At 59.2% G+C, this 108,476-nt stretch overlaps 8 protein-coding genes across 8 annotated transcripts; 6 read left to right on the forward strand and 2 right to left on the reverse strand.

Moving 5' to 3' along the window:
- The first annotated feature begins 12,451 nt into the window (after positions 1 to 12,451).
- LBX2 (ladybird homeobox 2) lies at positions 12,452 to 16,155 on the forward strand. Its single transcript, XM_056855844.1, has 2 exons — positions 12,452 to 12,770; positions 15,704 to 16,155. The coding sequence occupies exons 1-2, from the start codon at positions 12,452 to 12,454 to the stop codon at positions 16,153 to 16,155; spliced, it is 771 nt and encodes a 256-aa protein (XP_056711822.1).
- Positions 16,156 to 27,025: 10,870 nt separating this feature from the next.
- On the reverse strand, positions 27,026 to 40,285 carry TTC31 (tetratricopeptide repeat domain 31). The gene is made up of 17 exons (XM_056855738.1): positions 40,178 to 40,285; positions 39,883 to 39,945; positions 39,752 to 39,806; positions 39,229 to 39,539; positions 38,703 to 38,786; positions 38,556 to 38,624; positions 38,089 to 38,238; positions 37,442 to 37,570; positions 36,994 to 37,048; positions 36,708 to 36,798; positions 32,140 to 32,281; positions 29,931 to 30,035; positions 29,429 to 29,571; positions 28,823 to 28,897; positions 28,053 to 28,155; positions 27,381 to 27,487; positions 27,026 to 27,155 (listed from the first exon to the last, which is right to left on the reverse strand). Exons 1-17 carry the CDS (start codon positions 40,283 to 40,285, stop codon positions 27,026 to 27,028), a joined length of 1,920 nt encoding a protein of 639 aa, XP_056711716.1.
- A 2,251-nt stretch (positions 40,286 to 42,536) lies between these two features.
- LOC130482865 (translation initiation factor IF-2-like) lies at positions 42,537 to 43,612 on the forward strand. Its single transcript, XM_056855740.1, has 2 exons — positions 42,537 to 43,123; positions 43,201 to 43,612. The coding sequence occupies exons 1-2, from the start codon at positions 42,537 to 42,539 to the stop codon at positions 43,610 to 43,612; spliced, it is 999 nt and encodes a 332-aa protein (XP_056711718.1).
- Positions 43,613 to 46,022: 2,410 nt separating this feature from the next.
- On the forward strand, positions 46,023 to 52,596 carry CCDC142 (coiled-coil domain containing 142). The gene is given in 12 exon segments (XM_056855741.1): positions 46,023 to 46,214; positions 46,763 to 46,803; positions 46,805 to 46,920; positions 47,159 to 48,583; positions 49,488 to 49,574; positions 49,836 to 49,991; positions 50,072 to 50,247; positions 50,488 to 50,628; positions 51,019 to 51,133; positions 51,220 to 51,397; positions 51,636 to 51,844; positions 52,327 to 52,596. Coding segments are annotated over 12 exon segments (3,099 nt in total). The 3' UTR covers positions 52,590 to 52,596.
- Positions 52,597 to 55,789: 3,193 nt separating this feature from the next.
- LOC130482634 (programmed cell death protein 4-like) lies at positions 55,790 to 62,751 on the forward strand. The gene is made up of 10 exons (XM_056855428.1): positions 55,790 to 56,027; positions 56,117 to 56,214; positions 56,394 to 56,507; positions 57,630 to 57,851; positions 57,947 to 58,044; positions 58,227 to 58,341; positions 61,580 to 61,687; positions 61,853 to 61,963; positions 62,174 to 62,313; positions 62,645 to 62,751. Exons 1-10 carry the CDS (start codon positions 55,790 to 55,792, stop codon positions 62,694 to 62,696), a joined length of 1,296 nt encoding a protein of 431 aa, XP_056711406.1. The 3' UTR covers positions 62,697 to 62,751.
- A 2,917-nt stretch (positions 62,752 to 65,668) lies between these two features.
- Positions 65,669 to 69,371, forward strand: MOGS (mannosyl-oligosaccharide glucosidase). The gene is made up of 4 exons (XM_056855742.1): positions 65,669 to 66,176; positions 66,473 to 66,693; positions 67,336 to 67,532; positions 67,652 to 69,371. The coding sequence occupies exons 1-4, from the start codon at positions 65,669 to 65,671 to the stop codon at positions 69,369 to 69,371; spliced, it is 2,646 nt and encodes an 881-aa protein (XP_056711720.1).
- Positions 69,372 to 71,100: 1,729 nt separating this feature from the next.
- Positions 71,101 to 72,627, reverse strand: WBP1 (WW domain binding protein 1). Its single transcript, XM_056855733.1, has 4 exons — positions 72,571 to 72,627; positions 72,343 to 72,445; positions 72,034 to 72,195; positions 71,101 to 71,726 (listed from the first exon to the last, which is right to left on the reverse strand). The coding sequence occupies exons 1-4, from the start codon at positions 72,622 to 72,624 to the stop codon at positions 71,101 to 71,103; spliced, it is 945 nt and encodes a 314-aa protein (XP_056711711.1). The 5' UTR covers positions 72,625 to 72,627.
- A 12,235-nt stretch (positions 72,628 to 84,862) lies between these two features.
- On the forward strand, positions 84,863 to 106,172 carry RTKN (rhotekin). The gene is made up of 12 exons (XM_056855544.1): positions 84,863 to 84,936; positions 89,144 to 89,343; positions 92,930 to 92,991; positions 94,845 to 94,898; positions 95,722 to 95,839; positions 97,618 to 97,845; positions 97,930 to 98,024; positions 100,122 to 100,228; positions 102,299 to 102,424; positions 103,650 to 103,815; positions 104,230 to 104,334; positions 105,784 to 106,172. The coding sequence occupies exons 1-12, from the start codon at positions 84,865 to 84,867 to the stop codon at positions 106,170 to 106,172; spliced, it is 1,722 nt and encodes a 573-aa protein (XP_056711522.1). The 5' UTR covers positions 84,863 to 84,864.
- The last annotated feature ends 2,304 nt before the right edge of the window (positions 106,173 to 108,476 follow it).

Below are 108,476 nucleotides of genomic sequence, written 5' to 3' on the forward strand. Positions count from 1 at the left end.
GAGCTGCGAAAAGCCCGGATTGGCAAAATTCGGCTGAATTTATTCTGGAATGCCAAATTTCAAGCCGAATTCCCCCTATACCAAATAGGGGGAATTCAGAATTTGGCATTTTCCGAATAAAAACCAGCTGAATTTTGCTGAATCTGAATTTTAACGAATTTTTTTTTCAACAGCCCTACTCCTGAATACAGTGGCGGACCTTCAACAAAATTCTAGGAGCCTGTGTGTTTTAGATTCTCTAAATAACCAACTTTCATTTAAAGTAAAAAACAAGTCTCTAGCTCTCTCCATTGAAGCTATATGCCTTTCCCCTTATATCTCCACAAGAAAAGGAACTGGAGACTTTTAAAAATGGAATCTGGGAATTGAGAGAACATGGTACACATTTTTGTTATATGGGGGGGGATCTAGTGCCAAGTTATAAAAAGCTTAAAGTAGCCTGTGGTGGTGGGGATAGCCACTGGGGGGGGGGGACAATCTGAGGGACTTCACTGACATGCCTCCTCCCCATGGGAGCTGCAGCCAACTTTTCTGGCCTCCCCAGTGTCCCTTCCTCATTAATCATCTGTGCGTTGCTGTGAGCTTGTTTTTGTTTTGTTTTGAGGGAGTAGAAACGTTTTAAAGTATTTTTTCAGCAGGGTACTTTTTGTGAGAGGCAGGTAATCTGTGCCTCACCTGTATTGAACTCAGGGTGCCCCTCAGTGTTCCGGCGCCTTCTCTGGGCTGGGGGTCTTTCAGGTTCTGCTGGCTCATTTTGTCTCCTTTGCACTGCAACCTGCACAGTGCAACTCTTAAGTAGAACAGGTTCTTCAATAATCCTGTCCTCTTTGACTTTACTTACGCTACGTTGTTCATGGTCTCAGGTGGCCAAGTGGTCTGCTGGGTCATGGTCTTGATTCCGGATCAGGGTCATAAGGGGGGGGGGCGGCAGTGGCCCGCAAAACAGGCTGGCGGCCCAAAGCGCTCCCTAACCGCCGAGAGGCGCCACCCAGAAGGGGCCCGGTTCCGCCTCGCCTGCCAGTCCGGCCGGGACCAGGCGGGCGGGAGACTGTCCGGCTGCCGCGGATTCTGCCGGCCTCGACTGGAACGGCTGCCTCCGACGGGGAGGCTCTTGTGGCTCCGTCCCACGACCCGGGGACTGGGCGGCGGCGCCTGGAGAGGCCTCCGGGAGAGACGAGCGCGGCCCCTCCGCCCGCCGCCAGCCTAGCAAGGCCGCCCGCCCCCGCCGCCTCTCGGGAGGGGGCCCCGCCCGCCGAGTCATTCAGCCGGAGCCTGCCTCCCTCCCTCCCCCCGGGCTGGAGCGCGGCGCGGGGTCAGGGGAGCGGCGATGAAGCGCTGCCGCCGCGCCCCCCCCCCCAGCCCCCGAGGGGCGCCTGGGCTGCAAATCGCCCGGGCGGGGTGGCCTCGGGCTGGTAATCGCGGCAGGGCCCCTCCGACGGCAGCTGCCGCAGCCCTAGACATCGCTGGGGTTTTCTCGGGAGGCTGCGGGCAAGCGCTTCCTTCCTCTCTTAGACCCCTCTTCCGTAAAACCAGAAAGACCCCGTGCCTTTCTTGGGGGGTGGTATTTGTGATGGCAAAGGCCTCGGCATACTTGAAGGATCCTCCTGAAGAAGATCCCTTTCGGATCGGGGGAGTGTGGGCATCTGAGGAGAGGAGAGCCGGGGCCCAGTGCCATAGGGCTGGCTGCTGGGTTGGGCGACACTGCACTCTGCGCACGCTCAGAGGCGTCGAAAGCAGGTCCCAGCCCCCAAGGAAAAGCGCCTGCTCTGTCGAGCCGGCCGGGTCAGGTGGACAGAGAAGCCCAAGGCCCCAGAAGTCTTGCGGGAGGGGCTCCAGACACATAGGCGGACCGGGTGACCCGGCGGCAGGGCGATGGAAGCCTCTCCGCTGGACACAACCCCCCCCCCTCGTTCCCGGAAGGCCTGTCAGCTGCTGTCTTTGTCTGAGCCCTCCCCTCCCCTCCTTATTGACAGCTTAATTTTGCAGCGCGCGATTCCCCTTATTAAAGGAAAATTCATTTGGAAGCAATTTCCACTCCGAGCAAGAGGCGCGGCGCTCCGAAGCCCCCCTCCCCTCGGGGACCTAATTGAATTACACGCGGCAGATCTGCACTATTGAAAGGGACCCGAAATCCTGGCGGAAGGGCATCGCCCCCTCCCCTCCAACCCCCCTCCTGCGCAGATGGCAGCGCCAGGCCAGAAGGAAGGTCCCGGGGCGCCCCTGGCCAAGCCCCCTCCTCACTCCCTAGAAGCCCAGCAAGCGCCCTCCCCCCTCCGGCGTCTGTGCCCAGCCACGGAAAGCGCCAACCTACAGGCTTCGTGCGCCCAGGCAGAGAGGGCACCCGTCCTGGCCAGGTCGCCCCCGGCCAGCCCACAGACGGAGCGCCGCTGGAGGTGGCCACAGCCTTTGCAGCTGCCAGGAAAGGTGGAGCTCCTGCCCCAAGGGCGGCTGATAGGGGGAGGGGGCTAAGCGGGGGCGGAGGCCAAAGAACCTGGCCAAGGACATCGAGAGCGGCAGAGCTAGCCGAGGCGGCGCGGGGGAGGGGCTGCCCGCTGACCCCACCAAGGACTGGCCCTAGCCCCCCCCCCTCGGAAAACCGACCAGCCTGCCTTCGGAACCACAGCTGAGGAAATGCGAGGAAAGGAAAGGAATGCCCGCCCCCCGCGCTCCCCTGCGCTGCGGCCCCCACAAGCGCCGGCCGCTACGCCGATCATCCAGAGAGCCCCCCGAGGATGCAGCGCGGACCCACCGGCCGGCGGCTTTTATTGCATCTGAGCTAAATTGTTTCATTGCCCCAAGTCATCGGGGGAGGCAGCTGGCGGGGAGCGAGAGGAACTCCAAAGCAGGAGTCATGCGCAGCCCCACACGGCGGCGCGCATCGACGCAAACTGTGCGTAAACTCCCGTGCAAAACACCGCCTTTGACATGCTGGGGCCCAAAGAGGCCACGCGAACGCCCCCGCCAAGACCCCCCCAGACGTTTCACGGAGGGGGTGGGGGGGGGGTCTGGGGCAGCAGCCAAGACGGCAGCCCTTTCTTAGCTGAGTTTGCAAGCTGAATAGGAAACTGTGTACTTGCTGTTCAGGTTATCTTTTGTCTTAGAGAGTTAGTTGGAAGAGTTACGGGGGGGGGGGGAAGGCCTGAGAGAGGGCTTTTTAAGAGTTATGACTGGCCATTCCTATCTTGGTATCTCAGATGATCTCACAAGTACTTGCTGATTGGTTATTGCATCTGTGCTCTTATCTTTTTCCAGAGTAACCAATCAGGTATTTAGAAGTCACATGATTGTGAGAAGCAACTTTAGAGAATGATAAAACTGATAATTTTATCTATAAATAAGCACTCCTGTAATAAGCAAATCAGATTTCCTGGCTGGAGTCTCAGAGAAGCACAGGTTAAGATCTGATTTGTTTAAAATATTATAACCCATTTTGATATGTATTAATAATGTTAGGAATTCTGATCTTATTAGCATGCCTTTCTACTCTTTCTATGGGGTTAATTATCTTATATCTTTATTTTTTATGTCTTGCCTACTTTATTTTATTTAATAAAAGATAAAAAAATATTCTGCAGGTGGTGTGGTTCAGTTGTTGTTGGTTGCTAAAAAGTAGAAAACAGGACTCACAGTCCAAAAAATACTCTTATTTATATTACCAAGAGTCAGAAAAAAGGGAGTAGATACATCTCTGGCTTTGCCAGGGAAAGTGGGTTATAAGAATAATAATGAAAATGATAAATCATAGAGAGATGTGTGGCTGCTATTGTTCCAGAAGCAGAGTTTTTGGAAGAATTCTGAGTTCAAGACTTTTCTAGTATTGTGGAGAAATAATTCTCACACTGCTGGGGGAGGCGGAGGGACACGAAGGCTCCATTGGTAGGGGTCAATCTGCTCCTGCATCCTCTACCCAAATCAGGGGGCATCTTTTTACCTACTGTATTTTGGTCACATGGCTAGCCTGATCTTGCAGGGTCAGCCCTGGTTAGTATTTGGATGGGAAACCACCAAGGAATACCAGGGTTGCTGTGCAGAGGGAGGCACTGGCAAACCACCTCTGTTAGTCTCTTGCCATGAAAACCCCAAAAGGGGTCGCCATAAGTCGGCTGCGACTTGAAGGCACATTACACACACACACATGAGAAGACAAGAGTCACTACAAAAGATGGTCATGCTAGGAAAAGAGGGCAGCAGGAAAAGAGGAAGACCCAACAAGAGATGGATTGACTCAATAAAGGAAGCCAAGGCCCTCAATTTGCAAGGCCTGAGCAAGGCTGTCGAAGAGAGGACATTTTGGAGGACTTTCATTCATAGGGTCGCCATGAGTCGGAAGTGACTTGATGGTACTTAACACAAACACACATCTTTTTGCCACATCTGAAAAGCACTACCAGTCCGATCAGCGTTCCCGCCAGCCCAGCAGCCAGTCCAGCATCCTGCCAAAGACCTTCTCCTGGGCTTGGCTCTGAGCCCTGAGATTCAGAGGTGGGTCTCCCTGGCTGTGGAGGGTCTCTTCAGTCACCATGGCCAGGAAGTGGCCTAGACCCTCCTGAAAGCCCTCTGGCCCTCACCACCTCCCGCAGCCAACCCTGACATTTCTTCCTGCAAAAGGAGGGATGCCTGTGTAATGACCTCTGACCTGGAAGGCCTGAGGCCTGTAACCTGGTCTGCTGGGCAGAGCAGCCCTGCTGCAAAAGCCCTGCAAGGTCCCCTTGCCCTGGATCTGGGGCTGAAGCTTGGTGGGGCGTCTGGGGGGGGGGGCTTCAGGAGGGCCACCTCCTTGCTTCTGAGCTTTCTAGCCAAAAAGGCCAAGGTCACACCTGGGCTAGGAAAAGTGTGTGTGCTGCTCCCCACCCCCGGGCAGCCGGTGACTTCTGTCTGAGGGCCGCCATTGTCCCAGAGGCCAGAGCTGTGAGGAGGGAGATGCACTCTGTGCATGCCCAGAGAAGTCCTTCTTCATGACCTCGGCCCTAGCACTGAAAATGTCTGCCAGGGGGTGAATCTGACTCGGGTGATGCTTGGTCTTCAGCCCTGCCTGTGGGAGGGGAGGGGGGGATGCCAGGGTATCAGGACACCTTTGCCATCCCTTCTCCTTGGCATTCCTGTAGCCCTTTTAATTTGCAAAGCAATCCTTTCACGACTTGAGCCAACGAATGCCTAGAAGAATCTGGACCCGGGCCTGGGTCTCCAAAAGAAAGAAGCCTCTGCCAGCTGCTTGGCGCGACCCTTGCAACCGAGGCTCACAGGCGCCTGGAAGGCGGAAGCAAAGCCGGAACTCGTTGACGACTCCCCAGGCAACCTTCAGCAGCCGCCCTCCCAGTCCGACGGAAGTCTACTCAGCAGGGTTTACTCCTAGGAAAGTGTTCGCAAGGTGGCCCTGCAAGCCGGGCCCCTGGCCACTGAAATTAGGACCCACACCCACTCCGGGAGGGGTGTGGCAGGGCACGGGGTCTTTCCAGGGGCACCGCCATCCGGCAGCCGGTGGAGAGGATTGTGGGCAAGGGAGGACAAGGAAGGATGCATCGCCCTTCATTTCTGGGCTGCATCTTCGTTGATGCTTAAGTTTAAAACCCCAAAACGTTAAAAAAAATTAAAATAAATTATATATGTATATACAAATATGCAAATTATATATACAAATTATGTGTGTGTGTGTGTGTGTGTGTGTGTGTGTATTAACACGTAAACGCACGAACCGGGAGGAGGGCTAAGCAGAGCCGGTGCGGAGACACCTCCGCAGGCCCCACTGTCCTTTCCCGCCGGCTCCGGAGGTGGGTACCCGTGCCAGGCAAGCCCAGGCAGCTGCCCCGGCCGGCCGCTTCTGCCTCCTTCTCCCCGCTCCAGGTGGAGACCAGCCGGCGTTGACAGGAGACAAGGCCGGCAGAAAGCCGCGGGGCCCGGTGGGCGGGCGGTGGATCTCCACGCACACCGGAGGCGGCCGCGCTTTGCGAGACCTGCGCGATTCCCCCCTCCGCCGTAGCATCCCAGCTCGCTGCTGCGGGTCCCGATCCAGGCGGGCGGGCGGGCGGGCGGGCTGGCCGAGGCGGATGGGTTGGCAGGCCTCCCGCCGCGGTCCGCCCGCCGGGGCCTTCTTGCCGGTACCTGTCGGGGAAGGTGCGCGGCTCGCGCCGCGGGAAGAGCTCCTGCGCCAGAGGCCCTTTCTCCCCAGTGAGACCGCGCGGGAGGACGAGCGCCGGCCTTCCCCTCCTCCCTCGCCTCGCCGCCAGTGGCTTCCCTTCGCTTCCAAGCAGAGCCCCAACATGGGACGACCCCCGAAGAGTGAGCCGCGCGGGCCGTTCGCTGGGCCCTGGAGCCGCAGCGACGCCGGGCTGGGCCGGAGGGACGGAGCCCTTGTGGCGGCCGGGGCTGCGGCAGGGCCGGGCCGTTCTCCTCCGGTTATTGTTGCTGTTGAGGTGTCATAATAAGAATAAGAACGGTTATAGTCGTTTGCGGTAGCCCCAGTAATATTAAGCCCTACTAGTCTGCTGCTGTCGAACCGATGCAAAGCCGCGCGATGCTTCAGGGACTGACGGGTTTTTTCTGGGGATCGAAGATTTCGCCGCCCGGAGATGAGGGCTGCCGCGGGGGCCATCAGGGCTGCCCAGCCAACTCCTGGGCTACAGGCGGTAGGCACCCACCTCCCTGCGGGATTAGAACCCGCCGCCCCCAAGACCCAGCGGGGGGGCTGTCTGCGTGAGGCTGCCGATGGGCGAAGGGCCAGCCAAAGGCCGCCCAACCAGAGCCCCCCCCCCCTTCAAGCGCCGGCGCCCTTCCCCGCTGGTCCCGTGCGCCCTCTCCCAGAGGATCCGCCGGCCGCCCCGGAACGAAGCCGCCTCTGGCTGCCGCCCGAATCCGGCTTCGGCCGCGGGAGAGAGGCTTGGCGCCGACCGGCGCTTGCCCGAACACGGGCAAGGCGGACAACTGCCGGGAAAGCGGGGCTCCTATGCCCGGGCCCGATCCTCTGCCTGGGTACCGGGTGTCGCCGGGCAGAAGCTGGCCGCTCCCAAGACCGTTGGGAGGGGCCGGCTTCGCCAGCTGAAAGAAAGACTAGCAAAACCAAGCTAGCAAAACCAAGATTTGCGCCGCAATCTCTGGCCCGGCAAAACAGACTCTCTGGTTTTGCACTGGGAAAGAAAGAAAGAAAGAAAGAAAGAAAGAAAGAAAGAAAGAAAGAAAGAAAGAAAGAAAGAAAGAAAGAAAGAAAGAAAGAAAGAAAGAAAGAAAGAAAGAAAGAAAGAAAGAAAAAGAAAGAAAAAGAAAGAAAAAGAAAGAAAAAGAAAGAAAAAGAAAGAAAAAGAAAGAAAAAGAAAGAAAAAGAAAGAAAAAGAAAGAAAGACAGAAAGAAAGACAGACTTCGGAGGGTCCGAAGGGCTGGCTCGAATCCTCTTTGCCGGCAAGCTCCGAGCCTCCGCCCCCCCCCCATTTTTCCCGACTCAGCGGGCGCCTCTCCCTCTGCCTCACTCAGCCACGAGCCCGCCCGGAGCTTCCCCGAGGACCACAAGACCTCCTTTGGAGTTTCGTGAGTCAAAACGGGGCGCTGCCCCCCCCGCCCCCGCCCCAGTCCTGACGGGGACCTTCTCGCCCCGCTCCGGAAGACCGCTGAGGCGGCGCCCTGGGGTTTGTCTCGACATGAAAGTCACCATATGGTCCGTCCCCTGTGCGCGCGGCAGCGGCGGAATCCGCCGCCCCCGAATCGTTGGTGTAAAGGGCCCATCGATCACGGCGAGGGGAATTAAAGGCCCCGGAGCGGAGGGGGGCGCGCCCGCGGCGCTGAGTGACAGCTGCGCTTCACCCTTTCGCCCCAGGAGGGGGCGAGGCGGGGGGAGGGGGGCCTCTGAGGAAGGCAGCCCTGCTTGGAGAGGGGGCAGCTGCGGGGGCACCAAGCACCGTGGCCAAAAAGCCCCTCCGGCTCTGGCCACTTGGGCCCCACCTTGACCCGAAGGCCTCGGCACCGGGACGGCCCGCGCCCTCACTCGTCCCTCCCCAGCCTGAAAGGAGAGGGGCTGGGTGTGAAGGATCGGGGCCCACCGCTTTCTTGGGGGAACCGCCCGGTGGCAGGCCTCCCCGCCCCGGGGCCCCCTAAACCTCCCCCCAGGTGCTTCAGAGCCCCGAGGCCCCGAAGAAGCAGCGGCGCCCGATGGCAGCCCCGGAAGCTCTTGGAAAGCAGCGCCGGGCCGCTTGCGTTGGGACGCAGAAGCTGGGAAGGGCCCGACTCCAGCCCAGAAGCCCCCACCCCCAGATCGGTGTTTTTTTTACAAAGAGATTGTTTTATCATGTAATGGGTTTTATTGATAAGGTTTGTTTGTCTCTTTTCTGGCTAATGCCGTAATAATAGATCTCTCTCACCCCAGAGACCCACAAGATTCGGGGTCTGAGCTTCGGAGGGTCCCAGCTCCTTTCCTCAGATCCTTTGGCGCTAGTAACTCTGGCGGGTCTCCCGGATGCTCCCGTTTCTAGGAGCGCCGCCCTGCCTTTCTCGGGGCCGGAGCGATTGTCCAGCGAAGTGTCCCTCCGCCTCGATCTTCCGCAGAAACATTCATCCCTGCATATCCTTCGAGGTTGGGTTCTTTCCCTTTCCCCCTTTTCCTTTTCTTTTCCTTGTCAGCAGTGAAAAGAAGCGTCTGCCTCCTTCTGGCCCGAAGGTGAGGCCAGAAAGCCCGGGGTCTTGTTGGGGGGGGGGGGGCTGCCGCCCTCTGGCACATTCTCGGCGCGGGCATCCGGACAGCAGATTCCAATGGTCGCTGGAGCGGGTGGTCGGAATGGGTCCAGGCGGCCGGGGCCCGCGAGGCTTCCAGCGCCTCTGGGCCTCTTCCTCGTGGCAGCCCCTCGAAGGAGGAGGAAGGGCGCAGAGGCACCGGGGAGCTTCCTGGCCCGCCTGGGGAGAGTCTAGGTGCTCCCTGCAGAGCCAAGAGGCGGCCTCGGGCCCGCTGGGCGCTGTGAGCAGGGGAGAGGGAAAGAAAGGCACCTCCGCCGCCCATCGCCGGCCTGCCAAATCCAGCAGAGCGTGTCAGAGTCGGATGCCGGAGAGCCCGTTTCAAGCCCCGGCTCTGCCTGGGAAGCTGGCGGGATGAATCGGGCCAGTCGCACGATCTCAGTCTCACCCACCTGGCAGGGGTGATAAAATTGGGGTGGGGTGATAAAATAGAGGAGGGCTGAGGTAAATAAATAGCTTCGGTGTGGGAAGAGTACTGAATTGTATTTTAGAGTTGTATTTTATATTTTTGATATTTGTTTATCGCTGAAGATCTGTTTCTATTCTTTGTTGTAAAGCCCTGAGCCCTGCTTCCGTGGGGAAATAATAATATTAATAATATTATTAATATTATTATTAATGATAATGATGATAATAATGATAATAATAATAATAGTTACATTTATATTCGCATTTATAGCCCACCCTCTTCTGCAGTCAAACCAGGTGCAGGGCAGGTTACAACCTTTAAAATCAACAAAACCCATAAGACATTAAAATATCAATAATTAAAACACGATAAGTTAAAACCATTTAAAACAAGATGGCACTGAGGCAGTAGTAATTGCTGTGGACCGGACAGCAGCAGCAACCCCACAGATGACAAGTGGGGGGCGGGGGAAAGAATGGGGAGGCCAGGATAAGGGAGAGCGGAGGGTCGCTGGCGGCTGCCCTGGTAGGCCTGGCGGAACAGCCCTATCTTGCAGGCCCTGAGGGACTCTTGCAGGACCCTCAGGGTCCCGATGTTACTGGGGAGACGATTCCACCATGCCCGGGCCAGGGCCGAAAAAGCCCCGGCCCTCCTGGAGGACAGCCGCACGTTCTTCGGGTCGGGGATCACCAGGTTTTTGTTCGTGGAGGGTGAAGCTCAGGGGATGGGGGGGTGCGCACCGGGAGAGGCGGCTAGGATCACTGGGATTATTCCACCCGAGCTCCGGCTGGGATTCACCCGGCAGAATGAAGTCTAGCCTCCGTCCTCCGCCCGGCTCCTTTCCGCGGCCTTTGAAGGCGGCCCTGCCCTTCGGTCCAAGCGGGACCGGTCTTCCAGAGCCCCCAAACGGCACAGCCCCAGCACCCGGGCCTCCCCAGAGCGGGTGGGCAAACGCCCAGTGCTCCAGGAGGGCCAAGGGGCAAATCGCTGGGGGGGGGGGAGAGAACCCGCCTGACTTCAGAAGAGGGACTGGCTCGACCCCCTGATCATCCCCATTGTTTGCTGAAGGGGGGGGTCGCTCATGTGTTTTGCCGCATTTGGCTCACCGGGAGGGAAGACCCCTCTCCCAGCCAATCTAAAGTGGGAAGGGGGGATGCTTTTCAGCCTTTTGGTGGGGGTGCTGCTGTTTCTGCTAGCGGGGGTGTCTGGGGACGTCCACCCGCCTGCCTGCCCGCCTTCCCTGGGGCGCTGGGGGTGCTGGCCCGGCTGGCCTCCGGGCTGTAGCTGCCTGTGGAGAGGACGGGCAGAGCGGGGCGTGGGGGGGGGGCGAGGAGGGAGGTTTACGAGCCTGCGGGACCGTGGAGCTATTTGTAGGAGGCTTTTACGGCCGGTCCGGGCAGTGAAACCCAAAACCTGCCCAAAGCTCAGCTCGGCGGGCCTTAATCACATCCAGACCCGGCGCTTTTATGGGCCATTTAGGCCCGGGGAGACAATAAAACTCCAGGCAGGCAAAGCCCCCCCCCCGCGGGGAGGGGGAGCGGAGCATGGGGTGCGCCCCAAAGAACGATTGGGGGGGGGATCCCAGAGGCCTCCTCCAGGGAGGGCTCCAGGGCACCGGGAGCGCCCATCTCGGGGCCCTCCAGGGCAGGCAGCCCGCAGGCGACTTTGAAAGGCGCTTTTGGGGAGGGGGGAGCCGCTTTTATGGCCCCCTTTTACGGGCTCTCGCCGTCTGCCTTGCATTAGCAGCTGGGGGCCAGGAGGGGCCGCGCGGAGCGCCCAGCTGGGCCGCAGGCGGCCAGGCAGGCAAGCCTGGTCCCGATCCGCCCGCCTCCCTCACCCCGCCAGCACCCAGGCTAGTTGGCGTCTTCCCGGGTCCAAGAACGGAGAGAGCCGCCTTGGCGGGCCAGCTGTGTCCGGGGCAGATGCGGCCGCTCCCTGGCACGCCGCCTCTCGTCTTGGCGTCCCTCGGAAGGCCGCAACCGACCGGCCGGCGCGGTCAGGGAGACCGAGAAAGCGGCCGGGAGGAAGCCCGAGGGAGCCCCCCCCCCCCGCCCTGGAGCTGCGGGTTCCCGAGGGCGCGTCGCCCTGGTTGTCCTCACGAGAAGAAGGAGACTCAGCCGCCGCTCGCAAGAGGCAAAGCAGCGGCTCGGAGGAGAGGGCCCCGCCGAAAGGGGGCCTTGCCCCGCCGGAAGAGACGACCGGGACGCCCTCCTGGCCGAAGCCCCCCTTTCCCAACGGGGTGGTCGCTGCTCACTAGCCCAGCGGGGAGGCCATCTGAAGCAGAGGGCCCCAGAACACTCCCCCCTCCATAGCCCAGACCCCGAGGGAAGAAAGCCTGCCGCTGGGCAGACGGAAGGCAAACCCGGGAGGCAGAGGCGGCCCGTGGGAAGCGCCCAGGACCAGGACGCCCCCGGAGAGCTCGAAAGAAGCCGCGGCCTTCCCCCAGCAGACCCCGCCGAGGCAGGGCAACGACGGGGGGGGGGGTCCACAGGCTGCGGGGTCGCGGAGAGGGCAGGGAAAAACGGGCAGGGGTAATCGCTTCTTTCCTCCCCCGCCCTGTGGGGGGGGGCACAAAACAGGCCCGGTGGAGAAGCGTCTGGAAGCAGGAGAAACTCACCGGAGCGGCAGCCGAGGAAAGCGACCCTGCCGGGAGCAGCCAGAAAGCCCCCGCGCCTCGGGATGGCGGGGAAGCCGCGCTCCTCGCTGGCTCACCTGCAGAGCCTCAGGCCGCTGAGGGGGTCACCGCAGGGCTAGCCTCCAAGGGCACACCGGGATCGGGGCCGCCTCCACTGGGATCGGGAGAGAAAGGCCGTTGGGCGGCGGCGCCTTCTCCAGCTCTGGCACCGCCTGAGAGGGGGAATCCCCCCTCGTCCCCCCCTCGTCCCCCCCCCAAACGTTGCTAACACTTCCCCGCTGGCTCCTCCTCCTCGGGTGCCCAATTGGTGGCCCTGCCTGTGCGCCTTTAAGGCTGGAGCGCCGGGCCGGCTTGGCTGCGATTGAACTGGCTCGTCAGCAGCCAGAAGCTGGGAAGACCCGACGGCAGGGGCAGCCCCCGGGCCAGTCCAGGCCGGGCCGGGCCAGGCCGGGCCAAGCCGAGCAGGGGGCGGGGCCAGCGGGCGGGCGCGCCTGCCCCACTCTGCTCCCGGGCCGGCGGCGGGGTGGGTGGGTTCAGGGCTGGGCGCGGGAGGGGGCCTCTCGGAGCGGCGGGACTCCCTCCCAGAAATCCCCGCCGCGGCGGCAGCATGTGCCCCCGGCGGCGCTGAGCCCCTGTCCCTGCTCCGGGAGCCGGGGGCAGGCTGGGGGGCTTCCCCACCCTCGGCACCCCCCCGGCAATGACCTCCGCCAAAGAAGGGAAAGCCGCTCCCCCCTCACCCCAGCCCGGCGCGGAGGAGAGGCGCCGAAACCCGCTGGACCAGCTGCCGCCGCCCGCCAACTCCAACAAGCCCCTGACCCCCTTCAGCATCGAGGACATCCTGAGCAGGCCCTCCGGCCGCAGAGCCCCCGCCGCCCGCCTGCTCGACAAGCGGAACGGCTCCTCCGGCAACCCCCGCAACGCCGCGCCCGCCCCGGCCTCGCCGCTCTGCGCTCTCCAAGAGCTGGCCACCAAGACGTTCAAGGGCCTGGAGGTCAACGTGCTGCAGGCCGCCGAAGGTAAGGGCCGCAGGGGGCGGGCCGCGGGGGGGGGGCGGCGGGAGGCGGCCGCGGCTCCTCGGGAAGCAGTCCCCCGCCGCGCTCCTGGACAGCGGCTTCTTCACCGGGTTGCCAAAGCCACGAGCAGTGCGGCCCGACGGGGAAGACATGGATCTTGCTTTCCCTTGGACAGGAGAGAGAGCGGAGAAAGTCCTGCCGCCGGGAACAGGCCGGCCGGTAGGAAGGGGGTTTCTGGAAAGCCAGGCCGGCACCCCCGGCCTCCCTCCGCGGCCCTCCGGGCTCCAGGGCGGAAAGGGGAGAGGCTGGGAGGGCAGCGGCATTTCCGGACAGAGACCGAGGATTTGCCTTTGCTTTTGCTGGATCATGATGAAGGCGGCAATTATAATGATGATGATGATAATAATCATAATCGTTGTGATAGTAATTCACAGTGGGTAGCCGTGTTAGTCTGTCTGCAGTAGTAGAAAAGAGCAAGAGTCCAGCAGCACCTCAAAGACTAACAAAAATATTTTCTGGCAGGGTATGAGCTTTCGTGAGCCACAGCTCACGAAAGTGAGTTGTGATAGTAGTGAGCATCTACACCACCTAGAGCGGTGTTGGGGAAGCCCAGGTCCTTCACAATCCGTATCTGCCCTAGAACCGTATTTAGGAATTCGAATTTCCGAACCGGCTTGTAGGCAAGGCCGCTTTGGGAGCCAGACCCAGACGCCCGCCTCCTCCCGCTGGAGTTCGCCGCTGCCTTTCCGCTGGCCTTTTTGGTCTGGGCTAGGGCATCGGAGCAAGAGAGCGTCGCGGCCTTGCTGGGAGGGCCGGAAGGGAAGCTTTCGTCTCTCGACCGGAGGACCGGAGGCAGCGGGAGCGCGGATCCGAGCCCGCCCCCTCCCCAGCAGCCGCCATGGCTGCGGCTTTTTGTCTTTCTGGAAGAGGCCGCGGGAGCCTGCGGGGATTTCCCTCCGCGCCCGAGGCGAGAGAGGCGACCGGAGCAGGTCCCGAGGAACGCCCGGCCGGTGCCCAGCGCTGTCGTGGGGCCGGGATTCGTTGGAGCCTTTCTGCGGGCCACCAGCCTCGGGGCCCCGCAAGGTCAGCGCCAGCCTCCGTTTTCGGCAGGCCGGATTCCGGCTCCTGGGAGCCGCCCGCAAGATCCCGTGGTGCCCGAGGCCCCAACTCCGCCGGCGGACGGCGCTTCTCTCCGGCAGCGCCCGCAGGTCCCAAGCACTGGCCGGCGGGGAGAGATCCGCGCCCGGCGCAGCTCCCAGTCCCGGAGGCCGGGGGCCAAAGGGCTGCCCGGAGAGAGAAGGAGGCCGGCCGCCGAGGCGAAGCGGATCCGAAGGCCGGGCGGAAAAGGCACCAGGAGACGAGGCCCCAGAGCAGAGGAGACCAGCGCCGGCTTCAGTCGCCGGGCGGACGCCAAAAGGCAAGATCGCGGCAGGCGGTGGAGGAACCCCTCCGAGCGCTTCCCCCGCGGATTCAGGAGGGACTTCCCCCCTCCGGGCTGGCTCTGACCAAGCTGGTCCCCCGGAAGTGCCCGGCTGCCTCGCGGGGTTGGGGAAAGGTGCGAAGGCAGAATTAAGAGACCTTTTCAGATCCCAAGTACATCCTGGCCGCCGCGAATTGTGGCGGCTGTCTTGGGGCGCTTTCCAAAGGACAGCTTAAATCCGTTTGGGCTGCTATTTGGTTTCTTCTTATTCGCTATTGGAATACAAATTGATTGGCTGCAAAGTGTATTTTCCAAGCTTTTCCTCCGATTTCTGTCCCTTCCAACGACGTTGACTCGGCGGCACAAACAGGAGTCGGAGACGCTCAAAGGGCGGAGGTTGCTTCGCAGCCCCCGTTCAAAAGTACACAGCAAAAACGAAACAGAACAGAAAAATCTACACACACCCACACACAAACCCACTGGGGGGGGACCCCATTCGCTTCTGCCCGAAAGTAGGTGAGGGAACGGAGGAATAGTCTGAATGAGGAATAAACGGGGTGCGGATCCGACGCCAAAGACAGCTCCGGTCTGACCCACAAACCAGCCGAGGCGCAGATCGCAGATTCCAGCGCAGCGGCTGCTTGCGCCCCCCCCCCCAGCTCCCTGCGCCGCGCGAGCAGATTCGAGCCCCCAAAGAACAATAGTAATGATGATGATGGTAATAGTAATAACAACAACAACAATAATAATAATGACCACGAGAATGGAAACTAAGCCCGGCCGTGTCCCCCGGCCAGCGCCTTCCACAGGCCAGCCAAATCCCCGGAGGGATCGGGCCCTCCGTCTCCTCCGGGCTTCTTTCGCTCTCTGGTCCTCACCGCAGGAGCTGCACAGGCCCCCGGCATGCAAGCCTGCCTCGCACCTGGGAGGGAAGGGAAGGGGTCTGCCCCTTTCCCAATGCTCAGGCTAACCGGGTGGGGGAGAAGCAAACGGTTATTGTTACTATCGTGGCTCACAATTCGTGGTCCCCAGGTGATAGATAGCCCAGAGGCCATCCCTCCGCACATACACGCGCACTTATCGACACTACAGTTTTATTGCGGTTTTTCTTTATGCCGGGGGACAGAAGTGCCCGGCGGAGGGAGAAAGGCGGCGCAGAGGGGACGGGGGTGCGTGCTGAAGTGGGGGGGTGTCGCCTGGCTTAGATTTCCAGCGGGTATTCCTGGCGGTTGAGCATAGGGACAGGAGCCCCGCTGTGAAATGTTGTAAATGTTTTCTTCGCGCGCGCCCCCCTTCAGAACCCTTTCTTGACCTCCCGCATTGACCCCGTTCACACGAGGCAGGCCAGGCAGCTCCTCTCTCGCCCCCCACCCCACCCCAGAGCTCCTGCCAAGCGATGGCCAGGGAGCTGCTGACCCCCGCGGAAAGACGGAGCGGGCGGCGTCCATCTGCCGGCTGTTCCCCTGGGCTCTAGGCGGGCGCTGACCGGCCTCCTTGTGGTCTTCTCCTCCCGCAGGCCGAGACCCGCTGGGCGCCTTCGGGCCCCGGCAGCCCGCCAAGAAGCGCCGGAAGTCGCGCACGGCCTTCACCAACCACCAGATCTACGAGCTGGAGAAGCGCTTCCTCTACCAGAAGTACCTGTCGCCGGCGGACCGGGACCACATCGCGGCGCAGCTGGGCCTGAGCAACGCGCAGGTCATCACCTGGTTCCAGAACCGGCGCGCCAAGCTGAAGCGGGACCTGGAGGAGATGAAGGCCGACGTGGAGTCCCTCAAGAAGCTGCCCCCGGCCGCCCTGGAGAAGCTGGCCACCATGCCCGAGCTGGAACCCGACCCCCAGCCGGCGCGGGCTCGATCCGGAAGCCTGCCCCGGGGCTCACCCCCCTCCTCCCCCGGCGCCTCCCTCCGCGCCAAGGACGGCTTCTCGGACGGGGAGGACGACGAGGAAGAGATAGACGTGGGGGACTGAGGGCCGGGGGTGCCCCTCCGCCCCCCGGCAGGCCAATCCAGGGGAGAGGGCCTGGACCCCCTCGCCCCCCGCGGCCCCAGGGAGATGGAGAAAGAGCCCCCGCAACCCCAGGGCTGAAGATCTCCAAGGAGGTCCTGCCACCCGCGGATCCCCGGCCCAGCGCGCCCCTTCCCTGGATTTCTCTGCCTCTGCCCTTTCCGACACACCCATGTTCTCCACTTCTCTCCCCCCCTACATTTTTTCCTGAGAGACCCCTTTCTCCTTCCCAGCCCCTTCTATCCTTGGGTGGTCCCTCTTTGGTCCCTGGAGGGGGAGGATTTGGTGCAATTTTTGAAGAACTAAGGTTTGGGGGAGGTGTTTGTGTTTTTAATGGTTTTGTCCTGTGCTCTTGGCTGTTTGTCTCTGCCCGTTCGTTTTGCCTTTCTTCGCGGGAGGAGGGTGCGCTGGGGGCCTGGCGGAGAGATAGCCACAGATTCCTTTTCGGATACCGGAGGGGTCCGAATCGCACATTCCAGACCCGGGCTGCAGCCCCCGGCCTCGAGCCCGCGGCCCGGGGAAACGCGCCACGCAAGAAGCCCTTCGGAGCGGCCCCGGCGGCCCAGCCCTGCAGTCGAGGCTCGGGCCCGCCGGCGCCTCCCTTCCTCCCTCTCTTTGGCCCGGGGGAAGGAAGGGGGCTCTGGCTGGCCCGGTGCGCTGGAGGCTGCCGCCCCCTCCTCCCTTCCCTTCTGCCCCGCGGACGCCCCACCTTGGCGCCCGCCCCACCCTGTCTCGGTGCGGTGTGCCTGTAAATATTTGGAATAAAGAGATACACCTGATGCCGCTGCTCTCTGCTGCCTGCCATGGGGCGGGGGTGGGGGGGAGCTCTAAGCATTCCGGAGGGGCTGGCGTTTGTGACACACATTTGCAGGAGGAAGCTGCAGAACAGCCAGAGGGGGAGATGTGGGGCGCCGTGATTCCTGGCGGAATACCGCTGTGGGAGCCTTGTCTTGGGGAGGGGGCTGGGCGCGCCCCAGTGGGCTTGGGAAGGGGCTTCGGCTGCCAAGTAAGGGGCCCAGCAGCCTTAGGGGACCCACAGCCAAGAGGTCGAGTCCGGGGCTGCGAAGGCCAGCGGCCGCCGCCTCTCTCCTGCGTCAGGCCGTCGGTCTCCCTACGTCGGGCTTGTGGGCTGCCAGCGGCAGCGGTTCTGCAGGGCTTCAGGTCCACAAAGCGCCGCCCCATCACCTCCCAGCTGGCGATGCCGGGCGCTGAATCTGGGCCCGGGCAGATGCTGAAGCCCGGAGCCTCTGGGCCCCGGAATCGCTTTGGCCCGACCCCGGTCTGCAGAGCACGCCCTTGACTTCTGCCTCGAGACATTTCAGCCGGGGGGGGGGGAAGGGGGGCTCAAAAAACGTCTCTTCAGCGAAATGTGGCAGAGAAGCATCCGGAAGCATCCGGGCCAGAGGCCGCTCCAGCCACGGTTCTTCGGCAAAAGTCTTCCGCGGGCGCCGGCCTAGCTGGGCTGCCGGCCGGGGCCCTCCCCCTCCCCCCCGGGCGCTGAGCTGGTGCAGACGCCGCGGGACCACGGGCATCGCGGGTCAGGGTCGGCTCTCCCTGGCTTGCGCGGAGGGCCTGCTCCGGCCACTTGGGAGCCCCGGCTGAGCACGCGCTTTGCTGCACGGGGCGGGGGCGCGGTTCCAACCTGGGGGCCGATCCGAGGAGCAGCGGGCAGGCGGGGGGAGGGGGGCTGGCCGCCTCCCTGCCCGCCCCCGGGACGATTCAATTAGGCGGCTGGAGCCGGCGCTGCCATCTGGTTTGGGGATCGGCCCTGCCTGCCGCGGGTGATTGATCGGTGTCCGGGCCCGTCGGAGGGAGGAGGCGGGCTGCCAAGCCATGGATGAGCGGTGGGGGGGAGGGATTCTGCGTGCAGGTAGGTGGCCCCAAGGCTCGGTCACCAACACGGGGCAGTCGGGGCATCCTGTGCCTGCGGAGCCCTCTACCCCCCCCCATCCCCAGTGACCCCTGCTCCATGCCCAGAAGGTGCCAAAACAAAACAAAAAAAACCCCAAGATCCCTGGCCAGCCTGGCCTGCAGGAAAGTCGCCTCCTGACCCAAAAGTAGCCACCGGCGCTCCTCTGGGAGCGCAAGAAGGGGGGAAAGGTTGGGTCAGTGGGGAGAAGGTCCTCGTGGCTGGACAGCGAACGGCAGGAGGGCACCCTCCCCGGCCACAACACCAGCGCCTCTGGAGGAGCGGATGCCCCCCCCTCAACCCTCTCGGCCCAGGGGCAGCGCTTGGCCCGGACCACCCGAGCCGCCTCCTCATTCTCCCTTGGTAGTGCCCCCCCAGGTTCCCTGGCCGGCCCCGCCCAGAGATACCGTGGGAGCTAATCTCAGCCCCCCCATCGGAAGTGAAGGCAGTGGCGCAGAGCCCCCTGCCCGAGAAGCCCGCCGGGCCGGTTCCCTCCCAGGACAGCCGCCGAAATGAGAGGTCTCCCCCGGTGCGCCTTTGAGTCTCCCGGCGGGGAGCCGCTTTTCACTTGACAGTTACGAGATTCTCATTCTCTGGCAGGCGCGGGGGGAAGGAAGGAGAAGGAAGGAAGGAGAGGGGGGCGAGCGCGGGCGGGGGGCTCTGCCAGACTTGCTGACAGACCGGGAGCTGCCCCGGAGGGGGGGCACCCCTCTGCTTGGGGGAAAGACCCTTGGGGGGGGGCGCTTCTTTCAAGCGCAGGCCGCACCGTCTCAGCCGCCCCCCTCAGCGGGCGGCCGGCACAGCCGGGGCCCAGAAAGGGCGGGACTCAGAGGGCGGCCAGCCGCACCCCCGCCGGAGGGCTCCGCACCCCCGGCTCAGCCCTTCCCGCCTGCCGGCGGGCCTCTCGCTCCGATCCACGGCTGGGCTACTGGGCCCGAGGGAAAGGGCTCCGGGACTGGCCCGGCAGACCACCCACCGGCCCCATCACAAGCCCCAGAGGCGGCGGGCGGGCGGGGGGAACCCGAAGCCCCCAGACCGCACAGTCTTTTGCCCAGGCAAGAGAGCGGACTGGTGGCGCCCTTCTGCGCTCCCATCCAGCCCGCAAAACCCCTGGGCGCCATCCCGGTCAGCCTCTCGTGCCGCAGGCCAGGCCGCTCACCGGGTGCTGCCTCCCTCCACCACGGGAGCAAGACCCTCCCGCCCCCAACTGGAGGAATAAATGGCGGTGGGAAGAGACGGGGGTCTAGTCCTCCCGGGGCCATTAAAACCCCCGCCCGTCTCCCGGGGCCGCCGCCGGCGGAGGGCCCCCAGAGGTCTCCGGGAACTCCGGAGGGCCGGCCTGGATCTGCTCAGCCCTCTCGGCTCTCCCACCACCGCATTCAGACGCTGGGCCAGAAGGCGGGGGAGCAGCAAACGTCACACCGGTGTTTAAAAGGGGCCCCCGAGGAGAACCAGGACATGACCGGCCGGTCCAACCTCTGCCCCGGGGCAATCGGCAGAAGGACGATCAGGCACACGGAGGGACAAGGCCTGCTGAGGGAGGAGCAGCCTGGCTTGTGCAGAGGGAAGGCCTGCCTCACCAACCTTAGGGAGTGAGAAAGCATGTTGACCTCGGTGACCCGGTAGAGGTTACATACTTGGACTTTCAAAAGGCTTTCGACAAGGTCCCGAACCAAAGACAAGAGGGATAAGAGGACGGGTTCTCTTAGGGTTTAAAAATTGGTGAAATGGCAAGAGGCAAAGAGTAGGAATAAATGGACAGTTCTCACAATGGAGGGAAGTAAGCAGTGGGGTCCCACAAGGATTGGTATTGGAGCCGGAGTTATTTAATTTGTCCACAAATTATCTGGAACTGGGGCTGAGCAGCACAGTGGCCGAGTTCGCAGGTGACACAAAATTATTCTGGATGGTGAAAACCATGGGTCACCTGAAAAGAGCTCCTGGAGGGTCTTCACAATTTGGGTGAGTGGGAGACAAGGCGGCAGATGAAGTTCAGGGCAGGTCAGTGTAAAGTGCTGCACGCAGGAACAAAAATTCCCCACCTTCAAGGGTAGGCTACTGGCCGGGGTCTGAACTGGGGAAAAGATCTCCTTGTGGTAGTAGACAGGTCAAGCAAGGAAAGTGTCAACCCCGTCGTGTGCTGCAGTGGTGAAAAAAAGCAGCCTCTATGCTGCTGGGGATTATCAGGAAAGGGATTGAAAAATAAAACAGCCAATAATTATAATGCCCCTGTATAGATCTATGGTGCGGACTATTTTGGAATACTGTGCGCAGTTCTGGCCACCATACCTCAAAAAGGACATGGTAGAGCTGGAAACAGCACAGAAGGGGGCAATCCAGATGAGTAGGGGGTTGGGGGTTGGGGCTCTTTTCCTGTGAGGAAAGGGAAGAGAGTCGGGGACGTTTTGTTGGAATTAACAATGTAATTTGCATATTCGTACTTAAATTCTGGCCTCCATTTTCCATTTAGAAAAGGGATGGCTAGAGCTTTCTAAAATTATGCCTGGGATAGAGTGGATAGAGATAACATTCTATCCCTCTCCCAAAACATTAGAACTCAAAGGCATCCAGTGAAGCTGATGGGCAGTAGATTCAGGACCGACTAAAGGAAACAGAGGAGCAGGTCTATTATATTCTTTGCCGTGGAACACAGGCAGGACAATGCTGCTGCTGTTGCTGCTGCAGTCAAAGTCTTGTCTGTGGGCTTCCTGGAGGCGCCTGGTTGGCCGCTGTGTGAACGGACTGCTGGACTTGATGGGCCGGGGTCTGACCCAGCAGGGCTTTTCTGATGCTCGAAACACTTCTTTACACAGAGTGTTATTAAAATGCGGAATTCACTGCCAGAGGGTGTGGGCCACAGGCAGAGACTGCTTTAAAGGGGGATCAGATTTGTGTGTGTGGGGGGGGCTTATCCGTGGTGACTGAAGGGAACCTCTAGAGCAGGGGTGGGGAACGTCAGGCCCGGGGGGCTGATAAGGCCCGTGAAATCATTTGGTCTGGCCCTTCGCGGGTTCTGGCAGATCTCTAGCTCAGAAGGATCTAAGACTGGTGATCTGCCCCCTCCCGCTGACAGGAAAAGCCTCTATTCAAGGCGGATGTGAGTTTGTTTTGCCGAGAAAAGGAACCTTTCCCCCCCCCCCTTGCAGAAGAGTTGTTCGCTATGGAGCTGCTAGGACCGCCCAATAAACTGCTAACCCTTTCCCACCTGGGCCATGGAGAAATGTATTCCCTCTGTACTACAAGAGGGCTGGGGCAGAATTGGTGACAATGGAGGGGTTAAAGGAGGAAGGCCAGAATGGGGTGAGTTTTTAGCCCGTGTGTCCTAATTTCACCCCTGCAGGCAGAGGTAGCAGGAGCCAGCTGAAGAATCAGGCCCCAACCATGCAGAGCAGGAGCAACTCCAGCGTGCGGCTGGACGGCTATGCCTGGCAGGTGCAATAGACCATCCTGTGCCACCAGGTGGGCGAGTGCACCACCGGTTTGACTCCTGCCTGCTTGCCCATGCCAGGGGGGGTCATCTGGGGCAGCTGCCTGCTTGGGGCTTAGTTGGCTAATTTTTAAGTTGATAATTTTGTATGGCCCGCAAATGATGTTAGAAATATCCAAATGGCCCTTGGCTGAAAAAAGGTTCCCCACCCCTGCTCTAGAGGAAAAAGGAGGCGGCCAGGCCTGGCCCCCTCTGGCTGGAGCGAGCGCCCCCCCCCCCATACACCTAGGAGTGCCCCTGGGCGTGCGCCCTTCCTAGCTCCTTTTCGATACTCCAGCCACAACTTTGGGGGCTGGTGGAAAGCTCCGCCCCGCCCCACATCAGCTTTGGGGTCTCCCAGCTCAGCCCCCCCCCCCCGCACTATCAGCCAGGGCAAACCGTCAGGGGATCGCGCAAGACCCAGTCTTGTGTGTTTGGGGTGGGGTCCGACCGGTGGCCATCCAAAGCTTCCCGGGGCGGGGCGGGGCAGGGCTTCTTAAGCCTCAGTAACATTCGCGGCTGGAGCTGCCACTCGGGCCCGGGAAGCAGCTCCAGTCTCGTCGGGATTGCCGCCCCGCCCCCCCCGCCCCCGCCGTACGCACGCAGACGGGCTGTCGGAGGCGCGGGAGCTGCCCGGCCGGGGTCCCGACGGGTCCCGAGCCGGGGAGCTGAGGCCGCCGAGCCGAGGGGGCAGCACCTCCCAGACCAACAGGAGTGGAGCGGGAGGGGGGGGGGTCGCGCGGCCCTGCCTCCCCTTGTCCAATTTCCCGCTTGGCTTCCCGCCGCGGTTGGGATTCATTCCCTTTAACGAGTGATTAATTCCTCCTCCTCTCCCGCCGCTATTTGCATATTAATCAAATTCTCCTTGATGGCCTGACAGGCCAGGCGGCCCCTCCCGGCGGCGGCAAGGTGACCCCTCCCCCGCGCAGGCGCACACACGCCGCAGCGCGGGGGTGGGGAGGCGTGGAGGGAAGGGCCGCCCGCCCCCGGGGCCCTTCTGGGAGGCGACTCGGCCTGCCCGGGGGGTTGGCAGCCCGGCAGACGCAGAGCCCCCGCCCTCCCCCTGGTGTGGGGTGCAGTCGCCCCCTGCTGTCCGAAGGAGGGAGGTGTTTGGGCCGGCTCCGCCCGGGGGGGGGGGGTCCTTGGGGAGCCGGGAGCGCCTCTCCGCTCAGCCAGGACGCCCCCTCGCTGGGCCTAGCCTACCTGTCGGGGCTGGAGCGGCGGCGGGCGCGACACAAAGGCCCAGCAGACCCCCGCCCCGTCCCCCGCCAAAGGCCCCGCCCCAGATGCCAGCCTTGGAGGCCCGCGAGGGGTGAGCGGCGGCCACGCCCTGCCCGAGGGCGCCCCGTCGCGTTTCCCTCCCCCCTCCCTGGTCCTGGGAGCTCGGGGCAGGGAACTCAGCCAGCAGCCCCTGCCTCCATGTCATCCTCACAACAGCCCTGCGAGGTAGGCTGGCCTCAGACGCCCAACTGACGTCCTAGCTGGGCCCGCAGCTCTGCCCAGCCCTCGCCTGGCCGGCTCACCAGCGCCTCCCTCTCGCCAACGGCGCCGCGCAGCTCCGCCGGCCACTGGGGCGCCGCGGAGGGGCAGGCAGGCAGGCAGGCAGGCAGGCAGGCCGCCCCGCTCGGCCAGCTGGGCCAGCCGCCGCCGCCGCCCCGTCCCCCCCCCCCGGGAATGGCAGGAATGCGGCTCCCCGGGGAAGCGCCGCCGCCGGGCCGGAGTGGGCGGCGGGGCCCAGCTGCCTGTCGTCCCGGCCCTGGGAACGGAAGTCCGCGGAGCCCCGTGAAATCGGAGGGAGGGAGGGAGGCCAGCGGCGCCACGGCAGCTGGGGCCCCGCGCCTGGCAACAGGTGAGCTGGCGCATCCCTGGGGCAGCGCGCCGGCCCCCTCTCTCCGCCCCACACTCGCCTCGCCCTGGCTCAGGGCGCCCTCGAGCGGCCCGCCCCCCAAGGCGCTTCTGCGCACGGATCGCCCCGCGGGCCCAGGAGTGCGCGCGGGGGGCGGGGGGCGGCGGCATCCCCCACCCGGCCGCCCCAGAGCGTCCCCCCAGGGCATGCCCAAGGGGGCCGCTTTCCTTTCGACCCCTTTCCTAATACTTCCTCGCCTGGAGTTTGCCTTTTTCACTGGATGGCCGGTTTTGCCGAGCTTCCCACGCCAGGCAGCCCCGAGATCTCGCTCAGGCTCAGCCCCTTCAGACCTCCTCAGCAGACGTTTACAATTAGGATTTTTTGCTCCGACATGCAATATTTTACTTACTCAGGCTTAGCTTTATTTGCCACCGTTGCCCACTCACCCAAGTTGTGGAGATCCTGGGGGAGCTCTTCACAGTCACCCTTGGTTTGCACCATCCCAAATAATTTGGTATCTTTGGCAGAGGGGCCCTGGAGCAACTTTTTTTTAATGAGTGGATTTTCCAACAAAACCGATTGAGATTTTCAAAGTGCTTGTTATTAAAAGAAGGCTATTTTGGTGATACAATCGTAAACCAGTGGGTTGAAGTACTTAATACTGACCTTAGCATATGCTCTAACACCCATTTCATATGGCCTCAAAATGTCCCTGTAATTGAGGGCTTGCAGCGCCCAAACCCCCAGCTGTGTGAGCTCACTGAGCTCGTAAGAATCTATCCATAGCCTACATTTGGGCAGCTGGATCCTTGAATCCTTCATTGGTGCTTGGCTTAATAGTTCTATAGCTCAGCCCTTAGGCTAGAGCCAATCGGAACCATAAAAAGACATCTGAATTCTCAGTTCAGGCTGCACTTGTCTTGCTTGTGCATTTTAACACTTTGTGCTTTTTAACATTTTAACACCAAAAGTCAGATTTTCACCTCTTTATCCTAATGAGCCCCCTCTGATGACCTTCTCCCTCTCTATTAGAGAATGAACCAATACTTGATGGGCCTTGGTCTGATCCAGCAGGGCTTTTATGTTGTTTTCTTGTTCTATATCTGCCATAGAACAACCCATTTGAAAAGGATAACCGCGGTTACCCAGACCTTTTTCAAGGACTCCACCCCCACCACCCTGTTCTCCTCCATTTGGACCTTGAGGTCCTTGCAAGGGCAGCCAGGGCCTTTGGACCTTGTTGGACGATGCCCTGTTGTTGCTGGTTGCGAAGGGGCCCCCATAACAGTTCAAGCTTCAGGGTCCCAAAAATGTAGAACCGCCACTGCCCCAGACTCCAAAGGATCAAACTGAAGAGCCCCTGTCCAAGTACCCACTGATAACTTACCTGTCCATTAATTCTCACTTGTTCCTTCCTGTCGTTCAACCAATTTTAAATCCACAAGAGGACCCGTTCTCTTATCCTGTGTCTGCTAAGCTTACTCAGGAGTCTTTGGTGAGGTAACCCTGCCAAAAGGCTCCTGGAAGTCCAAGTATATATACGCCTACTGGGTCACCAAGTCTCTTCTTTACTCCAAACAGCATGTTTTGGGACATTTACTTGCAGGGGATATAGGCAAGCCTAAATATCTCCACTGCAAGTTATGGAGGAATTCAGGACATTTTTTGAGACATTGTATGCTGCAGCAAACCCTACTGCAGACTAGTTTCCTAGATATTATTCCTAAACTCTCTCTAGAGCACAAAGAACTGCAGAATACTGCAATCACTAACCAAGAAATTAGAGAAATAATCAGAGATCCAAAGAACTGTAAAGTGGCGAGCCCAGATGAGATTAATTTACAAAATATGCTCAGAGGATATTACTCCTTATTCAGAAAAGTTACATCAATCTTAGAGACACCCTCCCACACACACACACACCAGCAGAGGCCATTCTTTTATTGATACACAAAGGGAAGCACCCCTTCTGGGCATGGAGTAGGGGGCTTGGGGTGGGGGAGAACATAGTTTGTTCACAGTGGCCAACCAGGTGCCTCTAAGAAGCCCCCAAATGAGATGACTGCAGCACCACCATCCTGCCTGTGTCCCACAGCACCTAAGATCATAGGCAGGTAGTTGTGAATTTCCTGCATTGAGCAGGGGGTGAGTCTGGTGGTCCCTTCTAACTCCATTATTCTATTATTCTACCCTCAAGCTGCTATGACTTTTTTTGCCATCAAGCCATAACCAATTTATGGCTATCCACTGGGGCTTTCAAGGTGAGACTGTTGCAGTAGTAATGATCTCATCCCCAGTATGAGGCTAGACACCTGCTAAATTATGTCATCCTATGTTTTTGATGAGACAGCTATGGCCTTCTGCCTTGCTGTCTCAGAATGAGTTCATAAGTATTTGGGATACGGGTGGACTGCAAGTTAAATAGGAGCAGCCAGTGTGATGCTGCAGCAAAAAAAGGCTAATGAGATCTTGGGGTGTATCAACAGTGGCCTAACACCCAAATTGTGAAATGTCATAGTCCTGCTGTACACCGCATTGGTCAGGCTACACCTGGAGTACTGTGAGCAGTTCTGGGGAGGGGTGGACAGAATGGAACAGGTGCAGAGGAGAGTGACGAGGATGATCAGGGGCCCAGAAACCCAGCCATGCAAGGAAAGGCTGAGGGACTTGGGAATGTTCAGTCTGGAGAAGAGGTTGAGGGGGGAACAGGATTGCTCTCTTGAAGTATGTGAAGGGCTGTCACTTGGAGGAGGGCAGGGAGCTGTTCCTGCTGGACTCGCAACAATGGGTTTAAATTACGGGTGGAGAGGCACCGGCTGGACGTAAGGACATTCCTTCTTACAATGACAGCAGTTCAGAGCGCGTGTGGGGGCAGGGAAGAAAAGGGCCCAAGCCAGAGCCACTGCTGGTTTTTCATAACTTTATTGTGAACAGTGTAAAACGACGCAAGAAGCAGCGATCCCTGAACAGGCTGAGCAGGCAAGAGGATTCTGCTCCGACGGAGTCCGACATCCACATGGACTCCTGCTGAGGGGGCCGGGATTGGGCTTTTTCCTCTGACATCACGCAGTGCGCACAACCTGCTTCCCTCTCCCTCCACCCCAGCAGGGTCAGGGGCCCAGCCCCCCACCCTCACCGCAGGGGGGCGTGCTGCTTGAGGGGGAAAGGCAGGAGGCTCGTCTGCAAAAGGGCGCCATGGAGCAGAGGGAAGTAGGGGTGGTGGAGCCCCTTGCCAATGGCTGCAGGTACGCAGCTTCACATGGGGTGGGACCTGTGAGCCAGCCCAGCCCCCTCTGGCAAGGAGAGAAAGCCACACAGACCCCTCCCCGTCCTCTCCGGCAGCCCTTCCAGGAACCTGCTCCTTACAGTGAGCTGAATCCAGCTAATCCTATTCCGGCTGTATATGTGGGGGAATCAGACGAAAAGAAAGGGCAGTCTTGGCTGCTATGACCTCGGCAAGTGCCTCCAGCCCCACAGGCCGCCTGCAGCCCCAGCTGAGCCAGAAGGGCCTCCCACGTCCCTGTGCAGGTCGCCACAGAAGGCTCCACCCCAGCACCCAGTGTCCTTTGTCCCCAGGAAGCCCAAGCCAAAGGCCCCTCTCTCCCCACCCCGCTCACAGCTGCTGCAGCTTTGTTGCCGGAGCTCCTTTCTGAGAGAGGCGTCCAAAAGAGCAGCCCTCCCCTTTGGCACGACCGGCATTCTGCCAGGGGTAGCCCCAGGCTGTGAGAGGGGGAGCTGGCTCCCTGGAAGAGAGGGGCACACAGTTACATGACACATCCCCTTCTCTCCAGCACCCCTCCCCCCAGCAGATGCAAAATGCCCATCTCACCCTCCCAGTCATGGGGGGTGGGGAGGAAGGCACTTGCAACTGTGACTCCATATAAAGGTACACAGCCGCTACGCCAAGCCAAAGCCCCATCTGGGCAGGGGTCCCAGCCCCGCTAGGGGCATGCACAGCCCAGGCCTACCTCTTCAAAGGCTGCTGGCTGCTGCTGTGGGTCTTGGTGGCAGGTGGGGTGGCATGCACTGGGTGCTTCAGCTGCAGCTGCAGCTTCCTGCCTTCCACGTCTACACCCTGGGCAGGAGACAGAAGATAGGCTGCCTGTGAGCGAGGTTGGAGCTGGACAATGCAACTCCCCCACCGCAAACCCCCCCTCCCCAAGATAGCCAGCCAGCCAGCCATTTCCCTCCATGCCCCCACCGCTCTCCTGCAGACTCCTCACTGCAAAACAGGCCAGCCTGGTTGAGGTGGCACCACAGCCGAGCCAGGCTCAAATCCCCACCAGACACCCTGGACCAGCGGCACACGGCCAGTGTGAAACGCCTCACGGGGCTCTAAAGCCCCTTGTGAGAAGGAAGGCCTCTGAGCCTGGAGCCGGGCCAATGAGGCTGGGCGAGCCCTTGGAAGGTCTCTGGTGGTAATCCCCAGAGGGAAGGGGCTTCTGCTTCCTTGCAGGCAAAGCTTCGGGGGCAACACAACTGGGAAACCGCTGGGGGGGGGGGGGCAGCCTGCCCTGGACAGAACACCCAGACTGCCTCAGAGGCCCTGGGCCAGCTGTCTTCCTTGGAAAGGCAGCCCTGGCAAGGGACACTGAGCCTCCCCCCTCACAAGGCAGATGCGGAAGGGGGCTTCGACTCACCTGCAAGGCCGCATAAGCCGCCTCTGCCGCTTCCCGGCGCGTGAAGTTGATGAAGGCGCAGAACTTCTGCGGGAGGCAGCGGACAGAATCAATGGGTCCAAACCTGTACCCAGAGGAGGGTCAGCACCACAGAGCCACGGGTCTGCCACCCCACCCCCACCCTGGCACTGGGGAGGGGCTGCCCACGCCTCCTCTGACTTGTCCCAGAGGTGACAGGATCACGCCTTCCTGGCAGGGGCTGGGCCTTTACTTTGGAGTGGCCTCCCAGGCAGGCTTCCCTTTGGCCTGGTTGGAAAACTGCACATGAGGGCGTTGGGTGGGTCTGGAGGGGGGTCTGTCTTGTGGTTTTTGCTCCCATCTTCCAGGATGAGGGCTTGGCCAGCTCCATTCATCATTATAATGGAGGAGATGGGGGGAGGCCCTCACACGAACACAAGACCACTGGTCCATCAAAGGCACTACTATCTACGCAGACTGGAAGGGGCTCTCCGGGGTCTCTGGCAGAGCTCTGTCACACCTCCTACTGCCTGGTAGTACCTTTCAACTGGAGATGCTGTGGATTGAACCTGGGACCTTCTGTGTGCCAAGCAGACGCTAGTGCACTGAACCACGGCCCCTCTCCACATTGGCCATTCTACTTTTCTTTTTGGCGGTGCAACACTTTGGTGCTTTCAGGAATGGCACCACCTGCTTTGGGGCTGCCCAGCGACATGAGAGGAGGGGCTGCTTTAGTGAGGCGGGGAAGAGCAGGAAGGCAAAGGGGGACTCACGGCTCGAAGTGGTGCAGCAGGACGTCTTGGGTGACCTTGGGCGTGAGGTTCCCCACCCAGACTGGAAACCATTCCCTGCAGCAGAAGAGAGGCTGCATCACCCACAAGCAGGGCCCGCCGGCAATCCGGGGCTTACCCATCATACCCCGTTAGAGACTGGCAGCGGCACTCGAGAGCAAGGACAGGCAGGAAGGGGCCTCCCTGATGCGGAGCCCGATTGAGGCGCTACGACTGGAGTCTCACTCACGGCTGCCGTAGTGAAGCTATGCATCAGAGTTTCCCACCAGTGTGCTGGGACTCACCTGTGCAATCAGAGAGCCCCGGGTTCACACAGTCTCCCTCCCTCCCCGCCCTTCAGCATCACCCCCCTTACCTGGCTGGGGCTGGCGCAACTGACAGTAGCATTGTGGGGCACTTCGAATTGGCAATGGTGAACGAGGCCAGAGGCCCCCCTTCCTGGGGGCTGCAGCTTGCCAGGGGGCTGCCTCCTTGCATTTCCCCGTGACCGGAAGGGAGAAGAGAGCAGCCAGTTATGCCCCACAGATACATCCTGCTGTCCAGTCAAACCCCCACACTGCAGGCTGGGCGTCACAACACCAGCCTTACGCAAGGTTCTGCCAGGCTGCCCTGAGCCTGGGCCCCGCCACCCCATACGGGGCACGCTGGCGCTTACCAGGTAAAGGCAGCTGGGTGCCCTGGGCCAGGCCACTCAACCCAGGGCGAGCGGCGCATGGAGTGAAGCTGTTCTGCTGGCAGAAGAAAGGGGGCCGTGATGTCATGGGGGGGGCAGAGAACAGCCTGAAGCCCACTCCTTGGCCACTGCCCCACACCCTCCTCCGAAGGGCCTGAGACGCATGAATCTGACCCGCTTCAACCCACAGCCAAAGGCAGCACTTTGGAGGAGCTGCTCAGACCGCTGTGCCAGGATTCCTAGTGGGTAGGCCAGAGGCTTCCCTGCTCCCTTGGGACAGCTCTCCATGAGAGGGGGTGTGCCTGTCTGCCCCCCTCTCCTCCCCCCATCTGAACAAGAGCTGTGGGTCTCTTCGGCACACAGCTGCCACCAGGCTCCTCCCAATACCCCCCAAAGGAACCCCGAGGGCCTGCTCACCAGCAGAAGCTGGACGTGGCACCGGCGCAGCTGAGTGGCGGCATCGTCCCGGAAACCGTCCGTCCGCAGCAGCTCCTCAAAGGTCCTGGCAGCATCTGCATATTGCTGGGCGGAGGGAGAGAAGGAAGGGGGTGATGGGCCACAGGGACACCAGGCACCAACTTCCCCCCAGCCGGGGGAGACAGAGGCCCAGAAGAACAGTCAGGCAAAATGTCTGCTCTCCTCCTAACAGCCTTGTGAGGTAGGCTAGGCTGGGCGTGTCTCACCCGGCCCAAAGCCACCCAGCAAACTTATGTGGCAGAACGGGGACCTGAACCAGCATCTCCCACTAGTCTGACACTCTAAAAATGAGTGAAATTCTTTTTAAGACAAAGTTTTACTCAGACAACATGTGTAATATGAAGGCTTTTATTTAAGACAACCTATAGCATTGGGGAGGGGCCATGGCTCAGTGTGAGAGCCTCTGCTTGGCATGCAGAAGGTCCCAGGTTCAACCCCTGGCATCTCCAGTAAATAAGGATTATGCAGTAGGTGACATGAAAGACCTCAGCCTGTGAGCCTGGAGAGTTGCTGCCAGTCTGAGTAGACAATACGGACCTTGATGGACTGAGGAGCTTCATGTTCATTAGAGGATATTCATTACTATGTATACTATAGTATGTATATTATACTATAGTATGTATACTATAGTATTACTATGTATAACCAGGGTTGGGGAAAGTCAGGCCCAGGGGCCGTTTAAGGCCCACAAAGTCATTTGGTCTAGCCCTTCATGGGTCCTGGCAGATCTCTACCTCAGAAGGATCTAAGACTGGTGATCCGCCCCCTCCCGCGGACAGGAATAGCCTCTATTCAAGGCGGATGTGAGTTTGTTTTGCTGAGAAAAGGAACCTTTTTCCCCCTTGCAGAAGAGTTGTTAGCTATGGAGCTGCTAGGACAGACCAAGAAACTGAGTTAACCCTTCCCCCCTCCTAAGCCATGGAGAACCGTACTCCCTCTGTACTACAAGAGGGCTGGGGGTGGAAGTGACAACAATGGAGGGGTTAAAGGGGGCAGGGCCAGAATGCGTGTGGGGGGGTAGTTCTTAGCCGCGGAAGTAGCAGGAGCCGACTGTAGAATCTGGCCCCGACCATGCAGAGCAGGAGCAACTTCAGCGTGCGGCTGGACGGCTACGCTCAGCTGGTGCAACGGACCATCCTGTGCCACCAGGTGAGCGAGTGCGCCACTGGTTGGATGCCTGCCTGCGTGGGGGGTTGTCATCCAGGGCAGCTGCTTGCTTGGGGCATGGTCAGCTAGTTTTTAAGTTGATAATTTTGTATGGCCCGCGAATGATGTTATAAATATCCAAATGGCCCTTGGCGGAAAAAAGGTTCCCCACCCCTGCTATAGCCGTATACAATGTAATTTCAAGGATGAGTCTAAATGGGAATATGTTTTCCCCCCAAGTAACTTGCCACAATGGACATACTACACTATTATTCTTGGCCTCCAGTGTTATAAACTCTGACACCTAACGTGCGCTATTAGTCCTGGCTGTCCAAATATGACATACGAGACAGTGACTGAATCGTCTGTCCCAGGCAAAAAAGGTACTGTGCAGCATTGCTGCCCAAACTCCTCCTCCTCACACCTCGGCCTCCTCAGGAGCAAAGGAACCACCTGCTCTGTCTTCCAGCACTCTGCACGTGGGTGGGAGGAGCATGATGTCAGGGGGCAAGTTATAGGGGTGCTGGAGGCACAGCGACCACTGACAGGTGGGTGTCAATGTGGGGAGGGGGAGACAGACTCTGGCGCCAGAGCAACTCAGCTGGAGCCTGGCCAAGGACGTTCTAGTCACCTCCCTTCACCTCCGTTTCTCCATGGGGGGGGGAAGGGCTAACACAGTTTCTTGGTCTGTCCTAGCAGCTCCATAGCTAACAACTCTTCTGCAAGGGGGGAAAAGGTTCCTTTTCTCAGCAAAACAAACTCACATCTGCCCTGAATAGAGGCTATTCCTGTCCGCGGGAGGGGGCGGATCACCAGTCTTAGATCCTTCTGAGGTAGAGATCTGCCAGGACCCATGAAGGGCCAGACCAAATGACTTTGTGGGCCTTAAACGGCCCCCGGGCCTGACTTTCCCCAACCCTGGTTATACATAGCAAGGAAATCAACTAGCATCGCTGGCCCTGGGGTGGGGCTGCACTGCCCACCCCCCGGGCCCCATCAGTACCTTGAGACCCATGAGAGCCTTGCCCTGGCGGAAGAGGCCCTTGGGCCAGCCTGGCTGCAGACGGAGGGCCAGTTGAGCATCACGCAAGGCCTCTGAGTAACACTGCAGCTTCTCGTAGCAGAAGGAGCGATTGCCAAAGAGCCTGGAGAGAGAGGCAGACAGAAAGAGAGGCTGTTGCCTGGGCCTGAGGGCCAGCCTCTCTCCGAACCCTTCCGAAAAGCTGCTGAGCACCGGCGGCCCAACACACTGCAAACTGGCAGGCAGCAAAGAGCCCCTGTGGGGGACTTGATCTGGGAGACCCAGGTAGGAATCCCCCACCCCCGCCATGGGAGCTTGCTGGGTGACACAGGGCCAGTCACATGCATGTAGCCTAAGCTGCACCTCACAGGGTAGTTGCTGTGAAGGCAGAATGGAGGACAGGAGAACAAAGGACCCTTCTGGGCGCCCTTGGGCAGAAACAAGGGGAATAATAATAAATGGAGCTGCATACTTCCAGCGGAACAGGCCAGGATTTCCCCGCTAGAGCGGATGGGGTACTCGGTGTTGGAAAATCTGCCCTTCCTAACGGTGTCACTTGCCTACACATTAAGAGGGGGGGGTTGACCACAGAGAGTCAGATAGATAGAAAGGACTCAGGAGGTATCTGTAGTCACACCTCACCCTCATTTCCTGCCCTTTGATGTTTAGAGCTATATTGTCAGGGACAATATCCTCTTCCCTCTCTCTTCCCTTTTGGCCCATCATCGAAGCAAGACCTAGGAGCCGGGCGCTCTCTGCGCCCAGGCCTTCCCACCCCAAGATGGAGTGGAAGGCAGATGCCCTTTTACACCTAGAGAAATAGCAAGATAGATTAGGATACAGAACCCTCGTTTGTCCTTTCCTGTCCGAAGTGTATTTCAACCAATAAATGTACTTTAGTTTGATTAGAGCAAACGACTGCTCCTTTGTTTTCACACATACACGCACGTGTAGCTTCTGCTGCCGCTAAGCTTAAGGCATTCTGCTAAATGCAGGAATATCTTCACGCCAGATATTCCAACAGGTTATGGTGGCCCAGAATTTTTGAAAGCCCAGACAGCCACCTTTCCGAAAGAGATTTGCTGCTGAGAGATCTTCCTGACTACGAAGGGTTACAGATTCGCGTTCCGGCCGTCTCAACGAAAGACTGGTGGAATCCAATCGTTTCCCTACAGCCGCAGGAAGGAGAGCGTCTCTTTGAAGAAAAAGGAAGGTGAGCTCAAAAGGCCCCGAGGGGAGGAGGTGCTCGAATTGATTTTTGTGTGTGCGTGTTTACTGCAGCCTGCTACGATGGCTCGGCAGAAAGATGACCGCCACAGAATTGAACTTTTGAGTGATGAGAATTATAATTCGTGGAAAAAAAGGATAGAAGTTGCCATGAAATCTGAGAGTTTAAGTAAATATCTCAGCGAAGATCCACCCAATAACCCTAGCAACGATTGGCTGAGGGGGGATGGAAAAGCGCAAGACCTTATTCTGACGAACATTACCGACTCCATTCTTTGTGAATTGCGTAATGCACAGACAGCTAAAGAAATGATGACTATCATTGATGGGATGTTTACCAAGAAAGGTTGGCCCTACTTCCTAGCCATGAGAAGAAAATTGAGCTCTTTAAAGTACAGAGATGGACAGAATATTAGAGAGCATATTTACCAATTGAAGGAGCTTCTTGCGCAAATAGAGTTAGCAGGGATGCCTATTACCGAAACAGAGAGATTATGTACCTTGTTTATAAGCTTGCCAGAATGGTGCATTCCACTTGTTGGGCAACTAGAACGCAGGCCTGATTTGACTTTTAAGGAGGCATGTCATGAAGTTACTATGGAAATTGTGAGAAAAGGAATGTGGAACGACCAGTCTTTGTCCGAAGAAGTTGCTTACAAACTTACAGTGAGGGATCACCATGTTGCACAAAGGCCCCCTTCCCCCAAACTGCGGAACAAAGACTTGAGTCACGAGGGACGAAGGGAGGGGCTGAGCAGAGCGGGAAACGGTCAGTTTGAAAGGAGCCGTTTTGGCGCGAGAGCAAGGAGCCCCTCCCCTCAGATGGGATCAAGAAGTTCAACTATTGTTTGTTTTGGCTGTTCCGAGAAAGGCCACAAGGTGTCAGACTGTCCCAACAAACGTGATTCAGGGTCAGAGGGCCACCGCAAGGATTTTTATGAACGAAAATATGATGGAAGGGCCAGACATTTTAACTACTCGATTTGGGAAGCGCAGTCTCAGACCCCTCATTTTATCCTTGATTCTGGTTCAACTGTGAACATTTGTAACCGAAGAGGTCTCTTTACCACACTAGAATATGTTTTCCCGCAAGAGGTCATTACAGGCAATGGAGAAAAGGTCATTGCACGGCAAAGAGGGGATATTTTTTTGACTTGTCAGCTGCAAGATGGTGAGATATGTGAATTTCCACTGAAAGATGTTTTATATATACCTGATTTTTCACGTAATGTAATTTCTTGGAGTAAGCTTGCTAAAGAAGGTTATGAATTTCATGGAAGGGGAACCAGATGTACAATTTCATTGGGTGGGAAACCTTGTATGATTACTGAACAACGCAATGGGTTGCCAATTGTTCAAGAGGAAGAAGATGCATTTTCAGACAAAAGCCAAGAGGGTCAATCGCATGAAGTGTACGACGATATTCACCAAGATGAAGTTAATTTGGAAAAATGCTGTGGGAAGACAGAGTGTTCAACCTTGTGGCATAGGCGGTTTGGCCATGCCGATCTTCAAACGATCAAGGAAATGGCAAAGGGAAATCTAACCCAAGATTTTGTTTTTACAGACTGTGATTCTGAAACTAACTGTGTTTGTTGCATCAGGTCCAAAGCAGTGAACAGGCCTGTTCCAAAGGATGATGAAAGGAAGACCACAGCCCCGCTTCAACTCATTCATTGCGAACTATGTAATGATCTGCCACCAACACTGGGTAATTTCAAAGGTTTTCTCACCCTGATGGATGATTATTCACATTATATTGTTGTGTATTTGCTTTCTGAGAAATCACAGGTCTTTGAGAAACTGAGAGAGTATGCAGCCATGGTGCAGAAAAAGTTTGGACGGAAATTACAAGTTCTTCGCTCGGGTTCAGATGGAGAATACATCTCTAAGACAATACGACAGTTCCTGAAGGATGAAGGCATTCAGCATCAGATGACAGCACCATATAATTCATCTCAGAACAGTGCTGCAGAGAGGTGCAACCGGGCACTAGTTGAGATGGTAAGGTACATGCTCAGAGACTCACGTCTCCCACACAGCTACTGGGGGGAGGCTATCATGGCAGCTGCATACACCAAAAATAGATTACATGCAAGGGCAACAGGGAGAACTCCTTACGAGTTATGGCACGGACACAAACCCTCCATACAGCATCTACGTGTTTTTGGAAGCAAGGCCTATGCCTATATTCCAAGAGAGAAATACAGTAAACTAGATAACACCACTCATGAGGGAATTTTTGTTGGCTATTCAGCTGAAAACAAGGGCTACAGAATAATAGACCCGACCACTAAGAGAATTTCTGTTAGTAAAACAGTCTACTTTGACGAGAGTCGAGCCCAACCAGCTTCAGAGGGGGCAAAGGTTGAAGTGAGCGGCGAACTCAAATACCCTGGTGGCACCTGCCCCAAAGAAGAAGAAGCAGAGGACACTGAGAAGCCTGTGGTGAGCGCAGAAGGGGAAGAGGCCACAGGTCTCCATCCAGAGGGGGCTTCCGAACCAGAGGTGCTTGGTGAACAAGAGGAGAACACGGAGCCTGTGATGAGGAGATCTGAACGCACGAACAGAGGTGTGCCCCCGCTGAGATTCTCCTACCTCGCCAGAATGGCAGAAGAATTCGAACCAACTTGATAGAGTGAGTCAAGTTACACCGAGAGGGGGTGTTGGAAAATCTGCCCTTCCTAACGGTGTCACTTGCCTACACATTAAGAGGGGGGGGTTGACCACAGAGAGTCAGATAGATAGAAAGGACTCAGGAGGTATCTGTAGTCACACCTCACCCTCATTTCCTGCCCTTTGATGTTTAGAGCTATATTGTCAGGGACAATATCCTCTTCCCTCTCTCTTCCCTTTTGGCCCATCATCGAAGCAAGACCTAGGAGCCGGGCGCTCTCTGCGCCCAGGCCTTCCCACCCCAAGATGGAGTGGAAGGCAGATGCCCTTTTACACCTAGAGAAATAGCAAGATAGATTAGGATACAGAACCCTCGTTTGTCCTTTCCTGTCCGAAGTGTATTTCAACCAATAAATGTACTTTAGTTTGATTAGAGCAAACGACTGCTCCTTTGTTTTCACACATACACGCACGTGTAGCTTCTGCTGCCGCTAAGCTTAAGGCATTCTGCTAAATGCAGGAATATCTTCACGCCAGATATTCCAACACTCGGCTCGAACGGCTTACGATGTAGAGTTGGGGCTCAAGCAGGAATAAGAAAGCCGCCTGCCTGATTCTCTGGGAACGCGCGAGAGTGGGGCAGAGGACAGTCCACAGGAAGAACCAGAAGGGGGGCTGCCCCATCTCTACCCTCGACCCAGCCTGACCTGTATTCCCGGGGGTTCAGCTTGACAGCCTCCGTGAAGAGAAGCACGGCCTCCCAGTAGTAGCCACGCTTGGCGGTCTCGTTTCCACAGTCTGGGTTGGGTGGGGACAGAGAGGATCACACAGAAAGGAAAAAAATCCCATCAAATGGCTCAAGCGGAAACGCCCCCACTCATCCAGACCTCTTGGCTTTTAAGAGGCAGCAGTCTAGGGAGGAAGGCTCTTCACCTGTCTCAGTTCAACAGGAAAAAGCAGCTTGGGGAAGGGAAGGCTCTCCCCCCCACTCACCTGCCAGGACCATGCTTTGCTCTTCAGGAGTCTTCTGGGGCCCAGACCTTGGGATCTGAAACAGAGAGGGAGAGGTGGGGACCCCCTTGCTTCCACAGTGCAGCCGGGGCTCCTGGGCCTGCCAGAAATTCAGCCTGAAGCGCACAAGGACACTTTGAGGGTGCAACACAGTTCTCAGTTCACTTCTCTACCCTCCCCAAACCCTCAAACTGGTATTAATATGAAAAGAAGAAGTGAAAAACTGCCTGCCTGCCCACTGGAAACTGGGGGCCAATTGCTAGTCACAAGATGCAGGGGGGCTGCTGGGCCAGGAGGGGCCAGCCTCTCTGGCCGCACAAATGGCTGGACCCCTTTTCCCCGATTCAAAGAGACTGGAGCTGCAAGACTGCATGACATGGGAAGACTGGGGGTGTGGCAGGGGAGAAGCCTGAGCCCCCTCCTCACTCACCTCCTGCTGCTCTGTCCTCTCCAGCCGGGCTGCCTTCTCTTTCTCTGCTTTCTCTCTGCGCAAGGGGGGCTTGGTGCTCACTTTGAGCCGAGCTTTCGAGACGAAAGTGCTGGTCAGATCCAGCTCCTCCTGCAGATAAGGGATGTGGGGTGGGGGAAGCATCGTTCCTGCAAAGAGCAGGCTTCCTGTCCCCAACGCCTTCCCAGACAGCTCTGCCCACAAAGAGCTGCAGTTCCCAGCTCCAAAAACTGACAAGACCCAGATCCAGTCATGAACCAGGTTGGAAACTGGCTGGCTGAGCAACGGTGGCCATATTTCAGGGCACTGGAAGTGGCAACCGGGCAAGAACCATGACAAAATCCAGTGTTTCAGCTACTCTGCAGCAGCAGGGGAAAGGGCCCCTTGCAGGAAATCATCAAGGGGAACTCAACCAATGAGGATACCTGCCTATTGAGCTGTATACTCCCCCCCACCAAGTCTCTGGGTCAGATGAAGAACAACCCCGTGCCATGTTGGCACTGAGAACATGAATCACGCTGCCCTCCTGAGGCTCTGGCTGCTGGCTCCCTCCCCCCATCAGCACCCCTCTCCAGCACATCCCCCTCTGCCTACGATTCCCAGTGGAGTTCCACGTGGCTCACACTCACCTCCAGCTCCTCCTCCATACTATAGCCTGGGGAGGTCGGGTTCTCACTGGGGCCCTGGGAGGAACCACCTTCTGATTCAGAAGGTCCAGGCCTCCGCACACTTGGAACATCGGCTGAGGGCCCCCCCTCCTTTCTGTCTGAGGATGCAGCCTGCAAGGGAAAAAAGGTTGTATGTGGACCACGCCCTGCCATCGGCGTCTCCACAAACTCAAGGAGTGGCGCCGGCGCCGCCTCTGTCTCGGCACAGGGCTGGATGGAAACAATTCTCCCCCATCCCTCAGAGAAAGTACAGCATAACACGGATGCCTTTGGCCTATCAGGGCCCAAACCTGGCCAATCCCAGAACAAAGCAAAGGAAGATGTTGTCATTCTCTAGCACAGTGAAAAGGCCAGGCCCGCTCACGAATGGAGTCGCTTCCTACCTGTACATGCATGAGCATTCACACACATACTAAATAGCCACTCACTGGCTGAGCTTGGCTCCTTGCCTCTAACTCCTGGTTGTGTTTCTCCTGCCTCTTCCTGTCCTTTTGCCGCTGGAAAAGAGACAAAGGTGCTGCTGAGTCACAGCCAGGATCCTCAAGAAACCCCCAAATGCAGACTCAGGGATCTACCTTCTTCTTCAGCCTCTTCTTTTCGGCCTTCTTCTTGACCCGCTCCTCCTCTGCCACAAGCTCTTCTGCATTCCTTTCTGCTTCCTAAGGGAGTGTGGAGCAGTGAGGGGCCCCCCTTACCACACCAAGCAGACGCACTGCATGGAGGGGCGCACGCCAGAAGGAGCAGAGGTGCCCTTGTCTTCCCGGTGCCCTGCCTGCCTGCCCCAGCATCTGGGGTGGGCCAAGGGAAAAGATAGAGGGAAGAGGCAGGATCCAGCGGCAGGCTTAGCGGCAGCGTTCTGGCCACGTGGCCTGCTGGGTCCCAAGAATTTCAGGCATAAAGGGAAGCAGGTGGCGAAGGTAGAACCGGCGGCCACGTACAGGACACAGAAGCCGTTCCGTGGTTCCCATCAGCTGGGGGGAACCTGAAGCGAGAGACGGCGCCAAGCGGCACAGCAGAGCAGAGGAAGGGAAGAGCTGCCACGGAAGGCAGCACGGGAGCAAAGCTTGTGGTGGGCGGGAGGCCCGTCCCTCCTCGGCTCACCTCAGCCGTCAGCTGCTGCTTTCGGGGCAGAGCAAAGCTCAGCGGTGAGCGGTCCTGACTATGGCCGGCCGGCCGGGTAGGCACAGACGAGTTGCAGAGGAAGGACTTCTTGAAGCCGCAGAAGGTCGCTGGACTGGCCCTCGAGGCTCTCTCCTCCTCCTCCTCCTCCTCGGGCTCGCTGCAGGCCTCCCAGTCCTCGTAGCTGAAGCTGTCGTCTGCATCGCCTTCGCAGTACAAGCAGCCCACTCCCCCCACCACGGAGAAGCGGCCGCACAAGAGGCACAGAGACTGGGGTGGGGCTCGCAGCCCGCCTGGAGGAAAACAAGAAGCGCCGGTGTGAAAGATCTGGCGGGATGCTGCATGGGGGGGGGGGCGCAACGAGGTCCTCTGCCCCCGCCCCCTCGCTCGTTGCAGAGGCTCCTCCAGGCAGAGGGGGCGGGGGGGCCGGCTCCCCGCCAAGCCAAGCCAAGCCAAGCCAGCAGCGGGGGGGGGGGGTTGTGCGTGCAGCCGGCAGTGGGCTCACGAGCATCTGCCCAGCGGCTGGAGCGGCACCCGCGGGCCCCGCTGGGCGAGGCGCCCTGCCGCCACGTGGCGGCCTCTGCACGCACGCCGCGGCTCACCGGGGCCCTCGTCGCCGCCGCCGCCGTAGTCGTCCTCCTCCTCCTCCTCCTCCTCGCCGCCTTCCACCGCCAGCTGCTGCATGACGAGCTGCAGGCCCTGCGGGAGAGGGCGGAGGGTCAGGCCGGCCGGACGCCCCCGATGCGCCCCCCCCCCGCAGCCGCCGCCCCCCTCCCTTTCCCCCCTCCCTTTCCCCCCTCCCTTTCCCCCCTCTCCCCTCCCCTCGCCGGCCTCACCAGCATGGCGGGCGGCGCAGGCAGCGCGGGGCGCGCGAGAGGCGTGAGGGGCGGGGGGGGGGCGTGAAGGAGGGGGGGGGGCGTGAGGGGGGGGCCTCCCGCCGCTCTCCTCGCCGACTTCCGCACAGGGCGCCGAGCGCGGTGACGCACTCCCTGCGCGCCTGCCGGAAGTGAGCGCGGCCGCGGGGGACCCCGCCCGCCATCTTGGTCGCGGGCACGCCCGACTCCGGCGACCACGAAGGGGCCCCTCCCCCCGCGTCAACAACGCCCCGCAGGGGGGGGCCCAGAGGAGGGCTGCTGCGGCCCCCGAAGGACGCCGGCCTTCCCGGGTGGGGGGGTGGGGGGGGTGGCAGGGAGGGCCCTGGCTGGCTGGCTGGCACGGCCAAAGCGCTGCGGGGGCTCCCCCTGCGCCCGCCCCCCTACAGGATGCGAGAGGGCGCTGGAGGGGAGGGGAGGGGGGGCGGCTCCGGGACCCCTTGGCCCGGGAGGGAGGCTCGTCTCCCTTAGGGTTGCCAACCTCCAGGTACTAGCTGGTGATCCCCTGCTATTACAACTGATCTCCCGCCGATAGAGATCCGTTCCCCTGGAGAAAAGGGCCGCTTGGGCCATTGGACTCGATGGCCTTGAAGTCCCTCCCCTCCCCTCCCCAAAAATCTCCCATCGGTGGCGAAGAGGGACCTGGCGACCCTAGTCTCCCTCCCTCCTCTTCTTCCAGCTGCAGAGAGGGGAGGGTGTCTTGGCTTGTTTTGCTCTGCATTCCCCCCCCCCCCAGTGTTATTAGTGCTCTTTCCTGGCTGCTCCTTCCGGGGTCATCTAGTCATCGTCGCCCCCGTCCCCCCCACACAACGCAGGAAAGCCACATAAGAACATAGGAAAGGCCCTGCTGGATCAGACCCCGGCCCATCAAGTCCAGCGGTCTGTTCACACAGTGGCCAACCAAGGGCCCCTAGGAAGCCCACAAACAAGACAAGTGCAGAAGCACCATCCTGCCTGTGTTCCACCGCACCCAAGATAATAGGCATGCTCCTCTGATACTGGAGAGAACTGGTATGCGGCATGACTAGTATCCGTTCTAACTAGTAGCCATGAATACCCCTTTCCTCCATTAACATGTCCACTCCCCTCTTAAAGCCTCCAAGCTGGCAGCCATCACCACATCCTGGGGCAGGGAGTTCCACCATTTAACTATGCAATGTGTGGAAAAAAATACTTTTCTGTTTTGAATCTCTCACCCTCCAGCTTCAGCAGATGACCCCGTGTTCTAGTATTATGGGAGAGGGAGAAAAAAAGTCACAACTACCTCCTCCTCCAGTGACCCCTCCTCCATGACCAGAAGATGGCACACACACACACAAACACTCTAGGCTCCCTGGAGGAAAATCCCTTCCTGACCCATTTAATATATTTAACCAGACCCAACTCCAAGAATCTGAGGGAGAGAAAGAACAGAAATCAGGTGGGATCTTGGTGGGGGTTGAACCTTCTCTGGACAGGCCAGGAGAGCTTTGCCTTCGTCCCACCTTTGCGCTGGGTGAGATTCTGCCCCCTTTCTCCTGTTAGAATCATAGAGTTGGAAGGGGCCATACAGGCCATTTAGTCCAACCCCCTGCTCAATGCAGGATCAGCCGGGGGGGGGGCTCTTCCCTGGTGCCCACCTGGCAGGATTGGAGCAGCACCTGTGGTCAGTGTTCCCTTGTGGTCCCTTCTTGCTGTCCTGATGTCTGTGGGCCTTCTCCACTTTGCAAAAATGCTGTCCTGTGGGGCATTCCCCCCTGGCCCCAGGACTGGAGGTCTTGTGTGGGAGAGGGCCCTCCTTGGCTTTCTGTGGGGGCTTCTCTGGTTGAAGTATAGAGAGAGTCAACGTGACTGTCCTGGAGGACAGCTCCTTTCATTCATCTTCAGAACGCGGGCAAAACGATGCAGTTCCTGAAGCCGGTCAGCACCAGAAGGCGGAAAGAGCCACGGCAGCCCCAGCCGACACTTCAAGGCCCTCCGAAACTCTCTCAAGCAGAGACGTTTGCAGGCGCTCCTCATGAGGGTGGTGGTGGGGGACTCTGCCCCTCCCAGGCAAGCTGGTCCCAGAACGTTGGAAGATGTTCTGTGATGATGGGTTGGTGCCATATGAGAACTCCCCAGGGAATGAAGGACATGCCACCCTGGCTTGAACAGAGCCTTAGGCTGCCTTATTCACAGCAATCTCGAAAAGCTCTAGGTAGGGGACTCAGTTGCATTGGGCAGGGGGGTGGACTAGATGGCCTCTTTGGCCCCTCCCAGCTCTATGATGCCCAGTGTTAGTGGGCGCTCCTTGTTTTGTTTTATCAGGCCGTAGCCCTGTATCGTCAGCTCACTGTTGCTTTAACTTGCGATTCTTCTCCCTGAGTCGACTTCACCCCCTTGCTCATCGCTTTGCAAGGGCCCCAATCCTGCTCGAGAGGCTGGGCGGCTCTGAGAGGGATGCCAGAATCCAGCGAGGCAAATGGGGGGCACCAGTCCCCGCAGGGAAAGGAGACCCCCCCCAGCCCCAGCCCCTTGTCGCGGGAGCGGCGGGGGGGGGGCTCCTGCCTCCAAGGGCCCTTGGCCCAAGCTGGACGGCTCCAAAAGCCCATGCGGGAAAGACCCCTGCCCGGTGGGAGGCGCTCCCTGGTGCAGCCCCCGAGTCGTGGGCAGTCGTGGAGCCCGGCCCGAAACGGGGGTCTCGCCTGGGAGGGGCCCCGCAGCGCCTGCCTGCCCCCCCCACGCCCCCCCCCCCGGTCTTTCTGCCGGCGCGGACCCTGTTCCCGCGGCGCCGACTGGCGGTCTCTGCAGGAACTGCAGGCCTCCAGCCCGGCGCGAGGGCCCGCCTTCTCGCCCCACGTGGCCCCCGCACGTGACTCCTGTCCTCACTCCTATTGGCTCGCTCGCTCGTCTTCGCCCTTCGGGGCCCGAGGCCCGTCTGCGCGTGGTGACGCCCGGGGCGGCGGGTGTGCGCGGGGCCTCCCCCCGTTGCCAGGGCGACGGCCGGCGTCCGGGTCCCGCCCCTTCGTCTCGCTTTCCAGCAGAAGGTGAGCGATGCGCGTGTGAACGCTGCGCGGTGTGGCGTGTCCCGCTCCCCTGAGGCGCCCGGCTTTCTCCGCCGCAGTCCCGCGAGAGGAAGGCCTGGGCCGAAGCGGCCGGCCCACACGCGTCTCCCGCGCGCCCGTGGGAAGGCGCGACACGTGTGCCCCCGGCCCCGCTGGGAGCGCCCTGATTGGCGGAGGGCGACGGGGGCGGGCTCGGGGTCGCCCCCGTCACGTGTCTGCGGGGCGGGCCTCGACCGGAGCCGCCCGCAAGGGACGCTGGAGCGGGGTGCGACTAGATGGCCTCTGGTGTGCCCCCGGTCTGGCCTGCCGAGGCCGAAGGAGCGCTGCCCGCTGGGAGGGAGAGCCGGCCCGCGGCCCGCTGGGGGCATCCAGGCAGCGGCAGAGCCCCCGGGAGCCCCCCCCTCCGCCACACGCCCAGCGGGGGCCTCGGTCAGGGACGGGTTTCGGTCGGAGGAGGCCCTCAGCTATTGAAGCTATTGGGGGCCCTTGAGATGCCCAGCTGTCCTTTGTCAACCACAAATTGTCGCTGTTTTTTGTGTGTTGAATATATGCTATAGGGTAATTTATGGGCCCAATAGGTATCTAGAGCCATTTGCACAGAACAAAATGTGTATTTTATCAAAGTAATTGCTGAACTGAAATACAATTAAGAAGAAGTATATTAACAGTGAAATAATTATTAAGCTCTAACTTTAAATGATTTTTTATTCATAACAAGCTTAATAATGCAAACACTGTTGCTGTATGTAGGTTTTGTTTTATTTGTTATTTATCTTATATTTTGGAAATTTACATCCAGGTTTTTTTTCCTTTAATTTTTGGGGGAGCCCCAAGAGAGTGGGGCCCTAAACTATAGCTTGTTTAGCTTACTTAAATCCTGCACTGGCCTTGGTGCTGGAGGGCGGAGCCGGCTCTTGCCAGGCCCTGCCCGGCTGCTGGGGAGAGGGGCAACGAGTGCTTGCGAGGGACTCTCTCTCTCTCTCTCTCTCTCTCTCTCTCTCTCTCTCTCTCTCTCTCTCTCTCTCTCTCTCTCTCTCTCGATCTCTCTCGATCTCTCTCGATCTCTCTCTCTCGATCTCTCTCGATCTCTCTCTCTCGATCTCTCTCTCTCGATCTCTCTCGATCTCTCTCGATCTCTCTCTCTCTCTCTCTCTCTCTCTCTCTCTCTCTCTCTCTCTCTCTCTATCTCTCTCGATCTCTCTCTCTCGATCTCTCGATCTCTCGATCTCTCTCTCGAACTCCGTGTGGGGCTGCCCTTGAAGACAGCACCAAGCTGACCCTCGTCCCATTCAGCAGCCTTTAAAGCCGCCCTCCGCGGAGCTCCTGCTCGCCTCCAGGCTTCGGTCGGGGAAGGTCTCCTTAATGAAACAAAAACCTGGGGGCATATTTTATTTCATTGGGAGCTTTTGTGCCCCCCCCCCCCAGCCCTGTTGCAGGTTAAACACAGGATGCCTGAGAGTTGGCTTTTAGGTTCTTGTGCGAATCTGCAAACGTGCATTTCCCCCTTGTTCTAGCTAACTTACAGTTTGCAGCCTTGGGAGAAATATCATGTGCATCAACTGAACAAAGGGAACAGAGTTTGCAACCAGAGGCTTGCGGTTTAGAGGTTGGCAGGTTGCTTTAAAATGGGCAAAGAGACTTTGGGTTTCCATGTGTGTGTTTAAGGAATGTCCTTCCCAATGGGGGGGGAGTAACCCCATTTGATAGTGGGCTGTGACCCACAAAAGTTCATATTGAATTAAATGATGTCAGTCTTTAAGGTGCTGTTGGATTTTGTTTTATCTGGACAAGGAACCCATTCTTACCTGTCGAGACCTGCGTGGCTGAATGGCTGCCTCCCTCTGTCAGTGCCCACTTGCAAGCTGTGGGCTGGGCCTGCCTGGGGACAGGCACCGCTGGGCTGTGATCTGCACTGGTGACACCGCTGTGGCACGGGCCTGGAGCATCCTAGCTATGCTCACGGTCTCATGGGGGACATGATTGCTCTCTCAAAGTATCTCAAGTGCTGTCGCTTGGAGGAGGGCAGAGAGCTGTTCCTGCTGGCAGCAGAGGAGAGGACTTGCAATTGTGGGTTTAAATTGCAGGTGGAAAGGTAGTGGCTGGATATTAGGGGACATTTTTGTTTCAGTGAGAGTGGTTCAGTACTGGAATCGGCTGCCTAGGGAGGTGGTGAGCTCCCCCCCACTCTGGCAGTCTTTTAAGCAGAGGCTGGACAAACACTTGTCAGGGACTCTCTAGGCTGACCCTGCATTGAGCAGGGGGCTGGACTAGGTGGCTGGTATGGCCCCTTCCAACTCTGTGTTTCTATGGGCAGAGGCAACTGTTTTGCTTGGGGGCCTCTTTGCCGTTGAGGGGCAGACTCACCTTTAGATGGGCGGATGGGTTTCCTGTGAGAGGGGTTTCTCTTGAAATCGGGCCTGCCACTGTAGCTCTTAGGATGAAAGGTTTTGTTTTTTTTGCCGTCAAGTTGCAGCCGAATTATGGCGACCCTGTAGAGTTTTCAAGGCAAGAGACTTTCAGAGGTGGTCTGCCAATGCCTGCCTCTGCATGGCGACCCCAGTATTCCCATCCAATGACTAGTCAGAGCCCACCTTGCTTAGTTTCTGAGACCTGAAGTGATCAGGCAGGAAGAAAGATGGGGAGGCCTTTGACCCCGTCTCCCCATATTTCATGTGCCTGAGGCAGTGAACAGTTTACACTTTGTGAGTAAAACCAAGCCATAAATGAGGCCCAATGCTGACATGTAAAAGTAAGCACTAATCAACTAAAACTGTTAAAGCCAACTTTACAAAGACACTCAGAACCAGCAGCAGCCGCTCAACAGCAGCAACCCCCAAACAAACGGTGCTGGGAGGTCCCCTTTACTTGTCTACCCGTAGAAATGGTGTGCCAACAGGCGGGGGGGAGGGAGAGGATGAGGGTTGTGCTTTGCCAGAAGGAAGCTCAGCCACAGCAGCAGCAGCAGCACCGGTGCCTCCGGACCTCCCCTCGGCCCTGGAGGCAGCCCTGTGATGATGCCATGAGGGGGAGCAACCGTGGCTGCCCTCGGTTGCTGGGGCGGAGAGGCAGCCCTGTGGGCTGAATGGGACAGTGTGGTGTGCCATCAGCCAGCAGCCACCTGCCCCTGCCCTCCACCAATGAGTGGAAAGTCTTTGCTGGGTGCTGTTCAAGGAAGGGGGAGCTGGGAATTGGCACCCAGTGTGCAAGAGTAGGGGGGGACGGTGAAGGAAGAAGAGGCCCTCACCCAAAGAGGAAAAGTAGCCCCCCCTTCATGGGACTCAGCTGAGCAGCCCAAATTCCTAGCATCTCTGAGCTGGGATGGGCAAGCCCCCCCTGCCCCGGGGGTAAGGATTTGATCCTGGGCTTCCTGCATCCAGAGGCCCCTAGGGCACACTGGCTTGCCGAGTCCTGTGGCAAGAGGCACCAAGGCAAGTGCCCACGAAAGAGCAGAGGGGTTCGCGTGAAGACAAAAAATGGGGCAGGGCTGGGTCTTCACCACCACCCCCCAGAAGCAGAGGTGGGGAGCGCTCACTGAGGTGGAGGGGTCCGAGGGTTTGTGCCAGCACTTTTGGGGGTGAATAGGGAGGGGGCAGACGCAGCGCTGACTCTTGTGTCGTACAGGGGATCGAGGCCCAGGCCGTGGGAGTGAATGCCATCTTCCTCCATGTCACGCAAGCCGCAGGCCTCAGGCACAGTCCTGCCGCCCCTCAGCACCCTGGTCGGGCCCAGGAAAGTGGCGCCAACTGCTGAAGAGGAGCAGGGGGAGGAAGCGGATGCAGGTAAGGGGCGTCTGGCGTTGGGAGGGGGGGCACCAGTGGATTTTTCCTGCTTTTCCACCCAGATGCCCTCAGAGAGGAGGGGCTGTCAGGAGGGGCCTTCCCTGTTCCCTTGGCTTCAGGGAAACGGGCCTGAGGGCTGGGGCGGCAGTGCCCGTATTCCACAGGTGGAGCAGAGACAGGTCGGGGAGCTGCAACCTGGCAAAGGGCCCCACCCGCCCTCCTTCCTGCCTCCCTGCAGGCTCCAGCTCTCGCACGGCTTTGGCTAAATCCTTGGAAACTGCAGAAGCCCTGCTGCGCTACTGCATTCACCCCAGCTGGAGGCGCCTGCTGCCGCTGCGTCCCAGCGAAGGTCCAGAGGACAGTGAGGAGGAGGGGGGCGAGGCGGGGGGCCTGGCCCACCTGGCCCAGGTGGAACGCAGCTTCCTGGGGCTCAGCCGCAGCCTGTGCGTGCGAGAGGATCTGTGCACCGAGACTTTCCAGGGCCACGTGCGGCCAGAGGCGGCCCAGGCCCCCTTCTCGTACCACGCCACGCGGAGCAGAGCCGCCCACCAGTGTGCCACCCTGCATGCCCTGCTGCAGCAGCGCCACCACTTGCGCCTGGCCCGCCACTACAGCCAGCGACTCAAGGCTGCCTCGGACTTTGTGCACCGCCTGGGGGTCACGGAGCCCTCTCTGCTGCTGCCCGGCGGTGGGCAGGAAGCCGACTGGGGGCGTTTGGTGCGGGGGCTGTGTGAGGACCTGCGCACCCACACCGCTCACTGGGACGCGCTGCAGCGGCACATGCGCACTGATCCTTGGCTGTGGCCCCTGCTGCTCCAGAGGCACGAGGTGGTGCTGCGCATGAAGCAAGCCTTCTCCTCGCTGGCTCTGCAGGCCCTCTGCTCCTTGGAGCGCTGCCTTGAGGCCCTGCTGCACCGCCTGGCCCATGCTCCCCGCCTGCCCCCCCCGGCACCCCTCTTCGACTTCTTCCAGGGGCTGGAGATTTACAACCAGGTGGTGAGAGACCAGCCGTGGCAGCGGTTCTCCGTGGCTGTGTGGGTGGAGCCAGGGTCCAGTTCAGATCTGCGAATAGAGCCAGGGGGAGCCTCCGCCTTTCCCGTGGAGAGGGTGCTGGGCATTTTGGCAGCAGGGAGAGGCCAGCAGGCGGCCTGCAAGCTCCGCCGACTCCTCCTCAGGCTGCAGGCACGGGCCAGAAGTGGGGATGCAACACCGTGGGAGGGGGCTGCTGAGCCCTGGCTCCTGGAGGCGGCCCCACAGGCCGGCGAGGGAGCCCCCAGCCTGTCTGCAGAGTTGCAGGCCCTGTGCCGCGCGGAAGAAGAGGACTTGCTCCAGATCCTGGGGGAGCTGGTGGCCTCCACGGGCAGCCTCTGGCATCACCTCCTCAGTCGGCCCAAGCAGGAGAGGCCCCCCGAGGGCCTGGAGGCCTCCTGTGGGCCCGAGGGGTCCGGCTCCGCTCCCCTGCCTGCTTGGAAGGCCGTGCGCTGGCTGGACGCGTCCTACTCGGAGGCAGCCAGGGGGCTGTACGCGCAATGCCGCCCGCTCGTTTGGAGCGCCACTGCCGATGCCCTGGCTCACCAGCTGGAGCTCCATTCACCCCTGGCGCAGGTCCAGGCAAGGACGGCAGCCACGCTGGGCCAGCAACTCGGCCACGCCCCATTCCACGGTAGGTGCGAGGGGAGCTGGGGGCGGGCTTTAGGCCCTTTGAGGCACAGCTAGAGGCTTGCCAGACTTCTGTGCTGATGTGGGCGTGTGGCAGCCGGCGTGGGTTCTCGGGGATCTTGGTTTCCAGTTCTCACGGCAAGCAAGCCGACCTGCATGGCAACCCCGGTTGAGGCCTCTTGGCTGCAGAGGCTGGCTTCAAGCGTCCTCAGGTGGTGGCGCTTCTGGCTTTCTGCCTCGCTTTTGCCCGTCCCTGTGCCAGGCCTTTCCGCACCCACGGCCACCCTGCTCCCTGCACAATTAGGAGAGCAATGCACATTCTGCAAGAGTCCCCGTCCAGAGATTCAGAGTGCTGATGAATAACTGCGAGGCAGTCGTGTCAACTGGTTGCAGGCAGGCCCAAGAAGAGGAGCAATTATTGGGTTAGGGGAGGGGCTGTGGCTCAGTGGTAGAGAATCTGCTTGGCATGCAGAAGGTCCCAGGTTCAATCCTCGGCATCTCCAGTTAAAAGGAATCAGGCAAGTAGGTGATGGGAAAGACCTCTGCCTGAGACCCTGGAGAGCTGCTGCCGGTCTGAGTGGACAATACCTACTTTGATGGCCCAAGGATCTGATTCAGGAGAAGGCAGCTTCATGTGTTCATGTGATAATTGGGCCTGAAGGCCTTTTGGGGGCAAGAGACTGTGTGGAGTGGCCAACAGACCCCTCTGGCCCCTGGCCATTGCTGTGGACTTTAGGTGGGAGAGCTGGCTCCCTGGGAATGAGGGGGGGTTGCCAAAGGACCATCCCCTCCAGGGAACGCGAGCCGAGGCCGTGACACCTGCCCTGCCCTGGAGGCCTCAGCCTTTGCTGTTCCTCACCACTGAAGAAGCCTGGCTGACCCCGCTGCCTCCCTCTCTCTGCTTCCAGCCTGCGTTCCCCAAGAGAGCGAAGAAGAGCTGAGGGGCTTGTGGCTACGGCTGCTGCTACGTGGGGTCCTGCAGCACTGGGACCAAGGTCAGCGGAGATCCCAGCTGGACCAACGGTGGTCTGGGAGAGGCCTGTTGGGGGGAGCCAGTTGTGGCCTGGGAGGCGGTGGGGACAGCTGGGAGCAGGGTCCCCAGCAGAGGAAGGGGCTCTGAGTAGCAGGGGAAGAAGCTACTAAATGCTGGCCTCAATACAGAGGGAGGGCCAGCAGCTGTGGGCCTGGCATGTGAAGGGGGCCTGTGTAGGGGTGTCGAGGGGGGACTCACCAGACATCCTTCTCTTCCGGGCCAGATTTCTGCCGTGCGTTGGGCTCCAGCCTCACCGACAAATGTGTGGCCGTGCAACCCAAGCAGCCCACGGAGGCTGCCTGCAGCCACACGGCTCACCTCCTGCAGAGCCTCTTCCAGCCCCTGGCCTTCTCCTTGCGGTGCCTGGCTTCCTGGTCCCTTGGGAGCGCCGGTGAGTGTCCCCTGGCCCTGGCTCACTCGACCCCGGCCCCTCTGCTGGGTGGCCCCTGACCGGAGCTTCTCTCTCCCTTGCAGCCGACCGCCTCCTTGGGCCTGCAGGCTGCCGCTCGGTCCTGCTGTCCCTCTCCGTGGCCGCCAGCCAGGCCTCAGCCTACTGGGTCCTGGACAGAGCCTCCCAGTACTTGGCTTCTGGCTCCCTCGGCCAGTTCTTGCTTGTCACCCAAGGAGACCTGCAGGCAAGTAGAACCATGGGGCGTGGCCATCGCCCCCAGACTGCTCCCTCCATGAAGGTTGGAGGAGAGGCAGCCTCACCCCATCAGATATGCAGGACCCCCCCCCCCGCCGCTGCCCCCAAGCATGAGCCCAGCTGCTCTGCCGGGGAGCCCTCCTCATGCCCAGGGGAGAGGGCAGCCCTCCGGCAGGCTCCTTGCTGCAGTGCCCCAGCCCCCTAAGAAGACCCTCACTCTTCCTCCCAGCGGCTGAAGGCAGAGGCAAGCAGGATGGCAGCTGTGGCCAGCGCAGCCGCTTCCAGCGAGGGATGGGAGCCCAGTCCCCTTGTCTCTTGGCAGGAGCAGGAGCTGAGCCAGCAGGTCCAGTCCGGGGCGGCCAGCCTCCAGGTGAGCTCTTGGGCCCTCGGAGGGACACCCCGCCCCCGCCCCCCGTGGGCGCCTTTTATCCTGAGCAGCTGCAGGCTGGGCCTGCTCAGGTAGGCAGGGGTGGGCCTGCCCCTGCTTCCGCCTTCACTTGGCCCCTCCTGTCCTGACCTTGCTCCTCTCCGGCCCTTGGGCCTGGAGCGGTGCGGGGGGAGGATGCCCCGGCCCCTCATTTGCGAAGAGAGGCATGTGTTCGACATGGGGTCCCCAGTTCATCAGGAAGCTGGCCTGGGCAGCTTCTTCTTTCTGGAGAATGGGCGCCCGGTGGATTGCGGCTCGCCTCCGGGATTTTCCGCCTCACGCCCCCAATTGCTGCAGGGTGGCACTGGATTCACGTTCCTCTCGCTTCCCCAGGATTTTGCAAAGGACTCCCTGCGGCTGTTCTCCTCGGAGTGCAAGCGCATGTCAGCGGAGATTTTTGGGCAAACCATGCCCCTGCACAAGTACTGGCGCCTCTCCCGCCAAACAGGTATTCTTGCAGGGGCTGGGAAGGGGGGGTTGGCGGGTACCTCTCCCCACTGCCCTGAGTGCCAGCTGCGCCACTTGCCCCTGCAGACGTGCCTTCCTCCCCCAGCGAGTACGCCTCTGCTGCAACCGAGGCTGTCCTGGGCCAAGTCCTGCGGGGCATCCAGCCGCTGCCCCGCGAGGCCCAGGAGCCGGCGCTCAGCCAGGTCACCACGGCCTTCTTGGAAGCCTGGCTGGACCACATCCTGGCCCAGAAGATCAAATTCAGGTAAGGCTCACCTGCTTTGCTCAGCAGCCAGATGGGAGGGTGGGGGGCCCAGGAGCCGGCGCTCAGCCAGGTCACCACGGCCTTCTTGGAAGCCTGGCTGGACCACATCCTGGCCCAGAAGATCAAATTCAGGTAAGGCTCACCTGCTTTGCTCAGCAGCCAGATGGGAGGGTGGGGGGCGTCTCTGGCCGGGACAATGCTGAAGGGGCTGGCCTTCTCTTCCTCTCCCCCCTCCCAGCCTGCAGGGCGCCCTTCAGCTGAAGCAGGACTTTGAGCTGGTTAGGGAGCAGCTGCGGTCCGAAGAGGCCGGGCTCTCCCCGGCGAGCAGGCAGCGGCTGCTCTCCCTCCGTGTCTTCCAGCAGGCAGACAACGCCGTCGCCTGCCTCCTGCAGCAGCCCAGCAGGGCCTCCCTGCCCTGCCAGACCTGGGCTGCCCTCCACCAGTGCTGTGAGTGTCATGCGTGGGTCCGCAGCGGGGTAGATGTTCTCTGGGGAGGAGCCGCGCAGATGTGGAAAGGGACCTCCCCTTTCAGGCCAATGGAAGAGTCATCTGAGCGCGGCTGAGTGTGGAGGGGGCCAGGAAGCTCCACACACACACCCCCGTTCTGGTCTCAGTGTAGTGATGGCGTCGGTGGCTGAAGGAACGTACAGAGCCCAAAAGGATGGGGAAGGCTGTGCTGCTCCCCTGCTTCGCCCGCAGGAGGCAGGTGCCCGTGGACTCCTGGTCCAGGGGGTCAGGGATGGAAGGGGGCCTGGAATCCACCGGAGGCTCCGTCCTGGAGGGTGCGGGAGGCCTTCCCCAGCTGCAGCCAGCCCCACAGGGGGAGCTTCGGAGGGAAGGCCTGTGCGCCAGTGGCTCCAGCTTGCTCCCTGCAGCCAGGGCTGGGCGAGGGGCTTGGGCCTTCTCCTGACTTCTGCCTCTCCCCACAGGCTCCTACAATGGCATCCACACGCATGACAGTGGCCCAGGCAGCCTCAACAGCCTGGAGGGCCTGGAGGGCCTGCCTGCCCTCGCCGGGGCTGCTGGGGAGAGCCAGCCGGGGGACCTGCTTGGCCGCGGGCAAGGAGGCGGCTGCAGCCCTGAGACCTACCTCAGCCCCCCCCAGCAGGAGTGGCTGGCGCTGCGGCTGCATGGGGGCCGCCGCTGGAAAGTACCTGCCCTGCCCTGCATGTGCAGAGCTGCAGATCCCTGACGAAAGGACTCTGCTGGGACGCCCCCTCCTGTGCCTTTGCAGAGCGAGGAGCTGGCGTGCACTAGGGCCTGGGGGCCCGCCTCCCTTCAGTGTGCCTCGCTTGCCCTCGGAGCCGCGGGGCCCGCCTCCCTTCAGTGTGCCTCGCTTGCCCTCGGAGCCGCCACAGTACGGGCTGATGCCAGTTCCAGGTCTAGTGGGTGGGCTGGAACTGGGATAAGCTCTGCTTGATTTAGGGCTCTCCTTCCCCCTTCCCCGGGCACCGCAGCTGCTACGGAAGAGACTTTGATCTCCCCTTCCTCTGTCACAGCTTGGGGGGGGGGTCCCCGTCCCTTCAGAGGCCACGTTGCCAACAGGGTCACTGGTGCAGTGGTGAAGGTGAGACGCTGTCTCTGGGAGCATCAGTGGTCGAAAAGCAAACGTGTGCCTCAGTGTTTGGTCCACAGTGCAGCACTGAGCACCCTGTCCCAGAAGTATCCTGGGTGTGGGGAGTTGTTGTATTTGGCAGGGGTCTCTCCATCACTCTTGACTCTTCTGCAATAAAAAACTACCTTTCTGCAGCCACCAAAATCTCTTTTGGATTTCTGAATAAACGTGGGAAAATATGCATGTTCTGACTTTTTCGGGAGGGGGGAAGGGCCCTCCAGTTGCAGCCAAGTTATGGTGACCCCTGAAAGGGTTTTCAAGGTCAGAGGTGGTTTGGCATTGCCTGCCTCTGTGGAGTGACCCTGGGCTTCCTGGGCGGTCTTCCATCTGAGTACGAGCCAGTGCTGACCCTGCTGGTCTTCGTAGATCTGAGGAGATCAGGCTTGCCTGGGCCACCCAGGTCAGGGCGTGGCTACAAGCTGGCCTTCTTGAAACAAGGGCTCTGATCCTTGGCTCTGGATGCGAGCAGAGTGCCAGCTGGGATCGGTGAGTTGGCTGCGGACCCCAGCCCAGCCAGCAGGAGGTAGTGGTGAGGAGTGGTGGACTCTAATCTGGTGAATTGAGTTCAGTTCCCCACTCCTCCACATGAAGCCTGCTGGGAGACCTTGGGCCCGTCACAGTTCTCTCCAAAGTCTCTCAGCCCCACTTACCTCACAAGGTGCCTGTTGTGGGGAGAGGAAGGGATTGGGATTGCAAGCCGCTTCGAGACTCCTTAAAGGTAGAGAAAAACGGGGGTTTTGGTAGAGAAAAACCAACCCTCCTCCTTTATCTGAATTGTATAAGCAGAGCAAAAGCTGCAGAGGCTGGCGGTGGGGGGGGGGCGCATCGTAGAAGCGGTGTGTGTGTGAATGAGACAGCAGCCTCAGAGTCACCAGAAAGAGGCCTGTTGGGGGTGGGGTAGGGTCATCGTCTGGGGATCCTTTGGCTGGTGACTCAGGTCGCCTGCTGCCACCCCCGCTGCCAACAGACACTTCATTAGCCAGTAGGGATGGATGCAGGCAACCTGTTGTGTTTGTTTATTTATGCATTCCAGCCATGTGCTGTGTTTATTTATTTAGATTTTAGTTTTGTGTTCCCCCCCCCCACTGCAGGGCTTGGGGCAGGTAACAGCATATCAAGTATACATAAAAACAGGGATGGTTAAAACAGATTACACTCCATAAAATAATGCAAATAATGGACATGTTCATGGAGGAGAGGGCGATTTATGGCTACTAGTCAAAATGGCTACTGGTCATGCAGCATACCAGTTCTCTCTCGTATCAGAGGAGCAGGCCTATTATTTTGGGTGCGGTGGAACACAGGCAGGTGTAAGGGTCTGTAAGCTTTTGCTTTGTGTGCTCCCCCCCTCCCCCGGACTCATAAAAGCAGTCCAGGCCTTTTGCCTTTTTTTGGTTCAGGCGCTGCGTCCAGCAGGCCCCAGGTTGGAATGTCTCTTCCCACCATCCTCCTCCCTTGCTCTCTCCGACTCCCTCCCACCAGCTATGGCCTTGGTGTGTAGATAGTAATAACGAGCTTCCTGAGGTCTTTGATGTTCCTGTACCATGCACAATTATCTCGTAGATTCCCATAACATGCTTTTGACATCTGCTTCCCTGTAGGGGTTATAATTCTGTCTTTGTGAAATTGCTAGCACTTGCAACTTTGCCATTGTAAGGCCTATACTAACCTGAAGCTTCCAATAAAGCTTCCTTGTTTCTGCATGACCGTCTGAGCAAGTGATTTTATGGAGTTTGCACAGGGAGGCTGGGAACCCTCACAGCAGGACGGTGCTGCTGCAGACGCCTTGCTTGTGGGCTTCTTAGAGGCACCTGGTGGGCCACTGAACAGACTGCTGGACTTGATGGGTCTTGGTTTGATCCAAAAGGGCCTTCCTTATGTTCTTATGGAGGATGGGGCTATCCATGGCTACTCGTCCAAATGGCTACTAGCCATGCTGCATGCCTATTCTCTCTAGCATCAGAGGAGCAGGCCTATTCTATCAGGTGCTGTGGAGCACAGGCAGGATAAACGCTGCTGCTGCTGCAGCCGCCTTGCTTGGGGGCTTCCTGGAGGCCCCCGGGTAGACCGACTGCTGGACTCGATGGGCCTCCTTGGTGTGATCCAGCAGGGCCTTTCCGATGTTCTGAGCCGCCGGCGAAGCCGCGGAGGGCAGGGAGGGGGGGGGCCTTCTCCCACCCGCTGTACTACGGCCCGACCCCCCCCCGCACGGCTCCGTGGAGTGCCAGGCTAGCCCACCTCACAGGGCGGTTTTGAGGGTGAAACGGTGGCCGGGGTGGGGGGAGAGGGCTTCTGAACGCTTCCGCTGCCTCCGCGCCCCACATCCCGCGGCGCCCGGCCGGTGGGGCTCTCCGGGCAGGCGGAGACTACGCGTCCCGGCACGCCCCCCCCCCCCGGCCTCCGCCTCCCCCGGCCCGCCCGGGCTCTGAGCTCACTTCCTCGGCCAGCCCAGCAGCGCGGACGCACGGGGCGCCCCAGCTGCCGCCTCCGACCCGCCGCCCCTCCGCCCCTCCGCCCCGCGCGCTCATGTCCACCGCGGCCGAAGTGCCGCCGGACCCCCGCTGCGCCCCCCGCCCGCCGGCAAGTGTTTTGGCGCGGCCCCCCCCCGCGCCCCGCCCGGCCTCCCGCCCGGGCCTCGGGGCAGCATGTGCCGAGCGCCCGCCGGCCCGCCGCGGCCCCTGGGGGTGGGCTCGGGTGGGGGGTCTCGGGCCGCGGGCACTAAGCGCCGCTGCGTCCCGCAGGACGCCTCCGAGGGCGACGAGCCGGGCGAAGAGCGGATGGACGGCGGCGGCGGCGGCGAGGGGGGCGCCCCGGAGAAGACCCTGCCCGCGGCGCGCGCCAGGGCCCGGGCCAAGCGCCGCCCGCGACGCCCCTCCTCCGCCCGCGACGGGACCCCCGACGACCCCCCCCGCCCGGACGGCGCCCCGCCCGCCCCCCGCCCCGGCAGCCCCGCCCCGGCCAAGGGCCACGACCGCCGCTCCCGCATGGGCAAGGGCCGCGGGCTGCCCAAGAAAGGTACCCCCCACGCCCCCCCACCCCCACCCCCCACGGGGACGCCGCGCCCTTCCTGCCCCAAACCCACCCCGCCTGCCCCCTCCCCGCAGGTGGCGCCGGCGGCAAGGGCGTGTGGGGAGCGCCCGGCGTGGTCTACCCCTACCAGGAGCCCGACGCCCGGGACCCCAACTACGACGAGGCGGCCCAGGTACTGCCCCACTGCCCAGGGGCGGCGGGCAGGGGGCTGCAGGGGGGGCGCCCCTCCCCAGGACGCCCCACCTGCTTCAAGGAGGGGACAGCAGCCTCCGGCAGCAGGGATTGGGGGGGGGGGCCGGGGCTGGGGGGGGGCTGCCCCGCCAGTGCCTCCTGCGCGCTCTCTCTCCCCAGGGCGACACGGTCTACGCCACGGTGGTGCCCGAGCTGGAGGGGGAGGAGCTGCGCAAGAACGTGCACCCCATGGTGCTGGAGTACTTTGAGCACGGAGACCCCCTGGAGGTGGTGGTGAGCGGGGGGACGGGGCGCGGGGCGCGGGCAGGACCCTCCAGGACAGCGGCCCCTCCTGCACAAAGGCAGCTGCTGGCAGAAGGGGGAGAGTTGCTGCTTCCGGGGGCGGTGGGCTTCTTGGGCCGGGGCTGCTGCCGCTGCTGCCTCTGGGCCTGTCCAGCGTGGCTGCCCCCTCCAGTGCTCCCGGAGGCTCAGGTGGCGCCCAGCAAAGAGCTCCCTCGGCCTGGCTCCTGGCCGCAGGAAGACGTGGGAGGCCGCTCCGATGGGCGCGGTGGCCTCCTGAGGGGGGCGACCCGCACCTGGGGGCCCGGAGAGCCTCCCCGTGTGCCTCGCTGGGGCTCGAGGGCCGCTTCTTTCCACAAAGGTCTTTTTTCCTGGCTCGACTGGCTCCCTCCGTCCCTCTCCTTCGCTGGGGACGTCTTAACGGCAGCTCCTTCCTTTGGTGCACAGGGAACTCCACCTGCGCTGTGCACACTCGCACAGGATAACGACGCAGCCATCAAGGGGGACGTGTCACACATCTCGACCTTGTTGGCCAAAGAGTATTTTGCTTGACCTGAGGCGATCGGGGTTGGGGGGGTGGCACAAGGACCAGCTGGGTGCTGCCAACTTGCTGGTTGCCTTCTCCGCCACCTTGAGTCTCAGCGGGGGGGGGGGGAGAGGGGGGTTGGAAATCTTGGAAAAACATAAATAACAGCCCCTGCACATAATATAAGGGACGCCAGGATCCCGCTCCTAGAAGCCCACAGGGGTGCCTACGCCACAGCCTGGCCCTGCTCCTGGTAGGCATCAGCTGGCAGAGCCTGTTCTCCAGTGCAAGGGTATTGAGCTGCCACCCCACAAGTGCTTGGCAGGTTCACAGCACTCCACAAGGCAGGGAGGGGGCTGGCGTCCCCTTGTGAGTCCATAGCACAGCCGCAGGGGCTCAGCTGGCCCTTGGGGAGGGGCTGCGGGAGGGGCTGGGTGTCCTTTGCTTGTGGGCAACAAACAACTCCAGCAGACCTACCAGTGGGGCATTCCCCTGGGACCACCAGCTAGAAAGAGGCAGACGTGGGTGGCAGAGAGGTTGTCCAGGCAGGGCCATGTGCCCACCTCTGACCGATCCCATGTGTCTGGCAGGAGCTGCTTCGGGGCCTGAACTTGGGGGGCCACAAAGCAGCAGTGCCCTCACTGGCCGTGGCGCTGTCTCTGGAGGGCAAGGCCAGCCACCGGGAGCTGACGTCACGCTTACTGTCTGACCTGGTGGGGAAGGTGCTGAGCCCTGAGGACGTGGCCGCTGCCTTTGACGGGATGCTGGGCGATCTCCCTGACCTGATTCTCGACACGCCGGAGGCCCCGCAGGTCAGGATCCGGCCCTGGCGGCTGGGAGAGGCAGGGGCGGGGAGCTGGGCCGGGTGGACACGTACCTGTTGAACTCTGTCCGTCTGTCTGTGCAGATGCTGGGCCAGTTCATCGCCCGGGCTGTGGCCGACCACGCCTTGCCGCTCGACTTTCTTGAACGCTACAAGGGGCGTGTCGACTGTGAGCATGCTCGGTGAGAGAACCAGCCTGGGCTCCGGCCTCGTTGACCGTTGTGGGCGAGACGGTGCTGGGGACCGGGCGGGTGGGGCGGCAGCCCCCAGGCGCACCGGCCAGCCGGCCCCGAGGAGCATTTGTGGGCCAGTTGCCCCCCTATGCCCTCTGCTGCCTCCTGAAGGCCCACCCTCCTTCCTGTAGGGCTGCTCTGGATCGCGCTGCCGTCCTCTTGCGGATCAAGCGAGACGTCAACCGCTTGGACAACGTGTGGGGCGTGGGGGGCGGCCAAAGACCTGTCAAGCACCTTATCAAGGAGGTGAGATGGGGCAGAAGTCCTCTTTCGACTTCGGGGCATGCTTGAGGTGGTTCTACTGCCTGTCCAGGGAACGTGGCTGTGGCTGGCCAGCTGTCGCTCTGACCGCAGCTTAAAAGTGAGCCAGGATGCAGCAGGGGTTCACTCGGAAGCCCACTGCAAATTCCAGAGCTCAGCAAGAGACAGAGTGACAAAGTGAGTGCATCTGAGCATGTGCAGAGTCTCATATTTTTGGACCAGAAAGGGATCCAGAGGCACACAGTGTTGCTCCCAGGGGAAACTGAGCAGCCCCTGGCCTTGAGGAGCCCCCCTCCCCCGAGCCCGTGGGTACAAGCCTTGGCCAGAGAAAAGGAGCATCCATCCTTTCAAGTGGCCTCTTTTTGGGGGTGGGGGGATGGTCCTAATCTCCCCCACTGCAGCCTCTGGGCCTTGCCCTCTGGGGATCTGGCCTGGCTGCCTGCTGCGCTTCTGCCACTTAATGACAGACCCCAAGTACGTGAAAGACAGTTGGCTGTCGCTGGAACAACAAGCAAGCAAGGCCGCAGGCAAGACTGCAGGGCAGGGGGGCGACTCTCTTGACCCCTTGGAGCTTGGCAGCCCCCTTGGGCAGTATTGTGTGTTGGGAGAGTGGCTATTTCCAGCTTACAAATCCAGATTGTGTGCGCGCGCGCAAAATGCCCCCTACAGTGCCCATGTTAAAGGGCTCATTGGTATTTCCAAATGACACCCACTCACTGTGCTGAAGTTACTTGGAGACATGAGTCAGAGCTGGGTTTGGGTCTGATGAATTGAGTGGGGTCCCATTATAGGAACCTTTTTGGAGTTCATCCTGGAGATGAGCAGGATCCTCTCTGGGCCCCTGGTTTAGTGGGGGCATGTTTCTGTGCCACCTGTGACAGTAGGAAGGGGTGCCCTTCCCTTGCTGGGAACCCTCCCTTAGACCCAAGGGTCCCCTAGAAAGTAACCAACCTGTCACCATCATTCAGGACCTGCTGAGAACCTCTACACCAGGGGTGTCAAACATAAGGCCCAAGGGCTGGGTCCAGCCCCTTGAGAGCTTTTATCCAGCCCGCAAGCCAGCCAAGGCAGCCCCCCCTCTCAATCTGGCCTGGCCTGATCAAGTGACATTTATGTCATATCCAGCCCTCATAACAGTTGAGTTCGATACCGCTGCTCTAAACTGACCCGCTGAGAAGGCGTCCCTTTTTGGGGTTTTCACGGCAACAGACTAACAGAGTCACTCACACATGGGAAGATTCCCCGTTTGCAAGCCCTTGTGATGCAATGAAGAATATCCTGTTGTGGGGAGGTCTGAATGCCCCCTTTGAGCCCAAAGAACTGCTGAAAGGTGGAGTTTTGAAACCCCCCATAACCATTAGTTAGGGGAGGGGCTGTGGCAAGTAGGTGATGTGAAAGACCTCAGCCTGAGACCCTGGAGAGCCGCTGCTGGTCTGAGTAGACAATACTGACTTTGATGGACCAAGGGTCTGATTCAGTATAAGGCAGCTTCATGTGTTCATGTATTCAACAGAGGTGGTTTGCCAGTGCCTTCCTCTGCACAGCAACCCTGGACTTCCTTGGTGGTCTCCCATCCAAATACTAACCAGGGCTGACCCTGCTTAGCTTCTGAGATCTGACGAGATCAGGCTAGCCTGGGCCATCCAGGTCAGGGCTGGATTCAAATGTTAGGCTGGAGAAATGGGCTAGAACTAATAAAACGCACTTCAACAAAGACAAATGTAAAGTTCTGCATTTAGGTAGGAAAAATCAAATGCATAATTATAGGATGGGGGAGACTTGTCTGAGCAGTAGTGTGTGCGAAAAGGATCTTGGGGTCTTAGTAGACCAAACACTGAACATGAGTCAGCAGTGTGATGCTGTAACTAAAAAGGCAAACGCAGTCTTGGGCTGCATCAACAGAAGTATAGTGTCCAGATCACGCAAAGTGATGGTATCGCTTTACTCTGCTCTGGTTAGACCTCAACTAGAGTACTGTGTTCAGTTTTGGGCACCACAATTTAAGAAAGATGTAGACAAGCTGGAACGTGTCCAGAGGAGGGCAACGAAGATGGTGAGGGGTCTGGAGACCAAGTCCTATGAGGAAAGTTTGAAGGAGCTGGGTATGTTTAGCCTGAAGAGGAGAAGACTGAGAGGGGATAGGTCAGGATAACCATGTTCAAGTACTTGAAGGGCTGTCATATAGAGGAGGGTGCTGAGTTGTTTTCTGTTGCCCCAGAAGGTCGGATCAGAACCAATGGGTTGAAATTAAATCAAAAGAGTTTCCGTCTAGACATTAGGAAGAATTTTCTAAAAGTTAGAGCGGTTCTTCAGTGGAACAGGCTTCCTTGGGAGGTGGTGAGCTCTCCTTCCCTGGAGGTTTTTAAGAAGAGGCTGGATGGCCATCTGTCAGCAATGCTGATTCTGTGACCTTAGGCAGATGATGAGAGGGAGGGCATCTTGGCCATCTTCTGGTCACTAGGGGTGTGGAGGGGGGAGGTAGTTGTGAATTTCCTGCATTGTGCAGGGGGTTGGACTTGATGGCCCTGGTGGTCCCTCCCAACTCTACGATTCTATGAAATAGGGAAAAAGGCAAAACAAAAATACAGGAAAAGCACACAGCAGCAGCGAGATGCAAATGAAAAGCTATACAGTTGCACTAACTAAGCTAAACACGTTACCTATGTATGCTGTAGCTGGTTCCTCAGAGCCTGTGCAGAGTTCCCGTGGTAACAAGAAGTTGAAGGAGTCGTTAACCCCTACCCAACTTCCTGAGGACCCAGTACCCACTTGAAGCTTGAAAACAAGGGGAAATCCCAAATGTCCAGATACTTATGCTAAACGGAGTTGGGCCTAAGCCAGGCTCCTTTCTAAGACTGACAAGCGGATTCCTCCATTCCCACGCAAACCCCCATCTCTGATGTCAGAGGCTGCTTTTACCAGTCAGGGCCAAATCCTGTCTCCGTCAAGCAGCAGGTGACGGCTCCGAACGTCCCTGACAAATACCTGGTCTGGTCTACACCTGCTCGTCCTTTGTCCAAGAGGGATTAAGTCTGCCAGGATGGTCCAATGTGGGACGGACCCGAATACCTGTCTTGTGATGCAGTCCAGGGTCCCAGGCGCTCTAGGTGGCCCCACGCCCCTGAGCCTCGGCCGGTTTTCGGATTTCTGTCACACCCCTCTCTGCGTATTATCTCTGCAAGGTGACTGACTTAGCCCTGCTTTCCTCCTCTCCCACCTGCAGATGAACCTTCTGCTCCGGGAATACCTCCTTTCGGGCGAAGTATCTGAGGCCGAGCACTGCCTGCGCCAGCTGGAGGTCCCCCACTTCCACCACGAGCTCGTCTATGAGGTACAGGGCACACGGCTGGGCAACGGGAGGGGCGGGGGTCTAGCCCTTAGGGGGTGGCCCAGCCTGCTGGCCAGCCCCTCGCCCGACATGGCTGTGCCCGGCAGTGGAGCCCTGCAGGTAGGCCTCCACGGCTGACAGCCCTCCCCAGCTCTGCTTCTTTGCCAGGCGGTGGTGATGGTGCTGGAGTCCTCGGGCGAAACGGCGGTGGCCATGATGATGAAGCTCTTGAAGGTGCTCTGGGAGACGGGGCTGGTGACCCTGGACCAGATGAACAGGGTAGGGGCATTGTAGGCCACCGGGGCAGACTGCACGCTACAGCCAAGGGCGCCCACAAGCTGTCGCGACACCCCACAAGACAGATCTGGGGGTAGCAGCAGAGGACTGCTGTGGCGTGTGGACGGGGATGCCTTCTAGCCGATGGGGGCCCCAGTCTTGGGCAGCCCTGCCTGGCCCTGGTGTTGACCCCCGCCCCCTTCCCTTGCCCAGGGCTTCCAGCGGGTGTATGACGAGCTTGGGGACATCAGCCTGGACGTCCCTCTGGCCCACAGCATCCTGGAGCGACTGGTGGACCTGTGCTTCGAGGAGGGGGTCATCACCAAGCAGCTGAGAGACGCCTGCCCTGCCCGGTACGATCTCCCGCGGGAACGGTGGGCAGCGGAGCATGCTGGGCTCTGTCCAGGGTGGCCCCTGGCCCCTGAGCCAGGCCCAGCTCTTTGCAGGCTGCTTGGGACAGGCTGGACATGGTCTTTCCCCCCTATGGATTGGAAGTACCTGCTAGATTCCTTCTTAGGTTTAGAAATAATAAAACTCTTCCCTGTTCTGCTCTTATTTCGATACACACTGCTCAGCTGGGCGCTGCATGCCTGTGGGGTGGGTGTGGGGCAATGCCCAGGCGCTCTGGTGTTGTGGTCCCCTGTGCCTACCTAACCTCCCTCCTCCCCTGCTTTCTTCCCTTAGGGGACGGAAGCGCTTTGTCAGCGAAGGAGACGGTGGACAAATCAAGCAGTGATTGGTTGCTGGCAGCCCTGGCCTCTGCCCGCCCCCAGCGCCACCCCCTGCTCAGCGCCAGGCCAGCAGCTGCCACCTGCCCCAAAACTCCCACGGCTGGGTGGCTGCGGGAGGGAGCCAGGCTCGTCTCACTCATATGCGGCCCTAAAAAGGGGTAGCGAGGGGCTTCCTAACCAGTCTTGTCCCCCTGCCCTACATCTCAGGAAGGAAAATGAGTCCTGTGTCCCTCAGCAGCCCGGGGCTACAGCTGGAATTGGTCCCAGCCTTGTGGTATCTGGACATCCCATCCCCAGGCCAGCCGCTTGCCTCCCTTTGCTCCCAGGCTGGAGTGTCTTCCAGAGCTTTATCGGATGAGTGCCCCAGGCGGGGCCTCGAGCCTGGCCCCTCTCTGCCCTCCTCCCTTGGGAGCAACTGGCGTGAGATCATCTGGTCAAGAACTGGCTGTAAAGGGAAGGGGGGAGTCCTGGGGCCGGCCTTTGGCTTCCAAAAGCTGTGAGGGGAGAGGGTGTGTGTGCATGAATGTGCTCCCTTGTGGGGTGGGAGTATCTCAGGGTATAGGGCAATCAGCTCACGCAAGTGAGCTAGGGGTTCTGGCCCGGCTACCTGACGTCCTTGCAGGCAAAGGAGGTGTGGCGCCAGCAGCAATAAAAGATATATCCAAAGGACGTGGCTGTTTTATCGTTATCTTTGTCCTCTGTGCCTTGCAAACACTTTAAGTCACATGACTGTTGGTCGCCACAGATTAGGTCACTGGAGGTGGAGACGGCCGTGCCAGTTTACATAATGGGCCCACGGCCTGGAGAAGTATGGAATTCGAAACGCAAACGTTCCTGCCATTTTTCAAAGCAGCGAAAGCCCCTAATGGCAGACTTCTCTCCCAGGGTATTGGGAGCTTGGATAACAGCTCTCCCTTATAGAGCCTTTTTCCAGCGATGTGGGAAGGAGAAGTAGCGAGGGGTTATGTGCGCCCCCAGAGTGGTACAAAAAGGGGGACTTGGCAGAGCGCTTTTGGGGCATGCTATGCACAAGGCCCCTCCCGGCCCTCGGGCGCCATGTGCGAGGGGACCTTTTCTCATCTGCAAGGCCTGGCACTTCTCTCATGGCTACAGAGGTTGTGCCCCTGGGACTAACTCATGGGGATGAGCCAAGCATAGCAGGACAGGTTCCGGTTCCTTTTCCCCCCTCTGAGATACAGTGACCAGAACTCTGCACAGGATTCCAACTGAGGCTGCACCAAGGCTGGGAGCCAGAGAGGTGTGGAGCAGGGGTGGGGAACTTTTTTCCCGCCAAGGGCCGTTTGGATATTTATAACATCGTTAGTGGGCCATACAAAATTATCAACTTAAAAATTAGTTTTTGGGCAATCCTAGCAGCTTCATAGCAAACGACTCTTCTGCAAGGGTGGGAAATGTTTCTTTTCTCAGCAAAACTCACATCTGCCTTGAACAGAGGCTAGTCCGTGGGAGGGGGGGGATCACCAGTCTTAAATCCTTCTGAGCTAGAGATCTGCCAGGACCCACGAAGGGCCAGACCAAATGATTTCACGGGCCTTAAACGGCCCGCGGGCCTGATGTTCCCCACCCCTGGTGTAGAGGTTAAGAGTGGTGGAGTGTGATCTGGAGAACGGGGTTTGATTCCCCAGCTGCGGAGGCTAATCCGGTGAACTGGATTTGTTTCCCTGCTTCTCTACGTGAAGCCAGCTGGGGGACCTTGGGCTAGTCACATTCTCTCAGCCCCACCTGCCTCACAGGGTGTCTGTAGTGGGGAGGGGAAGGGAAGGTGATTGTAAACCGGTTTGATTCTCCCTTAAGTGGTAGAGAAAGTTGGCATATAAAAACCAACTCTTCTTTTTCTCCTCTATGAAAGAGTGACATCGGGACGCCCTGGTGTGGCCTCATTTGAACGCTGTGTGCTGTTTTCATGTCACAAAGCATATTGCACAGCTGGAAAAATAGACAAGCCTCCGTCACGCCCCCTCCTACTTGTCTCTTCTAGACGGAGAAGTCCCAGACTCGCCAGCCTTTCCTGGTAGGAGTGGCGCTCCGAGCCCCCCCCCTCCTCCTCGGGAGGCGGCGTTTGGAAAGGCGCGCCCGGGAAGGCGAAGGGGTCCCGAGTCGCCCCTCTCCTGCCTCGAAGGGATGAAGAGCAACCGGGCGGATGCCTGCCTGCCTGCCAGCTGCCTCCTGTGCCATGCAAAAAAAAAAAAACCCACCCCACCCCCCATCTGCTTGGGCAACTGGCTTGTTTCTTTGCAGCCTTTGTGTGTGTGTGTGTTAAGTGCGGTCAAGTCGCCTCCGATTCATGGCGACCCTATGAATGAAAGTCCTCCAAAATGTCCTATCTTCGACAGCCTTGCTCAGATCTTGCAGATTGAGGGCTGAGGCTTCCTTTATTGAGTCCATCCTTCTCGTTGGGTCTTCCTCTTTCCCTGCTGCCCTCAACTTTTCCTAGCATGACGGTCTTTTCCGGTGACTCTTGTCGTCTCATGACGTGACCTTTGGGGGTCAGGAGATGGCCGGACAGGTGACCAGCGGGGCGACCCTCCACTGGCCGGGGCTGGAGCTCCTTCCAGCTGTGGGGGTGGGGGGGTGGGGGGGCGTCCTCCTGCCCCGCCTTCTTTCCCCCAGGCACGGCTGCCGACGGAGCTTGGCAATTCCTAACAGAGCCCCCAGGGGAGGGGAGGGGAGGGGAGGGGGGGTCTCTGCGGCCTGGAGAGCACGTAACAATCCTGGGGGGACTGCAGGGCTGCCGGTCTCCAGGTGGGGCCTGGAGATCCCCCGGAATGGCAGCGGGTTCCCTGCGTGCAGCAGTCAGTTCCCCTGCCTGGAGGAAATGGCGGCTCTGGAGGAGGGCCTCGGTGCCATGACGCCCGCCGAGACCCCTCCCCGACCCCCGCCCTCCTCAGGCTCCACCCCCCCCCGGGGAGCTGGCAACCCCGTGCCCGGCCCCAGCTCACGGACTACACTTCCCAGCATGCAGCGGGGCCCGCGAAGGCTGCCGGGAGCGGCCGTGGCGCAGCAGCCCGGAGCCAAGGACACGTGGAGCGGAGAGAGGGGCTCTGCTTCCGGGTACCCCGGCGGTTGCCATGGCGGCCCTCCTTCCGGGGCGGGGGCGGGTCTCTCCTTCCGCCCTTCCTTCCTTCCTTCCTTCCGCAGGGGCAGCATGGCCCGCGAGCGGCGGCGGCGAGCGCCCGAGGGGCCCCGGCCGCACGAGAGAGTCCCGCGGCGGGCGGCGGGCCGGAAGCCCCCGGCGGGCCGGGCCGTGGCGCTGGGGCTGGCGGCGGCGGCGGCGGCGGCGGGCTGGCTGTTGTGGTGGGGCGGCTGGGGCCTGCCGGCCCTGGCCCTGACGCCGCACCCGGCCGGCCGCCTCCTGCCCGCCAACAGCAGCGCCGCCGCCGCCGCGCCCGGCCTCTTCTGGGGCTCCTACCGGCCCCACGTCTACCTCGGCATGAAGACGCGCAGCCCGCAAGCCCCGGTCGCAGGTCAGCCCGCACCCCGGGGGGGGGGGACGGAGGGAGGGAGGGAGGCCGGGCGGGGCGGGCGGCTCCCTTCCCGGTTCTCAGGGCTTCGGGGGGAGCGGGCCGGCCTCGCCTCGCCTGCTCTCCGACACACACAGGGCGCCCCCCTCCTCCTCCTCCCCCCCCCTCCTCCCCCCCCCGTTTGGGCTTGGGCTTGGCCTTCTTCCCCACTCTCCATCCTCGCCTGCCCCGCCCAGTGGGACCAGCCCTCACCGCGGGGCTTCGTGTCTCCCACGCACCCACCCGCCCCCTCCCTGCAGGCCTGATGTGGATGCTCCCGTCGGAGGGGGAGGTCCGGCTGCGGCACACCTGCGAGCAGAGCGACCACCTGGCCCGCTACGGCTGGCTGCTTCACGACGGGGTCCACTTCGGGGTGCAGGAGATCCGCGACGGGGGCCTCAGCCTGCGCACAGAGTTCGTGAAGCGGCCCGGAGGCGGGCACGGGGGCGACTGGAGCTGGAGGGTCACTGCGCGGCCAGAGGTGGGTGGCGAGTGGCGTGGCAATAGGGTGGCTGTGGTGGGTGCATAAGAAAAGCCCTGCTGGATCAGACCCGGGCCCATCAAGTCCAGCAGTCTGTTCACACAGTGGCCAACCAGGGGCCTGCAGGAAGCCCCCAAACAAGACGACTGCAGCAGCACCATCGTGCCTGAGTTCCCCAGCACCTAAGATAACAGGCCTGCTCCTCTGATCCTGGAGTGAATGTGACTCCACCACATTGCCTCCGACACACGTTGCCTATTTCCAGGGTTCTTTGCTTCTGGCTCCCTGTTCCAGAACACTACGGCCCTGTCAAAACATACAGGTGGGTGTCTGATGGGGCCGGTGCTTCGGCTCCCCTGGGATGCCATTCTGCCTCTGATGTCTCAGGGCAGCAAAAACCCCAGCTCCAAGACATGGAAAGGGCCTGAGGAGGCAGGGAGCCCATTAGTAAATATACTGCTGCTTTTGAATTTAGAAAGGATTCCACTGTTGGAATGATCCTTACCCTCAAAATACGAACAAATCCAGGTTGGACTGGAAGTTCTTCCCAAAGGTCTTGCATAGATGTTGTCTGTCACAAGAGAGCTCTTAATAACTTTGTCTAAGTGAGGTGAACATCTGACACCCCTTTCCTGTCCACAGAGAACTGCTGGGAACCCGCCCGCCTTCATTTCCCTGCTCTTCTATGTGGCAACAGATGGGCAAGGGACGCTGCAGCCCGTGGTGGTGGAGAAGAACCGCATGGCCTCCCTCACAGGCACAACGGAAGAGCTGGGGGACTTCACCATCACTTTCCAGCAGCCCACCAAGGAGGCTGGCACAGCCCCTCTCTATGCCAGGTACTCTTGCCACCTGCCAAGCTGGTCAGGAGTCCAGTCCTTGGGCAGCCGCAAAGGCTGCAGGAGGGTCAGCTGGCTGCCCACTTCTCTCACCGTGGCTCTTCTCTCCCTGTCTCTAGCTACAACTACCTCCAGGCGAAGGCGGAGGGCCTACACCGCTTGACTGATGTGGTGAAAGCCAGCCTCAGTCCCCGCTTTGTGTACGCGCCACCAGGGGCCCCCAAGCGCCGCTATGCTGGTGTGGACACTTACCGGGGGTCTCCCGAGGGGAGAGAGCCTCGGAGCCAGCTACTGGTTCACCAGGTGACTGTGGCCCTGCCCTGCCAACTGGAGGTGGTCTTTGAGTCGGGCAGCGTTGCTGACCGTGCCGGGCATCTGGCGGGGAAGGTGCTGACGCAAGAGCTGGCCGGCCACGTGGCGGCCTTTGAGCAGCGCTTCGAGAGGACTTTTGGGTTGGCCCGCAAGGGCTTCTCTGCGCAGGAGCAGGACTTTGCCAAGGCCGCCTTTAGCAACATGCTGGGTGGGATGGGCTACTTCTATGGGCACTCGCTGGTGCAGTCTCCCCACAGCGAGCTCCCGCAGCCCTACCCGGAGGGTCCCCTCTTCACCGCGGTGCCATCACGCTCCTTCTTCCCGCGGGGCTTCCTGTGGGACGAAGGCTTCCACCAGCTGCTGCTGAGCCGCTGGGATCCAGCCCTGAGCCAGGAGGTGCTGGCACATTGGTTTGACCTCATGAACGCCGAAGGCTGGATACCTCGTGAGCAGATCCTGGGTGACGAGGCCCGCACCAAGGTGCCTGCAGAGTTTGTGGTGCAGCACAGCAGTGCGGGGAACCCCCCCACATTCTTCTTGGTGCTACAGCAGCTCCTGGCCCAGGATGCAGCTGACGTGCCTTACCTGCGACGCCTCTACCCTCGCTTACAGAGCTGGTACGACTGGTACAACCGCACCCAGGCCGGACCACTGCCCTACACCTTCCGGTGGCGTGGGCGTGACCAGGACACGCAGACGTTCCTCAACCCAAAGACTTTGACCTCGGGGCTGGATGATTATCCAAGGGCCTCGCACCCGTCGCCAGACGAGCGCCATCTGGACCTGCGCTGCTGGATGGCGCTGGCTTCTGATGTCATGGCGAAGGTGGCTGCACATCTGGGGGAGCCAGCAGGGGACTACCAGCACATGGCAGAGGTTCTAGCTGACAACCAGCTGTTGGAGCAGCAGCACTGGGCTGAGGCGCTGGGAACCTTTGCCGACTATGGCAACCACACCCAGGCGGTGGCGTTGGAGAGGGAGAGGCCCCGGCCCCCTCCTCCAGGCCAGCCCCTCCCTACCCCAAGGCTCCTGCGGGTGGTTCGCAAGCCCCCCAAGCTGCAGTTTGTGGGGGGTGCCCTTGGCTATGTGAGCCTTTTCCCGTTGCTGTTGCAGCTGTTGCATCCCAACTCGCCACACCTGGGCGCCCTTCTGGCAGACATGCGCAGCGAGAAGAAGCTGTGGACCCCCTTTGGCCTGCGTTCCCTCTCACGCAGCAGCCCTTTCTACCTCAAGCACAACACTGAGCATGACCCCCCTTATTGGAGGGGGGCCGTCTGGATCAACGTCAACTACTTGGTGGTGCGGGCTCTGCACCACTACAGCCGCCAGGAGGGCCCCTTCCGCAAGGAGGCCGCCACCCTGTACCAGGAGCTGCGAGCCAACCTCATCGGCAACGTCTTTCAGCAGTACCAGGAGAGCGGCTACCTCTGGGAGCAGTACCATGACGGCACAGGCAAGGGCCAGGGCTGCTACCCTTTCACAGGCTGGTCTGCCCTGGTGGTACTCATGATGGCTGAGGAATACTAGAGCTGGGCAGGCGGGCAGGGGTTCTTCAAGCCATCTGTGATCCAGGACATGAACTGTTAAAATCAAATTGAAATATTTTCTTACAAAATAAAATGGAGACAGCTGGGAGTGCTCTAGTGGTCCTGCCAAGGGATACATGAACAGCAGTGGGAGAGAACCAGAATGTGCAGCCAAGGGCAAGGGGGCAGCCAATAGCCCCTTGCCAGTCCTAGCCAGCAGACGCTGCACCTGCAAATTCCAGCCCGAGGTAACTGTTTTGTCCCAGTTAAATGGGAGTGAATAACAGTAGCACTGAGACAGAATTAAGAGGGGGTAGTCCCACTCCAGGTGGGGGTGCCCTCTGGGCCAATTTGTCACCACCAAGAGTAGCCCTGCCTGCATAATTGGTTTTTTTTTAGCCCAGCCCCCATCGCTTCATGACTTCCGGCACGTTCTTCTTAGCTGCCAGGGTTACCTGCCTCGGCACCCTCCCCTTTGTCCATGCAGTGAGCACAAGAAAGCAGGATCTCATGGCGGGGGGAGGTCCTGGACGTCTCCTGAGCAGATGCACTCCTTTTTTTTTTTAACCTCTCCCTACTTGGGTGGGCAAGATGACCTTATCCTCAGAGTGAGTAGCCAGGGTACCCTTCTCCCTCTGAGGAAAGGGCATCTTGATTGGGACCTTTAAGAGTCCGTCCATTCGGGTGGGAGTTATGCATCCTCTAGGCCGAGAAGGGCCGAGACTTGGAGGAGGGGAAGCTGCAGAAACGAGGCCCCTTCGGTCAAGTCGCAAGGGAGCGAATGTGGCACCATCAGCTGCTCTTGGGGAAGCACAGGGCCTCCCACCCAACATATGGCGACCCCTCACGGGGTATTCAAGGCAAGAGATGAGCAGAGGCGTTTGCCATTGTCCTCTGCTTAGCAGCCCTGGACTTCTGTCGGGGGTCTTCCACCCGAGCACTGCAGGAACCCACTCACACTCTCTCCAGAGGACCTGCTGCTGCTGTCGTAGAAGGACAGCAGCCAGCCATGCATGCACCACAGCCCTTCGCATTGCAGAATCAAAACAAGGTGCTCTGAGCCAAGAATTACCACATCTTTTACTAGTAAGCACACGCGGCTGCCCTCGACAGCACATGTGGGTAGACCCTGCACTCCCAACAGGACCAGGATGGCAGGGGCCAAATGAGCTGCTTCCAGCGGGGGTTGGGAGAAGGCCAGCTTCCCACTTCCAGCCTCGTCCGTTTGGTTGAGGGAGCAGATGCCAGCCAGAACCATCCTCTGGGTGCACCAAGCCGTCTACAAACCCAGTGCAAATTTCAAGAGGAAAAGGCGCAGAGCAAGGGTCTGCCTCCACAGGGAAAAGCTACACCTTGGATCAGAGGTTGCAGAGTCAGCGGGATGAGCGCACGCGCACACACACAGACGCGACAGTAGACAGAGGCGAGTGAGTGGCAACACTCCTCCCTCCCGGCCAGTGTCTCTTTCCCGCCCCCAGGCAGGGAGGGGGCCAGCACAGCAGACTTTTGGTCACAGAGCTAGGGGGAGGGACACCAGGTACTGCTTGGGCAGGGGAAGGAGGGCGGCACACACGTGAGGGCTGGCCCAGGGCAGTGTCAGTGCTAAGGCCGTGATTCTCCACAGTGAACTACTTGCTCCCCAGTCCCTGCAGCCTCAGAGTGGGCCGGAGGGAAACCCCCCCCCCCCGGAAGCAGGAAGGGGAAAATCAGCCAAGCATGGCTGGCCGTCATCAGACAGGCAACGCGGGCGACGGCAGGTCTTCGGGGTCCCCTTCAGTCTGTCCCCCACAAAGGCCCTGGGGCTCAGGGGAGGAGCGGGGAGCCCCTTTGCCAAGCAGGTGTGCCGCTTCCTCCTCACTGTCCTCGGCCGCCTCTTCATCCTGGCCCCGCCCCACCTCGATGCCGGAGTCCCCCGTGAGGCGGCGGTGCCGGAAGTGCTCGGCCTCATCCTGGGTGTCGTCGCTGTCGGAGACCCGCCGCGAATCACCTTCGTAGAGCTCCACGTTGGAGGAGAAGAGCGTGTGCTTAGGGGGCAGGGCCTGACTCGGCAGTGAGGGGCTGGCCGACTCCCAGCTGTCTCCTGTGCGGCTGCTGCAGGCCCCTGCCCCCTCGCCCTCTGCCTCGCTGGGTGTGCTGGCCTCGGTGGCCGACAGGGAGGTGCTGCTGGGGGACGTCAGGCAGCTGGACTCGCAGGAGCAGCTGGTGTAGTTCTCCGAGCTGCCTGTCAGGGTGAGCGTGCTGGAGCCCAGGCGGCTGGCGGCGGAACCCCCCAGGGTGGCACTGTACGGGGGTGGTGGGGTGGTTGGGCGGTTTGCCACCTCCTCGTAGGCAGGCAGCTTGAAGGAAGCCAGCATCCCTGCAGGAGGGGAAGAGCAGGGGCATGCTGGCAGAGAGCAGGGCGACAATGCAGGAGAAAACGCGGCCCCGCAACCCCACCCCCTGCAAGCACATCGCTGGTCAAAGGTGGGGGGGGAGAGGCTAAAGCTCCTCAGCCCTCACTGGCCGCACTGCTGCAGGCAGGCAGGGGGGCACAGGCGGCAGACGCTCCTGGGCTGTTGGCAGGTGGCTGGGGCCTGCTCTCCTCGGCTTCATTCCCACAGATGCCCCCCACAATTAGCCCCAGGGAGAAGGGGGGCCGGCCCGCACGGGGCGGGGTCACTCACTCAGGTCCCCCATGGAGGGCGGGCAGTGGCAGGCACCGTGGTAGGCAATGAGGTTGATCTCCCGCTGGCGCTGCTGCTGCTGCAGGCGCAGCTTGGCGCGGCGGTGCCGGTAGGCGCAGCAGCAGCTGAACAGGATCAGGACCGTCCACAGGAGCCAGAACCCTGCAGCCGGGCACGGGGAGGGGGGGGGAGAGAGAGAGAGAGAGAGCAGCGCGCGTGCTCAGACGGGCCGCCCCCGCCGATTGCGCGCGCACGCACGCAGGCCCGCGCGCCCGGGCCTCCCCTCCCCTCCCCTCGCCCGCCACTCACACCAGAGCTCGTAGTAGTAGATGCAGCAGCCCTTCTCGCCGCAGCAGTGGCCCGTCTCGCACACGTAGGGCTGCCGGTTGACGCCGGGGCAGAACTCGCGCGCCTGGGCGGGGGGGGGGGAGGGAGGGGGGGGAGGGAGGGGGAGCCGGTCAGTCGCTGCTCGTGGCCCCCCCCCAAAGACACACCAACGCCCCCCCCCGCCGCTCCCCCACCCCCCCCGCCGCTCACCTGCCGCTCCCGGCCCAGCAGCGCGGCCCACTCGGACTGGGGCTCCCGCCCCATGGCGCCGCCTACAGCCCCCCGCCCCGGGCCCCCGCCGCCCCCGGGCCCCGCCGCCGCCCCCGGGCCGCCGCCCCCCGCCTCATCCCCCCGCAGCCGGCCCGCCTCGGCCCCGCCTCAAGGCCGGCCGCCCGCGCCGCCGCCATCGCTTCGGGCAGCGACGCCCTCCGTCCCTCCCCCCCCCCGCGACGCGGCAGGCGGCCAATCAGGCCCCGCGAGCAGGCCCGCCGCCAATCGGCGCCTCGGCCTTCTCCGCGCCAGAGCCAATCGGCGGCCGCCTTCTGCCCCAACAACAAGAGACAAAGAGATGGCGGCCCCGCCCCTCCGACGACGGACGGGACCTCTGCCCAATCGGCGGCAGGGCGGAGTGCCGGGGCTAAGGCCGAGTCCGCCAGCCAACGGCCCGTCCCCGCCCCGCAAGGACTCGGCCGGCCAATGGGGCGCCGCCGCAGGGCTCGGTGGGCGGGGAAGGTGGGAACTGGCCAATAGGCGGCATGGGCGCAGTAATACTGGGCCGTGACTGGCGGCAGCCTCCGAGGGGAGGGGCTGGGCTGCGCGCCTCACCCCTCCCTCCCTCCGGGAACTCTTCCGGGCGAGCAGGGGCGCGCCGAGCAGCCCCCGGCGGAAGTGGGCGTGCGGGCGGGAGAGCGGAGCGCCGTTGCCCCCCCCCTCCGCCCGGCAGGAGCAGCTGAAGCGCTAATAAATAAACAAGGCCGTTTCTCTGCACATGTGCAGAGTGCATTTGTCTCACACGTCTGTAACCGTCAGTTAGGCTGCCAAGTCTTCCCAGGAGGCTGCCGGGGGACACGAATCCAGCCGAGAAGGAAGCCACGCGGAGGGGGGGGGGGCTGTCAACACATGTCCAGGTTCTGGCCAGTCTGCAGTTTGCTAAACAGATCATACTGATCAGAGTGACAGCTAAGTCATGTCAGTATGCTGGTCTGATCCAGTTTGTACAGCCAGGAATGGGGATTTCCAGAATGACTCATCTCAGGTGAACTGTCATTGGTCATGAATGTGTACATAAGTCTGTGTATTGAATGTAAGTTTGTCTTGCCTGAAATGTACGTGCTGGCGGAGCACTTTGTGGCTCAGAGCTGTGAATGACAACAGCCAAAGGACTCTGTGTAGATATTGTAAATAAACTGTACATAGCAGAACTGCGTGGTGTGAAGTTGCTACCAGGTAAACTCCTGACGTCCAGACGCGCTGTGCGCGACAGGGGCAGCCCCCCCTCCCCAGTCGCACCCCTGCAGCCCCGCCCGTCTGAGCGCCCTGCTGATCACGTGCCTTTGTTCATGGGCTTGCCGCACGGCATCCCACTATTCCGTGCAGCTGCAAAGCCGCCGGTGCCACCAAGGGAACGGGCGGAAGCCAGACGGAGGAGCCTCACCCACGGGCCCCGGTCCCTTGTTCCACCAACACAGACCAATCAGCGCCTGGGCCTCAGCTGAGCCCACGCGCCTCAGGCCGGGGCCGCCCAGGGAGCGCCTGCTGGGCCTCACCTGTGCTGCAGGTGGGCTAACTCCCGTTCAGCCCTCGGGACCGCGGGTGGCACGGGCGGCGCTCCTTCAGGAGGTCAAAGTTTGCCGCAGGGAAGGAGGGGGCGGGAGGCCCACGTGCTTTCCAGCTGGCACATGGGGGAAGGGCCGGCGGGGCAGCCAGCCGGGTGGTGCAGCCACCAGACCGGGAGGGGCTCAGCCCCACCCCCCCTGCCAGGCGCGCAGGATCCACTAGAGCCACGCTCCCGTGTTAGAGCTGGCAATAGGGAGGCTCCGCTGGTGGACCATTTCTTAAGGCTGAAGCACTCGGAAGTAGACCTTAGATTTTTTTTGAATTGTGGCAATTACAGCCCCACAAATATCAGAATGTAAATGTAGAAAAAACAGTGTTACAAAAGGAGGCGTTTTTAATTCATTTACTGGATTCTGTAATGCCACATGGGCTCAGTGCTGAAGAAGACAACGTGTTTCCTTTAAATGGTAACTGGAGGCGCAGCTTTTCATTTGTAGCATGGAGCACTTAGTTGTCATGATCACATCTGAAAATAATTTGAATGTAGTATTATAATTAAGGTATCTTTGTGATAGATGTCAATCCTATTATGAAACAACGCTAAGAACATGGAATGACTAAGCTGAGAGCTACATGGAAATCTGCTGGTAAGAAAATATTCATGTTCAGGGGTACATAATTTATGGTCAGTAGTTGGCTATAGTGATGGTGTGTATGTTTATTGTCATCAGCATATGAATGTTAGGAGACGAAAGGAAACTGATGAAGTCACACGACGGAAGATTTCTTCTAGAAGGCCGTTTTTCATCTTGAGAATCCTTTGAGGACTTTCAAGGACTTCATATTATCTGCATTATTTCCAATTGATGTAACCATAGCTATTTAATGCTGTATACTTACCTGTGAATTTGTGAACTCACTTCTGAGTTTATATGGTACTCATTCATTACGAGCAATTGTTAAGGATTATTTGTTTAAAATTTGATATTACAATTAAACGCATTGTTTTTCACCGTGGTCAGCCTATGTATATATACTAGTTACAATAATAATGAAACATGATGCTAATAATACTCCTGTTCCATTAGAAAGGGTTCAGGGGCCTTGGGGCATCCCAAGCCCTGGGGCTCCATCCCTGGCCCCTCCAGAGTGGACTGGTGTACCTTGGGGCCAGCAAGGCCTCACATGTGGAGGGGGTTGACCACCTGGCTGCTCCTCCCCCTCAGCCACCAGGCAGGTCTTGGACACTCCTCTCTGGCCAGCCTTTTGCCCCCCCCTGCACTGGTCCTGCGCAGGACTCCGTGCAAACCCCGTGATCCTGTTCTCCCACAAGGTCCACTCTGCCCTCGTGAGAACCCCAGGAGCTCCCTGGCCACAGCTGCAATGTGCACCTCTCCCCACATTCTCGCAGCTCACCCACTAGAGTGAGTGGAGCCCCCCCCCCACTTCTGCTGCTGACGGGCCGCCTGCCAGCCTGAGCCCACCACGCAGCCCCCAGGCCATCACAGGAAGGAGAACAGGTGAGCAGTGAGCCCAGGGCTGGCACTGGAGTAGGGAGGAGGCCAGACACACAAACCCTGGGGTGGACTGGGGGTCTGAAAGAGGTGGAGCGTGAAGTCTGCATTCCTGTGTTGTGAGCCTCAGCAATGCTGCTTTGTGAACCTGACTGGGAGCAGGGGAAGCCGCATCCGGATACATGCTCGGAGGGACATCCTTCACGAGGGACATCCAAAGCGGGGGAAGGGGGAGCACAGTCAGAAACTCAGACAAAGGGAGTGTTGCAGGTGTTGCCCCCACAGCCCACCACATGGCCCAGGCCTCCTTTTTGTCCAGGGCACACCACTTCTCCCGAGTCTGCAATGTTCGGCTCCCGGCCCCAGGCCGCTGCCAGAGGCGCCTGTGTGCAGCCAGGGCAGGACTGCTCCAAAGAGGGGCTCCCAACAGTGCTGACCACAGGGAGCCAAAGGTGGCCAGTCTGGTGGGCATCCAGCAAGCCTGTTGGACTGATCCTTTTGTCGGCCATCCGAGAGGGGGCTGGCCTGGCTCACAAAAGGAGGCACAAAGCAACTGTCATGTCCTACCAGCCTCAAGACATTCGGGAGTTGTTCCATGTTTGGGTGGGTGGGGCACTCCTCCAGCATGGCCCTCATGTCTAGCCATTTCCCCCACCTCAGGCAACCCCAGGGAGGTCCTGTTTGCCCACTGAAGACACAAGCCAGGTGGCTACTCTTAAGTCTCCCCAGCAGGGTCAGGAGCGGCTCCTAAGACTGTATTGGGGAGCCTTAAGCCTTTCCCCTCCCAATCCCCACCTTAATCGAGGTCCCCACACGGAGCTCTGGACACGTGTCTGTTGACAAGGCACAGGGGTCACCAGTCCTTTTCGGGAGTCTTTATGGTGCTCCAGGACTCCTGTGCCATTCTGTGCCAGCAGACCGACGCAGCTGCTCCTTCTGGAATGGTGCCCCCCAGACGTGGGCTCTGTGACGCAAGGACCAGCCCTTGAGAAAAGCAAGTCTCTGCTCAGCCCCGGGAGATCCCAGATCAAGCGGAGTCTCTCCCTTTGTTTCTCTTGGGTTGCTGGCGCTTTCAGCGGGGATCTGGCCATCTCTCCTGCAAGGCAGATCTCCACCTTCCTTTGCAGCTGCCTTTCTCTGGGGGGGGGGGACGGGCTGGAAGGAGGGTGGGCTGCTCCTTGATGTCGCCCGGCTCCCCTGGCCTGGCCATGATTAAAATGGAGGGCATTATGCCAGCCACACTGAACTTGCCTGGAGTCTTGGACCCCTCACACAAAACACAGAGGGCTTCACATGTGGACACACTCCCTGTATTGTGCCTCCTCAGTGCTTGGCACTGGTGGGCATGGGCATCCTGGCCTCTCAGCTGCGTGCCCCCCTCCCATCATACCAGCTGCAGCTGAGCTCCGCCACAGCTGTTCCTGAGACAGTGTGGCGGTGGGCCTCAAACGGCAGCTGCTGCAGCCAGCCAACCTCCCCCCGCCCCGCCAGAGGCCCTCGAACATTCATGTTCTGGGGGCACTTGCCCTATTCCCAAAGAGCAGAGTGCAGCCCCTGGCATCCCCTGGCCCAAAAGGTGAGGGCTATGGCCCACGAGCACCACATGGGGCAACGGGCTGGAGAGCGCCTGAGCACCAAAGCCCCCTGCAAGAGGCTGGGGGGGGGGGCTGCCCCCAGGAAACCTGGCCGAAGGACAGTAGATGCCGGGGCTGTCTCTCAGGCCGAGGGGCCTTAGCCTGCCCTCCCCCGGGGGGCTCACCCTTTTCACTGTGCCGCCCCTGGCCCCTTGGCAGTCAGGGAAGGGCCCCCTCCCTGGTGGAGGGAACTCCTGCTGACCCACCGCAGGAACCCGGCTGACTGCTCCTGCAGCCAAGGTGCCCGGGGCAGAGCCCAGGGCCGGAACTTCTGCTGGGCACCCAGGAGGTGCCTGGGTCAGTGGCTGGCACCTCCGGGGCAGGGCCTCTTTCTGCGGGGCACCCCCTGCGCCCCCGTGCCCGGCGCTGGACGGAGCGGCGTGTGCAGGAGGCAGTCCGCCCAAGGGGGCTCCGGGCGGTTTCCGCGGCAGCCTTTCGGGCAGGAGCGCGCGGAGCTGCAGCCGCCGGGGCCGGGCGGGGCCGCCCCCTGCCTTCCCGGGCGGCGGGGCGGGCGGGGCGAGTGGGGCGCGCCGCCCCGCAGCCCGAGGCAGCCTGTGCCAGCAGCCCAGCGCTGCAGAGGGCCGGTGGCGCGGGGCTCCCCCCTGGCGATGGAGATCCGACGGGGCCGGGGCCGCCTCAGCCTCCTCGCCCACCCCCGGCAGGTAGGAGCGGCCGCCATCCCCGGCAGGCGGGCGCGTGGAGGGGGGGAGGCGGCGGGCGGGCGGGCGGGCGGGCGGGGGTCGAGGGCGGCCTGGCGAAGCCAAGCGGCAGCCGGCTCTGCGCAGCCTGTCAATAGTCGCTCCCCCCGCGCCGCCGCCTCTTCCCGAACGGGGTCGCCGAGCGCCTCCCGCCCTCCTGCTTCAAGCCTCCTCCTCCTCCTCCTCCCTACGGCTCTGTGCGGTGGGTTGGGCTGAGCGAGGGCGGTCACCCAGCCAGCTTCTGTGGCACAAGCGGGGGTTGGAACCCACCTCTCCCACCTACTCGCCCGACCCTCTAGCCCGTGACACCGCGCGCGCCCGCTCGCTCGCTCGCTCGCAGCAGCGTTGAAGACTAACGACTGGCTAACGTTTGCTCCAGAATGAGCTTTCAGGAGTCAGAGCTCACTGCCTCAGATACAAGACAGAAAATCATTCACCTCGTATTCAGAAAGTTGCAGAAGAGAAAGGGGATGAATGAGGGAGGAGCTGAGCAGAGAAGCCCAGTAGGGGGAATGGAGTAAATGTTGTTAGTCTTCACTGGTGCTGCTGCTACCCCTCGGATTCTCCTTGAGGTGGCTTTGCAGTCCCTCGGCCGCCAAACGGGTAGGCAGGATCCCGTGACAATGGAGCTCTCGTGTCCTGACCGGCAATGGCTGTCCGAGGGCTCAGGACCTGCCTGATCCATGGAACCAGAGACGCTGCCGGGGATTGAACCTGGGACCTCGTGTGTGCCAAGCAGAGGCTCTGCCACTGAGCCATGACCCCTCCCTGTGGGCACGCAGACAAAAGCCCTTTATTTCAGTAAGGCTTTTGATAAGGTTCCCCATAATATTCCTGTTAACAAATTGGGAAAATGTGATTTAGATCCTGTTACTGTTAGGTGGATCTGTAATTGGTTGACAGATTGCACCCAAAGAGTGCTAGTTAATGGTTCCTCATCCACTTGGAGAGGAGAGTAGTGGAGTGCCTCAGGGATCTGTGCAGGGCCCTGTGTTGCTCAACATCTTTATAAATGATTTGGATGAAGGAAAAGAGGGGATGCTTATTAAATCTGCAGATGATACTAAATTGGGAGGGGTAGCAAATACGGCAGAAGACAGAGCCAGGATACAGGGTGATCTTGACAGGCTGGAGAATAGGACTAAAACCAATAAAATGCATTTCTACAAAGATAAATGTAAAGTTCTGCATTTAGGTAGGAAAAATCAAATGCATAATTATAGGATGGGGGAGACTGTCTTAGTAGACCAAACACTGAATATGAGCCAGCAGTGTGATGCAGTAGCTAAAAAGGCAAATGTGATTTTGGGCTGCATCAACAGAAGTATAGTGTCCAGATCACACGAAGTACTGGTATCACTTTACTCTGCTCTGGTTAGACCTCACCTAGAGTACTGTGTTCAGTTTTGGGCACCGCAATTTAAGGATGTAGACAAGCTGGAACGTGTCCAGAGGAGGGCAACAAAGATGGTGAGGGGTCTGGAGACCAAGTCCTATGAGGAAAGGTTGAAGGAGCTGGGTATGTTTAGCCTGAAGAGGAGAAGGCTGAGAGGGGATATGATAACCATGTTCAAGTACTTGAGGGGCTGTCATATAGAGGATGGTGCCGAGTTGTTTTCTATTGCCCCAGAAAGTTGGACCAGAACCAACGGGCTTGGGGAGACCTCTGCCTTCAGACCCTCACTCTGTTGGAAAACTTACTGGGTGACTCACTCTTCCTCTTGGCCTAACCTACCTCGCAGGGTTGTTGTGAGGATGAAATGGAGAAGCGGAAGAACTGTGTATGCAGCCTTGAAGGTCGGGAAAAAAATCTACCTCACCGGATGTAGCACCAAGACTCATGCTGTCGCAGACGTCCCTCTTTTTTTGTGTGTGTGTGTGCGGGAGGGTAGTCAGGCCAGGATCTAGGAAGGCCTCGAGCTGCCCAGTGACCTCACTGGCCAGTCTTTAGCCCACCAGAAAAGGGGGAGGACCCATTAACAGCAAAAGAGGAACCCTCCTGTTTGTTGCATCCGCGGCGATAGTGGCCATTGGGAGAGAAGGGAAGAAGTGGGGCACGAGGCAGAGGGTGAGCCCGCCCTGGACCCTCACCCTCCGGGTCCCGCGTGGGGCAATCCCACCTAGCCGGGTGCTTGGCTTGCTTGCTTGAAGTGCTGGTTGTCCAGAAAGAGAACAGAATTCGGTGACCTCCAGGCAGCCCCACTGAGTGTTCTTCTTCCTGGCCCTGCCTTCCAGTGAAAAGGCGTCTCTCCCCCTCGTCGGGGGGGGGGTGCCATCCTGGCTGCCGATGGGGCTCTTGGACCTGATTGGCACCTGCCTACCTCCTGCACTGGATACCACGCCTGGTTTCGACACTGCAGCCTCCTGGCATCAGGGCCCAGCCACGGCTCTGACACACGACACTGGAGGCGGCCTCGTGCTCCGCCTGGTGCACGGATCCTGGCCTTCCTCTCTCCTCAGGCTGGTGCTTCAGGCAGCCTCGGGCACCGCCCAGTGAGGTCTGATTCAGCTACGGACTTGCCCGAGGGCTCACCTTTTGCCTGTCACATTGTAAAACCAGACAGGTGCCAAGAAGGGGGCGGCTGCCACCCCCGCCTTCTGCCCAGAGGTGCCCTGTTGTCAGTCTCTGCTTTTGGGCTCCATTAATTATCTCCCCCCCCCCGGGCACTATTTTCAGCCCCTACCAATGGCCTGATTCCTTGGCAGCCGGACTCTGCCAATCGGGTGTGTGCCAAGCCAAGCCCATTCTTCTTTGGTGATGGGAAGCAGCCTTTGCATGTGAGGAGCACGAGCACCCGGCTGAACTTTACCTCCGAGTGGGAGGGGGGGCGGTACTGCTTTTCCAGGTCGGCAGTCCTCCCGCTTTGGAGCAAACTGCCTTGTTTCGGTGAAGGCAACTTCTTGGCAGCCGGGCATTCTCTCTCCCCCAACCTCTCTCCCTACATTGGAGTGTTGGGGGGTGGGCTGCAGAAGGGTCGCTTGAAGGGGCAGTTTGCTGGTGTCTGCCTGAGCCCTCAGCTGCTAGTGGCCAGAAGGGTTGCCGTTGTTGACCTTCCACTTGTCTGTCTGACCCTTGGGAACTGGAGCGGGGGAGCCCTCTCAGGACAGTCCTTTGGAAGAAAGGGGGGTGCCATTGCCAAGTCCTGGCAGCCCCCCTCCCCTTTTCAACAGAGACATGGGGGGCCACCTGAGGGAGGTGCTGGGGCTTGCTGAAAGAAGGACCCATTCGATCCCAGGCAGGAATCTCCAGAAAGGCCCTTCTCTTTGGGAGGCCCTGGGGAGCCACTCCTGGGGAGGGCAGGGCATTGTGGAGCTCAGTAGACCCGCTCGGGGAAGCCAGCTGTGTGTGTTTGCTGTGCAGATGCCCACCCCTCCCCCTGGCCAAGTCTGTGGGAAGAGGCGAGGCGGTGCGGCTGGGCGTGTTGGGGTCCTGCGCTGGCACGTCTCTGCCTGTTTGTTTCTCAAGCCCTTGGTGGGTGGGGAGGCAGGGAGGCATTAGCTTCCGGCTTCTTGGGAAAGAGAGACCTTGCAGAACACGCTAACCGGATCCTTGAGCACCATACCGGGGGCTGGATAGGATGTATCAGGCTGGGTGGCCCCTGGGCCGCCAGAGGAGCCGAAGCACCATGCCGGGCAGGCAGGGCTGAGCCTTCGCCAGGGAGCAGGAAGTTCTCAGAGGGTTCTTGGCTGCCCTTCGGCCTGGTCCAGCCTCTTGGAACTCTGCTAAGGAGAGATGGCTGTGTTCTCTTGGCTGCGGTGCTCCATCGCTGTCTGCAGAGAATGATATTGGCCTGCCTTGAAGGGATGTGGTGGGGACCATCCCTTTGGACGCTTGAAAGGATGGTGTTCAGTTTTGGGCTCCGCAATTTAAAAAAGATGTAGACAAGCTGGAACGTGTCCAGAGGAGGGCAACAAAGATGGCGAGGGGTCTGGAGACCAAGTCCTATGAGGAAAGGTCAAAGGAGCTGGGTATGTTTAGCCTGGAGAAGACTGAGGGGATAGATAACCATGTTCAAGTACTTGAAGGGCTGTCATATAGAGGATGGTGCCGAGTTGTTTTCTGTTGCCCCAGAAGGTCATACCAGAAACAAGGGGTTGAAATTAAATCAGAAGAGTTTCTGTCTAGACATTAGGAAGAATTTTCTAACAGTCAGAGCGGTTCCCCAGTGGAACAGGCTTCCTTGGAAGGTGGTGAGCTCTCCTTCCCTGGAGGTTTTTAAGCAGAGGTTAGATGGCCATCTGTCAGCAATGCTGCGTCTATGACCTTAGGCAGTTCATGAGAGGGAGGGCATCTTGGCCATCTTCTGGGCATGGAGTAGGGGTCACTGGGTGTGTGTGTGTGGGGGGGTAGTTGTGAATTTCTTGCATTGTGCAGGGGGTTGGACTAGATGACCCTGGTGGCCCCTTCCAACTCTATGATTCTATGATTCTAAATGTACTGTGAATTCAAGTCATGATTGTCCTCCCCCCCCCCCACTAATCTATGTCAGGAGGGGGGACCTGAGTGAACACCTTCCCCCGCAGAGATTTGTTCTGATCTCTTCTCTACTTGCTCCTGACCTGGCAGCCGTGAGCCTCGGTAAACCCTGCCCCCGCCAGCTCCGGTAGGGCTGTAGCACACGAACCTGTTTGAGGGGCCCCGGCTCACCTTGGAAGGAAGACCTCTGAGCAGTCCTGCTGGCGCAGACGGAGGCGGGCCGGCCTCTTCAGCCTCCTGCTTCCAGGCAGATGCCACGGGGGGGGGAACTGAGCACATGGGGCCCACTGGCCACAGGCCTTCCCTGCTGACTGCTCCCCAAAGCGTCTGCTTCTCAGATGCATTCTGTCTCTGGGCCTGGAGGCCGGCCCCATACGGCTGTCATGGCTAACAGCCAGCCCTAGATTTATCCCTTACCTTTGTCCAACCCTCTAGCATTTAAATGAAACTGCAACACAGCAAAATGCCTTTAAGCATGTGCAGAGGGGCAGGCAGACGTGTGGGTTGCTTGTGTGGGCAGAGCGGAGAGGTGGCAGCGATCATACGTGGTGCTAGCAGTGGGAGCGTTTTGTGCATGCTCAGCTTGGGATCGGAGGTGAAACGGGGGGGTGGCAGGCCGGTGTGTGCTGGTGGCAACTGGGGGCACTGACTAGCACCAGAGTGGCCCAGTGGATGGGGCTAGTTCGCACAGGTCCATTAGATTGCTTGGCTCTGCTGGTTTGGCCACGCTGGCACGTGCATTGTGGCGAGGCAGCTCAGGAGCTGCCAGCTGGTTAGTATGGGGCACAGAGCCTGGTCTTCCAGTCTTTTGCATAGCCTTGAATGTGTTCTGGGTTTGGTGGGTTGGGACATGATTCAGCCAAGGGCCTTATTGGCACCGAGAAGAAAAGTTGGTTTTTACATGCCGACTTTCTCTACCACTTAAGGAAGAAACAAACCTGTTTACAATCACCTTCCCTTCCTCTCCCCACAACAGACACCCTGTGAGGTAGGTGGGGCTGAGAGAGCTCTAGGAGAGCTGTGACTAGCCCAAGGTCATCCAGCTGGCTTCTTGTAGAGGAATGGGGAAACCAACCCGGTTCACCAGATTAGTGTCTGCCGCTCATGTGGAGGAGTGGGGAATTGAACCCGGTTCTCCAGATTACAGTCCACCGCTCCAAACCTCCGCTCTTAACCACTGCACCATGCTGGCTGTCAGCTTGCCTTGGCCACTGGGCAAGGAGGCTGGCAAAGCCTATGGCCCAAGACATTCTGGTTGCTACCTGTGGGTCTGGAAGCCAGTTTGTGGCATGAGTGACGCCAGTTCAATTCCTCACTCCTCCTTGAAACTTCCTGGGCAAGCTGAGACCTCCCTCACAGGACTGTCGTTAGTCAGGAATAGAGCCCAGCGACTTGCCCTGCAGGGCTCCTTGGAGAACAGTGGGGGCAGGCCCAGAAAGGGCGGGCAGGCTGGGTCTGGGAGTGCCGGTGGGTGCCGTCTCCTGGGGTTCCCAGGGCTGCCTCTGGGATCTTCTCCGGGGCAGGGCTGGCTTCTCATGCCCGCCCGCCCTTGGGGCCTGGGGGGCTGGCAGCGCTGCTTTCTCCACAGCCCTGCCAGTGGGAGCGGTCAGAGGCCTCTGCCGGCGTGGAGGGGGCGGCCCTTGTAAGAGGAGCCGGGGCTGGAATGCTGGGGGGGGGGCTGGATTTCCTGTCTATAGGGGAAGGGGGAAGCGTATGGCGGGGGGGGGCACAGGGGACCAAGGCGGCCGTCAGCAGCAGCAGCAGCAGCAGGGTGCAGAGGCAGGGTAAGGCCGAGGCGGGCACCGGGGGTGTTGAGGGGGGCAGGACCGGTGGTCCGCCCTGGGCTTTGGCGAGGCAGCCGTGCATGAGGCGGCTGGCATCCAGCAGGGGGCAGCACCTGCCAGGCCCAGCACCCGGATGGTGGTGGTGGGGGGCGGCTGGCAGGACCGTGGCGTTGGCCCCTGAGGCTGGCCGGTGGCCACGGCCCTTGCAGGAAAGGCCAGGGGCCGGGCCTGGGGCAGGGGGCTCCCTCCCTCTTGGCTGGCCCCAGTCTGAGGGGAGAGGGGGGCCTGGGCGCTCTGCCCTCCCCAGCAGCCAGCCAGCCCTGCCCTGCCCAGCCCTGCCCTGCCCTTTGGCGCACAGTGGCTGCTTGTTCCCTGGGCTGGCTGGAAAGAAAGGGCCTTTTCTCTCCACAGCGGGCCCGGGGGTGCGGAATCTGCTGACGGAGGGGCCGAGGCAGGCAGCTGGGCCGCCCCCCCATCCTCCCTCCCTGCCTCCCTCCCTGCTGTGTTGGCGGGCCGGAGCCCTCTTCTCCCGTTGGCTGCAGGCACGGCCCGTGGCTGGCATGGGGCTGCACGGGTAGACCCTTCCCCATGGAGGCCTCGGCCAGGGAGCGCGCCGGCGACATGCAGGACAAACTGCGCATCCTGGAAGACCTGAACATGCTGTACATCCGCCAGATCGCCCTCAGCCTGGAGGTAACGCCGCCGCCGCCGCGGGTCCAGCGAGGGCACTCAGAGGAGGCCCCCTCCCGCCCGCCCCCCGAAGCAGCTGCGGTGTCCTGGGTGCTGGCCCCCAAATCCCAAGCGCCTGGGGAATGGTGTTGTCTCTGGGATGGGATCGCCTTGGCGGGCTGCGCGCAGGGCCCGGGTGGCACAGGTCCCCCTGCGCCTGAGAGCGGAGGGCTCGGGGAGACCCCCTCGTGCGGCCGGGAATTCCCTTTGCTTGCTCTCCCCTGCCTTTTGGCTTGACACTGTGCAGCTGCGAGGTGCCCGGCCGGTCCTCCAGCCCCCAGGGGCGGGGCGTGGGTGGTTCACGCGGAGTCCCTCTGAATCCCCTCCTATCTGTCCTGCAGTTTTACCCCGCCTTCCTCCGAGCCTCGTCATGGACTGTTCTCCCTTTCTGGATGTAGCCTCACGACCACCCTGTGAGGCAGGTTAGGCTGGCCCAAGGGCACCCAGCAAGCAGCCGTGGCAGAGCGGGGATTCGAACCTGGGTCTCCAGCATTTTCACCTTGACGCTTCCCTCTGCCTCTCCTGCTGTTCTCTGTGCTGGGTGTTCGAGGGGTCTAGCGTTCTGAGCTTTGGGTCTCCTCGGTGTAGATACCTCCACAGCCATGGTGCTGCCTTTGGACACCTCTCCAAGACCTCGCCTAGAGTACTGTGTTCAGTTTTGGGCTCCACAATTTAAGAAGGATGTAGACAAGCTGGAACGTGTCCAGAGGAGGGCAACAAAGATGGCGAGGGGTCTGGAGACCAAGTCCTATGAGGAAAGGTCGAAGGAGCTCTGGGTATGTTTAGCCTGAAGAGAAGACCGAGAGGGGATATGATAACCATGTTCAAGTACTTGAAGGGCAGTCGTATAGAGGAGGGTGCCGAGTTGTTTTCTGTTGCCCCAGAAGGTTGGACCAGAATCAGCGGGTTGAAATTAAATCCAAAGAGTTTCCATCTAGAGATTAGGAAGAATTTTCTAGCTGTTAAGAGTGGTTCCTCAGTGGAACAGGCTTCCTCGGGAGGTGGTGAGCTCTCCTTCCCTGGAGGTTTTTAAGCAGAGGTTGGATGGCCATCTGTCAGCAATGCTGATTCTATGACCTTAGGCAGATGATGAGAGGGAGGGCATCTTCTTCTGGGCAGGGAGCAGGGGTCACTGGGTGTGTGTGGGAGGAGGTCGTTGTGAATTTCCTGCATTGTGCAGGGGGTTGGACTAGATGACCCTGGTGGTCCCTTCCAACTCTATGGTTCTATGATTCTCTGCATGAACTGGGCTGGTGGCATTTGGGGTTTTTTCCAAATATTCAGGATGAGTCCCTGGCTGGGGATACAGAAGGGTGCTCTTGGCACAGCTTCCTTGCCTGTTCTGAAAGGCAGCCGCTGCTGGAGGCGTGGGCCTCCGTGCCAGAGATGCTCTCCGGGTTTGGCATGCAGCGCTGGTGTGGGGGTTCCGTGCCACGGCAAATGGAGGTCTCCCTTCCCCAAAGGGCTTGGGGGCCAGACTGACTGGGGCTGTGGTGTGGGTAGGCAGGCTGGGATACGCCCCTCCCTGCCCCTGCCACGATCACACCGGATGTTTTGCCCTGACAGGCCTGGGGGGCAGGCCTGGGGCAGCTGTGGGAGCGGCAGTGAGGCTCGCTTTGGGGCAGCAAGGGGGCCCATGGCAGTGGGGGAAGAGGGACAGCCAGTGGTCCCTTGACGTGTCTGGGGGAGGGGTCTTCTTCCTCCAATCAACTGGCACCCCAGGGGGTGACTTGGCTGTGAAGGACTAGCACTTCACACGTGCTCAGAGGAACTCTAGCACGGATATTGAAAGGAAGCCTCAATACTGGGCTGAAATTATGCAGGAGGGGGCTTGGCCTGGGAGGGGCCGAGCTGCTTAGCGGATCAGGTAGCCGGTGCTGCAGGAGAGCTTGAGACCCTGCGGAGCTGCTGCCTGTGGGAAGGGACCACCCGGGGGAGCCCGAGGGCTGCTCGGCCTCTGCCAGGACCCCCCACCCCACCCTCCCAACCCGATTAAGGCGGAGGCAGCGGCAGCATCTCGGCTGTAATCTCCTGGCAACGGCAAATGCCACAAGCTGATTAGTGTGTGTGTGTGTGTATGGGAGGGGAGATAAATGCACCGCCTTCTCGGACTCTTCTCCCCCCAGCCCCAAAAGCTGAGCTCTGCTGAGCACCCACTGCCTGGTTCCTGAGGGAGGGAGGCAGGAGAGGGCTGCCCCCCAGCCCCGAGCTGCCACAGCCTCCCAGACCCGGGGTCCAGCCACAGCCTCCTTAGCTTCAGCAACACAGAGATTGGTGGGAACCACCGTCGTTGTCTTCCCCCCCCCCCACTCCCACACGGAGTGCCTCCGAATGAGGGGCTCAAGAAGGCGGGAGGGGGAAGAAGCCTGCCCGCCCGGCTGGGGTTAAGGGCCACCAGGTGCCCCCACCCTCTCCAGAGAGAAGTGGCAGCTGCTGGCCAGCTGTCGTCCCCCCCAACCCCCCCCACCGCCCACCGCCGCTGTATTTCTAGCCAGCGGGTGATGTCAGTGTTTCCTCAGCTGCCGCCTCCCGCGGTCCCGAGCAGCCCCCTAGGCCCCGCCAGCCCGTTTTTGCTGCCCCCTCCCCCTCTCTGCTCCTCGGCCAGGGCCTAGGGGGCAGCGCCAGCAGCATGGAGAACGGACGGTTGGCCAAGGTGAGTGCCGGGGGCAGCGGGGAGGGAAGAGGGGCTGGCAGTAGGAGCAGACACCCACCGTGGGGCCTCCGAGCAGAGCAGACCAGCGCCCCAAGGGGCCCCTGTGCCCAAATGGGGGGCTGAAAGGCTGCAGGGCCTGGACCCCCCCTGCCCAGAGACGGGCATCTCTCTCCCCCCCCCCCGTTTCACTCCTCTTTGATGCCAGGCAGTGAAGGAATCCTGCGCACGGCAATGTTCATGCCAAGGAGGGGCTCTCTTCTGTATCCATGGCAGAGCACCCCCCCTCCCCAAGTGTCAGGGGCAAATAATGGGCAGGGGGAACTTGGCCTGGGCAAAGCTTTATGGGCCAGTAAGCACTGGAGAGACCCTGACCAGCCCAGAGAAGAACATGGTCTCCTCCCCCCCGCCCCGGCACTGCAGTGCGAAGAGGGGGGGGCTGTCACAGCTGGCCCCTCTGCCCTGCCTCTGCCTCCCAGGTTGGCCTGTGGTCAGGGACAGGGAAAGGCACTCTACACATGTTTGTTTGCCTTACAACGGCACATATTTTGAGAGCAGGCCTAAGCTTGAAGGGGGGCACAGCTGCCTTGGGCAGCGTCTGTGAGGGCCAGACAATAACTGGCCTTTTATGTCTCCCCCCCCCAACCTAGCTCTGGCTCACTGTGCCCTCTCACGCACAGTCTGCCCTGTGGTATTTGTAGTTTAAATGCTGGATATGCCCCCCCCAATCTGCACGCGCACACACACACAAGTATCAGTGCCTGTGGGTGGGCGAAGCTGAGGTTCTGGCTCCGTTGGCAGCTGTGGCTAAAGAAGGGGGGTCTCCCCCAAGGATTTCCGATGATCCCCTCCATCGCCTAGCAAAATAGGGCTCAGGGTTTTTTCTCTCCCCCCCAATTCTTATTAATAATTGTTGCTGCCCCCTGGTGACGTCTCTTGGGCATTGATCAGCTGTTTGGAAGGGGCAGGGGAATGGGATGGAAATGGAAGAGATCCCAGCATCTGAGCAAGTCACTTGTGGTGACTTGGTGGACAGGGGAGAGGAATGCACTCTGTACATGCTCAGACACAAGTTGGTTGGTTGAATTAATGGCTGCTTTGCACCTGAGCCCTGGCCCTGAAAGCAGACTGGTTTGTAAGCCCTAGCAGGCTTCTGGGGTGGGGTGGGGGAGCTTCGCCAGCGGCGGAATGGGGGTTTCTCCTTTATGTCAACGAACCCCCTGGAATGTGCCTCACTCCCCCCCCCCCGGTGCCTTGTGTCCTCCTGATCCACCTTCCCCATGTCCTGCAGCTCTGTGCCGGCCTTGGTGTTTGCAGATACATCCAAAGGGCAGGGGGCTGCAGAAAAAGGCTTTCCTGGTTGCTGTTGGCTTCTTTATGTGGTTCATGTGCTTGGGGGGGGCTGCAGCTGTGGAGCCCTGTCTCAGCTGCATTCTTAGACCCCCCCCCAGGTCAATCGACCGCATTGCCGGTCTCCCTGCCTCCCAGAGACTCCAGCGGGCTGCTTCTGCTCCCCCACAGGGCACGGACATCCAGAAGAAGATCGACCATGAGATCCGCATGCGCGAGGGGGCCTGCAAGCTGCTGGCGGCTTGCACCCAGCGCGAACAGGCCCTGGAGGTCACCAAGAGCTTGCTGGTCTGCAACAGCCGCATCCTGGCCTACATGGCCGAGCTGCAGCGCATGAAGGAAGCCCAGGTCATGCAGCACATGGCCCGGCGGTGAGTGCATGTGTGCGGGGGGGAGGGGCATGTAGCTGCTGGCAAGTGGGACGTGGGAAAGGGGGAACGCCGGAAGAGCCTTGCTGTGTCTGGCCAGGCTGCTTTCTCCCAGCGGCCAACCAGTTAGCCCAGGAAGGCCAAGGGCTTCCTTTAGGTTACCCCCAGCAAGGGCATTCGAAGGTGGACTGCCTCTGGAAATGGAAGTTCCCTTCAGTCACGGCTAGTGGCCGTTGATGGGCCTCTCCTCCCGGAATCTGTCCAAGCCCCTTTCCAAGTTGTGGATGTTCATGACTCTCTACATCCACTGGAAGTTAATTCCACAATATAATTGTTTAGAAAATGTATATGCTGCTTCTCTGGAGATCTCCTGGAATTGGCTCACAGAAAAAAAAATACAGAAAAACCAAAGAATAACATGGAATTATGTTTCATATGAAATTATGTATAAACCAGTCCATAAGGTACAGTTACATTATGAAAAACAAATGCTGGATCAACCAACTGGGGCTTTCCACGAGTCGCATGCGCAAGCATATCAAAGAGACAGACAACCAAACGCTCTCAGAGATTACAGTATCCGACGGACGCATTTTCTAACCCATACAAATCCAGTCAATCTGTTCATTCAAACTGTATGGCACGAAAGTATTCAGCATAAAAATCCAGAATGCTTCTTTTTTCCGTAAAGATTTTCAGTGACCCAGAATCTCAACTCCTTTTTGTGTGATTCAAGCTTCTGTGGTCACACAGGCATATATTTCACAGCCGCCACATTAGACAGAAGAAACAGCAGGCTCTGCTGGTTAAACACTTCTGGCCCTCGAAGCGCTGTGCTGCTCACCCCCAGTTCCAGATCATTTATGAACAAATTCAGTGGGACCGGCCCCAATACCCATCCTTGTGGGACCCCGCTGCTTACTTTCCCTCCATTCCGACTTTTTGCCTCCTGCCGTTTAACCAATTTTTCATCTGTTAAATTTTTATTGTTTTTAAAACTATAAATTCTTCATAATTTTAACAACAATGTAAAAATAATATCACAATCACAATTACATTAATTGTTCTTGATTACCATTAAACATAAAAAATAAATTGACTTCCCCATCACCTCCATCTACCTCTTAATAAAGTGTTATTATCCTTCGTTAACATATTCTGATCCTAGTATTAATCTCATTCTAAAGTTTCATGTTATATAAAATTTTACATTCTGGATCAGAGTAAAAAGTAAACTTCAATTTTTCCCAGATCTTATACATTATCACAATGATTCCTTCAATTCTCCCCTTTTCCCTAGTTTCTCCAACTCCACCAGTTCTAACATTTAAATGATTTAATCCCTTTATTCTGAAACCTTTGTCCCTTTCCATTTGGCTGCATAAAATTGCAGCCAGTATAACATAAATGTAATCATATTAAACAACATCCTCTCCAATATTTTAGGGATATTTCCTGTTTAATTGATCTTATTTTAGTGTAAATCATATCCCAGATCCATATCACAAGTCCGCCTCTTATAAAAAAAAAAAAGGAGAAAAAACCAATATCCTTAGTACATTCCAACATTTTCCTTAAAGTACCAATTTTTCATCTGTTAAGAGGGCCTGTCCTCTACTGGGTCACTGTTGTTGCACATCACTGTCATCTACAGGCTTGTTCACTTTCTCCAAGAACTCCCTAAGGTTAGTGAGGCGGGACTCCCCCGGGAGAAAGCCAGGCTGATCCTCCCTCAGCAGGCTTTGTCCCTCCGCGTGCCTGATCGTCCTGTCTTTGAGGACAGCTTCTGCCAATTGCCCTGGGGCAGAGGTTGGGCCGGCCGGCCTGTAATTTCCTGGTTCTCGGGGGGGGGGGGGCTTTTTACACCGGGGGTTTGCTACTTTCCGCTCTACCTGGCCTCTGGTGGTATGGCTTTAAATAGCTGCCAAGCGTCCTGGACAGATCTGACTCCCTTCATTCTCCTTTTTAACTTCCTACTGGCTAGTCCCCTCATTCTGTTAAGTTCCCTCTTTGACAATGGACGTGATTGTTTTGCACTTCAGGGGCCACTTTCCGCTGATATGAGCGGCTAAGCTCAATAGTAGCTTTAGGGTGCTGTTCCCAATTGGGGGGTGGGGGTGGGGGTGGCAGCAGCAACATCTCACACCGGGTCTGAAGACTTGCTCAGAACCAAGTCCAGGATCACTGCCCCTCTGGCTGGCTCTGGGACCAGCTGTTCCCCTGGACGGTATCCAGAGCCCTAGTTTAAACAGCGTGACTGAAGCCCAGATTTGCCCACAATTCAGTGCCAGGGTCGTTGAAGTTGCCCATGATTGCAACGTTTTGTGCTTCAGCCACCTCCCTTGTTTCTCTCTCCATCTCGAGGCCCCCCTCAGGGTTCTGGTCAGGAGGGAGTCCTTTGCAAGGCTGCCAAGCAGAAACTCTGGCATCAGTTCAGACAATAAATCCCAGAGGGGTCCAGAGAGCACTGAGCGGGTGGGAGGTGGGGGGAGGCTTAGGAGAAGCTAGTGAAATTAGGGAGGGGGTGCAGACACAATCCAGAAGGCCAAGGGGCAGCTTGGTTTGTAGGGGCTGAGAATAATAGAGGTAAAACTTTGTTTCCTGAGGGGTTGGAGGGAGGCAGCGTACCAGAAGTAAGCCACGGGATTGGCTTGAGTGGGGGACGAAGGACGAAGGCTTGAGGCGGGCAGGAGGAGTGAGGGGCTTTCAGAGCAGAAGGGAAGAGCCAGAGCCCGAAAGGAAAAGGCCTCTTTGAGCATAGGCTCCTTTAGTTACAGGTTGAAATCACTTGGAGGCCCTTCCTGCTAGGCTGTACTGAGATGTCTTGGAATAATTGCCATGTAGCGGACCGTGCCTGACTCCGGGTCATCTCTCCGGTCTTGTCCTTTTATGCCAAAGGCCGAAGAGGCTGGCTTTGAGTGGGGGTCCCCCGCTGAACATTCCATCAGGCAGCGGTGGCCTCTTCCTGACGGTTCTCCTAGCCACCCTCCCCTCTTCCCTTTTGCACGTGGTCCCTCCAGCTGCCTCCTGAGTCTCCTGGCCAACAGCTCTTTCGCGAAGGTTGGCAGAACAATGGGCAAGAGGCAGCTGCCGGGGCGATTTCAGTGTTAGATTTGTGCAGTTGTTCATTGTTTTCTTTTAAATTTTGAAAGCTACCTTGGGTGGGAAAGTGTGGTAGAAATCCCTTTAAACAAGAGAACATCCTGTATCAGCATCAAAAGCTGACGTGACCAGATGGGTCCTCTCTAAAAAATTAAGTGAAACCATTTTGACAAATGTGCATGATATAATTGGAAAGGCAGATTCCAGCATAATACGATTTAACTTCTGAGTCCAAAGTGTGCAGAAGCAGGCCACCGTGGCTCTGAACAAACTTCACCCTGATTTTAGCTGCCAAATGCTGCAGAGAAGGCCCTTCTGTCCCTCCTAACCCTTTGCTGTCAAAGTTTGCCCGCAAAAGATCATTTTGACTCCTAAAGCTCAGCCAGCGAGGGGCACAGCAAGCGGTGTGCTTGGGTGGTGGAGGAGTCTCCAGGTAGAGGACATTTTTCACCAGTGCAACTGATGGGGCTCTCTTTCTGTCTCCCAGTCCTTCGGATGCTGGTCCCACAGACGACCGCTTGCCCTGTCGGGGCAGAGTCTGCATCTCGGGTAAGGAGCTGGGGACCCACTCCAGACGCTGCATTCAGGCCCCCCTTTTCAGACCTGGGCTGTGGGAGGCTTGTGACAAACAGGCCCATTCTCGCAACTCCAGTGCCAAACGTTTCCCCTAAAACTCAGCCCAGCTTTCCCCTTCCCAGTCAGACTGCACTGAAGTATTTATTGCAATCTCAGTACATGTTTTGTGGGGAAGACAGCAATGAGCAGCCCGATGGCCCCTACTCCCTGGCCTTTTGGGAGTACTTTGACAGCATCCGCACGCTTGGCCTAAAGATCAGGGATCTGATACTGGTGATACATTTCGGTCTCCCAAATTCCCACTATTTCTGTTGGGCTTTCTGCTGCTCGTCAATTTGGATTCCATGTATTGATGTGCAGAGCGAACCAGGGAGGTTGGTTGAGCGATTTGCCCCATTCGGTCATTGAACTTGGCAGCTAAGTGTGGCTTTGAACCTGCATCAACCCTGTTGGGTACCGAGGGCTGCCTATCAATAAACACAGAAGCGAGGCTAGAGACCCCCCCCATTAGTCTTCCCCCCCATTGTTCCTCAGTCCCTCGGCATTAATGTAGCGTAACATTGACTCCACAACCGTGAGCTCAGAGTGGGATTCTCCCCCCCACGCACCCCCCCCACACACACACACCGCTAAGGTTGCAAATTCAGAATAAAACCTGCTTGCATCAGCAATGGTGTTTGCTTTTAATTGCTTGTTTGGTGGTTATTCAGGATGGCTCCCCCCATACAGCGTGGGTTGGTGTTTTGCAGAGAGGATTCCCGCAGCAGCCTCTGTGTCCTCACAGCCAGGTTGCTGCGGGCACTTCTGTAGGCGGCCAAGGGCTGAACCTGAGGTTGTGGCCCAGGGAGGGGTTGTTGCTGGGATCCCAGACAGCTCTGGCCCAGCCTCTGCATCTGTGCAGGCCTAACCGACCCCAAGGAAGAGCTGTGCTCTTTGGCGGCTTCTTCTGGATCCAAACTGCTCTAGCACCCAGATTTTGTTACAACAAGGAAAATCAGGGTTTTCAAACAGGGGCAGATAATAGAAAATGCTAATTTATTCTGCTGTAACAAAATCTGGGTGCAATTTGGATGCAGAAGAAGCCGTCAGAGAGCAGAGCCCTTACTCTGTATTAGTGTTTTTTAACGGGCAGAATGAGACGGACTGACTCCATCAAGGGAGCCACGGCCCTCAGTCTGCAAGGCTGTTCACAAGAGGATGCTTTGGAGGTCATTAATCCATGGGGTTTTCATGAGTCGGAAGTGACCTGGTGACACAACACAAACAACGCAGGCAGAATGAGAACAATTCTGAGACATTTTACTGTCTAAAGACTGGCAGCAAGACCAGCATGCCCGAGGGTGAGCTGGGTGAGCCCCCAGGAACTGGTCAGGAGATTTCTGAGGCTTCCCTAGCGGCTCACTTGAGAGAGAGAGACGGTCACTGTCAGTTTTATGTTCCTGGCAGATTACATCATTTATATTAATGACAGACCCCATGGAAAGTTGTTGGGAGAGAGAGATCCTGTCTCCAGCGAGCTGGTTTGAAGTATATTTAAAATATGTATCCTGGCTTTGGCTTCTTGCTTGGGTTCTCCCAAGGGGTCTCTGTAGAAAATAAATCTTTAGAGTTAACACTGAATGGTAGAGTGGATCTAGTTCACACATCTGAACCAGCCCCGGGGGTTCAGTCTGGGGTGGGTGTGTTTGGAATGTGATCAGAGGGAACCCGCATGCTTGGGGGGGGAAGGGGGGGGAAGGCAAAGGCCTCACCTTCCATTGTTTGTTGGGCGTTGTTGGCCAAGTGCATGGGGGGGGGGCAGTTTCTCAGTCTCGCCCTCTCTTCAGATATCCGGATCCCTCTGATGTGGAAGGACACAGAGTATTTCAAAAACAAGGGTGGTAAGTGCTTCTCAGTGGTTCTCCCTGACGTGGTGTCTTTTCACTGTAGATCTCCTCTTCCCATATGCCACTTGTTTTCTGTACAACATTCAGAGTGTGTGTTGGGGTAGGCTTTTGAGCACGGGGGGGGGGCACTGTTTTGCAGGGTCATTGACAGAGTTTGGCACAAACTCAGGGGAGAGGAGAGGGGGGATGGAACAGGGCACAGGTTTGCAGTGGAAGCTGCAGTTCTGCACAGCGCTGACTGGCTAGTGCCGGCAGTGTCAGGGGATGCATCTTGCCCATCCATGAAGCAGTTTTGTAACTCTCAGGAAAAAAAGGTGGGAAAATTGTAATTATATTGTTCTTCATATTGTAATTACATTGTTCAAAGTATTTAGTGTAAATTATCACAGCAATAACATTTAAATATATAAATGTGCATGTGGCAATTTAAAAGGAATAAAATATCCACATCCCACCTGAAGCCTCAAGAGGGGGAAGTGTGAGGCTTGGGGGGGTCAACTGGTGTTCAGCTCTTGTCGATGTTGCAGAGCTGGGAGAGTGGTGGGTTCCCTTTGCCAGAGGAAAATCCAGGCTGGCTCCTGCTTTCAAATGCCTGTGCCCACCTCCACCCACCCTCGGCACACAGGATCCGAGCCCTTCTGGCAGGAACACGGTCCCTTCTGTCTGCTTTGTCCCCTGATTCCCTCCCCCCACCAGAGCTCCTTTGCACCACCGATGTAAGCGGCTGTAACCTTTCTGGCTCTCCGGGGCAAAGGCCCCTGTGAGCTGAAGCGCTGGCGGGCAGATGCCCAGTGACCTGTCCCTCTTTCCTCGGCAGATCTGCACCGCTGTGCCATCTTTTGCTTGCTGCAGATTGGCACAGAAATCTATGACACCGAGATGGTTCTGGTCGACCGGACACTGACAGACATCTGTTTTGAGAGCGCCGTCCTCTTGTGAGTCCCTCCCTCCCAGCCCCTCCGTGCAGGAAGTCTCCTCGAGAGGCAGGGCCACAGCTTTGGTGCCCAGAGTACCAAAGGGCTTCTCTTGGGCTGCCACCCACCCAGCCTCAGAAATCAAGGGCACCCAAAGCAGGGATGCAGAGGATGACGGTGGCGGGCAGGTGGTTTCGTAAGGCACTAAAGGGGTCCTTCAGGTGTGTTGGTCCCAGACCATAAAAGGCTTTGAAGGCCAAGACTAGCTCCTTGAATTGTGCCTGGAAACAAATCAGGAGCCAGTGCAGGTGGGCCAAGACTGGAGCAAGATGGTCCCTACGGCCCACTCCAGTCAGCATCCTGGCTGCAGCATTCTGTACCCAGTGAAGTTTACAAGCACTTTTCAAGAGCAGCCCCATGTACAGCACATTGTAGTAATCTAATCTAGGTGTCAGCAGGAAATGCATCAAAGTGGTCATAGAAACTTAGAGCTGGAAGGGACCTCAAGGGTCATCTAGTCCAACCCCCCTGCACAACACAAGAAATTCACACCTACCTCCCCCCCAGTGACCCCTGCTCTGTGCCCAGAAGAAGGCAAAAAACCTCCTGACCCTAAGGTGGCAATCAATTGGCATTACCCTGGACATGCAAGAAAGGGCCACAAGAGCCGAACCCTGATGCAACCTTTCCTGCCCTCCCTCTCATGATCTCCCTAAGGTCAGAGACTCAGCATTGCTGACAGATGGCCATCTAGCCTCTGCTTAAAAACCTCCAGGGAAGGAGAGTCCACCTCCTCCTGAGGAAGCCTGTTCCACTGAGGAACCGCTCTAACAGTCAGGAAGTTCTTCCTAATATTTAGTGGAAAACTATTTGGGTTTAATTTCAACCCGCTGGTCAGATCTTTCCTGCCCAGGAAAGGCCGCAGCTGGCTAATCAGTCGAAGCTGCTGAAAGGCAGTCCTGGCCACGGCTGCCTCTCGCTTCTCCAGCCATCGGCCGGGGTCCCAGAACATCCCCCTGTAGACCTGTTCCTTCAAGGGGGGGCCCATCCCAACCAGAATGGGCGACGCCTAAAAAACCCCATCAGTCCTTCTGCTCACCAGTGGCCATTTCCTCCTTGCTGGGATTAAGCATCAGTTTATGAGCTGACATCCACCCCAAAACTGCCTCCAGCCACGGGATCCCACAGCCTCCCTGGAAGCGCAAGATAGAGCTGAGTGTCACCCACAGCCTGCCCCAAATCTCTGGACAGCCTCACGCAGCAGCTTCATGTAGCTCTTGAAGAGCCTGGCGGTCAGACAGGACCTTGGGGGGCTCCCTAGGACAAAGGCCCCGGAGCCCACCAGCAGCATTCACCCAGCGCCACCGGCTGAGACCTCCTCACCAGGTAGGACTGGAAGCGCTGCCGGTTGATGCCTTCCAGTCCCAGCTCTGAAAGGTGATCCAGGTGGACACTGTGGTTGGTGGCATCAAAAGCCGCTGAGATGTCCAAGAGGGTCAATGGAGTGGCACGGCCTCTGTCCGTCTCCTGGCACCCGAGGCTGTTTCCCTCCCAAACTCAGGCCTGCAGTCAGGCTGGGAAGGATCCAGATGGTTCACTTCCCCCAGGAAACCTTGATGCTTGCCGGGGGTGGGTGGGGGCTGCAACTGGTCTGGAGGCTTGTTTACCCCCCTCGGTCCCTCTGGAGGCACCCAAGTCCAAAACAAAGGCAACCCCTTCCAGTTCAGTTCTGAGCAAGGCAGGTTTTCATGCTGAAGACTGACCTTTCCTCCATGTCTTTGCTCCCCCCACCCCCACAGCACGGAGGCAGGTCCGGACTTTGAGCTAAAAGTGGAGCTGTACAGCGCAGGCCTGGAGGAGGACTCGGCCCTCGGCAACACCCCAAAGAAACTCGCCAGCCGCCTGAGCAGCTCTTTGGGGCGTTCATCCGGGAAGAGAGTCCGAGCAGCCCTGGACGGGGGTGTTCCCGGCAGCCCCGTGAGCAATGGAGGCAGCAGCCCAGTCCTGCTTCCGGCCCCCAGTGTGGCGTGAGTATCCGGCCTGCTGTTTGCCTCCTTCCGCAGCATGCGTGACCCTTTCCCGACCCGACCCTGCCTCTGTTCTGTTTCCAGAGGCCCCAAGTACCAGCTGCTGGCATGCACCACCCTCCGCCTGGCTGACGTGCAGGACGCCTTCCGGACCCATGACCTTGTCATCACTGGCCACGGTATGCAGGGCAGGGGGGGAATTGGGGGGGGAGCCTTGAACAAGCAAACAAACCCTTTTCCCCCTGCGAGGGAGGCCAACCTGTGTCGCAGTTGCCGTAGCCCCAAGCGAGAGGTGACGATGTGTCTGAAAGCCATCAAGGCCCGCAGGGGGAAAGGGGACCCATCAGTGGCCAAAGTGGAGCCTCCACATCTAGAGGCAGTCAGCCTCTGAATACCACCAGTGCCAGGAGGTAGCATCAGGGCAGGTGTTGCCTCTATGCCCTGTTTGTTTGGCCCTCCAGGACAACTGGTTGGCCACTGCTGTCTGGAGAAGGGTGCCGGACCCCACATGCTGGGTGGACCGTGAGTAGAGGACCAGTCTGGAGTAGTGGTTGCACTGTTAGGCCTGGACAGGAGGGATTGATGTCCAGATCCAGCTGCAAAGCCCATCGGACAACTCACACTTGAAGCTGCCTTCTGCTGAATCAGACCACCCCCCGCCCCCGGGTCCATCAAGGTCAGTCTTGTCTACTCAGACTGGCAGCGGCTCTCCAGCGCGTCTCAGGCAAAGAAAGGTCTTTGAAATCACCTCCCTGCTGGTCCTTTTTAACTGGAGATGCCAGGGATTGAACCTGGGACCTTCTGCATCCTGAGCAGATGCTCTGCCACTGAGACATGGCCCCCTCCCCTTGGGAGAGCTAGTTCTCTCTCAGCCTAACCTACTTTCCAAGGGTTTGTTAGGATAATATGGAGGGGGGAGAACCATATACACCACCCTGAGCTCCTAGGAAGGCGGGCGGGATAAACATGTGATCTGTATGATCTCCAAGCCTCCCACTGCTATTCATTGGCTCGGGGAGACCCACTGAAATGAACAGCGGGGAATGGTCCCTGACTGCCTTTGGCTTCTTTCCCTACAAGTAATTGTAGGGATTAATTTGTTTCTTCGAGACTGTTCTGCATGCCCTCAGCTCAAGGCTTCCTGGGCAGTTATAATTAAAACATTACAGTGATAGAGATAACGTTATATCCAGTAAGAGCATCAAAGATACCAGGGCCAGTAGCTAAATCCACTGAAAACATAAAACTTTGTTTGTTTTCATTTACTGTCCACCTTTTTTGCTGGGACTCAAAGTGGATTACAGTGGATTCTGAAAGAGTCTTGATCCGTCTCGATGGCTGTCTTGCTTTGGTCTAGTGAGCTCAGTCGCATAAGAGCATCCGAAGAGCCCTGCTGGATCAGTCTAGCCAGCCCTCTGGTCCTGCATCCTGCTTCACACAGTGGCCAGACAGGGGCCCTGGAGGGCCAAACAGGGCACAGAAGTCCAGGCCCCACCCCTGCTGTGGCCTCCTTCCGGCACGGGCATTCAGAGGTTGACTGCCTCTGAATTTGGAGGTTCCCATTAGTCGCCGTGGCTAGTGCCCATCGATGGAGGCTCTCCTCCATGAATTTCTTGAACCCACTTTCAAAACTGCCGGCACTCGTGGGTGTTACGACGGCCACTGGCAGTGAATTCCACAGTTTAATTTCTTGTTGAGTAAATAAGTATTTCGTTTTGCCTGTCCTGAACCTGTTGCCCATCAGCTTCATTGGATGCCCCCAAGTTCTAATATTTGGGAGAAGGAGAACATTATTTATCTGTAGAAAAGAGGAAGAATCCAATAGAGCCAGTGTGGTGTAGTGGTTAAGAGCGGTGGTTAGGAGGGGTGGACTCTAATCTGGAGAACCAGGTTTGATTCCCCCATCCTCCACATGAGCGATGGAAACTAATCTGGTGAATCCAGGTTTGATTCCCCACTCCTCCACATGAAGCTAGCTGGGTGACCTTGGGCTAGTCACACTCTCTCAGCCCCACCTACCTCACAGGGTGCCTGTTGTGGGGAGGGGAAGGGAAGGTGATTGTAAGCCGGTTTGATTCTCCCTTAAGTGGTTGAGAAAGTCGGCATATAAAAAACAACTCTTCTTCTTCTCTAAGAAGAAAGCCCCATGTGCCGTCGCCTTCTGGAGTCTGTGCATGCACCTTCTCCCACAGGCCTGCCTGCCTCCCCACCCCACTGCTCAGCTCTGTGTCCAATCTAGAGGGTTGACACCAGCCCCCCTTCCCCTTGTCTTCCAGAGGAGAGCTCCTTCTGGCTGCCCCTGTATGGCAGCGTCTGTTGCCGGCTGGCTGCCCAACCCCACTGCATGGTCCAACAGATGATGAGTGGCTTCCTCAGGGTGCAGGTAAGTGTGGTGAGGGTGCCAGACACAGAGCAATGCCCTCCGCCGCCCACACACAGCCTGCTCCATCCTCAGTGGCTGTCTGGGCTCTAGAAAGCAAGCTGTCTTCCCCTCCCCCCTCCCCCACTTGCTCACCTGCATTTGCTTCTTGGTTGTGGCTGTGGAGAAATGCCCTCCTCCCTAGAATCCACCCCAATAATTAGACTGGTGGTGTCAAACGTAAGGCCCGTGGGCTGGATCCGGCCTCTTGAGAGCTCTGATTGAGCCCTCGAGGCAGCCACCAGTCCCGATCTGGGCTGGCGAGGCATATGGGCCCAGCCTGACCAAGTGACATTTATATGGGCCCAGCCCGACCAAGTGACATTTATCTCATCCACCCCTCAAAACAAATGAGCTCGACACCCCTGAATTAGACCGTTGGGTTCCCCTGTATCCATTTCATAGGAGCCCCTCTGCAAATCTGTAGCTGGCAGAGAGGACGAGGGTGGGGAGTGACGCTTCTGCCCCCCCACCCTCACCCCAGCCCCAGCACAGAGCACTCCAGCCCCTGAGCAAATGGCAGCCGGAGGGAAAAAACTACAGGCTTGCCATCTCTCACCTTGCTAGAATCTCACCCCTCAAGGGAGAGAGCCATAGAGCTGGAGAAAGCCAAATGGCTAGATTATTTCTCTCCCACTTGAGAAGGAAGATCAGAACAACCCCAAGGGGTGAGAGAGAGTTTCGGAGATAGACCCACTTCTGGGTCTATTTTAACCTTTCAATTGTGCTTTTATTGTTTTTTAAGTAGCTGGCTGTTTTTACTGGGAAGTACTGGATGGAGATACGGGGGCTAAGAAGCGTCTTCGCTCTTCACCAGAGAAGTCTGATAGCAAAGCAGAGAGAGAGTTTCAGGGGGCAGAAGAGCTGGACGTGAGTCCAGGAGCATCTTAGAGACCAACCAGACTTTCAGGGTAGTAGGAGCTCTCGTAACTGACCAAGGGAGTTTTGATTCTCGACAGGCTGTGCCCTGAAAACCTTGTTGGTCTCTGAGGTGCTCCTGGACTTGACTCAAGGGCAGAGAGAAGAGATAATAAATTCCCAGGACAGGGAGGAAAAGCCATTCCTCCATCTTATTACCTTGCTGCATCAGGGGAATGCTGTAGACATAGTTTATCTTGATTTCAGTAAGGCTTTTGATAAGGTTCCACATAGTATTTTAGTTGACAAATTGGGAAAATGTGGTTTGGATCCTATTACTGTTAGGTGGATCTGTAACTGGTTGACAGATCACACCCAAAGAGTGCTAGTTAATGGTTCCTCATCCACTTGGAGAGAAGTGACTAGTGGAGTTCCTCAGGGATCTGTGCTGGGCCCTGTGTTGTTCAACATCTTTATAAATGATTTGGATGAAGGAATAGAGGGGATGCTTATTAAATTTGCAGATGATACTAAATTGGGAGGGGTAGCAAATATGGTAGAAGACAGAGCCAGGATACAGGACAAGACAGTCTAGTGGCAAAGGATTGCTGTATCGCAATGATAGCGCCATATTTGGCGATGCATGGATGCAGCTCTGCTCTAGGGTTGGGGGGCGATAGTGGGGCAGGCTAGCCTGAATTGAGCATCTCCCCCGCACCTTCCATTTTTGGCAGGGGCTGTGGTCATCCATAGGTGGCTTGAGAGCCAGCGTGGTGTGGTGGTTAAGAGCAGTGGTTTGGAGTGGTGGACTCTGATCTGGAGAACCTGGTTTGATTCCCCACTCCTCCACATGAGTGGCGGAGGCTAATCTGGTGAACTGGGTTTGTTTCCCCACTCCTTCACATGACACCAGCTGGGTGACCCTGGGCTAGTCACACTCTCTCAGCCCCACCCACCTCACAGGGTGTCTGTTGTGGGGAGGGGAAGGGAAGGCGATTGTAAGCCAGTTTGAGTCTCCCTTAAGTGGTAGAGAAAGTTGGCAAATAAAAACCAACTCTTCTTCTTCTTCTAGTGATACTTTCTGGAAGGAAAGTGAGAAATGTGGGGTGGGCTGGTGGGAGGAAGGGTCCTTGCAGGAGCCGCTGGCTCACCACCTCTCCCGTGCTGTCTCCGCAGCAAGGTGAACAGCCAGGCTGGCTCCGGCTCTTCTGTGTTCTGCACGGCCCCAAACTCCTCTGCTACCACCGCCCCCAAGAGGCTGAAACCCAGGTGGAGCCTGCGTTCACCATCACTGTCAGCAAGGTGCGTGGACGGGTGCGTGGGCGAAGGAGGCAGCCTTCTGCGGAGTCCCCTGAAGCAGAGTGTCTGGAGGCCAGCAGGGCTGGGAGGGGCAGGCTGTATTGTGAGGCAAAGAATGGGCCCCACCTCCCCAAGCCTTCAGACTGTCTTGCTCTCCACGGCGTGTGTGAGCTGTGTGTCCCCTACACACCGTGTGCTTTCAGAGTACTCGGTAGCCAAGTGGAGGCCTCCCATGTGGCAAGCGTGCCTCAGGCCCGTGGCAGACACTCTAGTGAGTCATGTGACAATCTGCTGGCCCAGGGGGTGCTCAAATGCTGGCCTGGCGGAGGGGCTGCCCCTCTACGTCCCCGTGCCAGCTGGTTGCCGCGTCACTTACTCCAGCCAGCTTTACTTGTGGCCTCAGAGGTGTGTTGCTTGTGGGTGGCGGAGAGTGTGTGAAAACAGGGCAGCTGGAAGCAGCTGTGCTCCTGCAAGTGTTTGTTTAATCATTTCTATGCCTCTTTCCTCTTCTATGGAACCTAAAGTGGTGTAGATAAATCTCCAAATTAATATAATCCCCAAATAAGATAACAAGGAAGTTGCAGACATCCTGGGCAGGCCCTCATTTGCTGGGCAGGGGGCCGGAGGCCTTGGGCCAAGAGCTGTTGGGTTCTTGCCAAGGAGCTGGGGCTCCTGGCCCACGCCTGGACTGGCCTTCCCTGCAGGCAGCAAGGAGAGGGAGGCTCTGCCTGTCAGCCCTTGGACCCTCCGACTGCACGGGACAGCCCTGCCCCCCCCAGCTCCTCATCTTCCAGGGGTCTGGTCATTGTCCTCACTGGACCTTTTTTTGGGCGCATTTGGCTTCTCTTTTCAGAGAGGGCACACTCCCTCACACCCACGCATCTGACTTAGTGCCAGCGAGAGTACGCATGTGGCTCTGCCCAGATTTGGCTCAACTTTTAAGCAGGCAAATTGCTCCCCGACTCAGTGTGAAGCTCCATGGTTTGGAGTGGAGCGGCCTCCGTGTGCCATACGGGTGTGTGTGGGGGAGAGGTGATGCGCATTGCTGCTCATGGCCATGGAGAACCACGGGCTATCAGCAGCGTGGCAGTGCCGGCAAGCCCCACCACCACCGGGCCCGTTCCAAAACTGAACGTGCGGAAGGGGGGCCAGCCCAGTCTGCGGCTGGTCTTCCCCACCTTGGCAGCTGTGGGTCATTTCTACCCCTAAGGCCTCTTTGCTCCCTCAGGAGACGCGCATCAGGGCGATGGAGAGGGACCCCAAAGACCGACTGCCGAGCATGTTGGTCACCAACCGCTACGGGGGCGAGGGGGTAACCCACACGCTGCTGGCTGAGAACCGGGCTGAGACGCAGCGCTGGATGGAGGCCTTCTGGCAGCACTTCTACGACCTGAGTGAGTGGGCGGGAGCGCCCCCGGGGACGCCGCGACTGCCATTTGGGAGGAGTTGGGGGCTGGCTTCGCACACTTGACCCTCTTACCCACCAGGAGCTCTTGGGTCCTGCGTCCCCACTGGCTGAGGTGGTATGGACTGGGAGGGCCTGGCCTTCCACGCGTCTCACCTTGAAGCGAGGGGTTGGACTCACTGCTGTCGTGACCCCCCTGCTGCGGTTCGGGCCGAGGCAGCCAGCAGAGAGTCCCTGGAAGCCAAATGCATGGGGTGGGGGTGGAAGGGCTGTTGTGGGTCTTGGGGGGGCCACAAGATGGTAGTCAAGCACCACTGGTCCCACTTGACAGCCCCCCCCAGCAGACATGTGGTCCTTGGATTGTCGGGGTGGGGTCTCGCTAACTCCCTCCCCCTTCCCCCAGGCCAGTGGAAGCACTGCTGCGATGAACTGATGAAGGTGGAGACGCCCTCCCCACGCCGGCCCACTGCCCAGCTGCCCAAGCAGGGCTCTTTGTACCACGAGACAGGTGAGCAGGTGTGGGGAGGGGCTCGATGCCCGAGGGGGAAGGAGCGGGGGCAGGGTTGCCTCCCAAGGACCCAGCCAGGAAAATGCCCGTCCTCTTGGAAAGGAGAGGGGAGATGTGGAGCCTGGCAGGAGGGGGTGGGTGGCAGGGGGCCTGATCCGGCACAGCCGTTCTCTGCCTTGCCGTGCGGAGTGGAGACCTTGGTGGGTGGCAGCATTCAGACGCTTCTTAAATGGAACAGAAGAATTGCCCACGCGGGACTCCTTCCCGGTACAGAAATTAACGGTGGCCGCTTCTGACTCTGGGATCCCATCAGCGCCCTCATTAAGTGTGTATCTTAAGATCCCTCCTAGCCTCTTTTTTTGGGGGGGGGGGACTCTTGGTGCTCCATCCCAGCTCCCACTCTCTGCTGTCCTTAGTGAGGACAGCCAGGCCTTTTACACGGCAGGCAGTCGCTGAGATCAGAAATCAGCTCTCCGTGGCAAAAACGCCCCCATCTTGCCCGGGCAACGGAGGAAGCAACCCTCCCCCCACCCCATGCTGCTCCAGGGACACCCGGACATCCAGCATTTCTCGGAGGACTGTTCTGGGGCGAGGCTTCCTGCCTGCCTAGGGTGGGGGCCGGAAGGTCTCTCTGTTTTCTGCCCCCCCCCTCTTCTGGGGCTCTGTCTCGCTCTTGAGTCTCCACGGGCCCTGCTTCACACCTCTGGCACCTGCCGCCCAGATCTACGTGTCTGTAACTCTGTACTTTCCTCCTGCTTTCTCTCTGCATGTTTCCCTCTGTGTCTCTTTCTCTCTGTCCTGTCCCGTGCCCCCCAGCTCTCCCTGGCCCCGTGGGGCTGCCCTCCGCCTGCGAAGGGCTTCTATTGCAGGACACCGCTGTCTCTGCGGAGATTCGCGCTCTGCTCTCCTCCTATTACAGTGACAGGTGATGTAACTCAGCTGGACGGGAGGCCGGGACTCCACTGGGGAGGGGGGTGTAGGGAGTTGCTTGGATTGGGGGACACTCCAGCTGAGAGGGCAGGAGAGCCGGTTCCATTTGGCCTGTGGGCAGGGGGAGGGAGGCACTCGTTTCAGAACTTCCAGACTGTCCCGTTATGGGGGGGGGTTTCAGTATGAGCTGCCTGTGTGATGTGACTGACCGCAGGGGGGGGGGGGGCTGCAGCCACACAGGGGCTGCTTTCCTGTGGCTGCAGTGGGGTGTGTTTGAGCTCTTATAGCCCCACACCAGCCTTCATAAATGAGACGGGGAGGGCTTTGGGAAGGTTCTTGCACTCTGGCAGCTGTCTGTGGGAAGGGGGCGTTGAGGGTGGGGCAGCCAGCAGGCTCCAAGTGTGGTGGTCGTTGGAGGCCATGTTGGGGCCATGCCCTGCAGGGCTTCCTGCCTCCTCCTGTGCAGCCCCTCCAAGGCACAGGGTGGTAACCCCCCTCCCCAACCTCTCTCCCCACCAGCTATTGAACCAGCGGATGACATCGAGGCTGTGACAGAGATCCTGGTGCGGCGGGGGGTGTCGGGCCTGGGAAGCCCCGTGTGGCTGTCCCTCTTTGAGGGGCCAGGGTCCCCTCCTGCCGTGGCTTCAGACAGCGACAGCAACTCCAGTGCCAGCCCACGCCCGTGGCATCCTCCCTGGGGGCGGCCTCGCACCCTCTCTCTGGACGCCAAGCTCAGCATGCTGAACGGACGCTCGGACCGCCTGCCCCCTCCTCGGTCCCACGACCCCTCGCAGTCCAGCTCCAGCTCCTCCAGCAGTGGCAGCCCCACCCCGGAGCCAACGCGGCCGCCGCGCCCCCAGGCCCACCCGACCTTTGACCCTTGTCTGTGGCTGCAGTCCCAGGTCTGAGAGGACGGCTGCCTGGGGCAAGGAAGCAAGGTCCGTTGGAGGAGACGGGATGGGGCACTGGATCGGGGGTGCCTGGCGGTGGTTGCTGGCAGCTTCAGGGAGCAGCTGCCTGGCCCTCTGCCTGAGAGCTGGGGCATCCGGGCTGCCTTGGGGGCCTGCCTGCCTGCCTTAGCTTGGGCCACCGGCTAACAACCCTCCAGCTCCCTCCAGCTGGGCCCTGGGCTCCCACGGAAGCCAGTTTGCGACAGGGGACTGGGCAGTTGTCTTGGCTGCAAAACTTCTCAGGGTGCCAGGCCAGGAGCAAAGGACTTTTGGGGGAGAAACTGGAGCGCTTCAGCCTGGGGAACGGGAGCCTCTTGCCGTGGGGGGCAGATGGCTTCCCCGTGGCGGAAGGTGGGCCTTCTCCAGGACTGGCGGGGAGCGTAGCTTGGTATTGGGATATTGCCCCCCCCCCCCGCTTTCATCCTGAGGTTCAGGGATTTGTGCCAATGTTGGGGGGGGGTCCTGCCAAACTGTATTGGGGGGCTACCTCTCCTTAACACATTAACACATTAAATTGTAGTTAACGTTTCCTTTGTTAAAGTGTGGCTGAAAAGGGGAGGGGGTGCAGCCTCCAAAAGGCTTTAATGCTGCACACAGACCCCTGGTACTTTGTGGGATCTTTTTGGGGCGGGGTCCATGGATACAGCCTTGGGTGTGTGGGTATGATGAAATGAAGCACAAATGTTGTCCAACTCCCCACCCCCCCAGGCAGATATCATGGTCCTCCCCACTGGGGCTTGCTTGGCCCTCATCTACCCCCCTGGGGGCAAAGCAGACCAGAGGGCAACTCTTTGTCCAAGTGGGCCTGGGCTCTGCCCAGGCCCGCTGACCTTGCCCCGCAGGTGCGACCCAGGGGGAAGACGGTGGGAGGGGTGTGGGCAGTGGCCTCCAAATGTGTAAGAGGGAGGGCGCACTAGTTCTTAGGCAATGCTCCATGGGCAAGATCCTGTATTTATTTATTGTTCAACTTATACCCTGCCCTTCCCTGGGTTCAGGGCCAGCTTCCAAGAGTTAGTATATAATGCAATACAATATAATTACAACAGAAGTTAAAATAATTACAAAAATGCTAAATGATGCTTCAGATGACCATCCAACAAGGGAAGCTGCTGGTCAGCATAGAAAGTTCTCTCACATTCCAAAATGAAAGGAACTCTTCACCATGTGAGAAGGTTGAGGAAAGAGGGCCAGACTCTCCCCAGCACAACCGGGGCCCCACTGTTGTCCTGTGGCTGAGGCCCCCTTTTTCTAAATTTGTCTTCCTCCTCCGCTGTGTGCCGTTTCCACTTCTCTCTGTCTCCTTTTTATTCTGCCCTCCTTCCAAGGAGCTCATCCTCACAACCTACCTTGTGAGGTAGGTTAGGCTGAGAGAGAATGACTGGCCCAAGGGCACCCAGCAGGCTCCCATGGCGTGCGTGGGGATTCGGTCCTGGGTTGCCCTGGTCCAGCCACTCTTGCCACTATATAGCAGCCAGGTTCGAGTCCAGGAGCACTTCAGAGGCCAACCAGTTTTGGGGGGCTTTTTCATGGGGGGGGGGCAAACATAAAAGGGCAGGGTGTGGGAATTGACTGCAAGAGCAAGGAAAGGGAAAGGGGAGGGGTGCCCGTGGGCAAAAAGGCGTTTGGACAAGCCTTGGAAACCCCTGTACCCATAGCTGCAGCCCTTGGAGAGACCACAGAGCGGTCCTGAGGAGCGGGCCTTTTGTCGTGGTTAGCGTCATTTATTTGGAGGGGGGGAGGGGCCGTCCAGTCCCAGCCGACTCCCTCTGCCGTGCAACCCTGGCCTTCCATGGGGGTCTCCCACCCAAATACTAACCCCGGGGCCCACCCTGCTCAGCTTCCAACATCTGATGAGATCGGGCTAGCCTGGGCCATCTGGGTCAGAGGGCCCTCAAGAACCTGAGGATCTAGGCCTGGACATCCAGCTCTGAGGAGGGAGGGTCTCTGGGGGGCTTTGGGGGGGGCTGTGGAAAGACAAGTCAGCTGCTGAACTCTGGAGGCCAACGGGGCTCACCCAGACCAGACGGCAACACCCCCCCCCCATACACACACACACTGCTTCTGTGAGGCGTTTCCTGCCCCCACTGTCGCAGCCCCTGGGCTTCCCTGGCAGTCTCCCACCCAAGCATTCACCAGGGCGAAGCCTGCTGAGTTTCTGACACCCGAGGGGCCCGGGGCCTGGGCCGCCCAAGTTCCAAGGGGGTTTGCCCTTGCCTGCCTCTGCATAGCAACCCTGGACTTCCTGGGTGGTCTCCCATCCCA

This window comes from Euleptes europaea, chromosome 9, assembly GCF_029931775.1.
Source record: "Euleptes europaea isolate rEulEur1 chromosome 9, rEulEur1.hap1, whole genome shotgun sequence".
NCBI lineage: Eukaryota > Metazoa > Chordata > Lepidosauria > Squamata > Sphaerodactylidae > Euleptes > Euleptes europaea.

What these genes read in the sequence shown, in the direction of transcription:
- LBX2 (XM_056855844.1), top strand. Translation starts at nt 12,452, where the DNA reads ATGACCTCCGCCAAAGAAGGGAAAGCCGCTCCCCCCTCACCCCAGCCC. An exon ending in CGTGCTGCAGGCCGCCGAAG is followed by an intron (nt 12,771 to 15,703) that starts GTAAGGGCCGCA and finishes CTCCTCCCGCAG; the next exon opens with GCCGAGACCCGCTGGGCGCC.
- TTC31 (XM_056855738.1), bottom strand. Translation starts at nt 40,285, where the DNA reads ATGGCGGGCGGGGTCCCCCGCGGCCGCGCTCACTTCCGGCAGGCGCGC. An exon ending in GCAGCCTGGCAGAACCTTGC is followed by an intron (nt 28,898 to 29,428) that starts GTAAGGCTGGTG and finishes CTTCTGCTGCAG; the next exon opens with GGAATGGTTTCCAGTCTGGG. An exon ending in CGGCTTATGCGGCCTTGCAG is followed by an intron (nt 27,488 to 28,052) that starts GTGAGTCGAAGC and finishes TCTCCTGCCCAG; the next exon opens with GGTGTAGACGTGGAAGGCAG.
- LOC130482865 (XM_056855740.1), top strand. Translation starts at nt 42,537, where the DNA reads ATGCCAGAATCCAGCGAGGCAAATGGGGGGCACCAGTCCCCGCAGGGA. An exon ending in GTCTCGCTTTCCAGCAGAAG is followed by an intron (nt 43,124 to 43,200) that starts GTGAGCGATGCG and finishes TCTCCGCCGCAG; the next exon opens with TCCCGCGAGAGGAAGGCCTG.
- LOC130482634 (XM_056855428.1), top strand. Translation starts at nt 55,790, where the DNA reads ATGGACGGCGGCGGCGGCGGCGAGGGGGGCGCCCCGGAGAAGACCCTG. An exon ending in ACCACGAGCTCGTCTATGAG is followed by an intron (nt 61,688 to 61,852) that starts GTACAGGGCACA and finishes CTTCTTTGCCAG; the next exon opens with GCGGTGGTGATGGTGCTGGA. An exon ending in CCCTGGACCAGATGAACAGG is followed by an intron (nt 61,964 to 62,173) that starts GTAGGGGCATTG and finishes TCCCTTGCCCAG; the next exon opens with GGCTTCCAGCGGGTGTATGA.
- MOGS (XM_056855742.1), top strand. Translation starts at nt 65,669, where the DNA reads ATGCAGCGGGGCCCGCGAAGGCTGCCGGGAGCGGCCGTGGCGCAGCAG. An exon ending in CCCGCAAGCCCCGGTCGCAG is followed by an intron (nt 66,177 to 66,472) that starts GTCAGCCCGCAC and finishes CCCTCCCTGCAG; the next exon opens with GCCTGATGTGGATGCTCCCG. An exon ending in ACAGCCCCTCTCTATGCCAG is followed by an intron (nt 67,533 to 67,651) that starts GTACTCTTGCCA and finishes CCCTGTCTCTAG; the next exon opens with CTACAACTACCTCCAGGCGA.
- WBP1 (XM_056855733.1), bottom strand. Translation starts at nt 72,624, where the DNA reads ATGGGGCGGGAGCCCCAGTCCGAGTGGGCCGCGCTGCTGGGCCGGGAG. An exon ending in TGCTGGGCCGGGAGCGGCAG is followed by an intron (nt 72,446 to 72,570) that starts GTGAGCGGCGGG and finishes CCCCCCGCCCAG; the next exon opens with GCGCGCGAGTTCTGCCCCGG. An exon ending in CTACTACTACGAGCTCTGGT is followed by an intron (nt 72,196 to 72,342) that starts GTGAGTGGCGGG and finishes GCCCGGCTGCAG; the next exon opens with GGTTCTGGCTCCTGTGGACG.
- RTKN (XM_056855544.1), top strand. Translation starts at nt 84,865, where the DNA reads ATGCAGGACAAACTGCGCATCCTGGAAGACCTGAACATGCTGTACATC. An exon ending in CCTTGTCATCACTGGCCACG is followed by an intron (nt 98,025 to 100,121) that starts GTATGCAGGGCA and finishes CTTGTCTTCCAG; the next exon opens with AGGAGAGCTCCTTCTGGCTG. An exon ending in GCAGCACTTCTACGACCTGA is followed by an intron (nt 103,816 to 104,229) that starts GTGAGTGGGCGG and finishes CCCTTCCCCCAG; the next exon opens with GCCAGTGGAAGCACTGCTGC.